This window comes from Corvus hawaiiensis, chromosome 23 (assembly GCF_020740725.1).
Source record: "Corvus hawaiiensis isolate bCorHaw1 chromosome 23, bCorHaw1.pri.cur, whole genome shotgun sequence".
Lineage (NCBI taxonomy): Eukaryota > Metazoa > Chordata > Aves > Passeriformes > Corvidae > Corvus > Corvus hawaiiensis.
Window position 1 is genome coordinate 927065 of NC_063235.1, and position 102343 is coordinate 1029407.

The following is a 102343-nucleotide window of genomic DNA, read 5'->3' on the forward strand; positions in this document are numbered from 1 at the left end:
CTCAGTTTCCCCGTTCAAAAAACCCGGGATAACGGTGGGCTCAGAGGGCGGGGCCATCCCAGTGACTTCCACACACCTGCCAGGTGACCCTGGGGTGGCTCCGCTCGGAATTTGGGGGCTTGGTCACGCCGAGGGGCCCTGGGGGTGGTGCGGCTGTGGGTGAGCCGGGAGCGGAGGGACGGGGTGGGAATGAGCCACTTCCACACGCGGGGAATTCCTCCTTTCCTGTGAAGGGCCTAAAACCAGACTGGGATTCTATAAACCCCCTCATTTACCCTCAAAATACACCCCGGGAGGGGCCCGGGGGGGCAGGGGGGGTTACTGGGACAAAGGAGGGAAAATCAGCCAAATTCAGCCAAAACTGGAGCTGAACCCGCAGCTGGGGGGAGCAGGGACACGGCGCCCCACAGATCCCCCACTGAGGGTCCTCCCGCTGCCCCCGGGACTGGAAACTCAGGGAAGCCCTCAGGGGGTGGGAAACATGCGGGGGGCTCCGGGGGGCCCCGCCTGAGTGACGTCATTCGGTTTTAATTGTGCTGTAATTGGCAGAATCCAAATTAATTAATTTTTTTTTAAGTGCATTAATAGAAGGAGCGAGAAGTGGGGGGGGGAGGGGGGGGGGGGGGGAGGGGGGGCAGAACCCGGGGAAAGGAGGGGAGTCCCCGGGGTGAAGAGGGGGGTCCGGGGGCTGGGGAGGATCCCTGGGGTGGTCCCAGAGAGAGGGGGGGATCTCCGGGACAGTGGGGTGGCCCCGGAGCAGCGGGGGTCCCGGGCAGGGGGTCCGGGGGTGTCCCTGGGGCCGGGAAAAGGGGGCTCCGGGGACAGGAGGTGCCTTTGGGGCAGGGGTGGTACTCGGGCCGAGGGGGGTGTCCCGGTGCAGTGGGGGGTCCCAGGGACACCGGGGGTCCCAGGGACACCGGGGCCACCCGGGCCGGGGGTGTCCCCAGGCAGGGTCCGGTCCCCAGACCGGGGGTGTCCCCAGACCGGGGGTGTCCCCAGACCGGGGGTGTCCCCAGGCAGGGGGGTCCCCAGGCAGGGTCCGGTCCCCAGGCAGGGGGGGTCCCCAGGCAGGGGTGTCCCCAGGCAGGGGGGTCCCGGTGCCGGGGGTGTCCCCAGACCGGGGATGTCCCCAGGCAGGGGGGTCCCCAGGCAGGGGGGTCCCCAGGTCGCAGCCCGGGCCCGGCGCTTTGCTGGGGCTGCACCGCCCCGCCGTGGCCGCCGCCACCCCTGCAGGGACCGGGCCGGGCCCGCAGGGTCCCCTCGTGTCCCCAGCCAGGGGTGGCACCCCAGGGGTGGTCCCTGAAGGGTGGCGGGGGCTTGTGGGGGCCCACAGGAGGGGCGGGGGGGGGGCGGAGGGCGCTGCCACCGGGTCCTTGTCCCGGCTGCGGCCGCGGTGGCTGCGGCAGCTGCGGTCCCCTGGTGTCACCTGGTGTCTCCCCCGTGTCCCCTGGGGTCCCCCCGTGTCCCCTCGTGTCCCCTGGTATCCCCTCTGTCCCCTCGTGTCCCCTGGTGTCCCCTGGTGTCCCCTGGTGTCCCCTCGTGTCCCCTCGTGTCCCCCCGTGTCCCCCCTGTCCCCTGGTGTCCCCTCGTGTCCCCTGGTGTCCCCTCGTGTCCCCCCGTGTCCCCCCGTGTCCCCTCTGTCCCCTGGTGTCCCCTGGTATCCCCTCTGTCCCCTCGTGTCCCCTGGTGTCCCCCCTGTCCCCTGGGGTCCCCTCGTGTCCCCTCGTGTCCCCCCGTGCCCCCTGGTGTCCCCTCGTGTCCCCCCGTGTCCCCCCGTGTCCCCTCGTGTCCCCTGGTATCCCCTCTGTCCCCTCGTGTCCCCCCGTGTCCCCTGGTGTCCCCTGGTATCCCCTCTGTCCCCTCGTGTCCCCTGGTGTCCCCCCGTGTCCCCCCGTGTCCCCTGGTGTCCCCCCGTGTCCCCTGGTGTCCCCCGGTGTCCCCCCGTGTCCCCTCGGGCCCTGGGGGGTGCGATGGGACAGGGGTGGCACAGCGGGTCCCGGCTGAGCTGACGGAGATCCCTCAGGAGGGACGGAAGCAGGGCCAGCACGGAGCACCCGCGTCCTTCCCGTGTCCCCTCTGTCCCCCGGCTGAGAGCCGATCCCACTCCCGGCACCTCGGGGTGAGAAGGGTGCCCAGGGCTGAGCCCGGACCCGCAGCAGTCTGGGGGAACAAACAGAGCCTGGGCACGCTCCCCTTCCTCTCTAGCCCGAATTAAACCCTCAGTGCTAAATTAAACATTAAAATTAGATTTCTATCCCTTCTTTTCACTGTGTTTGTCCCCAGACCTGCAGCCAGGTGCTGCTGGCTGAGCTCCACGAGCACCACCAGATAAATGAGACCCCCAAAGAGTTCTGAGAGCTCTAAAACCCCAAAGGACGAGTGCCCGTGCCCTCGGTGGCTCGGGGCGATGCGGGGGCACAGGGTGGCTTCAGAGCCGGGCCAGAAACGGGGCCAAAGCCCAAATCAGCTCCTGCGGAATTTAACATCGACGGGAGGGGGAAGAGATCAACCCCAGTCTGGGCTACCAGACCAACCCCAGTGCGGGATCCCAGATCAATCCCAGTGCGGGGTCCCGCATCAATCCCAGTGCGGGGTCCCGCATCAATCCCAGTGCGGGGTCCCACATCAATCCCAGTCTGAGATCCCAGATCAACCTCAGTGTGGGGTCCCAGATCAATCCCAGTGCGGGGTCCCACATCAATCCCAGTGCGGGGTCCCACATCAATCCCAGTCTGGGCTACCAGACCAACCCCAGTGAGGGGTCCCAGATCAATCCCAGTCTGAGATCCCACATCAACCCCAGTGAGGGGTCCCACAACAATCCCAGTCTGAGATCCCACATCAATCCCAGTCTGAGATCCCAGATCAATCTCAGTGTGGGGTCCCACATCAATCCCAGTGTGGGGTCCCACATCAGTCCCAGTCTGGGCTACCAGACCAACCCCAGTGAGGGGTCCCAGACCAACCCCAGTCTGAGATCCCAGATCAATCCCAGTGCGGGGTCCCACATCAATCCCAGTGCGGGGTCCCACATCAATCCCAGTGTGGGATCCCACATCAATCCCAGTCTGAGATCCCACATCAACCCCAGTCTGAGATCCCAGATCAATCTCAGTGTGGGGTCCCACATCAATCCCAGTGCGGGGTGCCAGATCAATCTCAGTCTGAGATCCCACATCAATCCCAGTGCGGGGTCCCAGATCAACCCCAGTCTGAGATCCCAGATCAATCCCAGTCTGAGATCCCAGATCAATCCCAGTGTGGGGTCCCGGGGGTGCTGGGCCCTACTGAGGGTCAGGAATGGGGCGTGGGAGGAGTCCAGGCTACAAAACCTGACCCTTTCCAAGTGCTCAGCCAAAGTAAGTAATTTCCTGTAAAATGGGGATTTTTTTCCCCTCCATCACTTTGCCACATCTTGCACAAGTTCCCGGATTCATCGGGATTCCCCAAATGTCCCTCTGGGAAAGGGTTTTTAAATGCACCAAAGTGCAGCACGGGGACAGGGAAGGTCCTGGATGCTGCAAACGGGGGAAAGCTGGAGGGAAGGAGAGGCCGATTTTGGGGTTCTGCTCACGCAGGGGACAAAGCGGGGAGCTGGAGCTTCCCTAAAGAGGGGATTGGGGGAGTAAAAGACACCGGGACATCATGGGGACAGCAGGTGAGGGGGGGTGGAACCAGGACCAGCCTGGAGGGAGGGGAGGACAAAAAGCCATCACGAGATGAGAAGCACCAGGGAACAATTCCTGCCCAAGATCCCACCTAGCCCTGCCCTCTGGCACTGGGAAGCCATTGCCTGGCTCCTGGCCCTGAATCCCTTGTCCCCAGTCCCTCTGCAGCTCTCCTGGAGCCCCTTTAGGCCCTGCAAGGGGCTCGCAGCTCTCCCTGGAGCCTTCTCCTCTCCAGCTGAGCACCCCCAGCTCTCCCAGCCCTGGAGCAGCTCCGGGGGCTCCTCTGGACTCTCTCCAGCAGCTCCAAATCGTTGATTTTGGAGGCTCCAGGGCTGGGGCAGCTCTGCACGTGGGGTCTCAGGAGAATCCCCCCGTCCCTGGGCCCTGGGGAACCCGTTCAGGATGAGGAACCTTTCCCTGCTCTCCATCCCAACCCTCCGGCACAGCTCCAGCCCTTCCCGGTGCCCTGCTCCTGGATGGAAGCTCCGCACTCCAACATTCCATGAAAATCACGGCTCCAGCCCTTCCTGGTGTCCTTCTCCCAGACTGAAGTTCCAACTCAACATTCCATGAAAATCACGGCTCCAGCCCTTCCCTGTGTCCTGCACTTGCTCCCAGATTGAAGCTCCCATCTCCAGCCCTTCCCGGTGCCCTGCTCCCGGATGGAAGCTCCGCACTCCAACATTCCATGAAAATCACGGCTCCAGCCCTCCTCTGCCCCTGGACTGCCCCCAAATTCCCAACTGAGCACTCCACGGAGCCCAGAGCCAGATTCCAAAGTTCTGTATTTTTCAAAATAAAGATCACACGTTGTTTAGAGACAATCTACACAAGAGTTACAAAAAATAGTCGCCCAGGCATAAGCATACACAGGTTTGTTAATTATACACATATGGTTACAAGTGTGCTTGCAAAAAAGTTCATTGGAAATATACACAAGGCTCTGTAAATGTACACCGTGTAGTGTTACAATTCTATATTCAAACGAGGAAAATTGACAGTATGTTACATTCACTTACAAGTAGACAAAATGCAAAATACAGTTCATCTTCTGTACAAAAAAGGGGGAGGTGATTCACACTTTACAAGGTGAAAAGGGACTCTGATTGTAAGGAAAACTAGGGGGGGGCTGTACTTCTGCACTTTTTTGTTTCTTACTGTCACAAAAGAAGCAAAACATTACTTTGTAAGATTCAAAAAAACCACTATTTGGAACTGAATCAGGTCTGTAGAACATTTAGAAAGGATCTCTACCGTCCAACTAGGTGACAAATAAAACCAAGCAGTTATTTTTCTTCCTTTTTTGTTTTTAAACATTAACTAGGCTGTATAAAGAGAACATTTCCTTCAAAAGAAAAAATTTACTTCTGGTTGAAATTACAATTTACAATATACAACACTATATGCTACGACCATAAAAGGTGTGAATATACACTGAAATGCACAGGTTTTTGCTAATTCTTTTTTTTTTCCTGTTTTCTTACCAAAAAACGGGTTTTTATGTCGATTCAAACTTCTCCACATTTACATTACAGAGGTTTACAAATGTACAATTGTACAGTCAGAAGTATGTTCCACTACTAGGGTACATTATAGATACAGATCAGACATCAAAACAAGAAAATACTACAAATTTTTATATATGTAAAGTCTACACCAAGTATACACTATATATTTATAGAAGCAAGACCAAAGCCGAGTTGGATTTTTTTTTTGTTTTTCCTCATGCTAAATAATCAAATTGTGTCTCTCCAGGTGAACAGAGGAGCGGGGCAGTAAAAAAGTCCCCCCCAAATCCTCCCCTTTAAAATCATCTCTGGGTGTTTTCTCGAAACGCCAGCCAAGCTCCCTCCTCCAGCATGTCAGAGTCACAAATAAAATAGAAATAAAGCCATTAAAAAGTCCCAAAAATTGTATTTTGGTGTCTTTAAAACCAAACTTTAGCAAGCTGAATTCTTCTCTTTTCAGCATTTCTACCACTGAACTAAAATCCCAACTTCTCGCTCATTTTTGGGCTTAAAAGGAAGAAAAAAAAACAACCCCAAAAAAAGGTATTTGCAAAAAATGATGAACTAAAAACGGGGTTTTTTTTTTTGTATTGTTTGTTTGTTGTTTTCAAACCAACCACCCTGAAAGTCTCCACATTTGGAATTATAGATACAACAGTGAACAAAAATGTGGCCTTCCATGTACATCTGAGACCTATGTACAAGAATTCTATACACCAGTAAAACAGCAGGGCAATTAGTTAATTAAAAAAAATAATTAGTACATGTTATGCATAATAAAATTAAAGAAATTTACAAAGGCTTCTCTTTTTTCTGTTGTTTTTTTTTTGTTTTTTTCTGCTTTTCTTGGTTTGTTTTTTGTGGGTTTGTTTTTGTTGTTTTGTTGTTTTTTAGAACCGTCGCGGGTGGTGTGGGTGGGTTCTGGGATGGATTCTGGGATGGATTCCTGGGATGGATTCCTGGATCCTGGAGTGGCTCCGGGGGTGTCCCCTCCTCAGATGATGCCGTTGGGGGGGCCGCAGATGGGCCCCAAATCCACGCCGTTTTTCATGTAGTATTTCTCCAGCTTGGCCAGGATGTGCTTGCCGTAGGTGTACTTGCGCAGGGTGGCGATGTGAGGCCGGATCTGCGGGAAGAGCAGGGAAACCGGGACTGAGGAAAACCGGGACTGAGGATCATGGAGGGGGGTTACGCCCACCCCGGTGAGCTTCGATCCCGAACTCCCCGGGGGATTCTGCAGAGGGGAAGCGCCAGGGCTTTGAATGAAAGGGATTCCCAGTGCCAGAGGGCAGGGCTGGATGGGATCTTGGGCAGGAATTGTTCCCTGGCAGGGTGGGCAGGGGCTGGCATGGAATTGCCAGAGCAGCTGGGGCTGCCCCTGGATCCCTGGCAGTGCCCAAGGCCAGGCTGGACATTGGGGCTGGAGCAGCCTGGCACAGTGGGAGGTGTCCCTGGGGTGGCACTGGGTGGGATTTAAGGTCTCTTCCAACCCAAACCATTCCAGGATTCCATGATTTTACCATTTTCTCCAAGTGGCAACAGCCTGGCCTGATGTCCAGCATTCCCTGCTCCAAGGGTGGCCACATCCCATCACTGACCATGAGCAGGGAACCCACCCCAAACTCCTCATCCCAGCTCAGCCCCCAGCCCCTCCAATTCCCGCTCCACTCCCAGGACCCCCATTCCAAGCACCACAAATCCAAGCCTGGCCCCCCATTCCAGCAGGAATGCCACCTGTGCCCAGGAAAAGGAGCAGTGAAGCTCCAATTCCAACAATTCCTTCCACTTCTCCCCCTTTACTGCCACAACTGCTAAAATCCCTCTTTCAATTTATTTAAGATCAGAACTTAACTGAAATCCCATTTTTGGCCCCATCCCAGCCTGCTGTTTTCCACCATCCCAGCCATTCCCAGAGCCCCCGAGTCCGCCTTCCCAGGCTTTGCTGCAGCCTGGGATCGCAGCTCAACTCCCATCACTCGGCCCATTTAGCTGTCAACCCGCAGCTATTTCTGACAGCCCCACTGATAATCTAATTTGCATTTTATTCCAAAGGCTTTGCTCGACAGGAACAAGAAACTATGGAATGTCAGGAGCAATCATTTGTACTTTTTGATTAGTGCTAGAGATTAACAAATCCAGGGCCCCTCTGCCACAGATAAATTGGGTGTGTCCCTTGCCAGGTATCTTTATTTAATTATCTTTCTTTAGTTATTTTTAGCATTTCTTGTGCACTAAAACAGATTTGGGGTTAAAAGAACGACTCTGAGTGACTCCTAAGCCTAAGAATCGCCATCCCTGAGGATTATTCCAGCTGCTTGTGTGGATTCCATGAATGTGGAGGTCAAAGCAGCTCCACACAAATTCCTGCTTTTTATAGAGAAATCAGTCTGGCTTAGTCAAGGATGCTTAAATATAATAATAAAACCACTTCATTAGCATTTGAATGCCTGAATTTATTCACAGTTCCTCTTCACAGTAAATAAACCTCAGGTTTTCCATGCCTGGGTCAGTCAGGATTTCATTTCTCTGGCTGTACCCTGGGATTTTTCACTGAGTAACCCCAAGAAATGCCACTGAGGCAATGAAAAGCATCCCAGTTCCACCCCCCACCTAAAGCCTGTTACTCTCCATTCACTGCCATTCCAAAGCCCTGCAAACGTGACCTTTCAAAGCAGGAAAATGAAGACATTCCCAGTTTCCAGAGCTCCTGCCCTTGGAGCAGCAGGCACAGGGCCCTGGGGATGGCAGCAAGGCAGATTTCATTCCAAATGTCTTAATTTGGGACAAATATGAACTCCTGGGATGGTTGTGCATTCAAACACTGCAGGGTAATGCTAAAGCAGGGAAGTTTAGGACATCAGCAGGAATTTCCCCATGGAAAGGCTGCTCAGGCCTTGGAACTGCCCAGGGAGGTTTGAAGTGCCCATCCCTGGAGATGCCCAAGGAATTCTGGAGGTGGCACTGAGCGCTCTGGGGACAAGGTGGGGATGGGGCACAGGACAGCCTGGGAGGCCTTGGAGGGCTTTTCCAGTCTCAGGGATCCTGGGATTCTGGGAAGTGTCACATCAGAACTCATTGAAAAGTGAGACACGGAGCATTTGATCAACGGCTGCAGGCTCGGAGGGGGCACCAGGCAAGGGCACTGCCTTGGGAGGGACACGGAGGGACAGGTGGGGCTGGCAGGCACGGGGACACAGCACAGCAGAGGGACAGAGCCTGCAGGGACACACGGGGACACAGACAGGGGGACAGAGCCTGCAGGGACACAGCTACAGGCAGAGGGACACAAGGACAGAGTCACAGGGAAACAGAGGGACACAGGCAGGAGGACACAGGGGCACAGAGCCTGCAGGAACACACAAGGACACAGGCAGGGGGACACAGGCAGGGGGACACAGGCAGGGGGACACAGGCAGAGGGACACGGGCAGAGGGGCACAGCCCACAGGGACACAACCAGCAGGGACACAGCTGCAGGGACACAGAGGGACAGAGAGGGGGGACAGCCTGGGGCCATCTCCCTGCTCCATTCCCATCTCCCTGCTCCCATCCCGGACGTGCCCAGCTCCGGGCACCGCGGGGCCCAGCGCCGCCAGCGCTGGCAGGAGAGCGGCGCCTGCTCCGTGCAGAAGTGGGTCACTGGGACGCGGGCACCGCTGCCAGCAGGCAGCTGCAGCTAAACCCCAGTGCAGCTCCGCACTCCTCCAGAAAGCTGGAGGGGGATTTGTGACATGGGAATGGAGGGACAGGACATGGGGGAATGGCTTCACTCGGACACAGGGCAGGGCCAGATGGGATATGGGGAGAAATTCTTCCCTGGCCCCCAACATCAGCAGGACCTGGAGCTGCTGGAGAGAGTCCAGAGGAGGCCACGGAGCTGCTGCAGGGCTGGAGCCCCTCTGGAGCCAGGCTGGGAGAGCTGGGGGTGCTCAGCTGGAGAGGAGAAGGCTCCAGGGAGAGCTGCGAGCCCCTGGCAGGGCCTGAAGGGGCTCCAGGAGAGCTGCAGAGGGACTGGGGACAAGGGATTCAGGGCCAGGACCCAGGCAATGGCTTCCCAGTGCCAGAGGGCAGGGCTGGGTGGGATCTTGGGCAGGAATTGTTCCCTGGCAGGGTGGGCAGGGGCTGGCATGGAATTGCCAGAGCAGCTGGGGCTGCCCCTGGATCCCTGGCAGTGCCCAAGGCCAGGCTGGACTTTGGGGCTGGAGCAGCCTGGGACAGTGGGAGGTGTCCCTGGGGTGGAACTGGCTGAGTTTTGAGGTCCTTCCCACCCCAAACCATTCCGTAATTCCCATCTTGCAGCTACTGAAACACCCCAACCCCTCTGCCAGCACTCAACCCTCAGCCTCGTTTCCCCCCACACGCAGGTGATGGTGCCAGGCTGTCCCTGCTCAGCCCCCAGCTGCTCACCTTGTGCATGACAATCTTCCTCTGGGCCGGCTCTGCCACGTCGATCATCTTCTGCACCACGTAGTTGGCGTACTGGTCCTTCATCATGGTGTATAAGGCACTGTGGGGGCCGTCGTTCATGGTGCACACCTCGTCGATGAGCATGGCCCGCTCCGTGCGCGACGCGTGCGTCACACACTTCTCCACCACGTTGCTGCAAGGGCACGGGGAGCCATCAGCGGGGAGCGGAGCAGGGAGATGGGAATGGAGCTGGGAACTGGGAATGGAGCAGGGAGTGGAGCAGGGAGATGGGAATGGAGCTGGGAGTGGAGCAGGGAGATGGGAATGGAGCTGGGAACTGGGAATGGAGCAGGGAGTGGAGCAGGAAGATGGGAATGGAGCTTGGAGTGGAGCAGGGAGATGAGAATGGAGCAGGGAGCTGGGAATGGAGCTGGGAGATGGGAATGGAGCAGGGAGCAGGGAGTGGAGCAGGGAGATGGGAATGGAGCAGGGAGTGGAGCAGGAAGATGGGAATGGAGCTTGGAGTGGAGCAGGGAGATGGGAATGGAGCAGGGAGCTGGGAATGGAGCTGGGAGATGGGAATGGAGCAGGGAGCAGGGAGTGGAGCAGGGAGATGGGAATGGAGCAGGGAGTGGAGCAGGGAGATGGGAATGGAGCTGGGAGATGGGAATGGAGCAGGGAGCAGGGAGTGGAGCAGGGAGATGGGAATGGAGCAGGGAGATGGGAGTGGAGCAGGGAGTGGAGCAGGGAGATGGGAATGGAGCAGGGAGCTGGGAATGGAGCTGGGAGATGGGAACGGAGCAGGGAGATGGGAATGGAGCTGGGAGCGGAGCAGGGAGCTGGGAATGGAGCTGGGAGATGGGAATGGAGCTGGGAGATGGGAATGGAGCAGGGAGATGGGAATGGAGCTGGGAGCGGAGCAGGGAGATGGGAATGGAGCTGGGAGATGGGAACGGAGCTGGGAGATGGGCAGGGAGATGGGAATGGAGCTTGGAGATGGGAACGGAGCAGGGAGATGGGAATGGAGCTGGGAGATGAGAACGGAGCAGGGAATGGAGCTGGGAGATGGGAATGGAGCTGGGAGATGGGAATGGAGCAGGGAGATGGGAACGGAGCTGGGAATGGAGCTGGGAGATGGGAATGGAGCTGGGAGATGGGAATGGAGCAGGGAGATGGGAATGGAGCTGGGAGCGGAGCAGGGAGATGGGAATGGAGCTGGGAGATGGGAACGGAGCTGGGAGATGGGCAGGGAGATGGGAATGGAGCTTGGAGATGGGAACGGAGCAGGGAGATGGGAATGGCGCTGGGAGATGGGAACGGAGCTGGGAGATGGGCAGGGAGATGGGAATGGAGCAGGGAGCTGGAATGGAGCAGGGAGATGGGAATGGAGCAGGGAGATGGGAATGGAGCTGGGAGATGGGAACGGAGCAGGGAGATGGGAATGGAGCAGGGAGCTGGGAACGGAGCAGGGAGCTGGGAATGGAGCTGGGAGCTGGGAGTGGAGCTGGGAGATGGGAGTGGAGCAGGGAGCGGGAATGGAGCAGGGAGATGGGAATGGAGCAGGGAACTGGAATGGAGCAGGGAACTGGAATGGAGCAGGGAGCTGGGAATGGAGCTGGGAACCGGGCAGGGAGATGGGAATGGAGCAGGGAGCTGGGAATGGAGCAGGGAACTGGGAATGGAGCAGGGAACTGGAATGGAGCAGGGAACTGGAATGGAGCAGGGAACTGGAATGGAGCAGGGAGATGGGAATGGAGCAGGGAGCAGGGAGTGGAGCAGGGAGCTGGGAATGGAGCAGGGAGCTGGGAATGGAGCAGGGAGCTGGGACTGGAGCAGGGAACTGGAATGGAGCTGGGAACCGGGCAGGGAATGTCTCCCCAGAGCTTTCCATCCCACCCCACGGACACCTCCTGTGCTGCTACAGGGGCAGGTGACGGGTGCTGGCAGAGCTCAGCGGTGTCACACGGGACGTGGGACCTCAGCGGGGATGTGGGATATGGAGCAGCTCCCATTTCATCCCAGTTTGTGCCTTGGGATCTGAGTGGGAATCTGGGAAATGGAGCAGTTCAGGTTTCATTTCAGCCCGATCTGTGCCTTGGGATCTGAGTGGGAATTCAGGAACCGGACCAGGTCAGGCCCGTGTCCAGTGCTGCTGTGTGAGGTCAGTGCCCACCCTCACAGCACAGAAGCCAAGTTGTTGTTTTGGTTTTCTCCCCACTGGAACACGATGGGAATGCAGATCCAAGGTTAAAACAACAGGGAAATGCTCATTCAGGAATGAAGAATCTCAGCCAAGCAGAGGATTTCTGAAATTCCTGAATACATCAACGAGCAGCCTGAGCTCTCTGGAGAGCCAGAAGTAGGGTACATGAAAGGGGACCGAGGGCTGCGCTGGCCTCATCTCCACATCCCTGCCTGACTCACAGGATCACCCTGCGGGTTTGCTCAGCTCAGGGGACCCTCCACTAATTAATGCTCCAGCTGGAAAGAAGTTTGGGAAAAAAGAGCCAGGCAAGGCAGGGAGGGAGAACCTGAAATAACAACGTGAACACCACCACGCTCTCCTAATCCTCATTGATGTTACACCTCCCTCGTGTCCCTGAGTATTCTCATCAGAGGAAGGGGGAATTCTGAGCCTTTGAAGAGCTCAGCCTTCATGTTCAAAGGGCTGGAAGCACATCCAGCAGGGATTCACGCAGGTGGGAAGCGTTGCTGTGTCCTGACATCCACAAAAACCCGGCTTTTCCTTCAGCCACGTGAGGCTCTGCAGCAGCTGGGAATGCTGCAGCCTCCCTCGGAGGGGTCCTCGTGTGGGACTCAAAAGGGACACAGCAAAAAGCTGGGAGATGCTGCAGCCAGCGGGGATTCCTCTGCGAGAAGTGGGATGGGCTGGTGCTGCACTGACTTCCCGATGCCCTCGTGGCTGGACACAGCAGCCCAGGACAGTGAATGCTCTTATTATCCAAGGGCTAATAAGTGACAGCTTCAACCCCATGAAAATAAACCAGGTAAAACAGACCACACGAGAACTCCTGGTTAAATCAGGAGCTTGGATCGGGGCTGCTCTTCCACACCTCCATCCTCCTCCGTGACAGACTCCCCTGGCTGACACACCCCAGTTTATATTTATTAATGTTATAAATAACAGTTTTTTAATTAAGCCAAAGGAATTTTCACCTCCTTTCACCCACCCCTAACTCTTGTGCAGCTCTGGGATGTGCCCATGCTCCCAGAGGGACAATTTAAGGCAGGAATTCCTACCTGGCAAATTTATGTTGACTCAACACGAGCACGTTGCCTCTGATTTCTGCTACGATCTTGCTCTTGTCCTCGGGCCGGCCGTGCTCCAGGACGTGCTGGATAACGTAATTCCCATACTGATCCTGGTTGTGAGACAGCAGGAGGGGGTCACGAAAGGTGGAGAAGTGGACAGGAAGAATTCCCAGCAAACTGATTCCCAAAGTGCATTCAGAGTGAAAAGTTCAGCTAAAGATTAATTAGAATATTTGCTGTACAAATCACCTCAACACTTCTTATTTCTGCAAACCTCTGCATTCTGGAGTGGTAGCAGGTGGTAAAATGATGCGTTTTTGTAGCAGTTGAATTATTTATAAAACTTAAAATGATGTCCTTGCACAGGAAATGTCAATATCCTGCCTATCCCCGCGTTGTTTTCCCTCTCTCCAGGTTCAAACCTACCAAACCCCACGTCCTGGAGGGCTGTGCCGTGGTTGTGCCTGTGGGACACTGTCCTTAAACACATTCAAGTTCTGAATTTGGGAATATTCAGAGCACAGGATATTAACTTTCCAGTTCAGGGTACCAGAGGCATGGCCTCATGTCCATGTCCAACCTCTTCCCACTTCCCAACGCTGAGCACACAGGATGTGGGATATGCACCAGCTCAGTGGGAATTTGGGCTATGGCCCAGCTCCCATTTCACCCCAATTTGTGCCCTGGCATCTGAGTGGGAATTTGGGAACCGGACCAGGACTTGCTTTGCTGCTTTATCCACGTGCCCGGAGAGCAGAATCCGTGTAAAACCCTGGCCCACCTGGCTGCAGGGAGGAGGGAAGGCAGCCAGGAGGGGGGTGAGCACAGAACCAACTCTTTTTAAGAATTCCAATGGCTCAGCACCTCCCTTTCCTTGGAGCCATCGGCTCCTGGCATCCCTTCTGCTCCTCCTTGCACCGGAGCGAGGCACCAGGACACGGGGCCCCCTCAGACAGGGAGGTGACACCACCTCTGGCACGCCCTGACCTTGTCCCTGTGGCCACAGCAGGCGGTGCTGACGTAATTCCTGCTCATTCCCATTCCTTTTCCAGGCGGGAATGCCGGTGATGCTCCCACAGGGCTCTGCAGGAGCTGTCCCAGCACTCAGCAGTGACCTGGGGCCACCCCCAGCCCCTCCCACACTGACCTGCACCAGCTGCTCCGTGTGCTGGTGGAGCTCCTCCAGGATGGGAAGGGTCTGCTCGGGAAGACAGTGCTCCAGGATCCTCTGGATCACCCGGCAGCCGTACGGGTGCGTGGACAGAGCGAACACCTGGGCACAAGGACAAAGCACAGGCAGCAACATCCCGTCAGTCCTTGGGAATCCCAGAAACCTTCCAGCATTCCTGCAGGGAACGCCAGCTCCAGGCAGCACCAGCTGCAACTGGGAACACCCACTGGGATCCCAGGCACATCCCACCCCTACCTGGGGAAGCCTCAGCTTCCCCATCTATGAAGAACAAGTGGCAAAACCTCTTGATTCATAAAAAAAACCCTGGAACAACCAAGAACTGCTGGAAGCTTGGTTATTTTCCCCAAATAATTCCAGCACGTTGTTTGCCAGCACGAATTTTGAGCTCTTTAAGAAATGCTACGAGCCAGAAAAGTTAAAAACACCCAGGAAAGGATTTTCCTCAACTGTTTGGATTTGTTTAAAAGCCTTAAGAGTGCTTAGGAGAAGTGACAACAAAGAATCTTTCTCATTTCTAATGGATTAGCAGATCTGTGGGTGAGAACATGACACGTTTTATTACTGCAGCTCCCTTTTCTGTCTGAAGCACAAAGTCCCGTTTGGTTGCTTTGATTTAACAACAGCAGCAAATCCGAGCACTGAAGTTTAAATCAACAGTCACACATTTTTAATAACTGGTGAGTAAACCCTGCAGGGAAACAGGGCTTGGAGTGCAATTAACGGCAGGGCAATCGTCGGCAGGTGAGAAGTTTAATCTGCCGTGTGAAGGCGCAGACGGAACTGGGATGACTGGGCAAGGAAATGTCAGTGCTGAGCTCCCAGAGATGTTTCTGCCTTCCCAAAGGCAGAAAATCCAAGCCTAAACTCTAACCAGGAGCAGCTTTCCAGCCAGAATCCTGCTTGTTTTGAGCCAGCCAAGCAAATCCCCACTTTCCCAGGATTCCAGCTCCTGGCTCCTGCTGTAGCAGCCCCTGGCTGTCCTCACATCCCTGTAGCAAATCCTCAAAACCGCCCAAGTGCCCCTGCAAAGCCAATTCAACGAGGTTGGGAACACCCAGAGCAGCACTTCTGTACTGGGAGCTGAGGCAGGCAGAGTAAAGCCAGACACAACTGATACCCAGGACATCAACTCAGGAGAGGACACCAATAAAAAAGCAAAAAACCAGCAGAATCAAGGACAATTGCCCTTTTCTAGATGAAACTCCTGGTTTTCCCCTGCTCTGAGGCCCTTGGGAATCAGCACTCAGCATTCCTCTGAGCCACCTGCACAGACAGGGATCACAATGGAACTTTGCTCTCCTGTGCATCCCCCACTTTCCTCTCTGCTGCCCTCAAAGAGAAGCAAATCTAAAATGCACAAAGTTCACGAACTCTTTGGGCATCAGGGTCACCTGTCCCTAAAAGGGGATCAGCTCTGGGCTCAGAACCTGCTGGGATTTTACACAAGTCAGGCGATAATTAGGGAATTCATGAAGTTTAGACATGACTGAGGTACCCCAGCAGCACAAAACTCTGCTCGCCACCTTCTCTGGGAAGAGGGATTAGGGACACCCTCGTTTTCCCTCATCAAAAATACTCAATATTCCAGGGGAGCAGCCTCAAGCAAGGAGGCTTTACTCTGACAGATCTGCCCTCCAAACCCATCCTGCTCTGCCCTCCAAACCCATTCTGCTCTGCTCCCCAAACCCATCCTGCTCTGCTCTCCAAACCCATCCTGCTCTGCTCCCCAAACCCATCCTGCTCTGCCCCCCAAACCCATCCTGTTCTGCCCTCCAAACCCATCCTGCTCTGCTCCCCAAACCCATCCTGCTCTGCTCCCCAAACCCATCCCGTCCTGCCCTCCAAACCCGCCCTGCTCTGCTCCCCAAACCCATCCTGCTCTGCTCCCCAAACCCATCCTGCTCTGCCCCCCAAACCCATCCTGCTCTGCTCCCCAAACCCATCCTGCTCTGCTCCCCAAACCCGCCCTGCTCTGCTCCCCAAACCCATCCTGCTCTGCTCCCCAAACCCATCCTGCTCTGCCCTCCAAACCCATCCTGCTCTGCCCCCCAAACCCGCCCTGCTCTGCCCTCCAAACCCATCTTGCTCTGCCCTCCAAACCCATCCTGCTCTGCCCTCCAAACCCATCCTGCTCTGCTCCCCAAACCCATCCTGCTCTGCTCCCCAAACCCGCCCTGCTCTGCTCTCCAAACCCATCCTGCTCTGCTCCCCAAACCCATCCTGCTCTGCTCCCCAAACCCATCCTGCTCTGCCCTCCAAACCCATCCTGCTCTGCCCCCCAAACCCATCCTGCTCTGCTCCCCAAACCCATCCTGCTCTGCTCCCCAAACCCGCCCTGCTCTGCCCTCCAAACCCATCCTGCTCTGCCCTCCAAACCCATCCTGCTCTGCTCCCCAAACCCATCCTGCTCTGCTCCCCAAACCCATCCTGCTCTGCCCCCCAAACCCATCCTGCTCTGCTCCCCAAACCCATCCTGCTCTGCTCCCCAAACCCATCCTGCTCTGCCCTCCAAACCCATCCTGCTCTGCTCCCCAAACCCATCCTGCTCTGCTCCCCAAACCCATCCTGCTCTGCCCCCCAAACCCATCCTGCTCTGCTCCCCAAACCCATCCTGCTCTGCCCTCCAAACCCATCCTGCTCTGCCCCCCAAACCCGCCCTGCTCTGCTCCCCAAACCCATCCTGCTCTGCCCCCCAAACCCATCCTGCTCTGCCCCCCAAACCCATCCAGCTCTGCCCTCCAAACCCATCCTGCTCTGCTCCCCAAACCCGCCCTGCTCTGCCCTCCAAACCCATCCTGCTCTGCTCCCCAAACCCGCCCTGCTCTGCCCTCCAAACCCATCCTGCTCTGCTCTCCAAACCCATCCTGCTCTGCCCTCCAAACCCATCCTGCTCTGCTCCCCAAACCCATCCAGCTCTGCTCCCCAAACCCATCCAGCTCTGCTCCCCAAACCCATCCTGCTCTGCTCCCCAAACCCATCCTGCTCTGCCCTCCAAACCCATCCTGCTCTGCTCCCCAAACCCGCCCTGCTCTGCTCTCACAGACCTGCCTAGAAATGGTAACAGGGATGTGACCAAGGCCTCCCTCATGTGGCTGCATCAACCTCGCAAGCGATGGTCGCTAAAACTGACAACTCCCAAGAGCTGAAGCCGCAGCCACTCCGAGGCTGCTCCAAGCAGGGCCAGGAGCTGGGCAGGGCCTCACCTGTCCCTTGAAGGCGTCGATGATGAACTGCAGGGACTGAGGCTGCACACACTCGATGCACTTCTGCACCACGTGGTTCCCGTTCTGGTCCTTGACGCACTTGAGCACGTGCCCGTCCAGCTCCCGAACCATCTCGTTCTACGGGAGGAGAGAGCACAAACAGAAAGCACCACCAGCATCCCCAGTCAGGAGGGCACAGCTGGCACTGCTGGCCTGGGCAGGAATGGCACAGGAACGCTCCAGTGGCCACGAGATGAAGCTTTGCTGGGCTACAGCAACCAGCAGGGAAAATCCTGCTCTGCCATCCCATTAGAACCTGGCCTGCTGGGAGGGTCCCTGGAACGGGAGCTTGGAGCTCCATTCCAACCCAACCCATCCTGGGATTGCAGGAAGATGAAGCCCTTCTTGACGAGCATCCTCTTCCATGTATCCAAATTAAAGAAATCCCAACTGATCCACAGCGTTCCTGTGCATCCCCCATTTTCCTCTCTGCTTCTCTCAAAGAGAAACAAATCTAAAATGCCCAAAGTTCATGAAGTCTTTAGGTATCAGGGTCACCTGTCCCCAGAACAGGGTCAGCTCTGGGTTCAGAACTTGCTGGGATTTTACAGAGATGATAATTAAGGAATTAATGAACTTCAGACATGACTGAGGTACCCCACGTGCAGGCTGGAAGCTGCACTCATGAACAGAAATGACACTTGGGGGCATTTTAATGCTCTGACAAAATCTGGGTGAGTTCAGTTTTGTAGCTGAATCAAACCCAGGAATTTCGGGAGAGCTGAGTACTCAAAAATGCCATTCTGGAGGAGACAGCAAATCCTTGGAGCAGCAGTGCTGGAGCCTGGCACTGCCCCACTGACACACTTGGCTCAGGCTCAGCCTAGAGGGAAGGACACTCCTAAAGCCTCTTTCAGATTTTTAATTTCATAACCTACACTGAGATTCCTGTTACAACCGTTCCCAACCCTTCCCGAGCCAGCCCTCCCAGCGTCTTTTTCCTCTCAATTCATTGTTCCTGAAACCCTTGAGGAAGAGCTTTATTAATGAGCTCTGAGTGGGGCTATCAGCCACATCTCTCCAAAGCCAGAACGAGGAGCTCCTCATCCATCTCCCTGCAGGAGCGCAGGATGCTGACCCACATAGCAATAACTCAGTGAATATTAAAGACAAAACTCTTCCTTCAAGGGATTTAAGAATCTCTTTTGATTCACCCTCATTCTCAGTTTTCCCTGTTTCCAGGCAATTAACAGAGAAGCAGCCCCACGGCCAGGGAAGGGGACAGGGAGGTGACAACGACACCCAAGGACGGTGGCACGGACTCCTCACGCACAAGAAACACCACAAACATGCCAGGAACCAAACCAAGGGAACACCAGGCACGAGAGGGACAGGAGGGGACAGCTCAGGAACGTCAAACATCAAGAAGAAAGTTAAAATTGAAACTTACAATTACCTGCTGGTCTGGGGGGATGAACTCCAGGGCCTTCTGGATCACCCTGCAGCCGTACATCTGCAGGGCCAGGGACAGCACGTGGCCACGGATGCGCTCTGCCAGCGCCAGCTTCTGCTCCAGGCTGCCAAACTGCCACAGGAAACACGGTCACTGCCAGGACAAACGCCTCCCCTGGCCACTGGCACTGCCCTCCCAGCCTGGAGACAGGAGCTGCCCACTGAGGAGGGTCAACCCCACGGGAAGGGGCGGGTGACCGGGCACAGCCGGACGTGTTCTGTGTCTGCCTGGCACACCCCAAAGGGGCTGGAGCCACCAGGTGAACCCTGCCAGGTGAACCCTGCCAGGCCACTAAGGCTGGACAGGTCACAGCCCCGAGGCTGCCAGAGCTCCAGGAGCACTGGGACAACGCGGCCAGGCACAGGGTGGGATTGTTGGGGTGTCTGTGCAGGGCCAGGAGCTGGATTTGAGCCTTGGGGGTCCCTTCCAGCTCAGGAGATTCTGTGATTCTGATTCTCAGTTACTGGGCAGAAGCACCAGGAACAGCTGGTGGAGAAGGACCAGACCAGTGTCGAGAGAGAGGGACAGGGGTGGGACACACCACTGAGCCAGCAGCTGCTGCTACTGCAGAAGCTTCTCCCGTGTTCCTCAATCCAGGAGCACCAACAGCTCACCCTGGGCAAGTTCTGCTGGATCTGCACCTCAGAGAGTCCCAGAGTGGGCTGGGCTGGAAGGGACCTTAAGGCTCAGCTCATTCCAAGCCCTCTCCCCTTTCCACCATTGACATCTCCTGGATACGTTGCTGTTTATCCCCACACTTTTGCATCTCAAGGTGTTACTTTCCAGATGAATCTGAGTCCCACCCTCAGTCACCCCAGCAGGAAAGATCCCACAGCCTGTGGGGAGGAGCTGGTGCCAGTGCTGACAGCTCTCCGTGGTTTTAGCCTCAAGGCAGGGTTTTCCAGGCCCATCCAGCACCTTGGGACAGCAGGAACCCCAGGAAGAGCTGCGGGGGAAGGCAGCCTTACCTCAAAGAACTTCTGGATGACGTAATTCCCGAACACATCCACCATGAGCTGATAGGCCGCCTGCAGGATCTCGTTGAACACCAGCTGCCGCTCTGCCGGGGTGGCACGCTCCAGCTTCAGCTGAATAAACCTGGAGAACAAGGCCTGGTGTGATGCCACGGGCACATCTGCTCATTCAAACCCTCTCCAAAGCCCCACCCGCGTGTTCCAGAAACCACCATGAAAGATCCCATTAGGCATGAAGCACTTCCATTACCCTGAGCGTCCTATTACAAGTTAAATACCCAAATTAAAGACCTCTTAGTGACCCACAACCTGCAAAGCTCTTGCAAACAGTTTATCCAGCCATCTGAAAGCTCGGGGTGGGCACAGCCATGAGGTCCACGGCCACATGTTGGAATCCTCATTCCAAGCAAAGCAGATCTCAATGGAATAATGCAGCAAATCTCGTGTCCAGCTGGCTTTTAAAATGAATCAAGCTGTGCCAGTGGGATGAGTGAGCAAACCACAGAGCAGGGAAGCTCCTTTTAGAGGAGGAGTTCCTGCTACCAGCACTTGTCCCCAGCCTAGGAAGGGCAGGAGTGTGACCTGTGTGCTTGGCTTTCCCCACTTATTCTTTGCTCTGCCTCGGCTTTGGGAGGCAACAAATTTGAGCTTTTTTACTGTTTCCACTGCCTTTGCCTCCATCCTCAGCTTCCTCCCACCTCTCCTGCTGCCCTGGCAAGGACTGAGTTCACAGAAGCCTTCTGGGGGTGGCGGGCAGGATGAAGACAACACTGAACAACTGCGGAAACCAACCCCGAAGCTCAGCCCGACGGCGAAACCCAAGGGCCGCTCCCTGGAGGAGCAGCCGGGGCCGGCCCCGCGCCCACCTGGATCCGTGCTGGTCCTGCGAGAACTCCATGATGTGGCCGGCGATCTCGCGCAGCTGCAGGTTGGGGTAGCGGTTGTTGCGGAAGTCCTCGAGCAGGCGGCTGCGGCCCGAGGGCATCACGTCGGACATGCCGTAGCGGAGCCGGGACGAGGGGAACAGCGTGCTGCTGGGGCTGAACAGGCTCGAGGCGCTGCTCGCGCTGCGGTACTTGGCCTCGGCCCCCGGCGCCGCCGAGATGTAGCGGCCGCTGCCGTTCGTCAGCCCCCCTGGAGGGAACAGGAACGGGGATGGGATTGATGGGATATGGGAACGGGCAGGGATGGGATTGATGGGATATGGGAATGGGGCAGGGATGGGATTGATGGGATATGGGAATGGGGCAGGGATGGGATTGATGGGATATGGGAATGGGGCAGGGATGGGATTGATGGGATATGGGAACAGGAACAGGGATGGGATTGATGGGATATGGGAATGGGGCAGGGATGGGATTGATGGGATATGGGAATGGGGCAGGGATGGGATTGATGGGACACGGGAACAGGCAGGGATGGGATTGATGGGATATGGGAACAGGAACGGGGATGGGATTGATGGGAGATGGGAATGGGGCAGGGATGGGATTGATGGGATATGGGAATGGGGCAGGGATGGGATTGATGGGACACGGGAACAGGCAGGGATGGGATTGATGGGAGATGGGAACAGGAACGGGGATGGGATTGATGGGATATGGGAATGGGGCAGGGATGGGATTGATGGGATATGGGAACAGGCAGGGATGGGATTGATGGGAGATGGGAATGGGGCAGGGATGGGATTGATGGGATATGGGAACAGGCAGGGATGGGATTGATGGGATATGGGAACAGGAACGGGGATGGGATTGATGGGATATGGGAACGGGCAGGGATGGGATTGATGGGATATGGGAATGGGGCAGGGATGGGATTGATGGGATATGGGAACAGGAACGGGGATGGGATTGATGGGAGATGGGAACAGGAACGGGGATGGGATTGATGGGATATGGGAATGGGGCAGGGATGGGATTGATGGGATATGGGAACAGGAACAGGGATGGGATTGATGGGATATGGGAATGGGGCAGGGATGGGATTGATGGGACACAGGAACAGGGATGGGATTGATGGGATATGGGAATGGGGCAGGGATGGGATTGATGGGATAGGGAACAGGAACAGGGATGGGATTGATGGGACACAGGAACAGGGATGGGATTGATGGGATATGGGAACAGGCAGGGATGGGATTGATGGGATATGGGAATGGGGCAGGGATGGGATTGATGGGACACAGGAACAGGCAGGGATGGGATTGATGGGATATGGGAACAGGAACAGGGATGGGATTGATGGGACACAGGAACAGGGATGGGATTGATGGGATATGGGAATGGGGCAGGGATGGGATTGATGGGATATAGGAACAGGAACGGGGATGGGATTGATGGGATATGGGAACAGGCAGGGATGGGATTGATGGGACACAGGAACAGGCAGGGATGGGATTGATGGGATATGGGAACAGGCAGGGATGGGATTGATGGGACACGGGAACAGGCAGGGATGGGATTGATGGGATATGGGAACAGGAACAGGGATGGGATTGATGGGATATGGGAACAGGAAGAGGGATGGGATTGATGGGATATGGGAACAGGAACAGGGATGGGATTGATGGGACACAGGGATGGGACTCCGGATCCCCGAGCTGTGCTCCACAACAGGGGGGTCTGGCATTCAGCTGGGCAGGATTCCTAGGTGGGATTTCTAGGAAGAATTTCTAGGTGGGATTTCCCCACTGAAAGGGTGCTCAGGCATTGGAAGTGCCCAGGGAGGTCAGGAGTGCCCATCCCTGGAGGTGTGCCAGGAATCCCTGGATGTGGCACTCCGGGCTGGCTGATCAGGCACCGCTTGGCCTCGCTGACCCTGAAGGGCTTTTCCAGCCTCAGGGATCCCATCCTGTCACTCCTGACTAAGCTGAGCGAGCTGCCCTCCAAGGAATTTGGATGGGGACGTGTCCAAGCAGCCGTGGTGCTGCTGGAGCAGGGTGGGAACGGCTGAACTCCAGCAGAGGGCTCTGGGGACCCCTCCTGTGTCAGGACATTCCGTGATTCTGACTCTCTCAGTGATGTCAGATCTGTGGCTGCGATTCTCTGACACACACAACAACTTCTGCTCCTCCCTCTGCGTCCCGAACCAGACCAGTGGCAATCCCAACCCTCCCAAATTTGAGCTTTTTTGCTGTTTCCACTGCCTTTGCCTCCATCTCAGGTCTTTCCCACCTCTCCTGCTGCCCTGGCAAGCACTGAGCTGAAAGAAGCCTTCTGGGGGTGGGGGACAGATAAAACCTGAAATCACTGCTAAATTTGGGTGAATACCAATGAATTAAAACCAACAAAGTTTTTAAAACCCTGTGCTTTCACAAACGGCTGAAACATCTGCACCCACATTAAAAAGATGCTGTTTCCCAAAATACTCCCCAAAAATATTCCCAAAACCAGGAATACGGAGACAGGTGATGGTTCACCACACAGGGAGCAGAGGGAAGACTTCACAGGAACAAACCTAAACCTTCCAATGCTGCTTCCCTGCCTGCACTTCTCCAGGATTTGGCTCAGCTCTGTGGCAGAGGATTTGGTTCCTGCCTTTGCTGCAGGGCTCGGGATCCCTCTGCTGGTCACAGAGCGCAGGAAGAGCTCGCACGGATTCTCCCGGCTGGAACAAAGGCCTCAGCTACAGAGGCCAAGGTGAGGCAGGGGGGAATCACAGGGAAATGAAGCTGCAGGAATCTGTGCTACGGAGAGGAGAGCTCCAAGGAAACCTTGGCAGGGCTGGCTGCAGAGAACCAGCTCCTGGCAGCTGGGCTGGAATGAAAATATTCCATGAAAACAGAGCCATCGACACCTGGAGGGAGCTCCCGGGCAGGAAACGCTGCTGGAGAATTCTGTATCTGGTAACAGCCTAATTAATTATTAATTATGACCTCTGTGGCTCACTCCCAGCCCAGGATATTCTGTGATTCTACACCTCTGAGCTGGGCAAATTTCTCTGGAGCTGGTGCCAAAACTCCCCCTTCCCAAGAAACAGGAGGAATCCTTTTCTCCCTTTTTTCCCAAGGAAAAGGAGAGCTGAGAACTCCTTGTGCAGCCTCACAATGAGATCCATCACCTCCTGCACCCTCCTGACTCCAGACTGAGCAACAACTCCCAAAAGCCCCCATCTATTGCTGGATATTCCTGCTATTCCTGTCTCCTGGGAGCACCGGGATTGCCACAGCACAGTAAAGCACCTTGCAGGTGAAGGAAGGGACAAGCTGATGCTTCCCACACATCCGAAATTCTCAGAATCCCAACGTTTTGTTTCAATGCCTGGAGCAAAGTAAAGAGTTGGGACTGAAGTGGAAAAGAGTTCCTGGTGGGAAAGGGGAGGGTCCGGCTGTTCTCTCTTAGCTCAGAGCACCATCAGCACAGAAAATCTGTCAGAGGTTTGCTGAGAAAACCCCCACCACTTGGAGATCCAAAATAAACCAGCAATGACTCCACTTTTCCCCCACCTCTCTCTCTCCTCATGGAAATGCTGCCTGCACGTCTCCCCACGATGCTCAACATCATCCTGGGAACACAGAGATCCTGTGGGGGACAAACTTCCTAAATCCCAGTTCTGACCCTGACCTGTGGCCCTGGGGTGCCTGCAGCTCCTCTGTGCCACGCTGTGGTTGGCAATATGCACTGCTCAGACCCCTGACTTCCCTCAGTAATTTACACATCTCTAATTCTGATCAACCCCGGGCGCAGAGAGCCCCTGCCAGCACCCAGAGGTGTGGATTGACTCACAGCTGCTCATTCCTTACACCTTGGAGTATCAGGCTCGGTTTTAGCTCAGCCTTGGTCCTCCAGGGGCTCTTTCCACAGGGGCTGGGTGTGGTTGTTTCAGGCACTCAGCACTGCCCAGACACTTCACAAGGTCACTTTACAGCACCAGCAAAATCCCAGCTTGATAAATCCCCCTCATTTTTCAGCGCTCGGAGCTCCCAGGGAGCCAGAGCCGGATCTCTGCAGAGCCCAGCGAGCCAAGCAGGGATTGCCTCCCGCCCCAGGGACGTGGCAAAGGCAAACCCACACCTCAGCCTGCTTTAGGCACGGCTTTGCTGATGGCAGCTCGGGTTTAAAGCCAGCTTTGGTCACTGGGGAGCCCTGGAAGCAGAGCTGCTGGCAGTGACTCTCTCAGGCTGTGCCCCCTCAGGAGGAGCCCAGGGCGGACGTTCCAAACCCCAGGAATTTCCGTTCGTGTTCCCATCTATCCTTTCATTTTCAGATATTCAGGAACAGCTCTGGGCCTCGGTATCACAAACTGCTCCTGGGATCACTCCTGAGGGAAAAGGAGTCAGTCTTGAGCTTCTTACAAGGAGAAATGTCTGTGCTGTCTGCCATGGAATGGTTTGGGTGGGAAGAGACCTCAAAGCTCATCCCATCCCATCCCACGGCAGGGACACCTCCCACTGTGCCAGGCTGCTCCAGCCCCAATGTCCAGCCTGGCCTTGGGCACTGCCAGGGATCCAGGGGCAGCCCCAGCTGCTCTGGCAATTCCATGCCAGCCCCTGCCCACCCTGCCAGGGAACAATTCCTTCCCAGCACCTCATAAAAATCTACTCTCCTTCAGCTTAAACCCATCCTCTCTTGTCCTGTCCCTCCATCCCTTGTCCCTCTCCAGCTCTCCTGGAGCCCCCTTAGGCCCTGGAAGGTGCCCTAGGATCTCCCTGGAGCCTTCAGAGCCATTAAAATTTATCTCATAACCAAAGGAAACCAGAGCTCCCCCTCCCACTGCCCTCCACTACCGGTGAAAGAGAAACTTAACAAAAATAAAATGACCTTTCATGGATTTCAAGGTCAAAGCCACACAAATCAGAGCTGTCCCAGGTGAGATCTGACCTACAGCATCACCCAGCATGGGCCAGCCATGGAGGGGACCTGGCTACAAGGACAGGAATATTCTGGGAAGTTGGGAAGCCCCACACTGATCCTCTGGAGCACAACCCATTTCTGGGGCTGCTGACTCCAACTTCTTTCCAGAGCTCGTTCCCAAACAGATCCTCCTTCCTCTGGGCCACAGGAACTCTTAAGAGTCTTTGATTCCTAAGAATTTTTAAGATTCTTCTCTTTGCTGCAGGGGCAACCAAGTTTTTCCTGCTGCCAGCTTTGGGCTCTGCCTCCTCCCCAGCACGAATTCACTGTGGCCATTTACCTGCCAGCCAAGGACTGCACAGCTGCATAAAGCAAGCTCAGATCCTTCCAGTTCTATGAAAGCTCTGAGCAAGGCGCGACACTAAATCCAAAGCCGACCTCCCGAGCTCAGATTGATGGCTATTCCAGCTAACCTAGAGCCAGCAGGGAATTTATCCCACATGCACGGAATAAACGTGATAAATACCGTGTCTGCTGAGGGGGGAGAACTGCTCTGAGGAGCAGAAGTTTTGTTAAACCCAGCAGATTCATGACACGACCCAAACCAAGTGAATTTTGGGGAGGAAATATTAAATTACCTGCTGCAGGTGCAACAAATAATCTCTTTGCTTTGTTTATGAGGGAATGAACATTTCAGGAGGCTCAGGTGAGCACTGCTTTATTATTTAATATTTGCTTTATTTATTTTCAAGATTTACTTGATTGTGGGCCAGGCAGAAGCTCTTTGAGAAGATTCAGCTGCACAAAGTCATGGATCTTCCCAAAATTATTTCTCCTGTGCTTTTGATAAGGCCACAGTGATGGGAAATTTTCCAGGGCAAACTCACCAAATCCCCAGCTCAAAGCTGAGCACTGCTCCAGAGAATATTGGTCAAAAGGAGGAATTGTATTCCAAGCTCATTATTCTTAATTTAACGGGTATTTTAAAACATCCCCTTTAAAACCATTTAAATTGAAGATCTGCCCTCCTTATCTGTTTTATTCCACAAACCATTGCTGCTGTTACCAAGATCTGTACAAGAAAACCCTGGGTTTTAAACACTTGGGAATATTATCCCTAACTCTGAGCTGAGGAACTGGGAGGAAAGACAGAAACCTCCCGTTCCCAACACACACCGTGAGGGCTGCCCTTGATGATATCGGAGATTTCTCTCCACCTAAATGATTCTGTGATCCCACACAACTCCTGCCTCAGCGCTGCAGGGGGACTGCAGAGAAATCAGGGAATGGTTTGGGATGGAAAAGACCTCAAAGCTCATCCAGGGACACCTCCCACTGTCCCAGGCTGCTCCCAGCCCCAATGTCCAGCCTGGCCTTGGGCACTGCCAGGGATCCAGGGGCAGCCCCAGCTGCTCTGGCAATTCCATGCCAGCCCCTGCCCACCCTGCCAGGGAACAATTCCTGCCCAAGATCCCACCCAGCCCTGCCCTCTGGCACTGGGAAGCCATTCCCTGTGTGCTGGCACATCCACCTCAGTGTGATCCCACACAGCTCTGTGCTGCAGGAGCAGCGAGAGCAGAGCAGGGCCCTTACCCAGGTTCAGGCTGGAGGAGGATCCGTGCGAGGACAAGGAAGGAGGAGGAGTCTGCGAGTGGCCGGGCCCCTGGCTGGGCAGGGGCATCCCCACGGGCCCGGGGGACGAGGAGAAGCCGAGGCCGTTGTAGAAGCTGTGCCCGATGGGGGTCAGGCTGCTCGAGGTCCTCTTGTACAGGTCGCTGCTGCCCGTCAGCGAGTCCCGGCGCGAGCCGCTGCCCGTGGTGGAGTTTGCCACTGGAAAAACAGGAAAACTCGGAGATGCCAACCAGCCCAGAGCACTGGAGAGCCACAGCTGCAGTGCAGCAGGCCGGTGTGGGATGAAGTGATGGAATCAGGCATTAAAGCCACCTTGGGAATGATCAATCAGCTTAAAAAATTATCTGGGATCTTGGCTTCGACTTCAGAGCATTGGAGGTTTTATTGTGACAGAGCACATGGAGAAACAGCTCCTAAAACCCACAGGTAGGAAGGTCAAAGGATAAAAATTGCCCTAAAGGAAGGGACCACATTGGTTCGGGACACCCTGAGCACTTTGGGGACACCCTGAGCACTCTGGGGGACACCCTGAGCACTCTGGGGACACCCTGAGCACTTTGGGGACACCCTGAGCACTCTGGGGACACCCTGAGCACTCTGGGGGACACCCTGAGCACTTTGGGGACACCCTGAGCACTCTGGGGGACACCCTGAGCACTCTGGGGACACCCTGAGCACTTTGGGGACACCCTGAGCACTCTGGGGACACCCTGAGCACTTTGGGGGACACCCTGAGCACTCTGGGGACACCCTGAGCACCTGGGGACACCCTGAGCACTTTGGGGACACCCTGAGCACTCTGGGGGACACCCTGAGCACTTTGGGGACACCCTGAGCACTCTGGGGGACACCCTGAGCACTCTGGGGGACACCCTGAGCACTTTGGGGACACCCTGAGCACCTGGGGGACACCCTGAGCACCTGAGGGACCCCCTGAGCACTCTGGGGACACCCTGAGCACCTGAGGGGACACCCTGAGCACTCTGGGGGACACCCTGAGCACTTTGGGGACACCCTGAGCACCTGAGGGGACACCCTGAGCACTCTGGGGACACCCTGAGCACTTTGGGGACACCCTGAGCACCTGGGGGACACCCTGAGCACCTGAGGGGACACCCTGAGCACCTGGGGGACACCCTGAGCACTTTGGGGGACACCCTGAGCACTTTGGGGACACTCTGAGCACCTGAGGGACCCCCTGAGCACCTGGGGACACCCTGAGCACTCTGGGGACACCCTGAGCACCTGGGGGACACCCTGAGCACTCTGGGGACACCCTGAGCACCTGGGGGACACCCTGAGCACCTGAGGGGACACCCTGAGCACTTTGGGGACACCCTGAGCACCTGAGGGACCCCCTGAGCACCTGGGGACACCCTGAGCACTTTGGGGACACCCTGAGCACTTTGGGGACACCCTGAGCACCTGAGGGGACACCCTGAGCACCTGAGGGACCCCCTGAGCACTTTGGGGACACCCTGAGCACTCTGGGGACACCCTGAGCACTTTGGGGACACCCTGAGCACCTGAGGGACCCCCTGAGCACTTTGGGGACACCCTGAGCACCTGGGGGACACCCTGAGCACCTGAGGGACCCCCTGAGCACTTTGCTCTGGCCCTTCAGGAGAAGGTTCGAGCTCCCCAGAGCTCCTCTCCCCCAGGCTCCCGGGGAGAACCGCAGACTTTAACTCCTGCTCCTGTTTGTTGCCGGCATCGGAGCCAAAGCAAAGCAGCAGGAGATTTTCTCTCTCTGTGTTTGCTCAGCAGTGTGTTCAGCCTGGTGCACATTCACTCGAAATCCTTGTGCTCACCTTTCCTCAGATGAGAAAACAGCTCCTGTTTGCCCCCAGCTTTATGGGGCTGGAAATCAGAATTCAATTTCACTCACAGCCCCCATGGTTTTTATGAGCTGTCTCGATGGGCAAATACAAACTCTTTAAATGCACGGTCAACTTGAGGGAGAAGAAATCAATCTTGCATTAAACTCTTGTTTAATAAACAGTGGAATTGTGAACTGCACTGAAGGAATCATTTCCCATGAGTGCACACGGGCTGCAGGAACAGCAGGATCCGAGCTCTGTTCGCTGACTGAGGGAGCGCAACTCTGTGCATCTTGGCACTGAGCACAGCACTCATGGAATTCAATTAGTTAAAGAAACTGAGGCCAGAGAAGCAAATGCTGGGTTTACCTGCAACCAAGAGGGTTCAAATCCTCCAGCTGGGCTGAAGAGAAATATTTAGAATACCTTTTAATTCCAAACTGTTATTCTGTGAGGTGACAGCACCTCCCTGAGCCCATTCTGATGGAGCCAGGCTGGAACCTGCCCCTCACGCTGATGAAAGCAGCAAAGTTCAGGAATTAATTACTGCCCTGAGACTGCGCAGTAATTAAAACAATTGTTTCACTTTGAAGAACCACAAACCTAAGGAGAAAAAAAAAACTAAAAAACCACAGACATCTCTGGGTGGGTTTGATTGTGAAAGAACCTTGGTCTCCAACTGCCCAGCAACATTAAACCACCCTGGGAGGGAGGTGCCTCACAAGCACAGCGATTCTTTTGGTGTGTGATGGGAACAACTCCCAGAATAAAGCAGGGAAACCACCTCAGATCAGCCTTTCCAAAGTCATGAAGAGCTCCTCAGGCTTTACTCCGAGGTGAGAGGGGTGGACACACTTGGAGCCAACTCCTGGCAGCCCAGTATTCCACATGCAGGGGAAAAATCCTCACCAAGGGCTGACTGACGGTGTGTGTAACAAACCAAGTTCATTACTCTGGGACTGCTAATTATCACCTCCTAAAAGCATTTTTGCCAAGAACTGCTGCAGATTTTAAAAGCCTGAAGCAGTCCCTAAAGGAGAATTTCCAGTGAGGCTGGGATGGATGAGGAGGGGACAGCCAGCCCTGCTGCTGTCCCCCTGCCAGTCAGTCCAGCTCACTGCTCATCAACTGGGGACACCCTGGGCTCTTTGGGGACACCCTGGGCTCTTTGGGGACACCCTGAACACTCTGGGGACACCCTGAACACTCTGGGGACACCCTGGGCTCTTTGGGGACACCCTGGGCACTTTGGGGACACCCTGAACACTCTGGGGACACCCTGGGCTCTTTGGGGACACCCTGAGCACGTGGGGACACCCTGAGGACCTGCTGCTGTCCCCCTGCCAGTCAGTCCAGCTCACTGCTCATCGACTGCACAGCCACTTGGCTCCAAAAATCCTTCCTTTCCCACATGCCTGTACCCTTTTCCTCACACCAATCCTGCCCTTTCAACGACAGGCTGCCTACAGCAAGGGGCAAGATGATACCAAAGATCTTTTCCCACCCTCATTCCCAATGCTGAGGCAGGATTTGTGTAGGATCACAGAACCCTTCAGGTGGAAAAAGACCTTTAACATCATCGCCCATCTGCTCCGAGCACAAACCCCAGCAGATCCTTAACCCTGGGCCTCTCCTCGCCCTCCTTTTCCCGGGAAGAGCCGCAGTCCTCACCCGCTGTGCCGAAGCCGCCCAGCGCCGAGCCCAGCGTGGCTCCCAGGGAGCTGCTGCTGCCGAAGCCCAGCGAGGTGTTGGCGGGCTGGGCCGAGCCCTGCGAGAACAGCGAGCTGCTCTGCGAGTTGCTGCTCAGGGAGTTGTTGCCGTAGAAGGAGCTGGAGGCCAGGTTGCTGGTGGGCTGCTGCTGGGGCTGGGGCTGCGGCTGCTGCGTGCCCAGGGGTCGGAAGGGGCCGTTGGTGGTCCCTGCCAGCCCTCCTGCCGCTCCGTTGGCTGACGCCGCGGCCGCCGCCACCGCTGCGGGACACGAAAATTGGGGAAACGTTGGAAAAAGCACTGAAAATCACGGAGGAAATCCATTTTTGTCACACTTCTGGAAGTTAAAAGTTAGCAGGTTGCTTTGAATTGCTACAGGTTTTTTTTTCAGGATGAAAATCTCCCTTTTGCAGCAAACTCTGCATAAAGCTCTGTTTGTTCTGAGCTGCCCCAACCGTGCCCACCGCCCCCAGACTCCAGCCATGGCCAGCTGTTACTGCTGCTCTCGTGCTGCTGGAGCTGCACTGATCAAAAGCAGGACTGGTTCTCTCTCCAAAGACCCCAGATTGCAGACCCGCACTCGCAAGGGCCAATTAAGAAACCCAGGTTTTGAAAGAATTGAAATGATCCTTCAGCAGATGAAATGTGAACCTGCGGTGCCAAGAATATCAAACCCGAGGACTTTTGGTTTTCAGCCAGTTCCAAAGTTAAAGAAAAAGCAAAATAAACAAGAGCTACGAGAAAACAATTAAAAGGCCCATTTCAGAATCTGAGCCCAGCGCTGGCAGGGGCTGCTCACACCGATGGATTCTGGCTGAAAAACCCTTCCCCAGCCTTGAACTGCCAAGAACGCAAATAAATGCCAAAGCAACTCACGCCAAAGGCACACTGATGATACCATAAAGTGCAAATCCTGGAATGGTTTGGGTGGAAAGGACCTCGAAACTCACCCAGTTCCACCCCAGGGACACCTCCCACTGTGCCAGGCTGCTCCAGCCCCAATGTCCAGCCTGGCCTTGGGCACTGCCAGGGATCCAGGGGCAGCCCCAGCTGCTCTGGCAATTCCATGCCAGCCCCTGCCCACCCTGCCAGGGAACAATTCCTGCCCAAGATCCCACCCAGCCCTGCCCTCTGGCACTGGGAAGCCATTGCCTGGCTCCTGGCCCTGAATCCCTTGTCCCCAGTCCCTCTGCAGCTCTCCTGGAGCCCCTTTAGGCCCTGCAAGGGGCTCGCAGCTCTCCCTGGAGCCGTCTGGGAATTCTGAAGGCTCAAGTAGCTGGGAAAGCAAGTGCCAGCAGATAAATTTAAACAACTGCTGTGAAACTCTACAAAATAATTCAAGTTCCTGCTCCTCCCCCTCTCCGTGGCTGCTCCAGAGGCTCAGGAAAGTTGAGCACAGAGAAGGTTTCTCAACAACAATCCCTGGATGGATCTCAGTGAGGGCAAGTTTGTCATCATTGCCAGCGGAGCACGGAGGGGTGGGGACACCGGGGACAGAGCAGTCACTTGGAGGGACCAGAGGTCACCTGCCTGGGCCATGAGGGGACAGGGACTCACCTGCCTGACCAGGAGGGGACAGGACTCACCTGTCTGACCAGGAGGGGACAGGACTCACCTGCCTGACCAGGAGGGGACAGGGACTCACCTGTCTGACCAGGGAGGGGACAGGACTCACCTGTCTGACCAGGAGGGGACAGGGACTCACCTGCCTGACCAGGAGGGGACAGGACTCACCTGCCTGACCAGGAGGGGACAGGGACTCACCTGCCTGACCAGGAGGGGACAGGACTCACCTGCCTGGGCCATGAGGGGACAGGGACTCACCTGCCTGACCAGGAGGGGACAGGACTCACCTGTCTGACCAGGAGGGGACAGGGACTCACCTGCCTGACCAGGAGGGGACAGGGACTCACCTGCCTGACCAGGAAGGGACAGGACTCACCTGCCTGACCAGGAGGGGACAGGGACTCACCTGCCTGGGCCATGAGGGGACAGGACTCACCTGTCTGACCAGGAGGGGACAGGACTCACCTGCCTGACCAGGAGGGGACAAGGACTCACCTGCCTGACCAGGAGGGGACAGGGACTCACCTGCCTGACCAGGAGGGGACAGGACTCACCTGCCTGACCAGGAGGGGACAGGGACTCACCTGCCTGACCAGGAGGGGACAGGACTCACCTGCCTGGGCTGCAGAAGAGCTGATGATGACAGGGGCAGGGGCCACCAGGCGCACAGGGGCCCCCAGGCCGTTCCTGGCCCCGGCGTTGACCACGAGGGCTCCGGTTTGGTCGTAGTAGGCAGCAGGAGCCAGCACTGGGTACCCTGCAGGGGCAAACACAGGTGACAGGGCAGGTGACAAACAGCTCAGTCATCTCCAGGTGACTGCAGGGTTTTTAAAAGAAAGTCTGAATGGGGAAAAAAAAGCACAACAACCCCCAAAAAATCCACAACTTTACACCAGGTAAGATTTCCAGGTAGAAAAGGCTTCTTCCCTCCCTGAACCTTTTGCATTACATTGTCCCCAGTGCAAATTCGGCTAAAAAAAGGGTTTAGAATACAAAAGCACCATTTCTGTTCCATTTTAAGTATGTGTGCTGGGATCTCTCAGAGCTGGGAACACCCTGCACGTCCAGGGTGCACCCACAGGGAGCTTCCAGTTGGGTATTTTGGAAGGCTGGTACCATAAAATATCCTTTAATGTATGTAAATAAACCCTCCTAAATGCTGGTGACACACAGAGCAGCAGACTGACAGCAGAACACAGCGATTTAGGCACCTCATTATGGAATTCTACATTAAATGAAAACGTTTAAAATTAAATGCAGCGACTCTCAAAGGTGGGGGGTCACTAAGAGAACGCTCCCTGTGAATATTTGCTTTGCAAAGATAGGCACAAACATGTATCTGTAATTGTATATATGTGTGCATTTGCTTTGCAAATACAGCCCAAACAACACAGATTAAAGGAAATCGGCACAGTTCCCTCTGCAATTTAATACTGCAACGTTCTTCTCAAACAATAAAAAACCCCATTAACAACCATGTGACACTGCCAGCAAGGATCCAAATAATAAATCCAAATAATCCCTTTTTCCTTACATTTGACCAGCAAGACACATCTGCACATTATTCTGATGAGCTCAGGTGTGGCCTCTGCCATCACAGTAATGCCCTGAATAACTGAACGTCAGCAGTTTTACCCCAAAGCCTCACGGATCAGAGGCAGAATTCCTACACAAAGAGCTAGAAATGAGAGCTAAACCCTGCTCCCTTTTATCTCTTTTCTTTCCCTGTTTTTAAGCCTCTGTGAAGAGGAGGGGAAGCCGCTGCCAAGTCGTGCACCGGGCGGGGATAGAGAGCTGAGGTGAATGAACGGGGCTAAGAAACCTCTGAGGTTTAAAATGCAGATGCCATAAGCTTGAAGGGTCCACAGAAAAATCTGGAGGTGATTTTCCATAGGAGCCATCAATTCTGGGAGTACCACAGGGGGCCAACACTGCTGTCACCTGTGCCACAAGGTCACCGGTGACCCCTCAGTGCTGCCGGGGGGACACACCCAACCCTCGAGTTAACCCCTGGATTAACCCCCCAACCAACACAAGCAGGCACTGCCCATGCCAGGCTAAGGCAGCCCCAGGAGATCCCATTTCCCAGGCCCTCCCTGGCCCTGGGAGGTGCTGGTACCTGGCATTCCCGCTGCCAGCCCCTGGCCGAAGGCGAGCGCGGAGTTGACGGCGGCGGCGGCCACCAGAGGATCCGTCTGCTGGCCCTGCTGGTTCTGGTTGGGAGTCAGGGGACGCTGGCTGGCTCCTCCACGGAGAACCTGGAGAGGACAGAACAGCCACGGGGTCATTCTGGGATCCAGGGGCGAGCTACCATCACCAGGCAGGAGCAGGAGCAGCACCAGCAATAGGGGCACCTCTCTCCTTTGCTCTTAATTGGCTTTTCCTGACACTCAAAAATGACACTGAGAGGCTGGAGCGAGTCCAGGGAAGGGGCTGGAGCCCCAGGAGCGGCTGAGGGAGCTGGGAAAGGGGCTCAGGCTGGAGCAAAGGAGGCTCAGGGGGGCCCTTGTGGCTCTGCACAACTCCCTGACAGGAGGGGGCAGCCGGGGGGGTCGGGCTCTGCTGGCAGGGAACAGGGACAGGAGGAGAGGGAACGGCCTCAGGCTGGGCCAGGGGAGGCTCAGGGTGGATTTTGGGGAAAATTCCTTCACTGAAAGGGTGGTCGGTCAGGCTTTGGAACAGGCTGCCCAGGGCAGGGGTGGAGTCCCCATCCCCAGAAATGTTCAAAACACACATGGATGTGGTGCTTGGAACGGGGGTCAGGGCTGGGTTAATGCTTGGACTCCACAATCTTTAGAGAGCTTTTCCAACCTTTCTAATTCCCTGATCCCACCTCCAACACTCGTCCTCTGTCACAAGTGTTTAGGAGCCATCAGCTGACGTTTTGTGCCTGTCACCACTAAAAGCCCCTTGAGCAGAACCTTACAAAGCCCAGTTCAGGAGCTGGGGCTGACTACGGGGGGTGACCTGGGGCTCTCCAAGCCAGCAGCCCCTGCAGAGAGCAGAGACTCAAATCACAGGAAATCACGACTGAAGAGCCCACAGTGGGCTTTGCATGGAGGAGCTGCTGGGGGCTGAGTCCCTCAGAAGGACAATGGCAAAGTGGCTCTCCTGCAATTCCTGGGACAGGCCTGGTTTGCCAAAGCCTCGCTCAGAGCTGCTGCAGGAATCTGCAAGCTCAGCTTATTGAATGAGCCACCCCCGTGTCCTCAGCACATCGTGGGTGTCACCTGTCACCTTTATTAACAGGAAAAACTGACTTTGTGCACTGAGAGGCTGGGAAGGATCCCGAGGTTCACTGATCTGGACGTGCCCCCCGAGTCTGCAGAGCTGCCAGAGCCTGCACAGGAACCCCCCGGCCCAGGGAATCTCTGGGAGCCAGGAATTCCAGGGGGTGCAGGCTGCAGCACTGGAATGCTGGTGGGTTTTATTAAAACACCATTAATGAGTCCCAAGGGTCACAAATCAAGTGTCCACACTCAGAGCTCCAGGTGCCCAAACCCTTTGCCTCAGCACTTTTACTGCAAACAATCCCCAGTGCAGCCCCTTACGGACGGAGGTTCGCATCAAAACCTGCTCCCGACCCCACTCACGCCTGCTCCACGGCCATAAAAGTAATGAAAAATCCCATAAAGGCCACTGGCACGGAGATATTTTATTTTAATAGCCTGAGCCTTTGCAGAAGCTCTCTCAGCTCACGCCTGCTGCATCTTGAAAGGCCTTGTAACACCTCCTGACACCGGGGTTTGGTTTTCAAAGGGTTTTCAGCTTCTGAGCTGAAAAACTCAGCTGCCAGCTGCTCTTTATTCTGTCACCTCCATCACCCAAGCACCAGACAGGAGAGCTGCTGAGGGGACTGAAGCCCAGTTCTGGTTCCTGGTGATTTCCCCTCCCACACCAACAGCACCACGGCTTTGCTGCTGCACAGCTCAGGCCATTCCCAACCCGATGCATCGATGTTTTCCAAGTAACAATTCCCCAGCAGTTCACCCCCACCAATGTACAGGTGCCACTCTCCACGCGCACCACAGATACATCAAATTACATGGCTCTTGTCCCTTTTTTTTTTAGAAGAGGCCAAAGGGTTTTCTCCTCACAGAGCTGAGGCCAGGAGGAGTCAGGGAAAAAATCAGGGTTTAGAATGGCTGGAGCTGTGTCAGGGGAGGGTTAGGTTGGGTTTTACACAGAATCAGCTGGGCTGGAAAAGACCTTTGAGATCATCAAGCCCAACCTATGAGCTGACACCACCTTGTCACGCAGACCGTGGCACCGAGTGACAGAGGGACACGGACAGGCTCTCCTTCAACACCTCCAGGGCTGGGGGCTCCACTGCAGTGGGCAGCCATTACACTGACCAGACACCCTTCCTGGGAAGAAATTCTCCCTGATCTTCTTCCCCCAGAGGGAATGGGCATGGGAATGGTCAAGGGAATGGGCATGGGAATGGTCAAGGGAATGGGCACAGCCCCGAGGCTGCCAGAGCTCCAGGAGCGTTTGGACAGCGCTGCCGGGGATGCCCAGGCTGGGATTTTGGGGGGGGGGGGGAGGTGTCTGTGCAGGGCCTGGGGCTGGAATCCACGATCCTTGGGGAGTCATTTCCAGCTCAGGATGTTCCCTATCCAACGCCCAGGTGTTCCCTGCCCCTGGAAGCCCCCCGGCCTTACCTGCTGCTGGCCCTGCTGGGTCTGCTGCGTGGTTTGCTGGTTGGCCGAGTTGGTGGCGGCGGCGGCGGCGGCCGCTTGCTGCTGGAAGAGGCTGGCGGGATAAACTCCCCAGGGAGTGACCCCATAGTACTGGTGAGGGACCACAGCCGGACCTGGAACACAGCGAGGGCGGGCTGAGCTCCTGCAGGGGGCAAGTGGCACACAGCACCCCAAAAGCACCGCTCAGCGTGGCTGGTTTAAGGTGATCTGCAGGAAATCCTTTGTGAACACACAGGGATTCGGCATTTGTGTCACACGTTTTATAAAAGCTCCCGAGTCAGACCTGGAATTCCATCACTGCATGAGGTCAAACTCTGCCAGCAGTGATTCCATGCTTTTATTGGTGTGCCCTGGTTTTCCAGGGAAGGAACAAAATTGTAACCCATACAGAGGAACCTTGTTCAAGCCCAGAGATCAGCTTCTCATCCCAGCTGACGTGCGCAGCTCACTGCCATCCATCCACACTCAGCTCCTCAGCAAAGCACAAACCCTCTTCACAGCTGGACTGCATCAACTCTCAAGTGTTAAAATGTTCTCTTTCCTGCCCTGCTTTGCATTTTCAAACCCCCCCTAAAAGAGGCTGCATGATCCTGTCCCTTCCCACATCCCCTCCTCAAACTTCACATCCCCTCCTCAAACCTAAGAGGCTTAAAAATGATAATAATCATCATCATCATCATCATCTTGGAGAGCAGCAGAAAAAGCCTCACTGACTCCTGAAGATTCCTTGTGTTTATCAGCTCTCAGGACACCACAGAAATTTGGAGATAGCAGAATGGCAGCCTCTATCCTGAAATGATCCCAGCTGGAATGATGCTGAGGAAGCTCTCGGTGCTGGAGGGAGGAGCCCTTCCCACCAAACACCACGATGGGAATCCAGTGCTGTTTCGTACTGTGAGTGTTTGAGGTCTTTAGGAACGGCCAGCAGAGAAGCAGAAGTGCTTCCTTGGATTCCCAAATGCATCCCCAATCCCAAGGGCTCCTTCCCCACAGCGGGAATAGCTCAGGGCACACCAGGCCGAGCCAGAGGCAGGTGTGACACTGGAATAAACAAATCTTTAGAGAATCTTGGTCATGTCTGGAGTAAAAATAGGGATTTTTTTTTTAAAGAGAGACACTCGGCACTTGGGTTCTGACCAAATCCGTGATTCCATGGAAAATGAGGGATGACACAAAAAGGGAGGTGCAGACACTGCTGAGTGTTCGGTGTTAGCCTGGCTGTGACAAAGGGGGAAAACCCTGGAAGAAACTTTTCCTTTTGCTTTTTGTTCCTTTCTTCTCTGTTTTTTTTACAGTAACATTTTCTTTTACAGTAACAGCTCAACTGCACTCCTGCAGATGCCAAGGGTCTGGATGAGCTCCTGCTCCCACATCCACACTTCAGGATACTCATTCCATGTTTCATGCCAAATATTAAATTTGTATTTCAAACATGTAAGAGTTACTCTCCTTATATTAATTCTGGTTTTAACCACTGTGCTTTGCCCAAATTTAGGATTTAGGTGCCCAGCTCTGTGCACAGCAGGGAGGTGCTGCCCAGTTCCAGGGAGCTGCTGAAGGCCTGGATTTGTACCTCACCCCAAAGCCCATCCTCGCTGGATTTACAGGATCAGAGAGGCTGACCTGCTTCTCTTACTCAAACGTGAAGCAGCAACCACTCATTTCTTACCTTCCAACCCGGAAATTCATGAGCAGTGGCGGCTAAAATGGGAAAAAACCTGTGGCAAACGAATCAGTGCCGTGCAGGTGGTGCCTGTGGTGCCTCGGCAGGCACAGACGGGTACCCAGTGAGTGACTTTAACCTGTTTATAATCACTGAATGCACATCAAACCCCGACTCCCGGGGTTCTTCTGCACCCAACAGGGAAGGAGCTGCAACTGCTCCATTTTAATGCAAGTCATTAACCTGCATTTGCCCTCGGGCTGCTGGAAGTTGCTGCAATCCCCTTTATCTGGGCAAAATTTGGGCACCTCTCTGGGATATTTCAGTCTCAGCTCTAATTATCAACCAAGCACAGCCTGGATGGGTTTTTCTCCTTGTCAGAGGTCGCTGCCAAAGCCTTGGAGGAGACATGAAAGCTTTGAAGTTCGCAGGCAGCTGGGCTTAAAAGGGCTGCAAGTCTGGCTCAGCTGCTCCAAGCACACGGAGACAGAGGCTCATCACTGAACAGAGTTCTCAGTGAGGGCAAGTGTGGCATCACTGCCAGACTGCAGCAACACCCAGAGCTGCCTCTCCAGGAGATGCTGCACCTGCTGCTGCACTCATTAGAGCTGTGCATTCCTGAGAAAATAAAAGCCATTCCAGAGCCTTTGGAAGCAAATGTTCGCAGGGACTCTCACACATCAGCCACTGCTGGACGCCCACAGCTCCTCCTTGCAGCAAACACGAGCAAATGCAGCTGTGAGTGTGCTCAGAGCAGGGGCTGTGCTTTCATCCCAGCCTGCCCACTGCGATCCCGCCGAGCAGGAGCCGTCCTGCTCCCTGCAGGGACAGCCAGGGATGAGGAGCAGTGGCACCAGCCCCAAGGGGGCTCAAACAGAGGCTGCAATCAGCAGCTCAGCAATCACCAGCCATCTGTGGGGTGATCCCTTGGGAACTGCCAGCACGGCACCCACAGGTGTCCACGGAGCGCTGCTTTTTAGGGATAGCAGTGGAATACTGAGCTCAGAAGTGCTGCCCCTGATCCAGGCCCTGCCTGACACTGCTGAGGTACCTGGGGTAAATCCAGGTGCTGCCAAACCCCAGTCCTGGGAGGTGTGTGCACCAGCTCAGCACCAAGGGCCCGAGGATTCCAGGACTCCAAAGGCTGAAAAAACCCCAGACCCTGCTGTGGGAGCCTCTGCTCTTCCTGCATCCAGGTTATCCCAGCACTTCCCCACAAAGAACAGGAACACTCCTCTACCTGCAACACTCCAGCTCAGAGAGAATCATTTCCCAACTGGCCTTAAAAAAGGCAAGATTTCAGTTTTCTGAGTGACATCTTCCTCAAATGATGGAAGGCAATTCAAAGGCAGCAGTATCTTCCCCACAGTTTAAAATCTAAACGAGTTTTTTTTTCTAGGAAGTTCTTCCCCCTGCATTCAAATTTGTTCTTTAAAATGCTGCTATTGTTGGGAAGAGAAGAGCATTATCCCAGAGCTGCCACTCTCACAATCATGACAAACCTGCCATAATGGCAAACCTTAACTGACAGATGATCTCTGCCATGAAACACACACAGAAGTTTCCTCTCTGCTCTGAGAGTGAGCAATCAACTCCCCAGCAACTCCAAACTCGTTTCTTCCATCTCGGGAGCTTCTCCAAGTCCTCCCAATTTAACACCCCCAGGTACATCAAGGAGGATTTTTGGCTTTATATAAACATTTAAATTGTCCCATGTCCCTCCAGCGCTGCTCTCAGTCACAACAGAAAAAAAAGGGGTCTCAAAACTGCTCAGGTCCAGACAGAGAAAATGCTTTTCAAAAATAAACATCACCCTTAAGTTTATCTTGTCATTTCTAGGGTCCAAAGCTTGATGAGAGGATTAAAATAACCCCTATTTCTCCTATTAACACTATAAATACACCCAGCACATCACACATGGTTTTGTTTCTTTCAGGAGTCATAAATTTAGAATTATTCAAGTAGAGACGCTGCTGCCAAGTTTGGGGATGCTTTAGGTACCCCTGGGATGTTATTTCCAGTTCAAATGTCTGAAACTCCAGTTAGGCACAGTCTAGCTGGGCTTTTCTCCTAGTCAGAGGCTGCAAGAGCTCAGGCAGCTGCAGCTTCAGCAGAGCTGAGAGAAATAAAAAAAGCTGTGGCCAACACTTGGTGTTTCCTGGAAACGTGGCCCAGTTCCACGCGGTCTTTCTAGGAAATCAAGATGCTGCCCTGCTGCTCCTCTGCACGCTGGTGTTACCCAGAAATGAGCACTGGGAGCCCTGAGGTGATGCAGAAAGGCCGAGGGAAAACCTCCTTGTAAGGAATCCTTCACAAACCTCCCCTTCTGCCGGGAGCCGGGACTGCCATGGGCTGGGACCTCCTCCCTGCTGAGCCCTGACTGAGCTTCCCTCTTGGATTTGCCAGGAGCAGCTCAGCTCATTCACTCCCTGCTCCATTCACCACCACACCAGGGTTTATCAGGTCCTGGACCAGCAGAAATCTCCTTTACTCCTGCTCTTGGCTCTCTCCCATGGAATCACAGCGTCACTTGTTTGCCAACACCCTGGAGTTGCCTACAGCCAATCTCCCCACGGCATTGCACAATCCTCACACAGAATTCCCAGCAGCCCAGGCCAAATCCCAAATTCTAACCCAAATTCTTTACATCCATCTGTGTGATGCACTAAAAACTCCGCCCAAGTGGGCAGCAGTGCCTGAAATCCCATTTCCCCACTGACCTGACGGTGGCCTCAAAGCTTAAAAGCTCAGCAGGGGTTATGTAAGAGCTGGAGAAGGGGCCAAAGTCGTGTCCCAAACCACAGAGTGTCACATCCACACACATCCCATGGTCCAGGAGTTTGATTTGGGAGTTTACAAGCTCTAAGTGGAACATGGCAGCAGCGAGAGCCTCCACAAACATCCCCACTCCAAACAGAGCAGGGTTCATCTGCAGCACAGAACCTTCCCTCTGCCTTGCTCAAGGAAAGCCAGGCATGGTTAGAAAAATACTCCTCTAAAAGCACATTCTTCCTTTAAAAACCCTCTCCTAGAAGCACATTCTTCCTTTAAAAACCCTCTCCTAGAAGCACATTCTTCCTTTAAAAATCCTCTCCTAAAAGTACATTCTTCCTTTAAAAACCCTCTCCTAGAAGCACATTCTTCCTTTAAAAACCCTCTCCTAGAAGCACATTCTTCCTTTAAAAACCCTCTCCTAGAAGCACATTCTTCCTTTAAAACCCTCTCCCAAAAGCTCACTCTTGCTTCGTCCCCAGTGCTTGGGCAAGAACTTTACGGCACCCAGAGCAGAAGTGCAACGCTCACCGTGTCCCCCAGTGCCTGATGAGCTGTGGCTCGGAGCTGTCACCTCCAGACACGCCAACTGTGGCTGTGACAGCTGGCAGAGTTTGGGAACTGATGCAGGAGCGTTTGCAGGAAGATGCTGCAGGAAGACAAGAGGCTCCATCTTCGCTGCCATCTGGTCAAGGGCACATTCCCAGCGTGAGCCTTGGCAGATATGGGTGTGTTTACCCAGAGAGCCTGGAAGTGTAAATTCCTAACAGAACTTAAGGGTTTGCAGGATGCACCACGAGCTGAACAGAAAGGAGAGACAACTGTCCTGGCAGGAAACACATCCTGCATCTTTCCAGCCCTTACTAAGTTTGCTTTCAGAGGTTTTCCTTGCTACTGGCAGTCACCAGAACACCCCAAAAATGGAGCAGTATTTGTGTCTGTGAGTGGTTCCCTTCCCATTTGCTCCGGGAGCCCAAGCCCACAGCCAGCACTGAACAAAAATGACCCCATTTCATCTCCAGCAAACACAGTCCCACGACAAATTCTGGATTTACTCCCAGCCACGGCATTGTATCAACTCTCCCCCCCCAGACACGGTGCTGTAGCGATGTTCCACTTCCCCAGACACAGATTGAGAGCAGGAATGATGCAGGGAATGCAGAGAGAGCTGGAATTTCTCACCTAACGTGGCAGCTGCCGCCAGTCCGGCCGCGTAGGGATCCGTCCCCGGAGGCGCCGCGCTGATGATGTAGGGATTGGGAACAAAGGCAGCAGGAGCTAAACCTGCTGAAAACATTCCTGTCAGTGAAAACAAACTCCATGGGACTGCAGCCCCACCACAACCCCACTGCTGCTGCTGCTCAACACCAAACTCAGGGTGCTTTCATGTTTTTAAGCTTTTTACAGGTGGTTTTCTACAGCGAGGGAACAAGCAGTGAGGGCTGAGAGGCAGAGGAGAGAGCTGGAATAAAAGAAAAAACCAATTCCAAGGATTCAATGCTCCTTAAGTGGTAAAATCCTTTCTATCCAACAGCTCAGGTACCCGTGCAGGGCAGACAGACCCTGTTCAGGAGACTGGGCAGCAACATAAGCCAGTTGTTACTCCTCTGTATTTCCTACAGTGAATGAATCAGGACCCAGACCACCCAATTCAGAGCTCCATGCCCACCACAGGATCCCAGCATCCCAACTGGTTAGTCTGGAACAGGTTCAGGAGTGGAAAAGCATTCCCTCCCTGTGCAAGGGGACAGTTTAAACATTAGAGAGAGCCCAGGTGGGCGAGAGAGGGGTGGGGAGGGGAGGCGAAGGGGAGGAAGTTAAAAAGCTGAGTAATTTCAATCCCTGAACTCCACTGAGCACACAAGGCCACTGCACAGAGCTGGGAGAGTCCCAACATGCTTATACTGGGATTTTGGGCAGGAAGAACTACCACAAATTGCCTACTGTGCTGAAAACATTGGAGTTTATTAATCCAGGAGTAGCCCTCCTATAGTTTTCCTGGTTTTCTACACACAGGATGAAGTGCTTTATTCCCAGTTCATAAACATGATCTATTTTATGAATGTTTTTATTAATATCAATCATGTGTTTGCATAAATTACACCTTTAACTCATCAGACCCCAGGCAGCACATTCAGCTGATATTAAATTGTGCATTTTCTCCTCACTTCACTGTGCTGCCACCCTGATTTATGCCTCACTTGGAGACTTCCAAACTCTCCTGACTGACCAGCACCCTCAGGAGGGTGGGACTGTCAGTCCTGCCAGACAGGGAAGTCCTTTAAAAGGCTTTTCATGTGTGCAAGAGACACCCTCAAGCAAATCTTTAACAGTGCACATTATCGCCCGTGAAAACACACTTTAACCCCTCCCAGTCCTTTTTCCCCTGCTGTTTTCCCCATGGATCAAGAGAGGGGCGGTGGAATGGGCTGCAGGAGAGGGCAGACTCACCTATGTGTGGCTGGTGGGCAGCAGCCAGGGCGTACTGCTGCTGCTGTGCTGCCGTCAGCTGCTGCACCGCCAGCGCGTTGGGCCTCTGGAACAGCTGCGGGCACAGAGCACAAAGAGCGGCCTTAAAGGGGGCACAGGAACAGCAACAGTGCCCTTGAACCGGGCACAAACACCCCTTAAACTGGGCACAAACAGCGCCCTTAAACTGGGCACAAACAGTGCCCTTAAAGGGGGCACAGGAACAGCAACAGTGCCCTTGAACCGGGCACAAACACCCCTTAAACTGGGCACAAACAGTGCCCTTAAACTGAGCACAGGAACAGCAACAGTGCCCTTAAACCAGGCACAAACAGTGCCCTTGAACTGGGCACAAACACCCCTTAAACTGGGCATAAACAGTGCCCTTAAACTGGGCACAAACAGTGCCCTTAAAGTGAGCACAGGAACAGCAACAGTGCCCTTAAACCAGGCACAAACAGTGCCCTTGAACTGGGCACAAACACCCCTTAAACTGGGCACAAACAGCGCCCTTAAACTGGGCACAGAAACAGCAACAGTGCCCTTAAACTGGGCACAGGAACAGCAACAGTGCCCTTAAACCGAGCACAAACAGTGCCCTTAAATCGGGCACAAACACCCCTTAAACTGGGCACAAACAGTGCCCTTAAACTGGGCACAGAAACAGCAACAGTGCCCTTAAACCAGGCACAAACAGTGCCCTTAAAGGGGGCACAGAAACAGCAACAGTGCCCTTGAACCGGGCACAAACACCCCTTAAACTGGGCACAAACAGTGCCCTTAAAGGGGGCACAGAAACAGCAACAGTGCCCTTAAACTGGGCACAAACAGTGTCCTTAAACTGGGCACAGGAACAGCAACAGTGCCCTTGAACTGGGCACAAACAGTGTCCTTAAACTGGGCACAGGAACAGCAACAGTGCCCTTGAACTGGGCACAAACAGTGTCCTTAAACTGGGCACAGGAACAGCAACAGTGCCCTTGAACTGGGCACAAACACCCCTTAAACTGGGCACAAACAGTGCCCTTAAAGGGGGCACAGGAACAGCAACAGTGCCCTTAAACCAGGCACAAACACCCCTTAAACTGGGCACAAACAGTGTCCTTAAACCGGGCACAGTGTCCTGAAAGGGGGCACAGAAACAGCAACAGTGCCCACTCCCAGGTGACACCAGTGACACCAGTGAGCCCTCCCAGCTGGCCTGAAGCGGGAAATGGAACGGGAATGGGATGGCAGTGGGATGCAGAGCCAAATGTGAGACATGGAACGGGAATGGGATGGCAGTGGGATGCAGAGCCACATCTCAGACATGGAACGGGAATGGGATGGCAGTGGGATGCAGAGCCACATCTCAGACATGGAACGGGAATGGGATGGCAGTGGGATGCAGAGCCAAATGTGAGACATGGAACGGGAATGGGATGGCAGTGGGATGCAGAGCCACATCTCAGACATGGAACGGGAATGGGATGGCAGTGGGATGCAGAGCCAAATGTGAGACATGGAATGGGAATGGGATGGCAGTGGGATGCAGAGCCACATCTCAGACATGGAATGGGAATGGGATGGCAGTGGGATGCAGAGCCACATCTCAGACATGGAATGGGAATGGGATGGCAGTGGGATGCAGAGCCAAATGTGAGACATGGAATGGGAATGGGATGGCAGTGGGATGCAGAGCCAAATGTGAGACATGGAATGGGAATGGGATGGCAGTGGGATGCAGAGCCAAATGTGAGACATGGAATGGGAATGGGATGGCAGTGGGATGCAGAGCCACATCTCAGACATGGAACGGGAATGGGATGGCAGTGGGATGCAGAGCCACATCTCAGACATGGAATGGGAATGGGATGGCAGTGGGATGCAGAGCCACATCTCAGACATGGAATGGGAATGGGATGGCAGTGGGATGCAGAGCCAAATGTGAGACATGGAACGGGAATGGGATGGCAGTGGGATGCAGAGCCAAATGTGAGACATGGAACGGGAATGGGATGGCAGTGGGATGCAGAGCCACATCTCAGACATGGAATGGGAATGGGATGGCAGTGGGATGCAGAGCCACATCTCAGACATGGAATGGGAATGGGATGGCAGTGGGATGCAGAGCCAAATGTGAGACATGGAACGGGAATGGGATGGCAGTGGGATGCAGAGCCACATCTCAGACATGGAACGGGAATGGGATGGCAGTGGGATGCAGAGCCAAATCTCAGACATGGAATGGGAATGGGATGGCAGTGGGATGCAGAGCCACATCTCAGACATGGAACGGGAATGGGATGGCAGTGGGATGCAGAGCCACATCTCAGACATGGAATGGGAATGGGATGGCAGTGGGATGCAGAGCCAAATCTCAGACATGGAATGGGAATGGGATGGCAGTGGGATGCAGAGCCACATCTCAGACATGGAATGGGAATGGGATGGCAGTGGGATGCAGAGCCAAATCTCAGACATGGAATGGGAATGGGATGGCAGTGGGATGCAGAGCCAAATCTCAGACATGGAATGGGAATGGGATGGCAGTGGGATGCAGAGCCAAATCTCAGACATGGAACGGGAATGGGATGGCAGTGGGATGCAGAGCCAAATGTGAGACATGGAACGGGAATGGGATGGCAGTGGGATGCAGAGCCAAATCTCAGACATGGAACGGGAATGGGATGGCAGTGGGATGCAGAGCCAAATCTCAGACATGGAATGGGAATGGGATGGCAGTGGGATGCAGAGCCAAATGTGAGACATGGAACGGGAATGGGATGGCAGTGGGATGCAGAGCCACATCTCAGACATGGAACGGGAATGGGATGGCAGTGGGATGCAGAGCCAAATCTCAGACATGGAATGGGAATGGGATGGCAGTGGGATGCAGAGCCAAATGTGAGACACCCACGATGCCTTCAGAGCCACCAGAGGGGATTCAGCCTCAGGATCACAAACCCCAAACTCTTCCTTTGCCTGCAGCCCCCAGCTCAGTTCTCAAGGTTATTGAGAATTTTTTCCTCACTAAGGAACAAAAAAAAAAAAGAGGATTCCCTTAAAGTATCTTTGCTGAGGGTTTGGGGATTTTTTTTCTTTCATCACGTCCTTACTAAAAGTTCCTTTCCCCCCTTCCTACACCTCTACCTGAAGGAAGTCCCTGAATCCACCCATTTCAGCTCTAATTAAAACATTTAAGGACACACCAGCTGAGTATCTCCTCTGAAATTATCCAGCGTGTCCATCCCCCCTCCCTTCCAGGAATCATTTCCGAGGTGGGAATGACTTCACAAACCACAGTGAGAAATGGTTTCTCCCTCTGCTCCCTCAGAAAAGACTTGGATGCCCAAATGGCCACGATTTTCACACCCATTACCCTGCCCTCCTTTCAGACAAGTGAACTGCTGGCAGAAGCAGCAATAATTCTGCCCAAATTTTTGGCAGGAACCCGCAGCACTCAAGAAGAAGCCCAGAAACATTAAGAAAATCTGATTTTTTTTTTTTTTTTTAAGGCAAAAAATTGGCGTTGGCTCTCCTGAGAGGAAGGTGAGCAAACCTGGGTGAGAAAAATCCACCTTTATTTTTGTCTTTTTACAAGTTCAGATGGAGAAAACTCATCTGAGGGATCAGCACCAGGTTTATGAGGTGGAAATGCAGCATTTAGGGGAGCCAGAATTAACCTGCTGTGTGCCAAACCCTCACAAGGGCTTTGTTTGCTCATCCCTCTCGACGTTGGGGCTCCTAAAAACATCACAGTGTTCCTTGTGGGGAAAAATATCAGATCTACAGTTACTTTATGGCCTCCCCGGCCATAAAACGCCCTGAGCAGTCTGTGTGCACCACAGCCCTTTTCTTCTCGCCCCTTGGGCAGCCCTGAGGAGCCGTTCAGCAGCTCCTGCTCACACAGAGCGGGGGCAGCTCTGCTCAGGTGCCACCAGGAGCTGGGGCAAAGCTGCCCTGGCACCCCGTGGGGCAAAACCCCGCGGGTACCGTGGGTAAGAGGAGCTGCAAGGTGCAAGGAGGGCTCCGAGGGAGCGCCCAGCGGCCTCTCCTTCACTGCGGGCAACCACGGGAAAACCCATCTAAACCCCCTGAACTGCTCCCTGAAGGGGGGCTCCTCTGCAGCACCCCAGCGTCTGGGGTCTGCTTTTGTGTTGGTTCAGCAATTTTAGCTTTTTAGCTCTCTTCAGCTGCAAACTTTCACCAAACCCCCGAGGATTCACATGCTTTTGCATCCCTGGGATCTGCTTTTCCAGCCTGTGGATGTGGATTCCACGCAGCGAAGCCCAGAGGAAATGGCCGGGTTATTACTGCCTTGTCTTGAGGGCAAAAAAAGCATTTCTCTCTCTGAAAACACTTCTTGTGCTCATTTTACACGTGTGAGGATTCCCACACCTCCCAAATGCAACTCACTGATCCATGTGGAAATCAGAAGAGTTGGCAAAAAGGAACCCACACCTACTCAGAGCATCAGTATTTCACCACCAGTATTTCACCTGCTGCTCTTGGCTCTTCTTTTCGTTGTCTGCCTGCTCTGGGGGCTCAGCTGATCCCTGCAAAATTTGACTTCCAGATATAAAAGGACTGCAAGGAAGCTGGAGAGGGACAAGGGATGGAGGGACAGGACAAGAGGGAATGGCCTTAAACTATGAGAGGAAGGATTTAAATGGGATCTTGGGCAGGAATTGTTCCCTGGCAGGGTGGGCAGGGGCTGGCATGGAATTGCCAGAGCAGCTGGGGCTGCCCCTGGATCCCTGGCAGTGCCCAAGGCCAGGCTGGACATTGGGGCTGGAGCAGCCTGGCACAGTGGGAGGTGTCCCTGCCAGGGCAGGGCTGGCACTGGGTGGGCTTTGAGGTCCCTTCCAGGATTTTGTGACCTCTCCCTCCTCCCACTTGAATTCACAGCCTTGCTCAGAAGAAAGTCAGCACAGCTCCAACCCTGCAGCTGCAGATTTCATCCTGCAGCCTGTCCAAGGAGGCAGAGCCAAGGAAAACCATCCCAATTCCAGGCTTTCCTCAGCCAGATAAGCCACGGGAGCTCTGGGAATCATCACCTCAGCGTATTTAGGAAGAGCTGTTGAAGCCTCGCTGCGCTGTCTCCATCTGCTGACAGCCCAGCCCCACACCCCAAACCCCACAAATCAGCGTGAAATGGGGAGATTGAGGGAGGGGAAAAGGACGAGGAACCTCTGCAACAGGAATGTTAACCTGAATTTACAAAGGTACCAGGAAAGTGCACCTGGAGCACTTCAGGCTGCAGGAAAATGCATTTGGAATGAAAAGCTGCAAGGCCTGACACGGCTCTGCAGGAGCTCAGGGAGACCATCCAGCACTGCAGTGAGGCTGCTCCCCTCTCCTCCAGGACAAATGAAGGATGATTTCCAGCACGTGGAGGAGCTCACTGAGAGAATTCCAAGGAAGCAGAACCCCACGGTTGTGGGAATGCTGGGAGATCAGATCTCCCTGAGCCAGTTTCTCCTGCGACACCAACATCTGACAGCTCTAATCAGATGACACGGGGGTAAAACCTTCCCCTTCCTCATCCTGCTCCCAGCTGTGCTGGCTCCTAATCCCTTCCAAGGATGGGATGCTTCCCCACAGCCCCAAAGGGCACTTCTAGGGATCAGATCCCTTGTTCAGGACAGATTTCCTGCTGACAACGGAACGGGAAAAGATTCCTTTCATCCAGGCCGAGACTGGCAGTGGACAAACCCCGGCTTTGGGCATCAGGTATTGAGGAAATGGGCACAAGTGGGAGCCAAGATCCCTGGATTTCCACAAACCTGCCCTGAGAGGGCACACTTGGCTGGGGAGTGATTCCTTATCTTCACTACAGCACTTCAGGCTCACAAAGGCTCCTGTTTGCTTTCACTGGAGGTGGAAGCTGCAAAAACTGACAGTAACAGATCTTGTTTGGCAGCTCAGCAGGGCCTGGGTGGGACTGAGGGCAGCAGCTGTGTCCCCACTGCTCCCCCAAAATCAGGGAGAGACAAGAGGGGACCTGGGCTCCACAACAGGGAAATGGAGCTGGGAAGGGGCTGGAGAATTCCTGAGGGAGCTGGGAAAGGGGCTCAGCCTGGAGCAAAGGAGGCTCAGGGGGGACCTTGTGGCTCTGCACAAGTCCCTGACAGGAGGGGGCAGCCGGGGGGAATCAGGCTCTGCTGGCAGGGAACAGGGACAGGAGGAGAGGGAACGGCCTCAGGCTGGGCCAGGGCAGGCTCAGGGTGGGCAGCAGCAGGAATTTCCCCATGGAAAGGGTGCTCAGGGATTGGCAGGGGCTGCCCAGGGAGGTTTGGAGTGCCCATCCCTGGAGGTGCCCAAGGAAGGATTCAGGAGGTGGCACTGAGTGCTCTGGGCTGGGGACAAGGTGGGGATGGGGCACAGCTCGGATTTGATCTGGGAAGGCTTTTCCACCCTCAGTGATCCCGTGATTCCCAGACAGCTGATGACACAGAGGGGACATCAGCTGCACACGGACACTGCCCATCCACTCGGTATGAAACAAAAATCCCAAACCCAGCCAGAAATCCGCACTGCATCGCTCCCAAAATGGGGACCCTTCCCTGCTCTGCCTTCCTTTGCGAGGGTTTATTTCCACCAGTGGGTGCCAGACGTGCCAAATTTTAAATCTTAATTTTTAAAGGCTGAAAGAAACAAATAAAAACTCCTCGAGCTTGTAAATGAGCCTTCACTGAAACAGAAAACCCTGACAAAATGCAAATTCCAGGCTTCCCACTCCTGCCGCTCCAGTCCCATCCCTAATGCTTCTCTAGAAGCAGCTCACTTGTGTAGCCCTAATGTTTTAAAAACCACACAATTTCATGGTTTAAAAGTAATTCTGGCATCCCAGGCCTTACACCAGAGCAAGACAAAGACTTGGAACTATCTGCTTTTTTTCCTTTTTGAACTCTACAGCAGCTATTTAGTTTAATCATTAAATTTTCCATCATTAACCTCCCCAAGATGCTGTAGAATAGAGCAGCCAGTTGAGCTCCAACACAGATTATTTACATTGCTTTTAAGGCTGTGATAACTCAGCACAAACTTGGCAATGGCTCCCCTCACTCCAGAGTGCCAGAGGCTCTTCTGCTAAAAAAATCAGATATTTTAGGGAAGCCAGGGAGAGTTACACATCCCTGCAGTCAGCTACAACAAAGGGCTCCGTTCTTCTCGGAGGGATATCAAACTTGCAAAGGGAAGGTTTACAATACAACAAAGTTTACGATCATTACCCAAACGAGCAGGAACAGGAGCAGAGCAGGAGTCGATTGCTGGAGCCAGGCCCAGCATTCAGCAGGAGCCAAGGGAGGCTTTGGATCAGGGACTCTGGGCTTGTGTGGGAGAAAGGTCAAACAAACCTAAAGCAGGCTCAGATAAAGGTTTGTAGTGGTGGACTCTGCCCTCAGGGTTTAAACCAGGCTCAGGCAGGAGAGGGTTTGAACTCGTAATTGCCTCAGGCTGCTCTGGTCGTGGCAGCAGAGCCCAGTGTGGGACCCAGTAAAACCCAACATGGGGCTCAGCCCAGCCCAACGTGGGGCTCAGCAGGGCCAAATGTGAGGCTCAGCAAAACCCAATGCGGGGCTCACACCCGGGCTGAGCACTTCCTGGACCTCTCAGCCACTTTCAGGGCTCCAGGGTGGGTGGTGTTTGGGTTTTTTGACACTTTTTACTACTTTAAAGCTCTTTTTCAATGACACCCAGGATCACTCGAGAGGGCAGTGCTGTGGGAATTGCTGTGGGAATTGCTGCCATGGGAAGCAGATCTCCTGCTCCAATCTCCTCTGAGGACCCACACAGCACGAAGACAATGAAAACGCTTCAAATCTTCCTCCACCCCTTCTCCCAGGACAGGATCCCGACCTCATCCCATCCCACGTGGATTCCTTTGGAGCCACAGAGGTGGGTCAGGGAGCAGCTCCTCACCTGCTGCTGGGAATTGTAGTCGAAGAGCCCCACGGTGGCCGCAGCCGAGTCCACGGGGACCTGAGTGCCGGAATAATCGAACTGCAGCGGCTCCATGCCCACGTGCTCCATGGCATCCAGGGGCACGCTCTGAGACTCCATGTTGGAGAAGTCCTCCACGGGCTTGGCCCCGTTGGTGCTGGCCAGCTGGGCCAGGCCCTCGGAGCCGTTCTGGTTGGGGCCCAGCAGATCCACCTCGCTGGCGGAGTTCTGGCAGTTCCCGGGCGTGCGGCTGCGCGGGGAGGGAAAACCACGTCAGGAAGCAGCACCAGGAACGCTCCAGCCCACCCCCAGACCCACCAGAACTGCCTGGAGGGGGGGGTAAAAGAGGGGCAAAGAAATAAAGAGATGGTCTGAAATATCTCCCTGAGTTAATTCTAGGGAGAAATGGATGTGTTTAAAAAAATAAACAAAAAGTAAAACCAGGAACGCTCCAGCCCAGCATCACAGCAGCACCACACACCCAGACCCAGCAGCACTGCCTGGAGGTGGTGCAACAAAAGAGAGAAAAATAATGAGAGGGTCTGAAAGAGCTCCCTGAGTTAATTCTAAGGAGAAATTGATGTATTTTAAAAAATTCAAAATAAATAAAACCAGGAATGCTCCAGCCCAGCATCAGGCTCACCAGAACGGCCTGGAGGTGTTGGAGTAGAGTGGGGTAAATAAAAAAGATGGTCTGAAATAGTTCCCCGAGTTAATTCTAGGGAGAAATGGATGTATTTAAAAAATATGAACAAAAAGTAAAACCAGGAACGCTCCAGCCCAGCATCAGAGCAGCACCACACACCCAGACCCAGCAGCACTGCCTGGAGGTGGTGCCATAAAGGAGAAGCTCCCTCAGCCTGCCCTGGCCATGGAGAGGCTCCAGTGACTCCAGGGGAGCCCAGCTGTCCTGGCAATGGGATGCCTGAGCACCTTCCCTTGGCAAGTGCTGGGTAATTCCTGCTTTGCTTCCATGCACAGTTTTCCCTTCCCCATGAAAATGTTTCCACCTCAACCCACGAGTTCTCACTTTTCCCCCTCAGATTCTCCCCCACCATGGCACTGCAGGGGAGGGAGTGAGAGCCTGGGGGGGGCTGAGGTTAGACCCCAATGCTGATTAATTATTAACTGATTAATTATGAACATACCTGAAGTCTTTGACGTCGGCGTCGATCCCATTCTGAACAGGCAAACCATTGGATTTATCCATCACATCCCCCTCCTCCTTCAGATCTCCCAATTTATCTCCATCAAACGTGCCCTTGTTTTTCTTATCCCCTTTGTCATTCTCGTCACTCTCTGCATCCCTTGGCCCCTGGGCAAAAGAGACATTGTTTTAATAAGCTGAGTTTTCAGATCAATTTTCCCGTTACCCCGAGATGGTAACAAATCAAAGACACACGTCACAACAAAAGAAGTCACTTGCAAACATTAATTCCTACCAAAAAGTAGGTAAAAATGCAAAATATTCAATAATAATCAAAGAAATAAGGGAATTCGTTCTCACTCTTCCAAGAGGGCTTTCATCTATTCAGGTTTCCTCCATTTAGTAACTCAAGGTTTGTTTTTATAGGCTCTAAAAATCCCACCCCAAAATAATTTCGAAGAATTCTCTTTCTAGATGGGACTTAAGCACTTCCAAATCAACACCAGCAAATGCTGCAGGGGCATAAACTGAATTAGAGCCTCTCTGAAGTGCCTGGCTCAGTGTCAGAGACAGCTCTTGACTGGACAAGTGTTTGAAAATCACCTCAGTTTTGGGGGCATCAACAGTGAATTCCAAAACTTCACAGCTCATTTAAAAACACTCAAATAAATCATGCCTCAGTCACTGGCTCCTGTAATCCTGGAGCAAATTTCTTTGGGAGAAAAGGGGGGGGGAAAAAAAGGAGGAAGAAAAGGATTTCTGTTGTGTGGAGCATTTCATGAGTGGCGTTACAGCTGCAGCGTTCCTGCCCTTCATGTCTGCGTTTTATTTCACTTGGGAGGAGAATAAAGGGCCATGATGCCTGGGGCAGTGTTTTGAACAACAAAAGGGAGAGGAAAAACAACATAATTTATGATAAAAACCAGCAAGGGGCATATAAACATATTTATCAGAGGCAGCTTTGGTGCTGTCACAGGGACAGACACCCAAACCCTGCCCTCCTCCCTGCTGGAGGCAGAAGTGCTCTGCACACAACGTTTGTGCCTCTGGCACCGAACCCTTTTCCCACTCTCTCTAACTGGAGGGAGGGATTTTTCCCCCTCATATTTAGAGAAAACAGAACTGTTCTGAAAGCAAAAATCTTTTGATGCTGCTTCTGAAAGAGAATAAAATTGTGCTTCCTGAACATTACCTGGGAATGCCACCTGTAAATGCAGATTTGGAGCGATACTCCCCCAAGCAACGGGGTCTGTTCAGCAGTGACAGCGGGGTCACCACTGTCACCCTGACTGTGCTGAGGAGCAAATCCCTCCCTGACCCCCAACGTGGATAAATGGGCTCCTTGCCCTGAGCGCTCACATCCCAAAAATCCTCTCTGCTCGGCTCAGGGCTCCCCCAGGTTCTCAGGCACCGCCTAATGAGGGCCAGCAATCCCAGGAGGGATGAGGGAAGCTGCAAAGCAGCTCCCTGGAGAGCATCCAAAGGATGGTTTTCCACCATTTCTGGAGCCCTTTTCCCTGCTACAGGGCTGGGCTCGATGCCACCTCTCCCCACAGTCTGAAATTCGAGGCTGTGCTCCTTCCCCACCCCACAAAACACGTGGGAAACGACCTGCGTGGAAAGCAATGCCAGCTGTAAAACACATCCATCCAGCAAGCAGCAATGCCAGGGAAGGGGGTGTGAGAGCAATACATTTATTGGAGGGGGGGGTTATCCCAAAAAAATAGCGTAAGGAAAAGCCACAGGACAAGGATAACCAGTGTGCCATGACAGTTCTGATCAGGTGAGGAGCGGGTCTGGAGCTGTGTCCCGCTTCTGGCACCATCACACGGAGTTTTTGTTCTGAGGCAGCACCAAGGCAGCCAAGGCTCAGGGGAGGTGTTTGTGCAACCTTCTCCAAGGATTAGCCTGGATGGGGTGTTACTGCCGGGGGGCTTATCCAGGGAATCAGACAATGCCAGCACCTTCCCATCTCCCATCTTCCATCCTCCAAGTCAAGGCCAAAACCTGCCCTGCTTGGGGGAAGAGCTACACCGAGAGCAAAGCAAGAAAGCTCTGCCTTAGGAATGATCAACAAACGAACAAACCGAGCAGCAAAGGGAGAAAAGGACAGCAGGGGAACAGAAATGTGGGGATCAGGCACTTACAAATCCTCCTTTCCTTAGGCAGGAATCTCCAGGAGATGAGCTCAGCACATACTCCACCATGCTAACTCCGAGTCCTCCGCTCTCTGACCGTGGTGACAGCACCGAGTTGACTTCGCTGTTCACATGGAAGCCCTGCCCAGGTCTTCTCTGAACCATAATTGGCTGGGAAACAGAGTGATCTGGAACAGAAACATGGAAATTCTCACAAGCAGATCCAACTATTCAAAGGAGGCAAATTAAATCATTCAATATGTACTCCCCAGGGGCTTGCTTGCACGAAAAAGTGCCAACTTTGTCACTCTGGTGATGTCCATTAGTAAAACCAGGATGGCTTTCTCATTTTTTAAATACTACAACATGCAAATTTACAAGTGAGAGCTATGTTTAAAATCTAAAATCATAGAATTTCAGAAATTTAAGACTAATTAAAGGTTGCAATTAAAAAAACCAAGGTTTTAGTTTTTAGTTTTAGTAAAACTCTTGCATTAGTACAGTGATAAACAAGTTTTGGGTTGTCATCTAAAACATGATCCTATGGCCTCTCCCTGCGTCCTCTGTCCCATCAGTTGTTGTGCTCATGTCATGATCAGAGAGTTGTTTTGGCTGCTCTTTCCTCAGGAAAAGGTTTCTGAGGAGTTCATTTCTTCCTCCTCATCCCCCAGTCCTCCTGCACCAGCCCCAGCCCTCTGCCATCCCTGAGGCTGCGAGGTCCAACCAGGACAGACTCGGGAGTCTCCAAATCCTTCTGGGCCCTGCAAAAACCCCTGGCTGGGCAGGAGGGAGTGACCTCAAAGAGGGAAGGGAAGGAATTCTCTGCTCCTGACAACAGCCAGGGAGTCAAAAATAACAGGCAGCAGGTCTGGGAATTGCCAGGGGATGATGGGACACGGAAGGGACATCAATATCCAAGGATACTGACACTGGAGCTTCCTCACAAAGCCGGCGAAAGTAATTCCATTCCCTGGCTAAACTTCCCTCCTTTCCCACCAGTGTGGCCACAGAGGGACGTGGACTGGGGGGATTTTGCGGGGAAACAGCTTCCAAAACCAGGGAAAAGGCAGGTTTACCGCAGCACTGCTGCCCAGCTCTGTGTCCCCGGGAGGGAAGGAAGGGCAGGCCTGCAGCTTGGAGCTGGGCTGGCTGTAAAGGTTCTAAAGCCACAGCTTCGAGACAGAGGAAAACCCCAAACCCGCGTGGGAGGCCTGCAGGGCATCCTGTGGGCACGGACGGAGCCGAGGCACGATCCAGGCTCCACCATCCCACGGAGGCCGGGTGGGCGCTGCGGGGATTTTGGGGAGCAGAGACCTCGGGTGCTGCTCCCTTCTTTTGGGTGAGCCAAGGGAAACTTCCCAGACACTCAGGGCCACTGTGAGCGGTGGGATTAGCGGGAATCAGCAAAGGGAGGGCTGGGAAGGGCTGGGACTCCTGGAGATGTGGGATGAGCCTGGCCGGGGGTGTCACCGCGAGGAGAAAGTCCCACCCTCAGCTGTTCCCAAAGCCTGGCTCAGCCTTAATCCCCCTCAGCTCCAGGCTGGACTAACAAAGCCAGGCACAAGGTGCTCCTGAGGGCTGGGACAGGCCAGGAGCTCCCCAGAATCCCCCCAGGGCCCAGACTGACCCACCCAGGCACATTTGGAGAAGCTCCGTCCCCTTTTCATGGCCATTTTTCAATGGGAGTAATAAAAAAAGGCCTTATCACTGTCTCAAAGACTTCAATTTAAAAATGGGTATTCTCAGCAGGAAAAACCCCGCCCAACAGAGGGGCTGCTGTAAATCCCATTTCCTGGGAGCTGTAAATCCCATTTCCTGGGAGCTGGAGGTTTTGGGACCTGCAGCAGACACCCAGGAGTGCTTCAGGAGCAGATTCATTACACGCAGAAGCCAAGGACAGAACAAATCAAAGGTCAGCATTTCAATCCCAGCACTTGCAGGGGATTTTTTGCCGTTTACCTAAAACCAACCTGAATATTCTCCCCCAAAGTTCAAAATTAGGGACAGTCTCTGAGCCAAGAACAAAATCCTTGGCAGATAAAATTCAATACTAATTCAAAACCTCGGGTTTTTTTTCTTTTTAAACTGAATGTTGCTCTCCCCTTGAGTCCAAAAGCAGGGACAGTCTCTGATGCAAGAACAAAATCCTTGGCAGATTTAACTCAACACTCATTCAGAACATTATTTTATTTGTTTTTAACTAATGCTGGCTTTTGGTTGGTTGGTTTAGTACTGAAAAAATGAAGGGGTTTCTTTTTTTATTCACCTTGTTCTCCAATATCTTTGTGCAAACTTTCAGTTAATCCATCCCAAGACAGAAAACACATCAGAAGCTGAAATTTTAAGGGCAATTTAAGATTTTTAAGCACATAAACACAAATCTACACATATTCCCATTGGACAGTGTTCAGACACCTACGGATATCTTAATTTTATCACAAAGCAATGCGAGGTTTTCTGTTTGGCTTTTTTTTCATTATAGAATCCAGGTGGGTTTTTAAATCTTTTCAAAGCTGTGTCATCCAGGCTGGCCAGCGACTTTGAGTAAATAAATTGCACATTTCTGTATTCAACCCCAACTAAATTAAGGAAATAATTGAGCTACCTGATGTTCCCCAAGCACTGTCTCTCCACTGATCTCCCAGAAATATCCCTTTTGGTCCATCTTTGCTGGAATCATCAGATTCCCAAAACTTTTTACCCGGCAACAGCTGCTGCAATTAAAAAAAAAACAAACAACAAAACAGAAAAAAAAGAAAAAAAGAACAAAACAAAGCAAAGCATGATTAAAATAAGTATAAAATGCAAACAGAAACCATAAGCATCTCCCTTCTATCAGGCATCAATCATTAAACACAACTGATACAATCCAAATATTGATATACTCCGGGGTGGAAGCTGAGGGAACAATTCCATCTCCCCACTCCTGATTTTCCTCCCAGCTCCAGGAACCCCACACACGTCAGGCACTCACACAGCTGACACCCTCCAGCCTCTCTGCACTCGCCAGGGAAGGGAAAGGAGGAGGAAAAGATCGTGATCCAAACGTTCTCCTGAGCCCACCTGGGAGCTCCCAGCACCAACTCCTGCCTCCCCATCCCAGCTGCTGCTGGAGGGACAGAGAAGCTCAGGAGATGGATGGATGGATGGATGGATGGATGGATGGATGGAGGGATGGATGGATGGAGGGATGGAGGGATGGCAGGAGCTCCCAGCTCTCCTGCTCCAGGGGCTGCTTGGGAACCGATGGGAGGGAGCGGCTCTGGGCCAGCAGCGGCCACGTGCGGGGACTGCACGAGCGGGAGAAGCTCCCTGGGAATGGGACGGAGCCAGCCCGGGGCTGGGAGAGCCCAGGGGTGACTGCTCTGGAGGCTGAGATGGCAGAGAGAACAATTCCCGTTCATTTGGGGGTTTTGGGAACAGCTTCAGCAGGAAACACCTCCCAGTGGCATCTCCAAGGGGATAATACTCCAGTAAATCCTCTGGGTGGGATGGATGGAATTCACAGGGGGAACCACAGCACATCCACAGCAAATTAACCCAGAAATGAGCCTTGCCTCACGTTGGGATAACACTCAAGGAACTGAAGATGAAAAGTACTCGAATCTGCCTGGAATTACCATGGAACAAACGGGAATCATCAGATCCGGGGATCCCTCCTCGCTGTCAGGAGTGGGGCTAAGTCCTGATCAATATCAGCTTCAACACCCTGATACCAACTTCAATATCTTGATTTGATATCAACTTCAATACCCTGATTGAGATCAAATTCAATATCCTGGCTGATACCAACTCCTGCTGTAACTCCAGCAGCAGATGTGCGAATATAAGGCTGAACCTGAGGAGTCCATCAGCTGCTGGGGAAGCAGGAGTAACTGATTTCACAGCTCTCAGGGCTGCTTTAAAGCACAATCAGAACAGTTGTGCTCTCCATTTCCTCCCCAACTCTACAAAGATCTGTTTGTTTACAAAATCAATCACTTTTCAGGCTGATTTCAGACAGGATTTCTCCTCGCACCCTCAACACAGCGTAGGCTGCTCGAGATTCTCCCACTGAAGGATGAAAGCAGGGACCTTGCACCGTGCTCCCCTTTATGCAATCCCAAAATAACTCCAAATGGAAGGACAGGAGACTCCATGAGCAACAATCATTTCCAAATGCAGATGAACCTGTTCCTCCATCTGCACCGGCAGGGAGGTGAAAGCCAAGCCACCCCTCTCCAGGATTTATAAACATAAACACACATCAGGTGTCTTGCAAATTTTTTTTTAAGCTTCTGTCATTCCCATATTTCTTCAAATGCAGATTTTTTTCCTGCTGCTGCTGCCACAGTGCAGAAATAACAACTCTCCTCGTGGCACTGCAAGGAGTTTTGAACAGAAAGCAGCACAAACTGATTAAATTGAATTCTAGCTGCAATTAAACACTTCCCATTTCCTCTGACAACACCTCAAAACGCAGGACACAAAATGTTCTGCAGCCACAGCTCCAACCACAGAATCCTGGAATGGCTGGGGTTGGAAGGGACCTTAAATCCCACCCAGTGCCACCCCTGCCCTGGCAGGGACACCTCCCACTGTGCCAGGCTGCTCCCAGCCCCAATGTCCAGCCTGGCCTTGGGCACTGCCAGGGATCCAGGGGCAGCCCCAGCTGCTCTGGGCACCCTGTGCCAGGGCCTGCCCACCCTCACAGTAGAAATAAAGGATGGGAGGGGTATGGGCTTGCAGGACAGAGACAGGAAAGATGGAGCAGAACAGAACATTAAAAATTCCAAACTTTTCTTTTCAAGGATAAAGGAGAGGGATTCTTACAAGGGATTCAGGGCCAGGAGCCAGGCAATGGCTTCCCAGTGCCAGAGGGCAGGGCTGGGTGGGATCTTGGGCAGGAATTGTTCCCTGGCAGGGTGGGCAGGGGCTGGCATGGAATTGCCAGAGCAGCTGGGGCTGCCCCTGGATCCCTGGCAGTGCCCAAGGCCAGGCTGGACATTGGGGCTGGAGCAGCCTGGCACAGTGGGAGGTGTCCCTGGGGTGGCACTGGATGAGCTTTGGGGTCCCTTCCCACCCAAACCACTCTGGGGTTCTCTCAGACCTGCAGCAGCTGCAGCACACCCGGCTCTGTTACAGCACTTCCCTGCTGGAGGAGGATCTGAAGCTCTTCAGCCCTTCCCTGTTTTCTGCTGCTCTACCCCTTTCCTAAGGAAAACCAAACCTTTACCAACAGGATCCTGCAGAACTGCACCCCAAAACCTTCTGGATTTTGCAGTGAATCACAGCCAAGTGTCACAAAACATTTTCAGTCTCACTGTCTCCTGCACACCCTCCTGCTCCCGCACAAACCACCCCAGCTCTGTCCCCTCCAGTTTCATCTTCCCCCTCCTGTTTAATCTTTCCCCACCAGAAGCATCAAATTTCCACCTGGAAGTTCTGTCCCAAGAGCAGAAACAAACAGAAGAGAGATGTTTACCTCACATGGAGATTCCAGATCTATTCACAGCTATCAGGGAAACCCCAAAGCCAATATTAACAGAGGCTAACGGGGGGCTTTGTTCTGTCAAGTGCTGCTCCAAGCAGTACAGAGGGTTAGCAGGCAGCAAGCATCTGCACTGAATTATGCAACAGGCTGCCAAGACAATGGATTTTTCCTCAGGGAAAGTTGTCAGTTGCAATGGAGAGGAAAAAAAAGGTGCTTTAAGTGACTCTCATCCAGTTCTGCAGGTTGGAAATTTAAAAAGAACAAGCAGCGGTTTAGAACGAGAATCGTTTATTCATTCCCTGGTTTTTATTAAAATTGACCCTATCCAGTATGAAAATAATCCTGCTAAGCCCTCTTACAGAGGACTTATGAGTTAGGCCAATATTCAATTTAGCAGAGCAGGGAGGAGGGGAGGACTTGCACATCATCAACAAAAGCAGTTCTTCCAGCAGCCAGGGCACAGAGATCCCACTGAGATGGGATTATGAATTAGACAAATTAAGAAAACTGATCGCCCTCAGACAAGGCAAATATTAAGATAAAAGCAGCCATCTGTGCAGTGCAGAAGTGGGTTTCTCTGCAGCAACAGGTAGGGAAGGCAGAGCGGGTATTTACAGGTCCGGCTCAGCTTTACAAGGCCGGAGATGTTATCGGCCCTCGGGAGCAAGCAGGGCAGGGAGGGGAGCACGGCCAGCCCTGCCCCCCCCGGGGTCACACTGCTCACAGCTCCGGGCACAGAACAAAGGGAGGAGAGCATTGGCAATGGCTGACCATTCCCTGTGCTCCCCTTCAGGTCTGCTCCCGGCCCCTGAGCCTTCCTGATGTGCCAGGGGAGCTGCTGTGGCAGCATCACCACCCCGGCCCCACTGCTCCCATCTCCATCCTGGCCCCTCTCCCTCCCATCCCGACCCCACTGCTCCCATCTCCATCCCGGCCCCACTGCTCCCATCTCCATCCTGGCCCCTCTCCCTCCCATCCCGGCCCCACTGCTCCCATCTCCATCCCGACCCCACTGCTCCCATCTCCATCCCGGCCCCACTGCTCCCATCTCCATCCTGGCCCCTCTCCCTCCCATCCCGACCCCTCTCCCTCCCATCCCGACCCCACTGCTCCCATCTCCATCCCGGCCCCACTGCTCCCATCTCCATCCCGACCCCACTGCTCCCATCTCCATCCCGGCCCCACTGCTCCCATCTCCATCCTGGCCCCTCTCCCTCCCATCCCGACCCCTCTCCCTCCCATCCCGACCCCACTGCTCCCATCTCCATCCCGGCCCCACTGCTCCCATCTCCATCCCGACCCCACTGCTCCCATCTCCATCCCGGCCCCACTGCTCCCATCTCCATCCTGGCCCCTCTCCCTCCCATCCCGACCCCACTGCTCCCATCTCCATCCTGGCCCCACTGCTCCCATCTCCATCCCGGCCCCACTGCTCCCATCTCCATCCTGGCCCCACTGCTCCCATCTCCATCCCGGCCCCACTGCTCCCATCTCCATCCCGGCCCCACTGCTCCCATCTCCATCCTGGCCCCACTGCTCCCATCTCCATCCTGGCCCCACTGCTCCCATCTCCATCCCGACCCCACTGCTCCCATCTCCATCCTGGCCCCACTGCTCCCATCTCCATCCCGACCCCACTGCTCCCATCTCCATCCCGGCCCCACTGCTCCCATCTCCATCCTGGCCTCACTGCTCCCATCTCCATCCCAGCCCCACTGCTCCCATCTCCACCCTGACCCCACTGCTCCCATCTCCATCCCGGCCCCACTGCTCCCATCTCCATCCTGACCCCACTGCTCCCATCTCCATCCCAGCCCCACTGCTCCCATCTCCACCCTGACCCCACTGCTCCCATCTCCATCCCAGCCCCACTGCTCCCATCTCCATCCTGGCCCCATTGCTCCCATCTCCATCCCGGCCCCACTGCTCCCATCTCCACCCTGACCCCACTGCTCCCATCTCCATCCCGGCCCCACTGCTCCCATCTCCATCCTGGCCCCATTGCTCCCATCTCCAACCCTGCCAGCGCCTGGGAAACTGAAAAACTCGACCCAAACATTATTCCCAACTGCCAACACTCCTCAGCTGCCAATGAATCATGAATTTATGGGAACACGGCACAGGCACCAGTGGCATGGAAAGCAGAGGCACAGGGGTTTCGTTTGGGGTGGTTTTTTTTCTTCATTTTTGTCTGGTTTGTGGTTGTTTTCTTTAAACCAGGTACAAAAGTGCCCAGCCCCAGTGTCACAACCACTCTGAGCTGTCCCTCTGCAGCAGCTTCTCCAGGACAATGGGGCATAACCATGGACATGGGCACAGAACCATGGAACATCCTGAGCTGGAAGGACCCCAAGGACCATCCAGGCCAGCCCCAGGCCCTGCCCAGACACCCCAAATCCCACCCTGGGCATCCCTGGCAGCGCTGCCCAAACGCTCCTGGAGCTCTGGCAGCCTCGGGGCCGTGCCCATTCCCTGGGGAGCCTGGGCAGTGCCCAGCAGCCTCTGGGGGAAGAACCTTTCCCTGCTCTCCAGCCTGAGCCTGCCCTGGCCCAGCTCCAGCCGCTCCCTGGGTGCTGTCCCTGGCCCAGGAGCAGAGATCGGAGCTGCCTCTCCAGGTTCTGATGTCCCAGAGTTCCCCTACAACGATCCCCAGGGGCTGCAGGAATTTCACTGCCCACACTCAGTGACCCCAGCACTGCCACCTGCAAGGGCAGCAGCCCAGCAGTAATTAAACACTTTCAGTTAAATGCATAATATTTCTTACCAGCATTTCTTTCCCAGAGCAGGGTGCCACTCCCTGCTACCCCCAATATTCCGTATTTGAAGTTAAGCACCTCCAGTTGCCTCATGGCTCTGTGTCCCCATCCTCCTCCCACCCCCTGGATTAAGTTTCAGGCAGTAACTCGCCCAGCTGCTCTGACTCCAGACACAGACTGAGCACAACCTACGCTGAATCCAGAGTCCCAAAGGCCTCTGAGGGGCTGGGGACAGACCCAAGCGCACCTCACAGCCCCCCTGTGCCGCCCATCATCCCCAAAGACACCGCACAGACGCTCCCTGCTGCGGAGCTACGGATCCAAGGGATTGCAGCATGGAAAAGCAGACACCCAGCTCCCCATCCTGAGGCTGGGGGGCAAAGGGAGCTCACAGGGCTTGTGTTAAACCAAAGATAAGGGTCAGGGCTGGGGGATCAAGGCCTTAAGGAGGCACAAGCAGCAGGGCCACACGTGCTGGGCTCAGCTCCAGCACCAAAATCCCACATGGAACTGCTGGACAAAGCTCCAAGGTGAGCTCCTGCATCCCAGAGAACAGCCTGGACAAGGTGCTGGAACAGAGGGACAACACTGCCTGCCCTCAGAGCTGCACTGCTGACCACGGCCACTACCAACAGCACGAAGCTTGCACAGTTTCAAGTGGAGAAAAAGGGGATCTGGGGCTCTTTTCAAGCTCCCACTCGAGAAAATACCACACTTCCACTCGCTGGAAATTCGGGAATACGCGGCTGGGTGTCTGAGGATGGAAACAGCCATAGGAGAGATGAAAGTTGTGGAGGTTTTTTAAGTATTCCTAGTTTTCCCAGATAAGGATATCTGCTGATCTCCAAGTGTTATCTGCATTCTGAGGCACAACAGATAAGAGATGTAACTGTTTGACAGTGCCCTTTAAAAACTGCTCTGATGTCTTCACAAACTCCTTCAATCACTGAAATTACGATGGTGCTTAACAAGAAGCAAGAAAACAAGAAGACAAAAGACACAATAAATGCAGAAATGCTCTTCCTCATCTTTCTCCTCCAGGTTTTTCACTATCAACTCCAAGAACAAGACTACTGACACTCCCTGCAGGTATAGAAATACAAATCAGATTTGCTCTTTTCCTCATTTACTTCATCTTCCTCCTTTATTTCAGACTTTCTGATTTTCTCCATGAATTTCCTTCTTATTCCAGGAGCAGGAGAAGGGGAGGAAACCACCAGTGCCTTGTTAGGGCATCTAAACTGCACAAAATCCACGTGAGGAACATGGTCCTGAAAGCCAACACAGATCCTGTGGGATCTCCTGAAATCAGCCTTGGAGAGAGAGAAAATTCAATGGATAAAGAATGGAAACTGTGAGGCTGAGGGAGAAAAACCCCAAGAGAAATAAGAAATAGTGGTTTAGCTGAAAGAGAAGGGTGAAATGCAACCTTTCCTGGAAAAACACACTCATTCCAGCATGTGGAAAAGCCCAGTGACAAAAAGATGCCATTGCTAAAACTTTCTGCATCACGGTTACAAGAAGAGGGGAAAAAAATGAGTCATCAGTGGAAGGCAAAGCTCCAAAACACCACCCAAACTCACTCCTCTCCGAAATGCCTAAATAAACCAAAAGCTGGGAGAACTCAGCATTTTTAGGAATTCCTTCAGGCATTTCAGCTGCGTGACCTCGTGTCACGATCAGCACAGCGACGCCGTGCTCGCTGTGAACCTGTGCTCCCTCCATCCCAGAGTGAGCCTCCTGCCCAAATGAGGTGTCACAAAATCATCTCCTCAGAACATTCCCACCCCCAGCATTCCACAGGCAAGCTGCACATGGAGGCACAGCAGCTGCTTTGCAGCAGCTTCAGGCAGGTTGTTAATGTCGGGTTTGCTCCTCTGAAAATCATTCTCACCTCCTCTTAGTCTTGGGGTAAATTAATCCAACCTGCAGAAACGGATTTTCCTCTCAAGTCAAATCAACATCCAACCCTGGATTATGGTTTTCCACAAAAGGAAGGGGGAAAGGGGGAGAAGGAAAAGAGGGAAGGAATAGGGGAAGGAAGGAGGTCTTTGACCTGAGAGAGGGCACCTCCCTATGAATCCCACCACGCCACAGTCCTGGTTTGCTCTTCTCTCCAGAACAGCAACTTCAGGGTTCCAGGGATTTTTATTTTTGCACTGGGTACCAGACAGGATGGACTAAACACAGGGGAAATAAACTGGTCTGAACCTGAGAGGAACACAGCAAGGAAGGCTCTCCGAAACTCCACACCTGCACCAAGCTGAGCTGCCACACATTAACATCCTCCTACTAGACAGGATTTTCTCCTCTGTCCTTCCACAAGGCACTCACTAAAGCCAAAAGGAACCAGGCAAGGCAAAGAAGCCATTCCAGGAACCTACAGGAACAAGCTATTCTTTCAAGTCTCTCTAAGAATACAAGAATTCTCTTTTTTTCCAAGAAAACCAGTGGGCATTTCCCAGACCCAGACCTGCCACCTCCTTGCTGTGCTGAGAGATTAACCAGCTCTGCCCGGGGCTCTGTGAAGCTCCAGCTGCAGGGCCCCCTGTCTCCAGCCTCTGCCCTGCCCTTATCAGCGCTGCAGCCCTGGCTCACACAGCCCCGCTACCCAAACGTTCCTCACGGCCCTGGCCCTCCCGCAGGAGCCAAGAGAGGTGGCCAGCAGTGGAACCAGGGCAGCAGGCAGTGCCAGCCAGGCAGCCCCACAGCGTGACGGGCTCTGAGCTCCGTGAATCCCAAAATAAACCTGCTCCAGGGATTGGAACACTTGTCCCCAGCCCCATTTCGAGCTGCTGCTGTGCAGCCACTCTCTCCTGTTGGATGAGCCGACAGGTGGGGGTTTGGCTGCTCCTCCCTCTGAGATGGATTCCAGCCGGGCAGGTTTGGGGTTTGATCCACCACACACACACACAGCCACACTTCCCAGGCAGAACGGAGAACCCTCAGCATCACAGTCAGCCCAGCAGCCTCAAAAAACTGGTATTTCACTTCCTCCCCCTCCCAAAATATGGATTTTTTTTTTTTTTCCTCCAGGCCTCTCACTTACCTCTCCCATAGCCCGTCCCTCCAGAGCCAGCGCTTGGAAATCGTGATTCAGTTCATCCATGGAACGCACCTATTTATAGATGGGGGAGAAAAAGCCGTGAGGAAATGCTTTTATCTGCTGTTATTTTTATTACAATCAGAGTTTATAGCCATTTTTCTGATCCAGACTCAGAGCTACATTCCACATTACAGCCTGTAACAGGGTTATGGAGCTCCAGAGGATGACTTACCTTTAACACTCCCAGCAGTTACAACATTTATATACTTTTATTATTATCTACACACACATATTATTATCCCAAGATTTATTTAGATGTGTTAGATTTACACATGCACAAGAAAGAACAACCGGCAATTACTTTTAAGACACACAAAGCCTAACACAACTGTCTCTGCTCGTATTTCACAGAGGTTTCAGGTGACGGAGTCAAGGCATGAGGAGCCAGCATCATTTGAGGTGGGAATCAAGGAAAGTCTCCTGGACAAACCTGGCAGATTTACATTCAGGTTACACCGACACGAAGGAGAAAAACACAACGGTTTGATTTGATGAAAATTGAGTTATTTAGAGCAGAAAAATAAAGCAGGAACTTGAAACTGTTGGATAAATAAGTAGATAAAACCATAGGACATTCTGAGCTGGGAGGGATCCACAGGGATCATCAATTCCAGCCCCAGGCCCTGCCCAGACACCCCAAATCCCACCCTGGGCATCCCTGGCAGCGCTGCCCAAACGCTCCTGGAGCTCTGGCAGCCTCGGGGCCGTGCCCATTCCCTGGGGAGCCTGGGCAGTGCCCAGCAGCCTCTGGGGGAAGAACCTTTCCCTGCTCTCCAGCCTGAGCCTGCCCTGGCCCAGCTCCAGCCGCTCCCTGGGTGCTGCCCCTGGCCCAGGAGCAGAGATGGGTGCCTGACGTGGATTGGATCCGCTGAGAATGCAGGAAAACCCTTCTCCTGCTTTTCACTCCCATATCTCAGCCGCTGAGCACACAAGAGGAAGCAAATTAGAAAAGAAAGCCCAACTGTGGCCTTGAGGCCAAAGCCCAGCAGCTGAGCCACGTGCTGGGAGCAGCTGACTGCCCTCCCCAGCCCCACACCGGTGACCCAGCAGCCACAAACACCCTGCACAAGGCAGGAACTACTCCCCTCCTACTCAGTGTTTACACACTCCCTGCAGCCCAGCAGGGCTGAGCACCTCTCTGCTGAGCAGGGAGGAGTTGATAAAGCACTTTTAAGTGAGTAATGCCCACACTGGTGCAGGCTCCTTGCAGGATGCTGCAGGTCTGCACGCAGGGTTTAGTCCTGGCTCTGCACAGAGCCTTGCCAGGCCGAGGGAAGGAGCTCAGCAATGCCTGATGGGTGATTTACACGACAAAAATACCCCAAAAACTGCTTTAGATGCCCATGGCCCACCAGTGACCAGCACTGTAATGCTATACCACCATCACGGACCTTAACCCTGGCTTCTGATGCTCCAGCACCACTTCCAGCAGGACCAAGACCTTGGGATTACCTTTTATTTCCATTCTAAACCAGTATTCTATAGATCTCAACTGAGACAGTGTTCTGGGGATCTCATCTAAGAATGAGATGGAGGAAAGCACCACATTAACCTCCAGAAATCCCCTCCAGTTTAACTCTTCTACTACTCTGTGGCCATCATACTTTGCAAAAATTAGTAATATATTATTGAACTATTTAATAGATATTTACGCAATTTTCAAATACTGTGGGGTCACCAGAATCCCAGCTTAAAATTCACCCAGAAACCCAGCTTAAAAATCAGGTGTCCTCTTGTTACTGTATCTCAGCTCAGTTATTTTCAGTTCTGCCTCCGCCTTGCCACCTTTTGCAGTGACATTTGTCACACGGGCCACCGACACCGAGTGAAAACAGGGCTGCACTTCCCAAATTTGCAGCCCCATGGACTTTCCTGCCCTGCCAGCTCCATCCCTGCTCGCAGCTGGCACAGCTCAGCTGCCTGGTGCCACACAAATGTCACCAAGACCAAATTCTTCCGTGGAGCACTTGGAGCTGAACTCATGGAAAGCGCTGCAACCCCCAGATGTGCCAAACCACAAAAGCTGGCAGAGAGCAAATTATTATTTCCATGAGACGTCTGTGGAATGGAGAAGTTGCAGAGAGAGATTCAGTAGGTGATGCAAACCCATCGCTGCTGAAGTGATGGCCCAGCAAACCACAAAAGCCACCGCAAAGGCTGCTCGGAGTGTGTCCAGCAGCTTCCCCAAAACAGATCATCTCCCGGGGGTGGGTGCTGAGCCATGGAAACCTCAAAACAAAGCTGCTACAAGGATCCCAAGCAGTGCATTCCCAGCAAAATCCGAAAGGACATGAAGTGACGTTTGTATTCGGTTTGGTCCACATGGAATCACAGAACGGTTTGGGTGGGAAGGGACCTTAAAGCTCATCCAGGGACACCTCCCACTGTGCCAGGCTGCTCCAAGCCCCGTCCAGCCCGGCCTTGGGCACTGCCAGGGATCCAGGGGCAGCCCCAGCTTCCGTGGGCACCCTGTGCCAGGGCCTGCCCACCCTCCCAGGGAACAACTGCTCCCGTATATCCAGTGTAACCCACTCTCTGTCAGCTGGAAGCCATCTCCTCCCGTCACCCCAGGCTCCTGTGAACAGTCCCTCTCCATCCTTCCCTTCAGGCACTGCAAGGCCACAATGAGATCACCCCAGCGCCTTCTCTTTTGCAGGCTGAACAATCCCAGCTCTCTAAGCAGAGGTGCTCCAGCCCTGCAGGTGACTTGGTGGCTCCTCCGGACTCGCTCCAACAGGACAATGACACAGAGGAGCAACACGCTGCCTCCATCCCCTTCCCAAAGATCCTTTACCCCAGCCACTGAGAAAAGCAGAAAAGAAAAACTGCCTTCTCTATCAGCTATCAGAGGTGAGGTAATGGAAGAAATTACTAATTGACACATAATTCAGTCACATCGCTCATCATCTCTCTTCCAACAACCCTAACAAATATGGATAAAAGTATTTTCTACATCAGGTCCTTGTGCCTGATTTTGGGCACTCTGTGCTCAAACATATAAACACTCTCAGTCACACAGTTCCTTTATCTTCACTGATGATTGGACCTATTTATTTGATTTTCAAAGACTGCACCCAAAAGATCCTTTTCCCATTTCTCAACTCCTGAAACGTTAAATAGCAACACATTTTCACCTTACTGCACACAAACATCCCAGGGCTCCTGCATTTCCCCTTCAGGAAGGACAAAGGGTCTGAAACAGCAGAACACAAAGCCAAAGCCATGACTCCAACACCTCTGGATTCCAGAAGTCAGGGATTCCAAAACAATGGAGATGATGTTCCACCTCATCAGGATCTGTTCTTGTTAAGGATCCCCGAGCTCTGAGGAGCACAGAGCAGAGTCAGGATGGTGTAAACACGAGAAACAAGGAGCTCCACAGAGAGAGAACTTCTCCCCAGATGAGCACTGACGCCGATGAGATTTGATCACCAGAAAATGTGGTTCACCACTGAACCAGAGATTTGAAAGAAATCCAGAAGACAACGCCAAGATCAATGGGCTGCACGGGGAAGTGATGCCCTGACACCCGGCTGCGACGTGGCACCCTGGCTCCTTGGAGGGAGACGGGAGCTCCACAAACCTCAGCAATCAGGAATGGCACTAAGAGAGGGCAGGGGGAGTCCCAATGGCTTCGGAAGTGATCCAACCAAAGCTGACTCCTGCGCTCAGCCAGCAGCACCCCGAGGCTGCACCCCCGTTCCAGCCTATTCCAGGCAGGCCGTGCCTCTGGAAGGGGATGCACGGTGCACATCCTCACAGGAACCAACTCCTGCCTTCCTGGAAGGGAATTCCTCATTTCTGATCACACAGAACTCCAGCCAGCTCCCTCTGAAACCCCACCTCACCAAACGAAGGCTCTGGACATGAGCACCATGCTCCTGACCAAGCTCCAAAGCAGCTTCATTGCACAAGAACATCCCTCCCCTTGCCACGAAACGCGTGGATGCACTCAGGAATTATGTAAATCTCATTCAAGAAGAGCAATTTCCACACACTAATACAGGAATGTGTGTCACTGTAACACACTGCAGCTCCAGCCACTCCACTGACTCAGAAATCATTCCCTGCCTCCCCGGTGGGAGCGCACATCCCAAAGTGGGATTCGCTACCAGCGAGAAACTGGAGCAAAACCACCGGATCACTGCACTGCCTGAGGCTGGGGAGGATTCAGCCTCTGCTCTTCAACAGTTCTCACCTGTGCTGAAAAACATGGGAGAAAGCCAGACACAGCTGGATTCCCACTGCACACCCAACAGACACAGCTGGATTCCTCATTCACACCCCTGAGGCACAGCTGGATTCCTCGCTGCACATTCCTCTCTGTCAGACCTCTAAATCTCATTCATTCTCCCAAATCATGGAATCACTGAGGTTGGAAAAGACCTCCCAGAGCATCAAATCCAAGCTGTGCCCCATCCCCACCTTGTCCCCAGCCCAGAGCACTCAGTGCCACGCCCAGCCCTTCCCTGGGCACCTCCAGGGATGGGCACTCCAAACCTCCCTGGGCAGCCCCTGCCAATCCCTGAGCACCCTTTCCATGGGGAAATTCCTGCTGCTGCCCACCCTGAGCCTGCCCTGGCCCAGCCTGAGGCCGTTCCCTCTCCTCCTGTCCCTGTTCCCTGCCAGCAGAGCCCGACCCCCCCGGCTGCCCCCTCCTGTCAGGGACTTGTGCAGAGCCACAAGGGCCCCCCTGAGCCTCCTTTGCTCCAGCCTGAGCCCCTTTCCCACTCCCTCAGCCGCTCCTGGGGCTCCAGCCCCTTCCCTGGACTCGCTCCAGCCCCTCTGAGTCTCTCTTGTCACGAGGTGCCCCAGCAGTGCCAGCACAGGGACAGTCACTGCCCTGCTCCTGTTGGTCACACTGCTGCTGACATAGACCAGGTGCCAGCGGCCTCGGGCACACCTGGGCACACCTGGGCACACCTGGGCTCATGCTCAGACTGTGACCAGCACCCCCTCACCCTTTCCCAGCGTTCCAGGCTCTGCCCCAGCCTGGAGCTGCTGGGGTTGTGGTGACCCACAGGCAGGACCCGGCATTTCACCCTGTGGATCCTCCCAACCCCCTTGGCCTCACACTGCGGCTCCAGAGGCCTTTCCCAATTCCAACGGCAGACACCCAATCCTATTCCAGGAGGACAAAAACCATGGAATGCTTTCAGCTCTCCTGTACTTTCAGCTCTTTCTGTACTGCAGAAACTGCAAACCTGTTTCTCACACACGGCAGAGGAGCCTCTCAGCAGCTCTGACCCAAACACGTTCACAGGGATTTTCCAGCCCCTCGAGCAGCTCAGTCTCGTCAGGCAGCCACCCTACACAGGACAACTGCACTTTATCTCTTTTTAAATAAGATCAGACAGCCTCAGCACCACAAAACTCAGTGATAACAACTCAGAAGCAAATGCCTTCATTGTCCCAAAGCTACCCCGACACCAGTCCTTGTCCCTGTCTGGAACACTTCTGAACAGATACAGCTGTACCAGACAGGGACAGAGCACAACTGCAGCAGGTGAGGATGTTCTGTGTGCTGGCACCATGTGCCACTGGGCCTTCTGCTCACCCCACAAACCCAGGCAAGACACTTTTCCCTGCCTGTGAGCCCCCCATAACGCACCCTGACACAGATTTAAGTTTTCCAAGCTGTCTCACAAAGAAGAGCAAAGACTCAGATGCTCATCACAGACATCACCAAAGGTCCAAGGTCTGGATCACCCTGGAGAGTGACAGTGGAGGGAACAACCCCCACACAGGGACTGGGACCAACCCCCTCCTGCTCCAGCTCTAACACAGCACCCCAAAACAGGCTCTGGTGCAACACAGCAAAGGATGAGCACCAAAGGGCCCCCGGAGCTGCTGCAGGGCTGGAGCCCCTCTGGAGCCAGGCTGGGAGAGCTGGGGGTGCTCAGCTGGAGAGGAGAAGGCTCCAGGGAGAGCTGCGAGCCCCTTGCAGGGCCTGAAGGGGCTCCAGGAGAGCTGCAGAGGGACTGGGGACAAGGGATTCAGGGCCAGGACCCAGGGAATGGCTTCCCAGTGCCAGAGGGCAGGGCTGGGTGGGATCTTGGGCAGGAATTGTTCCCTGGCAGGGTGGGCAGGGGCTGGCATGGAATTGCCAGAGCAGCTGGGGCTGCCCCTGGATCCCTGGCAGTGCCCAAGGCCAGGCTGGACATTGGGGCTGGAGCAGCCTGGCACAGTGGGAGGTGTCCCTGCCCATGGCAGGGGTGAAATGAGATGAGCTTTAAGTTCCCTTCCAACCCAAAGCACCTGAGATCCCACAAAAGCACAGAACTCCAGGATTCCACGATCCCCCAAAGCTGCAGCAGCACCAAGGCCCAGGGGAAGCAGCACCAAGGCGCAGGGGAAGCAGCACCAAGGCGCAGCTCCTGACAGCAGCCAGGGCCCTGCTGGTTCATTTGATGCCAGCAAACAGCCAGGCCCAGGGGGAATGGCACCTGTCAGAAGGGATTGTGCACTCAGTGAAATTAACTGCAACCAGGGCCCCACACTGTCCTTCTGATTGCTAAACAGGGAGCTGAAGGCCTGACAAATTAGCAGGAGAACAACAGGGAATTTACCTTGCAGATTTCCAGGACCGTATTTTTTATTCTAGAATAATCCAAGGGGGTTTTTCATGCCCTGAGAGCCACCAGCGAAGCAGCTGAATTGTAATTTTAGGTAAATATTAATGTCAACAATCTGTGGTAATACTGCACCTTATAATAAGCAAATATGGTTGCTAAAATGACCTTTACATATAAATTCCAAGTGCAAGGCTGTACCACATTTCAGGTATCCCAGGGGATTGTACACTGGTCTTTTATATATTAAGGAATCCTCATTTATGTAGAATTTACATTCACCTGCACAGACAAGCAGCAAAACTATCCAAGGCTAAATTTCACTCTCAACCCCAAAGGATTCTTTTTCTTCCTCCTTATACAAGTGATGTTCCCCAGGAAGCAAAAGGCAAGTGGAATTAAACAAAGAAATAAAACAATCAGGCATACAGGAGGGGAAAAAAACCCCAGAAAACTATCCAGAAATTCCTTTGGAGTAACAGAAGCTAAAAAATAACCAGCTAAGAAATATTCCAGTGATGGTCTAAACTAAATTGTCTCTAAACGTGCACCATGAAGCCAGATTTATGATTTTTTATTTTCTGATGTTGAACATAAAATAGATCAAATGCCTGCATTTAGTGGGGGTAACAGTGACTGAAGAGGGGTTAAATTCTCTGCTTCTTTAGCAAATTCTGTTAGAGGGGAACCAAACCAAACCCCTGCCAGCCCCAGCTCTCCAGGTTCCCACTCCCTCATTCCCTGCTCCTCACGTGGCCCCGTTTCCAAGGCTGCCTTTCCCTTTTCCCAGCCCTTCCTCACCCCAGGATCCATTTCCCTCCCTCACACTGGAGCATTTGTTCTCCCCCAGTTCCCCTCCAGGCCAGGAGGGATCTGCTCCCACCGAGGCAGGACACAGGACGGGCCCTGCAAAGCCAGCAATTCCTGAAGCTGGAACACGTAAATGGATGATTTCAATATTCCTTTGATCTCCAGTAAATGACAGGGCCCAGTGCTGCCCTCAGCCCTGCAAACCAACTCCAGGGAATCCCACAGAAACCTCCACAAGGAATTCTGGGCCAAGCACCCTGAGCTCGCCGTTGCCATCCTGGCAAGCAAAAGCACGGCAAGGGATGGGTGCTGGGACCACAAATCCACGGGAAGGGCTCATTCCTGCTGCTGGCTGAGCTCTTGGAGAGCCTGGAGGAGATCACAGGATCTCAGCTCTGCACAGGGCTGCAGGTCCCACCCTGCTGGGGACCTCTTGTTTTGCTCCTCCCCTGCTGCAGAGAAATGTGGGAAATTGTATTACTGTCACATGTCTCAGGACAGAGAAATGTCCTGATTCCTCAGCTCTAAGATGCCAGAATTCCAGACTGGTTTGGGGTGGAAAGGACCCTAAAAGCCCATCTTGTTGCAGGGACACCTTCCACTAAGCCAGGTTGCTCCAAGCTCTTTCCACCCTGGCCTTGAAGATCCAACAGCACTTGTTTTGTTTCTGTGACAAAACAGGAGAGGAAAGATTCCAAGTTCTCCCTGTTTGTACACTCCAGGTGCTTATCCAGAGCACCTCCAAAGGGGGATTATTCCTTGGATATTTATTTTTAACTCCTGGGTACTCTGCAAGTGTGAACGCAACATTTCCATCCATTTGCCCTCCATGTTTTAAGTCTTGCTCAATTTGCAATAAAAAAAAAGCAACAAAAAAAAACTCAAACCAAACATTTCTCTAGTAAAGCATCCCTCAAAAAAAAAAAGTCAACATGACTACAAAAACACCAGAATTGAGACAGGAAGAACCAAAACCAAGAAACATCCTTAGAATGGAGAGGAGAAAACCAAAAACTACAGCTGAATACTTTGATTCACATACTCACAATTGTTAAAAGCTCTTGAAATGAACTAAAGGTTTACAAATTTCAGATGGAAACAAATCCTCCTTCAGCTGGGGGAGGCTGCTTGAGTTTGCCTTGTTTGAACAGCTCACACAGAAGGTTACTTCAAAAAATACCAGCTCTGAGTGCATTCACAGACACATTTATAGCATCCAGGAGAGGGGAAATGCATTCCCCAGCTGACAGCAAGGAAAGCATCACACGCTCCACAACAGGTCTGCCACTACCAGCCAGACCCAGGGTTAAAATATGTTGTTCCATCAACTGATTACTGCACTATTTTTAGTCTTCTCCCATAACAATAGTGGGTAAAGAAAGAATGTGAAGTCACAAGTATTAGACAGGATTAGGTGGTTTAACTACTATTTTTGTAGTAAAGGATTCATGGTTAGAATTGCTACTACCATTAGCTCTGGAAGCAAAAAGCCACTGAAATTGCAGATTGGCTAATGCTATCCCTGGCACTGGGCCAGGCTGATTAATGATTCAGGGGACAGAAATAACTGCAGGAAAGGCAGCCTTGCAGAGGGGCTCTCCTTCGTTAGCTAATTATGTTTTTCCTCCCATTTTATCCACCCAGGGAAGCGCTTCATTAACGCGGAATTTAGGTTACCCTGCCATGTCTCAGGCACATATTGGGGAGCAGGATTCAAAAACACGGGATTAGCTAAGAAACAACCTTCATTTTGTACTGCTGGAGCTGGCAATACTTCGGGAAAAGCATCTTCTGCATCCCAGGTGCGTGCCTGGATCAGCAGGTTTGTGCAAGCGCTCGGGGCCACGCTAAGATCTGACCACAGGGGGCTTTTCCTTTCACTCCCAGCCCTACTCTGACCCTTCCCAGGTTTAAATGCAGAGGGAAAAGATGTGGGAAAGGGATGCAGCAATGTTTAATGTTTAAGGTGCCAAGGCACCTCTGTCAGAACACATGTGAGCGGCCTCGTGCCACACCGAGAGCTCCGCAAGGGCCGAGTTTCACCCCAGAATCAAAGTCTGAACAGGACAAGAACCACGGCCAGATGTTCCCAATAAAAACAACTGCCCTGGAACAGAAGTTATCCCTAACAAAGGCAGGGGTAACAGGAGAGCTGAGAGCAGCTCCCTGCCGGGAGGGAGCAGCATCACATGGCAGCCGCACAAAGGAGCGGCTGTTCAGCCTGACATCAGCACCCAGGGAAAACAGCTTGGGAATCGTCCCTGATACACCTAAGAGGGAGTTCTCAGAGCCAGGCAAGCCAGAGACAATGCTCTGCAACAGCTCTTTAGTGCAATGCTCTGGAACAGAGGAGATTTCTGATCAGTGGCCGAAATGATCTGTGAGGAAGAGGCAGCTGGGCATGGGACTGGGTGGCTGGGGATGGACTGCAAAGCTTCACCCGCTCACCAAAATGCTCCCAGGATCACAACCTGCTCTGCAGAAGCACAGGGAGGTCACAGCAACTCAGCAAACCACAAACGAGCTGCTAAGGGGAGAGCAAAGCTGGGGAGAGGGGAGGAGAAAACAAGCAGGACAAGTTCTGTAATACACCTCTTTTCAAAGCACACCTGTACAAGATATTCACTGAAATACCTGAAGTCTTCTGGAAGCACTGAAACTTGTAAATTCAGCAGTGTGAAAGTGGCTTTGCTCCTCCTGAGTGAGCACCATGACAAGGAAGCAGAGCACAAGAGCAACACCCACGGAGAAATCCCAACAGCAGCACATGAGGTCACCTGGGCAATCCCAACTGGACAATCTTATCTGCAGCTGCCCATCAGAACAGTAAAGTCCATGATGGATTTGGAGGAAATAGAGTCTCAAAGTAACTTTCTGAACGTTTCAGTGTGTTTTCTCTCCCTCGTATATCACAAGGATTTTCCAACCTGAAATAACCAACTAAGCCAATCTACTCGTGCTCCTTCTACCTCAGGAGAAGTTTTCAGAGGGCATCACAAAGCAGAAAACCAAAGTAAATGCTCCAGTTCCCCTCCCAAGCTTCCCCTTCACTACAGAGAAATCCCTGTGAAACAGATCAGCCAAACCAGACATTTCATTTCAGCAAGGAATAATGTTTCAAATTATCTGGGTATCAAATTAGCACAGCCTTTTCGGTGTCAGTGAAGGAAAGCCCTGACCAGTCCAGCGGGATACAGGAAGTTCCCATGAAAACTCAACGGGTTTAATGAAACAAGAGGTCAGAAACCACCTTCAAGAGCTGAGCCACGTGTGCTGTCACATGGTTTGTGTGACAAGGGACTCACTCCATACCTTCAACCCCAGCACAGACAACACATCCAATTATTTGGAGCACACTTCCACAGGCACATCAGAAATCCTGGAATGGTTTGGGATGGAAGAGACCTTAAATCCCAGCTCATTCCACCCCCTGCCATGGGCAGGGACACCTTCCACTATCCCAGGTTGCTCCAAGACCCGTCCAACCTGGCCTTGGACACTGCCAGGGATGGGGCAAAATCTCTGTCCTAAGAGTTAAGCATCACTTAAACAGTATTTCCCTTTGGAAAAACGAACACCAGGGCTTCCTTTGCTTCCAGTTTCTTTTCAGAGGACTTCACCACAACTTTCAGGCAAGTTCTGGTCGTGGTGCCTGCCAGCAGCACCAACACTGTCAAACACGCTCAGATCCAGCCGCTCCCAGGGCAGGGAGCAGCCTGGCTGGAGGAGCCGTGCTCCAGAAGGGCAGCTGCCAGAATTACCTTCTGTCTCCTCTCAAATCCCAGCTCCCAGTGAAGAACTCGCACGGTCACACTGCCAAAAGGCAAAACTGAGCCGAAACCCCAGTCCCAGCCCTGTTGTGCTCACTATTCTTCACTAACTCCATGTGAAAAATTCCCCACATTCACCAAGACCATCCCTGCAGAGTTCTATTGTCTCCAATTATTAATTAAACATGCTCTGAGAGAAAGCAAATGCCTAAAATCATTTGCTTCTACTAAGCAACTCCCACACTACCCCAGTGCAATTCAGACAGTCTAAGTATATCCATGGACTGCAATTCCAGAGGGACCACCACCACAGGAACTCTCCCTTCACTCCAGTTCAAGCACACGCACGCACGAGCCACAGGAGACCCCAGGCAAGAAAACCCGGCCAATTTTCCTAAAAACCTGCTCAGTGTTGATAACTTGTCCCAGCTGAATATCCCGAGTGTCTTTTCACTCGGCCCAGCAGCAGCAGCGGCGGCTGTTTGGGTTTGTGAGGAGATCTGTGCAGCCTTTCATAACCAAGACAGATGCAACCCAGGCCATTCCTCACCTGGAACCATCCTGTACCCTACCTGCGTGATGTCCTGCCCTCTATCCATGGCTTTTGCTGGATGAACAGCCCACAAACACTCCCCTGCAGCCAGGGTAACTCTCTGCCCAACAGCAACCGGGCATCAGACAGCCCAGACCTGCTCACTGGAATATTAAAATTACTGGGGGACCCTGACACTCAACCTCATCCTGCTGCTTTTTGCGGATAAAGAGAGAAAAATTTGCAGTTAAGTGTCTTCTGTGGAAGTATGGTGATTAAGGATTTGAAGCTGCAAACAGCTGGGAGTTTGCTCAGGAAATCTGAGGGAATCAGAAGTCTGATTCCATCACTACTTCAGTGTCTGGAGGGACAAAGAAGACCTTGTAGCACAAGTTTTTTGTGTGGATGGTGAACCTTTGATACCTGAGTATGTGAAATGACTGGGGCATCTTTAATTGTTTATTTTATACAGAAACTTGACCACACACACACCTGCCAAAGGAGAAGGGGAAAATGCAACAGGAAAAGAAAGTATCGAAGCAAAATACAAACAAGACCCAGCATTTTCCTGTTGCTCACAAGGAGAGGACACCACCAGGAAGGAGCTTCTCTCCTCCCTTCCTCGGGAGGAGTGAAACTTTTCCTTAAGCCATCCCTGCTAAAGCCACTCTCAGCTCAATTCCCAGAGCTGCCAGTAGGAAAAGTGACCGGGAAGAACAGCACAGTAAAACCCACGGAAAACCAGGATACTGAGCTCAGCTGTGACTCACAGCCCTCCTGGCTGTTTAACACCACGAAATGCCATCATTTGGTAAAAGCCACGGGAGCATTATCACCAACAGACACACGCAACAAAAAGAATCTGGGATTCAACAATTAAAATCCTTTTTAATTTTAATAAAACCTTTAATTATGACCTCCCAAGCTCTAGGCAGACATTAACCTATATTAGCCTATAATTGGGTTTTTTCCTGTCTTCCCATTATCTTTCAGCTACTGAGTTTCCTAACCAGTCTTCAAGGCTGGGCCCTCACTGCACGATCTTTGGAAGTCTAAAACGAGAAGTACAGTAATAAAAGTGTATCCATAAGAAACTGAGAGTCGGGAGACATCCATCATGATTCCCCACCTCCTTGCATGTCCCAGAATTTCCTTCCACTTCTGTTCTTGCAGGCCAAATTCAATTCTACCCCAGCTAAGCCCAAACTGAATTAAATCATTTTGCACGCATAAGATTAGTCCTTGCTCCAAGGAATTTGTAATTTAAGAAGCAGATGTGGAGGTGGCCAAGAAGTCAGAAAGAATGGCAGTGTTAGGATTACACAGATCCCACGTTCTGAAAAACCAGGAGTAAAACCCTGAGGCGGAGAACCACGGAAGAAGAGGGATGGAGCAATAAACACTGGTAAAAGTGCCCAGCACTCACTGGAGCACCTGGTACCAAACGAGACAGAGGAGAACAGGGTTAGTGCCCCACCTCAGAGCTGACTTGGAAGAAATTAAACACGAAGATTGGTTTAGAGATGAGCACTGAATGCAAAACCATGGGGACTGTGTGATAAATATGTGACAGCCAACGTAAAAGGCAGCAGGAAGCAGAACAGATAAAAACGCCGAGGTTAATTCTGCTCTGGTGGGCATTTCCTGAGCCTCAGCTGCCAGAACTGGCAGGGGAAGCTGCGAGAGCACCACGCAGCACCCTGTGAGCTCCATCCTGCAGGTGTGCTCTGTCCACACAACCTTCTCACCACTGTCCTGCCTCCAGACAACACAGGAACTGCATTTGAGAAGTTCGTTTAAACTAGCCTAAGTTAATGAGCTTTCCTTTCATTAAGTGGTTTATTTATTAATGGTTTATTATTATATTACTGAAGAAAATCAAGCTGAGCAACACTTCTGCTGACAACAGGGCAAGCCTCTGGAACAGGCAGGATTCTTTTGTTTCAGTGAAAGTTTATGTCTTTCCATTATTAAATAAATAAAAGTTCAAATACCAGCAGAGTTTTTAATGACTGCAAGCTTGGAGTGCCCTGTCCCCACCCCCCTTATCTCCAGTGAGTTTTGTTGTCTTTGCTTTCAGGGATTTGCAGTGAAAGGAAGATGAAAGTGTGAGCTGGAGGAAAAGAGGATTGAGAATTTATGACATCATTTTAATTCATGAAGTCATCTTGCCACAAAATGCCCAAACAATAGCAGTCCCTGCCCAGCCATCTCCACCCCAAGACTGCGTGGCTGCTTTGATTTGAAAAACCTACGAGTTTGCAGTAAGAAATTCTTGCTTACTGTTTCTTACACAACTTAAAACATTAAGATCTCTGGCTTTGATGTCTCTTGAAACAAGTTTTACAGTCAGTAACCAAAAACTTGGATAATAAACAGAAAAATCACATCTGTTTCAACGCAGTTACTTCTTCTGAAGTGATACCTAAATACTGCGTTTCTCCATCAATATTCTTCTAGCTCCTCAGCTCATATTGCAGTATTTTACGTGATTTTTCTTCCAGAACAAATTAACAGGGCACTCGGGTTTATTTCTTTGTTGATGTACACACTGCGTTCAGTGAGGTTGCAAAATTCCCTGCAATGTTTGCTTTTAAATGGTCTGGTTGGCAACACATCCCCTGGGGAGGCACAGCAGAGGAGCGAGGGCTTGGCCGCTTTGATTCCAGAAACTGGAGGCAGGAGATGTTCATAAAGGTTGCAAAAGCTTTGTGTCTGCTGCCCTGGCAATATTTGTGGGGATCATTCTGCTTTAAAATGTGCTTACACTCGGGTTCTGCTGCCTCGGAGAGGAAGCACTTGTGTGTCTTTGATGAGTGAGTTACAGGTCACAGACAGAGTGGAGTGAGTCAGCCGCTCCTTCAACTCCAGCACAAGTCACAATGCAACTGCTGAAAGGACTTCTAGTAAACACCACTACTGACACAGCCTGGCCCACTACCCCTTCAGAGACTCTGAGTGGCTCTAAGAAGTTCCTAAAACCACTGGTTGGTGACACTCTTAAAGCTGCTCTTCTCAGTTCAGCTAAGCACATCATCACCACCTCCCCCTCTAAAAGATAACCAGAAAAACCTAACCCCAAAGCAAAGAAACCCAGTCAAACACATCACCAGCAACTTCCACTACTGTGTTTTCCAATACTGGGGATGGTAAAAGCCCAGCCTACATGCATTGGCAGTTTTGTAATACCATTACATAAGAACTATTTAACTACAGCAACAGATTCGAAAAGCAGCAGCAGCAGTCACGGCTATGCTGGTTCACACATCAGGAAAAAAAAATCAATAAAGGGAGCCATGAATTTTGTAAACATGCATTTGACTGTCACAGAGAGTGGACTGGGATTTGGGATTTCAACACCCTCAAGAGCAGAAGCCTTTCAGCTCAGAGCTACCAGGGTACCGCCACCCTGACGGGAGAAAACAAACAGCACCACTGTTGCCATTCCAACTCCACCAGAACCAGCTCCAGCTTTAGAAGAGCACCACGAAAAGCATCTCTGAGAAGCCTGAAGGGCTGCCTTTGGAAAGCTGGGAGCGGTTTTCTACCTGATGCTCTGCGTGGATGTTGTCCCCGGTGGGCCAGCGGTGTTTGCTGTTGTTGTAGCCGCCGCCGCCGCTGCCTCCTCCCCCGAGCTGCTCCCCGTGCTGCCTCTGGAAGAAATAATCCACCATGGCGTCGTCCTGGGAGCGCCCCGCCACTCCTATGGATCCCGGCACGGGGCTGGAGTGTGTCCCTGCTGCAAGGGCCTGGTTTGCAGCTGGCTGTGGCTGAGCCTGCGAGCCTGTGCCAGATGTCAGTACCACAGGCATGGTGGGGTTGGCTGTGTCTTGGGCGTGCTGCTTCAGGTGGGGGCTGAACGAGTCCTGCCACAGAACTGCTTTTCTCTTCAAAACGCACGCTACGCTCATTCCACCAACACCTGCAGGGGGGAGATGGGGAAAGAGAGGGAAAAGAGACATGAAATCCTCCCAGCTGCGGCTTTGCGTGTTTAGTAACACACCCATCTTGTGACTGGCAGGGGAACATCGCTGTGGCAAACGTGACTCCTTCAACACTCCCTCGCTCCATGAGCCCAGCAGCTAAAATACCACTAAAAATGCACAGAAATCCCCCATTCTGTGCTGCACGGGGTTAGCAGGGTACACAGGATGCCCATGAGGGAGCAGCAGAATGGCAGCTTCTGCGATGGACAACACACTGACCGGAAAACTGCTGCGAAAAAGCCCCCAAAAATCCCCACGGAAAGCAGTGACACCAGCAGAACCTGCCGTGCCCATTTACACCTGGCAAAAGAGGCCAGGCCCCCCATCCATACAGACACTCGAGGCCCCCTGGATCCCATTCTATCCCAAAGTATTCCCTCAGTCATGCAAAGCAACAGTTTGGTTTGGGGTTGGTTTTTCTTGCAATGCAAACTTAAAATCCTGGATTTCTGCTCGTACTTCATGAAGTCCCAAGCACAACGTGCACTCTCCCTGCTAACTCAGAAGGCAGTAAAACCCATGGACAAGCTTTATGAAATTCCCTGGAGAAAGAGCAGCTAACCTGGGACCTCGGCAGAACTTTCCAGAGCAGGCACAGCCAGCACTGCTGGTCCTGCTGTCGATGGCACTGGGGGAAATTGAGTAACTCCCAACACATTTTCACTGAACACCCCAATAAATGAAATACCCCAATAAATGAAACACCCCAAACGTTTTGCATACATCCAAAAGATCTGCGTGCAGGAGGGAAACCTGCAGATTAAGCTGAAGCAACTCACTAACATCCCATTCCCCAAATATTTTGATAACATTCCAGCAGCACAAAACCACAGAAGTCTGTTTGTTATTTTAAGGCAGGACTATCAGAGCAATAAAGACACTACAGGTGTGAACAGCAAAGTGTTTCCCCCTGCTATATAATGCTCACACACAAGTCAAACTCATTTTTAAAGGCATGGGATAGTCTGAATTAATCTTTATTAAAAAGATCAATAGTTTATGACTTCAGGTACCCAAATGCAGCCCCACCGAGAGTTCTGAGGATGAAATTGGGGTGGTGGAGCCCTGAGAACCTCCTGGCACAGCTGCAGAGCAGCCCCAGGATGTTTTACTGCTGTACCTTGGTGGCTGCAGACCTTGGCCCTGCTCCTGCCAGCAGCTCCAGGGGCATGAAAGGCGGCTCTGTTCCCTCCCTGCTCCTCGTAGTAGCCCTGAACAACACTCAACTACTACAAACAACTTCCAAGAACAATTTACTAACAGTGGGGACACCAAAATAAAAAAGCCCGGCCCTATCTTTGACCAAACTTTGCCAGGTTTGCCCCACGAACTGAGCACAGGGTTAATATTCAGAGGAAAATGACTCTAAAAACTGCAGAGATCAGGGTTTTTTAATTGCACCTCCAACATAATTTGTTGCTGCACACACACACACAGCCCCCACGGCCACTCTGCAGGGCTTTTTATACACTCACAACTTAAATACCAGGGACACCCAACAGGACTCACTCCTCCGGCTTTCAAAGAGTCTGGAAATCACCACCTTCCCCAAATACTTGAAAAAAACACTGAAAACACGATATGACTAAATCTTGAGTGATTTTAAGACTACAGCTCAAATTAATGGCATTTTCCTCTTAGTTTCACTTTAGCAAACAGTATCAAAATCCTTCAGCGACATCACATGAAGCACTCAAGCTCCTCTATGCAATACGAACAACAAAAAAAAGTAATTAATGGTAAGAAATTCATTTATCATCAAACTGAGGTGTGTATTAAGCGAAGCAATGAAATCTGAGCGGCCTCTTGAAAGGAAGTTACAAGTTATCTCAGGGCAGACTTTAAAAAAAAGAAACAAAGGAAGATACTATGAATCCCCACCAAAAAAATGTCCAGTGTCTGTAAGATTGTGACAAGCCCATTTCCAGGGGAAAACAAGGTACAAAGTTGCACTGCCACAGCCTTTGCTCCCTCAAAAGGCTGCGGGTCCCTCTGTCCACAGGCACTAATTAATTTCTGGGTTAATAAAGGTGTTCTCATAAAAATCGGGGAGGGTCCAGAAAATCTCAGTCAATGGATTGAAGGAGAGGCTGCTCCCAGACGCTTCCCCTTTGGGCTGCTCCGAACACGAGCGGAAAACTTGGCAAAGGCGACATTTTGAAAGGGAGCAAAGGGGAAGGGAGCACTGTGGGCAGCTCAAGTTGAGTTCCAAGCCGTGTTTTTATGGGAATGCCGCGTTCGAGGCGGCGGGACAGCTGAATCCTGTCATTCAAAGCTCCCGGAGCCCCGGGAATACGCGCAGTCACCTACACGGGCACTCGCAAACCCGCAGGGCCTCCAGAGCCTCTTCTCATTCCCAAACTCCTCCTAAAAATAGAGGATCAACTTTTCCCAGGTGAAAGCGTTCGCTGGGCAGAATCCCGGATTTGCAAACAAAGGCTTCCACGCTGCTACACCGCGCTCAGGGCAGGCGGTTCTGCTTTTCCCTGGATGAAAACACAGCGTGGAAATGAAGAGCTCCGTGTTATCACTGCAGGCAGAACGCTTCCGATTATGGGACATTCCACAAACGGCAAAAAACTTGGGAGAAATCTCCCTGCAAGTTTGAAGCACCGGTGGTGACAACACTGAATAAAGGAGCTCTAATCCACGCAGAGCCCGGCTCCACAGCCGGATCCTCACGGCTCTGGTTCCACATTCCCCCCAAAATCGCAGATTATTACAAAATTAACACGGTGTAAAATGCCCGTTCCAAAAAAGTTCAACCCCAGAGCACAGAAGTTTGGGCTGGGTGGGTTTTTTTTGGAAAGTTCCACTGGAAATGAAAGCAGAGCCATTGTTTGAGAGCTGTGTGGCCTAGCAGAACTTTTAACGTTATCCCTGTGTTTTCCTGAAAACCTGGGGGGACGCAGCACTGAATTCCTGACCCATCGGATTCCCAAAAGCAGCATTAAAACCCTGGAGGACCCACGGTCCCCCTTACTCCACACCTCCATCCCTCTTAAGAAAGGAAATTCCTTACTCATGATCTGCCTAATAAAATCTCTGCTCCGAACAAAGTTATTAAACATTGACCAAAGCAAACAACAACAACAACAAACAAAAAATCAGAGCATTTCTCAGGTTGGGGCGAGAGGCTCTTAAAATTCCAAGTTTGCAGCTCACAGGGGCCGAGGCTGTTGTTATGTGAGCACGAGATAAAAACAAGGGGGGGAAAAAAAAAAAACCCCACACAAACACAAAACCCCCAGGGTCACCCAGCACATCCAAAAGGATTGTCCGCTTTTCTCCTCCCTCCCGCTGCCAGCCCCGACCCCCTCCTCTTCCAGGGACCCCCAGAGCCGCCGAACCCCCCCCCCCAAAACCTGGAGAGAAGGAACCCAACCACCCCCTCGGAGCCCCCGGGGCAACAAAGCGAGGCCTCGGCCGGAGCGACAGAGCCGCCTGGGATTGAAGCCCCGGGAGCAGGGGGAGGCCCCCCGGGGTTAAACCCCTCCCGGAGAACGGGGAGACCCTCCCCAGGAGAGGGGGAGCCCCCCAGGCGAAGGGGGAGCCCCCGGCGGGCCGGGCCCGGGGGGAGGCGGGCGGGGGCCGGGATGGGCCCGCGCCCCCCCAACAATAACCCCCGTCCCCGTTACCGGAGCGCCCGCGGGGCCGCGCTCGGGGCCCGGGGGTCCCCCCGCGCCCCCTCCCCGCTAACAATGGGCCCAGGCCGCGGCCCCGACACGGAGCCGGGCGGGAGCGCCGGCGCAGCGCCCCCGCCGCCGCTCGCCTTCGGGGCGGCCTGGGGCCGCTCCTCCCGCGCCCCCCGCCAATATGCGCCCACGGGCGGGTCCGCGGGGGTCCGCGGCGCGGCGGGGCCGGCCCCGGGCCGGTACTCACGGGCGGAGCGCTCGGATGCAGACGGATGCCGGGCCCCCCCCGGCCGCTCGCCGCTGCCTCTCCCCGGCCGCTCACTCCGACAACATGGCGGCGCGGCGGGGCCGCGGCCGCGCTGCACCACGGGAAGGCGAGGCCGCTCCAGCGCTGCCGGGACGGGGCGGGAGGGCCCGGGAGGGACCGTGAGGGAGCGGGGAGGGACCGGGAGGGGACACGGTGGGATAGGGTGGGGTGGATCGGGATGGACCGCACCGGGACGTGCCTGAGCTCTACCCCGACGCTGCCCCGCTGCCCACGCTGGGGTCAGCCCGCAGCGCCCGCCCCGTGTGGCCCCTGCCCCGGCCGGGGGTGCGGGCACAGCCCCGCGTTCTGCCCCGCGCTGCCGCTGGCACCGCCACCAGCGCTCGCCGGGATGGCGGGGATGTGGCGGAGCCCCTCCAGCCTGGGCATCCTGATTTCCCCTCTTGTCCGGGCAGCCTGAACCCTCCGCACCCCGCTGCCCGGACACCCCAAGCCTCCCAGCCCGAGGCCCCCCCCAGTCTGTGCCCCCCGAGTCCGCCCAGCCTTGGCACTCCCAGCGTGTGCACACCCAGCCTCTCCAAGCCGGGACACCCTGAGCCCCACAGGCTGAGCCCCCCCAGCCTGGTCCCCCCGAGCCCCCAACAGCGGGGATCCCCCGCCTGCCCCAGAACCGCCCCGGGGGCACCGAGCGCCGGCTGCCGAGCGGCGCCTCCTCGCCCTCCACCAACAGCCAAACACAATTCTGGGCTGGTTCTCCCTTCCTGCCTCCCCCCAGCACGTCCCCTGCCCACAAAGCCCGGGCTGCGGGGGAACTACAGCCCCCGGCGTGCGGCGCTGGGCGCGGAGCCCGGGCAGGGCAGGCGGCGCTGGACGCTGGGAGCGGTAGTTCTGCCCCGGCTCCTCCATGTTAAAGGGGCAGCTCGGGGGGCAGCGCCTTTGTGCCCCTCCTGCCCTTCGTGCCCCGCCGAGCCGCGCTCCTGCGGGCTTTGCGGGAGGCTGAGCGCTTGCTGCGCCCATGGGATATTTTCCCTCCCTCCTGGCCAGGCGCGCAGGGAAACAGGAGGGAAGCGCCGGCGCTGGGAAGAGCTCGGGACATGCCCTCACTTGCACGGGGAGAGAAGCGGCAGCTGTTTGCGAGGGCTCCGGCCGGCCATGGGGCACAGAGCCCGCTCCAGAAGGGTCCCTGCAGCCGCAGCTTGTGTGGGTTATGTGCGTACAAGAAGTCACTTCGAGCCGAGTTCTCGGTCATTAAAACACGAGCGAAGCTGGACCCAGCCCTGCCTTGCATCCATTTTCTGCTCGGTGGGCTGCCGGGGTGATTGATGCGCGTTTCCACCACCACGCTGCCTCTTCCAGCGTGCACCCCCTTGAGGGGCCGCGGGACCTCACCCGGACCCCCAAAAACCTGGGGGAACACGGCTTGAAGGGTTCGGTGCTGAGTGCCCCCGGCCGGGCGTGACAGGGGACGGACAAGATAAACAGCGAGCAAAGGTTTTCCCTGCTGAGGGTGGGTTTGGAGCCGAGCCTTGTACAGACACCCAGAGGTGTCTTTGGCCAGCAGCAGCCTGGCTTGTGTGACCTGGCAAAGCCCTGTTGGATAAACTTGGCTCTGCTGGGCTCAGCTCTGCTGTGACGCTCAGCGTGGACCCCTCTGAGCACCCCACGAGTGGCCGAGATGTGGATTCTGGGTCATTCCTGTGGCTCCCGTGTCTTGAATTCCCTGAAGAGGGGAAGGGACTGGAGAGGGAATCCTGTGAGGAGCGGCTGAGGGAGCTGGGAAAGGGGCTAGAGACCCAGGAGAGGCTGAGGGAGCTGGGAAAGGGGCTCAGCCTGGAGCAAAGGAGGCTCAGGGGGGACCTTGTGGCTCTGCACAAGTCCCTGACAGGAGGGGGCAGCCGGGGGGGGGTCGGGCTCTGCTGGCAGGGAACAGGGACAGGAGGAGAGGGAACGGCCTCAGGCTGGGCCAGGGGAGGTTTGAGTTGGATATCAGGCAAAGTTTGGCTATCAGGCATTGGCACAGGTGGTGAAGTCACAACCCCTGGAAGTGTTCAAAAAACGTGTGGATGTGGCACTTGAGGACGTGGTTTAGTGGTGAGCACGGCGGTGCTGCGTTAATGGTTGGAATGGATGACCTTAGAGGTCTTTTCCAACCTCAATAATTCCGTGATCCAGTGGCGGCCCGTGCCATGTCCCCAAAATGCCAACGGTGCGAGCAGGGCCAGCCTCTCGCTGCGGTGGAAATGTGAATGGTGCAGCTGTGTCCTCTGGGCACTGGACCAACTAAATCTGTCTGCACACCCTGCTCCTCTGGTTCCACCCATCTCCTGGGCACCCTGGGCTGATACAAGGCACCAGCGATGGCTCCTGGGTGACAAAGATTTGGGCTGCAAAGCCGGAGAGGTCAGGAGCCCTTTGTCCTCAATGGGGACAGAGGTCTGGGGTGTCCCTGGCCATTTTTGGGGTGCTGTGCCTGCAAGCTGCCGTCCCTGGCACCCCACCAGGCTGTCCCTGAGCTGTCCTGCTGGCGGTGGCCCAGAGGTCCCCGAGCAGCGCTGACCCTCGGCTGCGAGGCAGAGATAAGAGCTGTGCCACGGCGGGCTCAGCACACACCCAGGCTGCTTGCTGACACTGGAAACGTGCTTTCTGTTAATTACACCTGGGATAATTGCATTTATGCTGGTGTAATGAGAGGGGGAGGGAAGGAGTCCTGCTGGGGATGAAGCGTGAGCGGTTCGAACCCGCATTTGCCAGTGAAGTTTGCTGGATTTAGGGAGATTTAGGCTGGATTTAGGGAGAAATGGCGTGTGGGGACACACAGTCCTGCGGCTGTGGGGCTGAGGGGGTGTTTGGGTCTCATCTCCAGCACTTCCATCCCTCCCACAGCCTCTCCTGCCTCCCACCGCTGCCATCCTCTCTTCTGCCTCAGACCTTGCCCGAGCTCCCAGCTTGTTGCAATCCATGGAAAAGTCTCCCACTGGGAGAACATGCTGCTCCAAAAACTTCAGAGCCAGCGTGGGAGGAACAGGCAGTGAAATAACTTCCACCTCCACAGGAAAAACCTTCTGGGGGTGGAAAGGTCCTTCTGATCTTCGTTGCACCGTTGGCTGCCCAGAGCTGCCCCAGCTGCCTGGCCCTGGCTGACCCCACGCCAGTCCTGGCAGAAGTTATCCTGGGATACATCTTCATCTGCAAAGGGAAAAAGGCACCTCCAGAAGGCGATTGGTGTCCTCCCACCTCCGAATGACTCCCTAGAAGGGCCTTTCTCCCTCTGTTCCCCACGGAAGGGGCTCCAATCCACGGTGCTCTTCACTGAACGTCAAAATTCCACATCCAGACACAATGCCCAAATCCAGACCCTCCCTCCATGCTCTGCCCAGGCGCTGTTCCTGGTGGCACGGTGCCCAACACCGCGGAATCTTCTCTTTGAAGAGTGAACCAACCCAGCTCTGCTGCCGTGATTCATCCTCCGGGGAGCAGAGCTTCCCACCGCTCCGCAAGGGAGACACCTGCACGGGACAGGGGCTTCACCTGGGAGAGAAAACACATTGGGGGGGTCTCCTAAAAGTGGCTTCAGTGCTGTCCCAGGCAGCCCTGGCTGTCCCCAGCCTTGGGACCCAGCACTTTTATTCCGATGACAATTCAGTGCCTGCAGTTAAAAGCTAAATTGGAGGAAAGAGGATCCCGCTCTGTGTAGGGCACCAGCATTTTCTTGGCCATCAGAAACAAAAATAAAATAAAAAAATCCACTAACTGACTCAATTTTTCCCAAACCAAGCCAAAAAACTGCTGAGGTCTTTATGCAGAATATTTTCAGAGTGTGCTGGCTTCACCAAAAACTCCTTGAAGAGCCAAGTGCATCATTGATTTGCATCACTGGGGCAGCGTTTCGTCAAACCCCGGCGCCGTGAGACGCAAAACGATGACCAGCCCTGAGCTGGGCAGCTCCAGTGCTGCTCCTGAGCACATCCACTGCTCCAGACACCCCAAATCAGGGACATTCCCAGTGTCACCGTCATGGAAACGCTTCCTGAGCTGGACCTGTTGCCAGCAGCGGCCGGGGAAGGTCCCCAGGTTCTGCAGCAGCCCTGAGCCATCGGATAAAGCCCTGGTTTCCACTGACACCTTTTGCCCAAGGGTTTCTTGCCATGCTCGTGTTGAGACACCCAGAGCAGAGTTTTTTCTTTTCAGGAGTCCCAGCCAAGTGTCTAAAAGCAGCTGCTGAAATGTTGTGGTTGTGGGAAGCTGCAGGGACTCCTGGCTGCGGACCCACCTGGCAGCAGCGGGGTCTGCAAGCTGCGTTTTGGCTGCAGAGCTGCTTTTGCTTCTGAAAATACAGCTCCCAAGAATTTTAAAAGTTTTTAAGCAGCTCCCACCCACCAGCTGGGCTTAGGGCTGCGCTGAGCTGGACGTGGAGTCCCCGACATGGGGTGCAAGGACAAAGCTCCACGGGGGGATTGTCCCGAGGGTGCTCAAATCCCACGGTTTCCTCTCCGTGTTCAGGGAGGCTGCTGGGAAAGCCGTGCCACATCCCATGGCTGGGAAAGAGCCGTGCCAATGCCTGCCTCTGCATCCCAGGGAATGGGCTTCCAGCACAGGGTGGGCCTGGAGCTGCTGGAGAGAGTCCAGAGGAGGCACCAGGATGATCAGAGGGATGGAGCAGCTCTGCTGTGGGGAAAGGCTGGGAGAGCTGGGATTGTCCAGCCTGGAGAAGAGAAGATTTGGGGTGACCAAATTGTGACCTTCCCGTACCTGAAGGAGCTACAAGAAAGGTGCAGAGGGAATGTTTCCAAGGGATTCAGGGCCAGGACCCAGGCAATGGCTTCCCAGTGCCAGAGGGCAGGGCTGGATGGGATCTTGGGCAGGAATTGTTCCCTGGCAGGGTGGGCAGGGGCTGGCATGGAATTGCCAGAGCAGCTGGGGCTGCCCCTGGATCCCTGGCAGTGCCCAAGGCCAGGCTGGACATTGGGGCTGGAGCAGCCTGGCACAGTGGGAGGTGTCCCTGCCATGGCAGGGGGGTTGGATTCAGGTGATTTTTAAGGCCCCTCCCAACCCAAACCATTCCCCGGTTCTGTGATCCTGGTGATGTGCTCTGCTGTCCCTCCTCCCCTGTGCCACAGCAGGAGACAGCCAGAGGCTGAGAAACAGCCCTGGAGAAGTGAAGATAACCCCAGGATGGATTTATGGGATCCATAATAGGCTGAATCCAGGATAAGAGACACATGGGACTTCTTCTCACTCTGTGGGGTCAACAAGGTGTTTTCCCCAGGGCCCAGGCAGCAAGGAATGGTTTTTTTTGGGGGGAAAACGTTTGGCAGACAAATGATTTTTGGTTTTGGCAGGCACAGGGGGTCGAGTGTCATTGGGAAGGATCCGTGAGTGCCCCTCTGCCACAGTAAAAATGAGGATGGAGCTGAGGAACCTGCAGGAGCAGCAGCCACACAAACACCCGCCAGAGCTGTAAACCAGGAAAAAGGAAATTCGCGTTTGGTTTAAAAACCGCTGGGGTTTTCCCCCCGTCCTCGCTGCCGAGACGTGTCATAGCTCTGCTCGCATTCCCACCCTTCCAGCAGCCCTTTGAGCCGGCTGCCAAACCCTGCAGGGATCGTGGGGAGAGAAAACAGGAGCGGGGAGAGATCCCGAAGGGTTAAAAGGTGCAGCTGGGGTGCGAGAGCCGCTCCCCTTGCAGACGGGCGAGGGTTGAGCTGTGGGGACAGCAGCTGGATGGAGCTCAGAGCCGGGAGCTGCTGGGATCTGAACGTTCCTGTGGCTTCACAGAGGAGGGTTCAGGTGGTGGCACCTTCGTCCCAGGGGGAGGTGGCTGTGGTGTCCCCGCTGAGTGACCGCTGTCCCCGTGGTCGAGATCCAGCTGGGAAGGAGCTGCAGGATCCATGGCCAGGTCCTGGCAGAGCCTTGTCCCTGCTCAGGGCAGCTCACCTGCCCCGTCTGTGCCTCCAAACACCCCAGGCCAGCCCCAGCCAGGGCTGTCCCTGTGTGAGGTCTCGCTAGGTCACCCCAAAATCCGAGCTGGATGCCTACAGCCCTACAGCTGCTCTGTGGGCCCCAGGAGGGGTGGGTGGGACACAGGGGCCCCTCCACTGCTGGTGCCCGCTGGGTGAGTGGGCAGACGCTGCCTGGGGACACTTCCCACCCACCGGTGCCACCTTGTCCCCAAATGCTGCCTCCTCAGTGGGATGTGAGACTCCCCTCTTTGGGGTCATCCCCCACCCCGGTCCGTTCCTTGTCCCAAATTCCGTCATTAGCGCTCCGAAGCAGGAGGCTGATTAAGCTTTCCAGCTTGTTTGTTATCATTGAAGACATCGGGGCTGGATTTTCTCAACAGCAATTACGTGACTCAGCCCTCTGGAAGCCTCCTGCCCTCCTGTCCGCATGACTTCTCCTCACAGCCCCACGGCCTGATTGCGTTTCTGGGGAGTGATTTCCCTCTGCCAGCTCCCTGCTCCTCATTTGCATTGCATCAGCCCTTCCTCGGGCTGCAGATGGGAGAGGGATGCTCCGGCTTCCTCCTGCTGCTCTAACAGGATCATGGAATCACGGAACGGTTTGGATTGGAAGGGACCTTAAATCCCACCCAGTGCCAGCCCTGCCCTGGCAGGGACACCTCCCGCTGTCCCAGGCTGCTCCAGCCCCAATGTCCAGCCTGGCCTTGGGCACTGCCAGGGATCCAGGGGCAGCCCCAGCTGCTCTGGCAATTCCATGCCAGCCCCTGCCCACCTTCCCAGGGAGGAATTTCCTCCTAACATCTCATCTAAATCTCTTTTAGTTTAAAACCTTTCCCCTTTTCCTTCCACTCTCTCCTTGCAAAAAGTCGCTTTTCCTCTTTTTCTATCACCATCTCCAGAGCCAAGCTGGGCTGGAGCACGCCATCGAGACCAGAAGATCCTTCCCCTGCAGACAGAGCTATTTATTGGGATATCTGTGTGTACTGGAAAATATTTACCATTACTGGAGCAGAGTCACAGGGCAGCAGAGCTCACACAGGAGCAAGGGGTGAGCAGGGACTCACGAGGGTGCCGGGCACTGCCCAGGCTCCCCAGAGAATGGGCACGGCCCCGAGGCTGCCAGAGCTCCAGGAGCGTTTGGGCAGCGCTGCCAGGGATGCCCAGGGCGGGATTTGGGGTGTCTGGGCAGGGCCTGGGGCTGGCCTGGATGGTCCTTGGGGTCCCTTCAGCTCAGGATGTTCCGTGACTCTCTAATTTTGCAGTATTGGTCTCGCAGCCAGAAGGTTTCCCAGTCCCCAGCCCCACTCTTCACTTCCAGCTTCCCCAGACTTTATTTACTGGTGTTTAATCTCTCCAAATCGCCCTCGTCACTCTGCAGAGGGTGACAAGGAGCTGTCCCGGGGTGGTCCCGGGGCCCTTCCCAGGGCGCAGCTATCTGCTCCCTGCACCTTCCTGCTGTGTCCCCAGCTAAGAGAGAAAACAACAGCCCCAAAACGGTCACGTTTCTGAGGCCATCGCCCTGCCAGCTCCTGGGCTCGCCTGCGTGAACGCCCGTCCGCTGTCACCTTCCAGCGGGGGCCGGAGGTGACGGGAGCCCTGCCCAGAGCATTCCTCTAGGGACGAAGGGCTGGGGATTCCGGGGCCTCCCCCCCACGCCGTGTCATGGCTGATGTGCTTTCAGGAGGGTGTCCTTGGGGTTGTCACATCTCGCACCTGGCAGGGACCCCTGGAGAACCATCCCTCCTTGCTATGGAGCCAAAGAGGGAAGAACAAAACCCCGAACGTGTCCCTTACTCGATTGAGCACCGGGAGCCAGGGCGGACCCATCGCTGTTCCATTCCCCCCCTGCATCCCCCGGCCTCGCTCCCCTCGGCTCCCATTTCCCTGGAACTCAGCACACCTAGGAGCGCCCCAGCTGGACCCGCACATCCCCGAGCCCCTGAAAAGCGTCTCTATGCCTTTGTTGGCAGCTGTGAAAGCGGCTTTTTTCCTCCTTAACATCTGTGCCTCGCCGGGCTCCGGCGGCTGCGGGAGGGAAAATTCATCCTTTGTTGCTCCTCCGCCGTTTCTTTGCCGGGGTTGGGATGGAAGAAAATCAGCTCGTTTTTCTTCAAATCAGCTCGTTTTTCTTCCTGCCCTTCCTGTTTACGGCCACGCTGGGGGTTCTTGGGCGCTGCTCGGACTCGGTAATTACAGCTCAGCCCCGGCAGGGAGGGGACAGGGCTGTGGACAGGGGACAGGGGCTGTGGGGAGGGGACAGGGCTGTGGACAGGGGACAGGGGCTGTGAGGAGGGGACAGGGGCTGTGGGGAGGGGACAGGGGCTGTGAGGAGGGGACAGGGCTGTGGGGAGGGGACAGGGGCTGTGGGGAGGGGACAGGGCTGTGGGGAGGGGACAGGGGCTGTGAGGAGGGGACAGGGGCTATGAGGAGGGGACAGGGGCTGTGGACAGGGGACAGGGGCTGTGGGGAGGGGACAGGGGCTGTGGACAGGGGACAGGGGCTGTGGGGAGGGGACAGGGCTGTGGGGAGGGGACAGGGGCTGTGGGGAGGGGACAGGGGCTGTGAGGAGGGGACAGGGGCTGTGGACAGGGGACAGGGGCTGTGGGGAGGGGACAGGGGCTGTGGGAGGGGACAGGGGCTGTGGGGAGGGGACAGGGCTGTGAGGAGGGGACAGGGGCTGTGGGAGGGGACAGGGGCTATGAGGAGGGGACAGGGGCTGTGGGAGGGGACAGGGGCTGTGGACAGGGGACAGGGGCTGTGAGGAGGGGACAGGGGCTGTGGGGAGGGGACAGGGGCTGTGAGGAGGGGACAGGGGCTGTGGACAGGGGACAGGGGCTGTGGACAGGGGACAGGGGCTGTGGGGAGGGGACAGGGGCTGTGAGGAGGGGACAGGGGCTGTGGGGAGGGGACAGGGGCTGTGGACAGGGGACAGGGGCTATGAGGAGGGGACAGGGGCTGTGGGAGGGGACAGGGGCTGTGGGGAGGGGACAGGGCTGTGGGGAGGGGACAGGGGCTGTGGGGAGGGGACAGGGGCTGTGGACAGGGGACAGGGGCTGTGGGGAGGGGACAGGGCTGTGAGGAGGGGACAGGGGCTGTGGACAGGGGACAGGGGCTGTGGGGAGGGGACAGGGGCTGTGAGGAGGGGACAGGGGCTGTGAGGAGGGGACAGGGGCTGTGGGGAGGGGACAGGGGCTGTGGACAGGGGACAGGGGCTGTGAGGAGGGGACAGGGGCTGTGGACAGGGGACAGGGCTGTGGGGAGGGGACAGGGGCTGTGGGGAGGGGACAGGGGCTGTGAGGAGGGGACAGGGCTGTGAGGAGGGGACAGGGCTGTGAGGAGGGGACAGGGGCTGTGGGAGGGGACAGGGGCTGTGGACAGGGGACAGGGGCTGTGAGGAGGGGACAGGGGCTGTGGACAGGGGACAGGGGCTGTGGGGAGGGGACAGGGCTGTGGGGAGGGGACAGGGGCTGTGGGGAGGGGACAGGGGCTGTGGACAGGGGACAGGGGCTGTGAGGAGGGGACAGGGGCTGTGGACAGGGGACAGGGCTGTGGGGAGGGGACAGGGGCTGTGAGGAGGGGACAGGGGCTGTGAGGAGGGGACAGGGGCTGTGGACAGGGGACAGGGGCTGTGGGGAGGGGACAGGGCTGTGGGGAGGGGACAGGGGCTGTGGACAGGGGACAGGGGCTGTGGACAGGGGACAGGGGCTGTGAGGAGGGGACAGGGGCTGTGAGGAGGGGACAGGGGCTGTGGACAGGGGACAGGGGCTGTGGGGAGGGGACAGGGCTGTGGGGAGGGGACAGGGGCTGTGGACAGGGGACAGGGGCTGTGGGGAGGGGACAGGGGCTGTGGGGAGGGATCGGTTCAGAGTGAGACCCCCAGACCCTCCTGTGCGTGTCATTACAATGCCCACACTCACCGGATTTTTAAATTTGGGGTGCCCTGATGGTTTTTTGGGATGCCGCAGCCGTGTCGCGGCTCAGATGGGAGCAGGGTGGGGACATCACACGGCACAGGTGGCACCTGGGACACCTTTTGCCCCGCGTTTATTTTACAGAATTCCCCCTGCTGCTCTCAAAAGACGATTCCGGCTGTAAAACCAACCCAGCGGTTATAAACCCCAAAGTTGTCTCCCACAATTAAAGGTTTTAAAGGGAAACCACTTCAGGGAGCCTATTCCAGCCTCCAGCTTGGTGCCCTCCTGCCCTTCCCGGGACACAGGAGGCGGAGCACGGGCACAGCGAGGCCGAAGGCTGCGGCTCCACTGCTGCTGCAGGAATTCCTGGCGTGCCCGGGCTGGGCAGCGGGAGGATGTTCGGGAAGAGGCAGATCCGGGGGTGTGGGCTGGAGAACGGGTTCGCTCCTCCCTCCCGGCTGGGTGTCCATGGGGTGCTGGAGCGCTGTGGCCATGGAATGACCCCACCTGCAGAGCTGCCCCAGCCCTGGAGCCCCCAAAATCAAGGACGTGGAGCTGCTGGAGAGAGTCCAGAGGAATCCACGGAGCTGCTGCAGGGCTGGAGCCCCTCTGGAGCTGGGCTGGGAGAGCTGGGGGTGCTCAGCTGGAGAGGAGAAGGCTCCAGGGAGAGCTGCGAGCCCCTGGCAGGGCCTAAAGGGGCTCCAGGAGAGCTGCAGAGGGACTGGGGACAAAGGATTCAGGGCCAGGAGCCAGGGAATGGCTTCCCAGTGCCAGAGGGCAGGGCTGGGTGGGATCTTGGGCAGGAATTGTTCCCTGGCAGGGTGGGCAGGGGCTGGCATGGAATTGCCAGAGCAGCTGGGCTGCCCCTGGATCCCTGGCAGTGCCCAAGGCCAGGCTGGACATTGGGGCTGGGAGCAGCCTGGCACAGTGGGAGGTGTCCCTGCCCATGGCAGGGGTGGAATGGGATGAACTTTAAGGCCTCTTCCCACCCAAACCATTCCATGATAAAAAATAGGGAAATCTGGGCAATTCAGAGCGCTAAGGAGGGAGTTTTTGCCAGGAAAAAGAGCAAAATTTAAAAAAATTTAGAAAAACCCCACCCCAGCCTTTTAATCACGTGAGGGGCGCAGGGAAGGGAAGTGCCCGGAAGCAGAACAGCACCCGCTGAAACTTTCCTTTGACTTTTATAATTACAGAATAGAAAAGAAATCCTCGGTTCACGTTACAAAGACGGGCTCATAGAAAACCAAGCCAACGGAACAGAAACACCCAAGGTCCTGGAGCGCCGTGCCCGGCTCCTGTGGAGCCCGCGGAGGGAGGCTCTTCCCGAGAGTTTTAATGCCAGGGAGCTCTTCCTGCTGGGTTTGGGAAAGGTTGGGGAAAGGGGAGTGGCTGCCTGTCCATCCCATCCCATCCCATCCCATCCCATCCCATCCCATCCCATCCCATCGGAGCATCCTTGGTCCTGGAGAGGAAAATAAACCCCAAAGATGCTGCTGGCCCTGGGGCTTGGGGATGAGGATATGTTCTGGGGGACGAGGGGGATGCACTGCCTGGAGAAACAGGATTTTCCTTGGAAAAAAGAGGGGGGAAAGGTGGAAAAATTATTGCCTGTAGAGTTCACAGCTTGGCTGCAGGTGTTGGGGGGCTGTGGGGGGCTCAGCCCATCCCAGCTCCGGGCGGTGGTTCTTCCACAGCTCCTCATTGGGAAGGGCCAAAAATCCTTTCCAGGGTAAAAAGTTCCCCCGGGACTGGAGGAGACACAGCTGGGAGGTGAAATCCGTGGGAAATCGCAGCTCCCAGGGGCGCAGGGTGGGCTTCGGGCCAGATCCAGGGATCCCGGGGGAGCCGCATCCCGCAGAAAGGAGACCGAGGAGGTTGCGGCGAGCTGGGACGCTGCAGGGAACTCCTTTTTCTCCTTCCAGTTTCTTCCAAGGCTTTTCCTTCCCAGCTGATCTTCCTTCTGCAAAGAACCCCTGCCCAGCCCACCCCACACATCCCCTGCACCCCCCAAAAAATCCTTCCCCTCGTGCCGATGTCCCTGTGCCGCTGGAGCTGATTTGGCACCGAGCCCCCCATGGATGAAGGGACCAGGGGAGGCTCCCCCCAGCCCTGGGCGAGGTTTTGGGGGGCTCTGGAGGGTTCCCAGCGATGCTGAAGGCACGGTGTCGGCCTTGGGGGGGCCCGGCTCAGCCAGAGTCTACTCAGGCACTTTAAATTAAATAAAAACCCGAAGAGATGATTAAAAAAAAAAAATCCCAAAGCAACCGCAAACATTCATCAGATCCGTTCAAACAGCCAGGAAGCAGCGTCGCTATTCCCAGGTCGGAGCAAGGCCCCCAAAATGTGGAGGGAGGGGGGGTACAGGGGGATTTCGGGGTCCTGTGGGTCCCCCAATGTCCCCAAATTTGGGGGTCGAGGCGATGCTGATGGACGGATCCAACTCCTCGGAGCATCCCAGACCGAGCCCCTTCAACGCTGCTTCATCCAAGCGTGGGGGGCTGGAAAATTCCTGCTGGGAGCCAAATCCCCGTTTTTTTGGAGGCAGTCTGAGCCCCAGATCCAGAGTTCCGGGGAATCGTCCCAGCCCCGCGGGGAGCGGCGCTGCTCTCCGTGCCCGGCTGTCCCAGTCCCAGTCCCAGTCCCTGTCCCAGTCCCAGCCGGCTCCAAACCAGTCCCGCTCCCCTCCTGGCAGGGCCCCGCTGCTCCGAGGACAATCCAGGCTGGGAGACACAGAAGGAGACGGCGTCCTGCGAGCGCTGCCGCCTCCCCCCGCGCGTCCCCGCGTCCAGCCCCGCATCCGGCGTGGCTCGGGCTCCCTGGGGGTGGCTGCGCAGCTCCCGGCGCCGGTTTTGGGACGTTCCGGGCTGCAGGAGGCAGGAGGGGACGGGGGGCTCGCCGTGGTGCTCCCCCCGCGCCGGGGGGGTGGCTCCGGGGGGGTCCTGGCGCCGCTGGAACCCGGTTATCCGGAGCTGGAAAAAGACGGGAGAGGAGCGGGTGGGACCGAGCCCAGCACCGTTCCCACGGGGGGACGAGGAGTCACGGCCGGGGGGTGCGGGGGGGGACAGGGACCTGCCGGGGGTGCAGGGGGGGGACAGGGACCTGCCGGGGGGGGGGGTTCAGGGGGGACAGGGACCTGCCGGGGGCTCAGGGGGGGACAGGGACCTGTCGGGGGCTCAGGGGGGGACAGGGACCTGCCGGGGGGCTCAGGGGGGGGACAGGGACCTGTCGGGGGCTCAGGGGGGGACAGGGACCTGCCGGGGGTGCAGGGGGGGACAGGGACCTGCCGGGGGGCTCAGGGGGGGACAGGGACCTGCCGGGGGGGGGTTCAGGGGGGACAGGGACCTGCCGGGGGCTCAGGGGGGGGACAGGGGGGGACAGGGACCTGTCGGGGGCTCAGGGGGGGACAGGGACCTGCCGGGGGGGACAGGGACCTGCCGGGGGGTTCAGGGGGGGACAGGGACCTGCCGGGGGCTCAGGGGGGGACAGGGACCTGCCGGGGACTCAGGGGGGGCACAGGGACCTGCCGGGGGCTCAGGGGGGGACAGGGACCTGCCGGGGGTGCAGGGGGGGACAGGGACCTGCCGGGGGTGCAGGGGGGGACAGGGACCTGCCGGGGGGGGGTTCAGGGGGGACAGGGACCTGTCGGGGGCTCAGGGGAGGACAGGGACCTGCCGGGGGGTGCAGGGGGGGACAGGGACCTGCCAGGGGGTGCAGGGGGGGACAGGGACCTGTCGGGGGGGGGGTTCAGGGGGGGACAGGGACCTGCCGGGGGCTCAGGGGGGGACAGGGGGGGACAAGGACCTGCCGGGGGGTGCAGGGGGGGGACAGGGACCTGCCGGGGGCTCAGGGGGGGGACAGGGACCTGCCGGGGGGGACAGGGACCTGCCGGGGGTTCAGGGGGGGACAGGGACCTGCCGGGGGCTCAGGGGGGCACAGGGACCTGCCGGGGGCTCAGGGGGGGACAGGGACCTGCCGGGGGGGACAGGGGGGGGACAGGGACCTGCCGGGGGTGCAGGGGGGGACAGGGACCTGCCGGGGGCTCAGGGGGGGACAGGGACCTGCCGGGGGGTTCAGGGGGGGACAGGGGCCTGCCGGGGGCTCAGGGGGGGACAGGGACCTGCCGGGGGCTCAGGGGGGGACAGGGACCTGCCGGGGGGTTCAGGGGGGGGACAGGGGCCTGCCGGGGGCTCAGGGGGGGACAGGGACCTGCCGGGGGGGACAGGGGGGGACAGGGACCTGCCGGGGGCTCAGGGGGGGACAGGGACCTGCCGGGGGGGACAGGGGGGGACAGGGACCTGCCGGGGGGTGCGGGGGGGGACAGGGACCTGCCGGGGGGCTCAGGGGGGGGACAGGGACCTGCCGGGGGGGGACAGGGGGGGACAGGGGCCTGCCGGGGGTTCAGGGGGGGACAGGGACCTGCCGGGGGGGACAGGGGGGCACAGGGACCTGCCGGGGGTGCAGGGGGAGACAGGGACCTGCCGGGGGGTGCAGGGGGGGGACAGGGACCTGTCGGGGGCTCAGGGGGGACAGGGACCTGCCGGGGGTGCAGGGGGGGGACAGGGACCTGTCGGGGGGGGGGTTCAGGGGGGACAGGGACCTGCCGGGGGCTCAGGGAGGTGCAGGGGGAGACAGGGACCTGCCGGGGGGGACAGGGGGGACAGGGACCTGCCGGGGGCTCAGGGGGGGGACAGGGACCTGCCGGGGGTGCAGGGGGAGACAGGGACCTGCCGGGGGGGACAGGGGGGGCACAGGGACCTGCCGGGGGCTCAGGGGGGCACAGGGACCTGCCGGGGGGGACAGGGGGGACAGGGGCCTGCCGGGGGCTCAGGGAGGTGCAGGGACCTGCCGGGGGCTCAGGGGGGGGACAGGGACCTGCCGGGGGTGCAGGGGGGGGACAGGGGCCTGCCGGGGGCTCAGGGGGGGACAGGGGGGCACAGGGACCTGCCGGGGGGGACAGGGGGGGGACAGGGGCCTGCCGGGGGGGACAGGGGGGCACAGGGACCTGCCGGGGGCTCAGGGAGGTGCAGGGACCTGCCGGGGGGCTCAGGGGGGCACAGGGACCTGCCGGGGGCTCAGGGGGGGCACAGGGACCTGCCGGGGGGGACAGGGGGGGACAGGGGCCTGCCGGGGGGGACAGGGGGGGACAGGGACCTGCCGGGGGCTCAGGGGGGACAGGGACCTGCCGGGGGGCTCAGGGGGGGGACAGGGACCTGTCGGGGGCTCAGGGGGGGACAGGGACCTGCCGGGGGGTGCAGGGGGGGGACAGGGACCTGCCGGGGGGGACAGGGGGGGACAGGGACCTGCCGGGGGGGACAGGGGGGGACAGGGACCTGCCGGGGGTGCAGGGGGGGGACAGGGACCTGTCGGGGGCTCAGGGGGGGACAGGGACCTGCCGGGGGGGACAGGGGGGCACAGGGACCTGCCGGGGGGGACAGGGGGGGACAGGGACCTGCCGGGGGCTCAGGGGGGCACAGGGACCTGCCGGGGGCTCAGGGAGGTGCAGGGACCTGCCGGGGGGTTCAGGGGGGGACAGGGACCTGCCGGGGGCTCAGGGGGGCACAGGGACCTGCCGGGGGCTCAGGGAGGTGCAGGGACCTGCCGGGGGCTCAGGGGGGGACAGGGACCTGCCGGGGGGTTCAGGGGGGGACAGGGACCTGCCGGGGGTGCAGGGGGGCACAGGGACCTGCCGGGGGGGACAGGGGGGACAGGGACCTGCCGGGGGCTCAGGGGGGCACAGGGACCTGCCGGGGGGCTCAGGGGGGGGGGGACAGGGACCTGCCGGGGGGGACAGGGGGGACAGGGACCTGCCGGGGGGCTCAGGGGGGCACAGGGACCTGCCGGGGGTGCAGGGTGGCACAGGGACCTGCCGGGGGCTCAGGGGGGCACAGGGACCTGCCGGGGGCTCAGGGGGGGGACAGGGACCTGCCGGGGGGGACAGGGGGGCCACAGGGACCTGCCGGGGGCTCAGGGGGGGACAGGGACCTGCCGGGGGGGACAGGGGGGGCACAGGGACCTGTCGGGGGCTCAGGGGGGGACAGGGACCTGCCAGGGGTGCAGGGGGGGACAGGGACCTGCCGGGGGCTCAGGGGGGGCACAGGGACCTGCCAGGGGTGCAGGGGGGGACAGGGACCTGTCGGGGGCTCAGGGGGGGCACAGGGACCTGCCGGGGGGGACAGGGGGGACAGGGGCCTGCCGGGGGCTCAGGGGGGGCACAGGGACCTGCCGGGGGGGACAGGGGGGACAGGGGCCTGCCGGGGGCTCAGGGGGGGCACAGGGACCTGCCGGGGGGGACAGGGGGGGACAGGGGCCTGCCGGGGGCTCAGGGGGGGCACAGGGACCTGCCGGGGGGGGACGGGGGGGGACAGGGGCCTGCCGGGGGCTCAGGGGGGCACAGGGACCTGCCGGGGGGCTCAGGGGGGGGACAGGGACCTGCCGGGGGGGACAGGGGGGGACAGGGACCTGCCGGGGGGCTCAGGGGGGCAC

General features: G+C 55.2%; 1 protein-coding gene, 1 long non-coding RNA gene and 1 other non-coding gene across 9 annotated transcripts; 1 reads left to right on the forward strand and 2 right to left on the reverse strand.

The window, feature by feature from the left end:
- Window positions 1-4436: 4436 nt before the first annotated feature.
- PUM1 (pumilio RNA binding family member 1) lies at window positions 4437-86073 on the reverse strand. Of its 7 annotated transcripts, none has more exons than XM_048326916.1 (22): window positions 85966-86073; window positions 81646-82019; window positions 66357-66425; window positions 57684-57789; window positions 55088-55266; window positions 52942-53108; window positions 51773-52043; window positions 43847-43940; window positions 42578-42694; window positions 36922-37073; window positions 34377-34515; window positions 32871-33014; window positions 30656-30952; window positions 27126-27362; window positions 20604-20871; window positions 19732-19861; window positions 18707-18835; window positions 17251-17388; window positions 14003-14128; window positions 12844-12965; window positions 9583-9775; window positions 4437-6302 (listed from the first exon to the last, which is right to left on the reverse strand). In XM_048326916.1, the coding sequence occupies exons 2-22, from the start codon at window positions 82006-82008 to the stop codon at window positions 6171-6173; spliced, it is 3573 nt and encodes a 1190-aa protein (XP_048182873.1). In that variant the 5' UTR covers window positions 82009-82019; window positions 85966-86073; the 3' UTR covers window positions 4437-6170. The 7 variants fall into 7 exon arrangements, with proteins under 7 accessions (XP_048182873.1, XP_048182871.1, XP_048182876.1 ...); XM_048326914.1 differs by having other exon boundaries at window positions 18701-18835; XM_048326919.1 differs by having other exon boundaries at window positions 42578-42679; window positions 57684-57792.
- On the reverse strand, window positions 39081-39168 carry LOC125337562. The gene has a single exon (XR_007208095.1). It is a non-coding gene; the product is annotated as a small nucleolar RNA SNORD103/SNORD85 (small nucleolar RNA).
- Window positions 86074-93837: 7764 nt separating the features above from the next.
- Window positions 93838-97336, forward strand: LOC125337540. The gene is made up of 3 exons (XR_007208078.1): window positions 93838-94129; window positions 95999-96086; window positions 97054-97336. It is a non-coding gene; the product is annotated as an uncharacterized LOC125337540 (long non-coding RNA).
- The last annotated feature ends 5007 nt before the right edge of the window (window positions 97337-102343 follow it).

Coding starts and splice junctions, on each gene's coding strand:
- PUM1 (XM_048326913.1), bottom strand. CDS start 82,008: ATGAGCGTAGCGTGCGTTTTGAAGAGAAAAGCAGTTCTGTGGCAGGAC. Junction 18,836..19,731: donor TCATCCAGAAGTTCTTTGAG/GTAAGGCTGCCT, acceptor TTCCTGTGGCAG/TTTGGCAGCCTGGAGCAGAA. Junction 14,129..17,250: donor TCGACGCCTTCAAGGGACAG/GTGAGGCCCTGC, acceptor CCTTGTGCCCAG/GTGTTCGCTCTGTCCACGCA.